Source organism: Salmo salar, chromosome ssa22 (genome assembly GCF_905237065.1).
Source record: "Salmo salar chromosome ssa22, Ssal_v3.1, whole genome shotgun sequence".
Taxonomy (NCBI): domain Eukaryota; kingdom Metazoa; phylum Chordata; class Actinopteri; order Salmoniformes; family Salmonidae; genus Salmo; species Salmo salar.
In genome coordinates, this window is record NC_059463.1 from 15,833,734 (window position 1) to 15,977,912 (window position 144,179).

The 144,179-nt window shown below is 42.2% G+C and overlaps 2 protein-coding genes across 2 annotated transcripts; both read right to left on the reverse strand.

The window, feature by feature from the left end:
- Window positions 1-449: 449 nt before the first annotated feature.
- Window positions 450-92,141, reverse strand: LOC106582866 (caM kinase-like vesicle-associated protein). The gene is made up of 11 exons (XM_045705730.1): window positions 91,887-92,141; window positions 13,909-14,016; window positions 13,477-13,608; window positions 12,275-12,349; window positions 10,910-11,048; window positions 7,333-7,453; window positions 7,015-7,090; window positions 4,939-5,075; window positions 3,358-3,436; window positions 2,949-3,036; window positions 450-2,314 (listed from the first exon to the last, which is right to left on the reverse strand). Exons 2-11 carry the CDS (start codon window positions 14,001-14,003, stop codon window positions 1,904-1,906), a joined length of 1,353 nt encoding a protein of 450 aa, XP_045561686.1. The 5' UTR covers window positions 14,004-14,016; window positions 91,887-92,141; the 3' UTR covers window positions 450-1,903.
- Window positions 92,142-97,615: 5,474 nt separating this feature from the next.
- Window positions 97,616-98,725, reverse strand: LOC106582867 (actin-3). Its single transcript, XM_014166433.2, has one exon. It carries the CDS (start codon window positions 98,723-98,725, stop codon window positions 97,616-97,618), a length of 1,110 nt encoding a protein of 369 aa, XP_014021908.1.
- Between the last annotated feature and the right edge of the window lie 45,454 nt (window positions 98,726-144,179).

The following is a 144,179-nucleotide window of genomic DNA, read 5'->3' on the forward strand; positions in this document are numbered from 1 at the left end:
GTCTTGCTGTATCAAGGAAGGAGCCACCCTCTGCACAGATGGCTGGTACTGTAAACAGAAAGATGGGGCCCAAGTCAGAAGCATGACTAATATGATCTAGGCTCCACCTTGTTTGACACTGGCCATGTATTAGTTGACTAACTGTCTGGACAGGGTATCGACTGTTGTAAAAGTCTATAGGCTTCAACTTACAGGTACACACATGCACTTTATAGAGGACACCAAGAGAAGAATCACAGTTTCGGCAGCAAGTAGAATATTGCTCAACTTACAGTGATTACAGAGAACTCTTGCAGTACCTCGTTATTGACTGAAAGGGACCAAACACTGACTACTATTATGTTTTTGTTATTGTTATGAATATCTTGAGAATAATTAAACCTATGAATAAATAGATAAATAAACAAATACTTATGTTTGTAAAAATATGAAAGATGTTTTTAACACAATTGCTCTTAATTCTTCTGTTTCCTTTAATCAACAACAACTTGTAAAAAACAAAAAAGCTGGTGGGGGGTAAAAATGGCTTTTACAGGTGGTGCTTTTACACAGTCACAATCTAATGTTATACAACTGCGAAAAGAATATCATGCTTTTCCTTGTAGGCTAAATTATATTTATTTACAAACGGATCTATGTACTTTAGGATGTATAAGAATGAATAAGACAGAAGAACTGTTAAATCAGAAATGGAATGAAAAAAAAAAGAATTTTATAGAAATAGAAAAAGTTGATCTAATCGCATAGGATGTATGAAGATATGTTATGACTGAGGCCTGCTGTGAAATTCATAAAGATGAGCTACAAAATTAATTCTAGATGCATAGAAACTACTGTGTAACAAACACAACTCATTTAATATAACGTACATTTACAGTAGTGGCACTTGATGTACATTATATGAATAGTTAGAAGTCTATGGAATGATGTAGTCCATTTAAACAAAACATGAGCATCAACAATGCCCTCCACTTGGAGCCTAACGAACAGAAAGACCTTAATGTTTCCAGTTTAAAGGCAGTAGCAGGATTAGCACGTTCTTTCCACCAAGTGCTTCTAATTTTGAAATTAACAGCAACAGTTAAGAATGCATGCCGTTTTGACTACTTCTACAAAGGTCTCTATATACAGAATCTTTACACTGACAGCCATGTGGTGCTTTCCTAAGCAGAAAGCTGGCGAGGGAAAGGGAAAGGGGGATACCTAGTCAGTTGGTAAACTGAATGCATTCAACTGAAATATGTCTTTTGCATTTTACCCAGCATGTTGTGGATGCTGCCTTTCACTAACACTGGGCCTGCTGCATCCCCCAGTAAACATAATTGCTGCAGCACAGACAAAACTACTGATGAGTGTATACAACAAATAACAAAGAGAGCAATGTTCACCCCCAAAAAGAGATCAAACAGGATCTTCCATGTGTAGAGAGGGGTGTAAAGGAGGAATGCTACAGATCATTATGTAAAACCAACACTACAAGAGCAAAGCCAAGCTGTTCATTACCTTACTGTATGCCATGATAATGCATTGGAATACTGTGAGAGTAAGACTGGGTAAAAACGTTCCCAAACTTGGCTCATTAAAGAGGAAATCAAAGCAGGTTTGGTACAATTACATATTTCCATATGCTTTAAAGGGGAGAGTTCAGAGGAAAATATGTAGCTGTTGGGCTGCATTAGACACAAAAAGCCCCTGTAAGGTCAGAGGGATGTTTCAAAAATACAGAATACATGTAGCCAGATCAATTCAACACTCAGGAAAGATAGGACAAAGGCTCTGTGAGATGTTACTCATGCTGCAAGTGAGAGAGATAAGTCAGTGTCACCATGCTAGTGTGCAGGAAAGACGATCACTGGGAGTGAAGGAGGACATAGGAGGGAGGTCATAGGAGGGAGTTCACCGTCTAACCCTGCTCATCATCAGCTTCAGTTGCTGGTTGGAGGGGAGTCGGGGACTCTCCATTACACCGTAACAACAGATCAACCTCCTCCGGGGCTTCCACTGGGGCCTCCACCGGGCTGGCCTCCTCAGGGGCCGGGGGTGGAGCTGTGACCTCTGCTGCACCTTGGGGAGTGGCATCAAAAGTCACAGCCTCCATGCCAGCAGGGGGCTCTGTGACAGCAGCAGGCTCCCCCTCAGGGGCTGCAGCAGAGGTAGCTGGAGAGGGGTCACTGAGAGCCTGGGGGTCTGCTGGAGCTGGGGCGGGTTCTCCTGCTGCAGGGCTGGTTGCTACTGCTGGGATGGTTGCCCCCGAGTCAGCACTCTGTTCTGGAGCTCTCAGTCGCTTCATGATGGTAGTAACCCGCACCGCTTTCTGTGGGAGGCAGTCGCAGAACACACTCAACTCAAGGCACCTAGTTACTATATATTTTAAAGCTTTTACAGAACATGTAGCCAATTCTAAAGCCTTATACTTGCACTGTCACCAATCATTTATCCCATTTCAAATTCTCAAGGCCCATAAAACATATATAGCAAATGTGTGATAGATAGTGTAATGAAACAGGCAGGGAGCAGGCCTTGAACCCTCGACCTTCTAGCCCGAAGCCCAGCACGCTATCGACTGTGCCGCGAAAGCATGCTCAAGCGGCAGAGTCGATATCCGCGCTTATAAACCCAGGGTCGTTACACTACTCCCTCCTTTTTAAAGAGCGCGTCCTCGCGACTCAACGTCTTATAGGAACGCGCTCACCAGCCAAGCACACGCATGTTCGTGGATGCAAGGTTCAATCCCACTTCTGACACCAATGTAATGAAACAGGCAGGGAGCAGGCCTCGAACCCTCGACCGTCTAGCCCGAAGTCCAGCGCGCTATCGACTGTGCCGCAATAGCATGCTCAAGCGGCAGAGTCGATATCAGCGCTTATAAACCTACGGCCGTTACAATAGTTCCCTCCCATCTCTCCTTCAGTGATGAAGAACTGGAACAGATAAAAAGAGAGGCTTACCTTCCACTTAGCTTTGGCAAAGTTCTTCTCTATCTGTGCACAGACATTATCCTTAATATTCTTATTTGAGGCTGCATTTCCAGAAATCCTGAGGAGATAAAAGGGGAAAAGGCAACTTCACTATAATTGGGCTTTGTAATCATCTCTTGACATGTACAGTACAAGTGACAGCTCAGCAGATGGTGGTGAGTAATACTAATAAAACAACATCACTGACAACCTGTTTTAATGTATTTATTTATAAGAACACTCGGACACATCATACTTATCACGGACACATCATACGGACTCATCAATCAACTAGATTAATCTGGTTAATTTTCACTTCACATCTGGTATATCTCCTTAGTACTGTGGCCTTGTGGTATATCCCTATAGTAGGCTACTGTGTTAATGTGTATTTCCATACCACTCATGGTTGATGGCCTCCTGAGCAGTCAGCCTCTGATCCTGGTCTACCTCCATCATACGGGCGACCAGGCCTTTTGCTGCAACACAATAAAAGCAATATCTAAACAAACAGCAGTTACAGTTGAAGTCGGAAGTTTACATAGACTTAGGTTGGAGTCATTAAAACTCGTTTTTCAACCACTCCACAAATTTCTTGTGAACAAACTATAGTTTTGGCAAGTCGGTTAGGACATTTTTCCATTAATTTTTCCAACTGTTGTTTACAGACATATTATTTCAATTATAATTCACTGTATCACAATTCCAGTGGGTCAGAAGCTTACATAAACTAAGTTGACTGTGCCTTTAAACAGCTTGGAAAATTCCAGAAAATGATGGCATGGCTTTACAAGCTTCTGATAGGCTAATTGACATCATTTGAGTCAATTGGAGGTGTACCTGTAGATGTATTTCAAAGCCTACCTTCAAACTCAGTGCCTCTTTGCTTGACATCATGGGAAAATCAAAAGAAATCAGCCAAGACCTTAGAAAAAATATTGTAAACCTCCACAAGTCTGGTTCATCCTTAGGAGTAATTTCCAAACACCTGAAGGTACCACGTTCATCTGTACAAACAATAGTATGCAAGTATAAACACCATGGGACCATGCAGCAGTCATACCGCTCAGGAAGGAGACGCGTTCTGTCTCCTAGAGATGAACGTACTTTGGTGCGAAAAGCAAAGGACCTTGTGAAACAAAGGACCTTGTGAAGATGCTGGAGGAAACAGGTACAAAAGTATCTATATCCACAGTAAAATGAGTCCTATATTGACATAACCTGAATGGCCGCTCAGCAAGGAAGAAGCCACTGCTCCAAAACCGCCATAAAAAAGCTAGACCACAGTTTGCAACTGCACATGGGAACAAAGATCGTACTTTTTGGAGAAATGTCCTCTGGTCTGATGAAACAAAAATAGAACTGTTTGGCCATAATGACCATTGTTATGTTTGGACGAAGAAGGGGGATGCTTGCAAGCTGAAGAACACCATCCCAACCATGAAGCACAGAGGTGGCAGCATCATGTTGCAGGGGAGCTTGACTCAAGTTACCTGACTCAGTTACACGAGCTCTGTCAGGAGGAATGGGTCAAAATTCACCCAACTTATTGTTTGAAGCTAGTGGAAGGCTACCCAAAATGTTTGACCCAAGTTAAACAATTTAAAGGCAATGCTACAAAATATTAATTGAGTGTATGTAAACTTCTGACCCACTGGGAATGTGATGAAAATTCTCTCAACTATTATTTTGACATTTCACATTCTTAAAGTAAAGTGGTGATTCTGACTGAACTAAGACAGGGAATTTTTACTAGGATTAAATGTCAGGAATTGTGAAAAACTGAGTTTAAATGTATTTGGCTAAGGTGTATGTAAACTTCTGACTTCAACTGTAATACTCCTGATGGAATCAGAAAACAAACAGGATATGCTTTTGAACGTGAAAAAGTGAACAGATAAAATCCTCCCTTTTGAATTTCTGTTTACCCAGTAAGCTGTTGTTTATAGTCCCCTGTGTCTCTACTTCATCTTAAAAGTACCTGACTCTGAGATGTCGTCCCAGTACGGAGAGTCAAACTCATAGTCCCCCGCCAAGATCTTCCTGAACAGGTTCTTGTCGTGGTTTTCATAATCATCATCATCAGTTTCCTCATAGAAAGGAGGGTTGCCTGAAAGCCTGAGGGCCACAAAACAAAAGGAGCTCTTTATCAGCTTGTATTGTCATACCATGTGCACAAATGTCATGTAAAGATTTGATGTATTGCAGTAGGTAATACTCTAAAAATAAGATACCCGTACTGCTTTTGAGAATACCATGTGGAGCACAGTGATGGTCTCTTTCAGTAAAGTACAGTTACCATTCCTGTTGTCCGTCTGTATAATTCCAAATCTCCCATCCTCTGAGTAGACTCACAACCCACCCTCTTGCAGTAGTATACAGTGGTTCTTCCTTTAAAAGTTGCGTCATACTGCAGCACACCTTGCGGGCTGGCGCAGAATTCTATGGCACATTATTTAATTGTCAGCCATTGTTACCATTAATACTAGTTAGTGCTAGTTAGACCAACAGAGGGCATCTTTGAGAAGCATTTGATAGCCTTTAATATTGGCTGTACCTGAGAATTTAAAACCTTTTTTTGTAAGAACATAGTATATGGGATTGATTTTAATAAATGTAACTTAATGCATTTGATTAATATTATGGTGTTTCTATTCCAAGAAAAATGAAAAATTAAACCCTCCGCGTTTCCCTTAGGATGGGCCGGAAAATATGGCAATGTACAACGTGACAGTAGGGAGTAGGCTACTAAGAGGCTAGTACTAAGAGCATAACATTTCCACACCCTAATTGTAGTCTAACATACACCCAAACTGAAATATTTTTTATATTCAATGACGTGACTCTCCGCCAATAATTAGATTTAGAGGATTGGAGGATTCTAAATTAATATCTAAGGGGCATTTTTCGTTAGGGCAAATCTGATCTGTGAGAATATCTAAGGGGCTTTTATATAATTCTAAATTAATTAATAATAATTGATTGTTTAAAAATAACTATATTTTGGAGATGATTTTGTTTTAAAATAACCTAAATTGAGTGAGAAAAAGGCCATTCTTGAACATACAGTAGGGTGAGACATTCTTACTAATTTGTAAATAAAGTCCGTTTGTTATTTAGAATTATTTATTTCAGTTTTTAGAGGGAGAGAAACCAAAAGACCACCGTCACCTCATGGGTGTCCCGGGCGCGGCCGGCACGGGTGTCAAACCAGCATCTGCAGCAACGCAGTCTGTTTAGGCCACTCGGGAGGCCCCATCCACAAAGTTTTTAATGCTGATCAATTGCCTTGCACAAAGTATCAAAATACAGAGAGGTGTTGGCAAGAGTCTGTTGTCCTCCTAACAGCCCATAATGGACTATTATAATACATGGTGTCCAGGTCAGGATAACCAAAACATTTCTTTATTAAAGACTTTCAGAAAGAATGTTGGTACTTATTTATTTTGATCCAAAGCTATGAATGAGTGAGTCACTCAGCTTTATGTAGGTGCTGAGGCTATATGACCGCGCCATCAACTTGATTATTTAGCAGACATCACTTGCTTATATTCAGTCAACACATATATCTTAAGAATATCATGGAATATAATTGAACATTTTAATTTCTCTTAGAATAAAAACCTTAGTGTAACAACAGTTTTAGTAAGTAATACTGACGAGTAGAAACCAAAAAATAAGTGTATTTTTCAGGGTGTGCACGTGCAGCACAGAGGAATAGCAATTCTTACACTATTGTTCTAAATTCAATCATCTTCTTCATCCTCATCATTCAGTTCACTGAAATTCAATTTTTGAAGTCGTGCACAATTATCAGTTTCTATTTGGTTTATGTCACCCATTCATTGTCAGTTAGAGACACATTAGCGCCTTGGGACCCAAAAGTCAGTGCTCTAACTCCCCCTTGAGGTGGTCTGGAGCAATGAAGCAGTGACGCAGGGTACCGTACTAAACCACAAATTACCTCTAAATCCTGCAGCATAATCTCAAAACTTTTAGTTGAGCAACCGCTGTATATGGGCCCATGGCTCCCTATGCTGATAATCAAACCACTCACAGTATGTACATGATGACACCCAGGGCCCAGCAGTCCACTGGCCTGCCATATCTCTGTCTCCCAACCACTTCTGGTGCTGCAGGGACACAAACACAGTTAAAGATTCTCTCTTTATATCAGTAACAAAACAATACAATATACAGCAAGGTCTCTGTTGAATTTTTTGTTGATGTTCTTCTCACATATGCTTTCCTGCACTCCCATAAACTGCTCCCCAAAACCAACTCTCGAAGATACTCACTGCTCCCTCTCCCAGGCAGTCTGTGCTCCCCCTTAACCAGGTACTAATCCCTCCCCCGCTCCTTCCCCAGTCCTTACCAAGGTACTCTGGCGTTCCACAGGGGTCTTTGATGAGCCCGGTCTCCAGCTTTGCCAGGTGGAAGTCACTGATCACTATTTTGGAGTGCTTCAGGCGGTTGAAGTACACCAAATTCTCCAGCTGAGAAAAGGAACAGGGCGACAGCCGACGTTTGCCCAAGTTTTGCTAAAGTAATCTCATTCAAAACTTACACAGACTTAGAGCAGACTTCATCATTGGTAAATATTGAAGCAGTCAAACTCTTACTTTAGCATCACACAAGTGTCTAAAAATGACAGTCCAATTTTTTTTGATCAAACAAAGCAAGATCAGTGTGGTGTCAATCTGATCAAGTACATTTGCATAATACATTTGCATTATAAATGTGCCTTTTCAGAAAAGTTTGCCTAAAAACACAGTCCAAGTCAAAGGTTTGGACACACCTATTCATTCAAGGGTTTTTCTTTATTTTTACTATTTTCCACATTGTAGAACAATAGTGAAGACATCCAAAATATGAAATAACACATATGGAAAAATGTAGTAACCAAAAAAGTGTTAAACAAATCCAAATATATTTTATATTTGACATTCTCATTTTTGGTCAAATAGCCCTTACACAGTCTGGAGGTGTGTTGGGTCATTGTCCTGTTGAAAAATAAATGATAGTCGCAAACCAGATGGGATGGTGTATCGCTGCAGAATGCAGAATGCTGTGGTAGCCATGTCGGTTAAGTCTGCCTTGAATTCTAAATAAATCACTGACAGTGTCACCAGCAAAGTACCCCCACACCATCACACCTCCTCCTCCATGCTTCACGGTGGGAACCACACACAGAGATCATCTGTTCACCTACTTTGCGTCTCACAAAGACAACAGCAGTTGGAACCAAAAATCTCAAATTTGGACACATCAGACCAAAGGACATATTTCCATCTGTCTAATGTCCATTGCTCATGTTTTTGGCCCCAAGCAAGTCTCTTCTTCTTATTGGTGTCCTTTAGTAGGGGTTTCTTTGCAGCAATTCCACTATGAAGGTCTGATTCTGTCACACCCTGATCTGTTTCACCTGTCTTTGTGTTTGTCTCCACCCCCCTCCAGGTGTAGCCCATCTTCCTGATTATCCCCAGTGTATTTACAGTGGCTTGCAAAATGATTCACCCCCTTGGCATTTTTTCTATTTTGTTGCCTTACAACCTGGAATTCCTCTTAAACTACTCGAGTGTTGCTTTAGCAGTATGCTTATGGACATTGTCCTGCTGGAAGGTGAACCTCCATCCCAGTCTCAAATCTCTGGAAGACTGAAACAGGTTTCCCTCAAGAATTTCCCTGTATTTAGCGGCATCCATCATTCCTTCAATTCTTACCAGTTTCCCAGTCCCTGTCGATGAAAAACATCCCCACAGCATGATGCTGCCACCACCATGCTTCACTGTGGGGATGTTGTTCTCGGGGCGATGAGAGGGGTTGGGTTTGTGCCAGACATAGCGTTTTCCTTGATGGCCAAAAAGCTAAATTTTAGTCTCATCTGACCAGAGTACCTTCTCCCATATGTTTGGGGAGTCTCCCACATCCCTTTCTTTAAGCAATGGCTTTTTCTGGACACTTTTCCATAAAGCCCAGCTCTGTGGAGTGTACGGCTTAAGGTGGTCCAATCTCCACTGTGGAGCTTTGCAGCTCCTTCAGGGTTATCTTTGGTCTCTTTGATGCCTCTCTGATTAATGCCCTCCTTGCCTGGTCCGTGAGTTTTGATGGGCGGCCCTCTCTTGGCAGGTTTGTTGTGGTGCCATATTCTTAACATTTTTAATAATGATTTTAATGGTGCTCTGTGAGATGTTCAAAGTTTCAGATATTTTTTTATAACCAACCCTGATCTGTACTTCTCCACAACTTTGTCCTTGGACTGTTTGGAGAGCTCCTTGGTCTTCATGGTGCCGCTTGCTTGGTGGTGCCCCTTCCTTAGTGGTGTTGCAGACTCTGGGGCCTTTCAGAACAGGTATAGATATACTGAGATCATGTGAGACTTAAATGGCACACAGGTGGACTTGATTTAACTAATTATGTGACTTCTGAAGGTAATTGGTTGCACCAGATTTTATTTAGGGGCTTCGTAGCAAAGGGGGTGAATACATATACACGCACCACTTTTCCGTTTTGTATTTTTAAGATTTTTTTTTAAACAAGTTATTTTTTTCATTTCACTTCACCAATTTGGACTATTTTGTGTATGTCCATTACATGAAATCCAAATAAAAATATATTTAAATTACAGGTTGTAATGCAACAAAATTGGAAAAACGCCAAGGGGGATGAATACTTTTGCAAGGCATTGTATACCTGTGTTCTCTGTTTGTCTGTTGTCAGTGCGTCTTGTCTTGTCAGGTCTTACCACCGTGTTTTCCCATCTCCCTGCTTTCTCAAGTTCTGTTTCCTAGTTTCCCTGGTTCTGACCATTCTGCCTGCCCTGACCCCGAGCCTGCCTGCCGTTCTGTACCTGTCTGACTCTGACCCGTTTACAAACCTCTGCCTGTCCTGACACCGAGCCTGCCTGCTGTTCCATACCTTATTAATTCTGCCCTGGATTACGGACCTCTGCCTGCCTTTGACATGTCTTTTGCCTGCAACCTGTTTGGGTCAATAAACATCTGTGACTCTAGCTGTCTGCATCTGGCTCTTCTCCTGAGTTCTGATAGATTCGCACAGTCTCCTCTGAACAGTTGATGTTCAGATGTGTCTGTTACTTGAACTCTGTGAAGCATTTATTTGGGCTGCAATCTGGGGTGCAGTTAATTGCCGATTTCTGAGGCTGGTAACTCTAATGAACTTATCCTCTGCAGCAGAGGTAACTCTGTGTTTTCCTTTCCTGTGGCGGTCCTCATGAGAGCCAGTTTCATCATAGAGCTTGATGGTTTTTATGGCTGCAATTGAAAAAAACTTTAAAAGTTCTTGAAATCTTCCGGATTGACTGACCTTCATGTCTTAAAGTAATGATGGACTGCTTTCTGCTTATTTGAGCTGTTCTTACCATAATATGAACTTGGTATTTTGCCAAATAGGGCTATATTCTGTATACCACCCCTACATTGTCACAACACAACTGATTGGCTCAAACGCATTAAGAAGGAAAGAAATTCCACAAATTCAATTTTAACAACTGTTAATAATTGAAATGCATTCCAGAGAATGCCATGAATGTAAAAGCTGTCATCAAGGCAAAGGGTGACTACTTTGAAGAATGTCAAATATAAAATATATTTTGATTTGTTTAACACTTTTTTCGTTACTACATGATTCCATATGTGTCATTTCATAGTTTTGATGTCTTCACTATTATGCTACAATGTAGAAAATAGTAAAAATAAATACAAATCCTGGACTGAGTAGGTGTGTCCAAACTTTTGACTGGTACTGTATATATATATACCCAATATATATATATATATACCCAATATATATACTTCAACCCAATTAAACAAGTCAAAAATGTATTTAAAAGAACCAGTGGCGTTTAAAATAAGCAGTGGCGCTCAACATTCAGGCGTTTACAGAATATTGTAGTCCTCCTCTTGGCCATCAAAGGGCCCAGGGCTTAGTACCTTGAGGTTCCTGTGGACAATGTGCAGTGAGTGAAGATAGGCCACGGCCTCCAACACCTGACGGACCACATTACTGGTGTCGCGCTCTGAATAGTAGCCCTGGTCCAGGATCCAATCAAATACCTCTCTGCCAGTAGCACTGTGGGGAGAAAGTGAGTGGCATGAAGCAGAAGCATGGTGCTGACCTACTGTAGGTGCTTTGAGCCTGACTGTCTCTGGTTCAAATAATTCACAGATCCTTTCTAATAATACAACTTCATTTGATGTCTCTGACACAGAGACACTTTGTGGAAAAATATGTTTGCATTACTATGCAATTACCATAGAAATGACACCTTGCCAAGGGCGAATACATCAACATTTGACGAAATCACAGAATCACCAAACATGCTTAATGTGATTATTTCTGATGGTTTATCTCATTATCAGAATAAAAGACCCACAAATCAATGCAATCCTGGAGGATATGAGTATCATATATTTTGTGAATTTGTGAATCAGTCATATAGACCCCAAAACAGATTTAGAGTTTTATACACTGCTGGAAAGAGGAGATTATTAGCTTCAAAACAATTCAGAACTTGTGTACTAACTGTTCATATTGAGCACAGCATAGCTAGTTACAACAGAGGTCTCCCTAATCAGCTGTTTAGAGAAAATCACCCCCAAAGTTTGTTGTTGGTTTTCCGATTGCAATCTGCACGTCGCAATGCAAGTCCCACTGTATAAAACATATTATTTGGCATCACTTGTAGCTGGCTTGCTACTTATTTAACAGTTTGACGAGATAATGTACTACTAGCTAGATAATATGTTTAAAAATGAGTTTGTGGTTGTATTTGCCAGCTAAACAGCTAGTTAGCAAGCTTGTCAGTTGACTGTTAGCTAGCCATTGACTCGATTTGAAAGGTGGATCTTCTTATCATCTGAGGCTTTCAAAGTGTACTGAAACTATGATTTCGACATTCAATTGAATTGGGTTGGCTAGAAAACATGTTGTTCTATTGAATTCTGTTTTAATCCAACAACAGGCCATGCCAATATTTTTTACGAAATGTGCAAGTTTTATGCTAATGCACTAGCACGACTTACGACTGATTATGATAGAGCATGTCACATTTAATGTTTCTATGGTAATGTATCAAATCCCCAAGAACACAGACTAATGAAAAAATGGAGCATGCAGAAATGAATCATATCTGAATACCAAATGAAGGCTGCAGAAGGGTGGTTCAGAGCTGTGCTCATATTTACAGGGCCTTAGGCTACTACAGCTCATTCCCTATAAGTGCACAATCAACACATAGACCCCTGCTGCCACAAAAACAGGAGCACAATCTCAACCAATCAGATAACTCAACTCACAGTTCAAGGAAGAGGAAGTACTCTTTTCTGGTCTCATAGAAATCCACCAGCTGAAGAATATTGGGGTGCTTCACCCTGGAGAGAGCAGGCCACAGGGGGAGAGAGGAGAGTTAGAAGGAGTGTACAGGTGGAGAGAAATGGGAGTGCCTTCATTGAGATACACAGTACGGTATAACGGTATAATAATGCTGATGAATAAAACACAACGACAGTCAACCATGCCAAGAGGAACAGCAACCATGTGCAGGGAAGAAATGCAGCAATAAACATAATCAATTTAATTCAAAAAGAACAGTGAGATCTGCATGCTTAAACATCTGAATTGATGAGGGCATATATGTGCAATCAAGACCACGCGGCATGGCGTGTGGCGTGTTTGGCGTGTTTGACCGTGACCACGATAACAACTGCACCGGCTAAGAAACTTCATGGTGAGTTTTGTCAGCGAGGCTAAGAGCAATGAAGAGTTTAATGCTTCGCATAATGTGTTAGACAACATGGAAACCATTGGCCGTATGTGGTCTGTGTGTTGCTGGCTTTCAATGGTGCTTCAGGGGATTGGACTGATGGAATGGTATATTTTCCATTCACTGAAAGTAATGGCCGCCAACCACAAGAAGATTGATCAAATCCTTCAGTTCCAGAGTTTGAAGAAACCAATTGAAATAGCGAGCCCTATGAAGGTCATGCTTTTGTGTATCGGGAGAAAAGACTCCACGTATTAGATAACCAACCCTTCAAGAAATGACACTTTCATCTTCCATTACGTGCATTGGCTTTTTCATCTGTATTCTTTGAGGTCCCTACTGTCTGCAACAAATTGTTTGATAAGGCTCAGGTTATGCTAATGTTTACTGGAGAGGGAGGCAATGAAAGGGAGGCTGCCACACACTGATGATGAATAAGAAGCCTAATGTGAGAAAAATATTTGAGGATTAACAAGTTTAACAAGTTGGAGTAAATATTGCTACCCAGTGTGATCATTCAGTGGAATGTAGTTTGCTTTACTTTTTCATAAAAAATGCTGCAGACATATTTTGTTTTCTTTGTTCTTTGCTCTAATGGTTGTCAGCAAATTCACATAGCCTCGTAGAATAATACACCATCTCTTATGAAACAAAAAGCATTTACAGAGAATAGTTTTGTGAACGCAGATGCAAAATGACAGAAAGCAGAGTTTAAAGTTCAGAACAAAAACTCACATCTTTAAAATAAGGATCTCGTTTTTTGCAGCCTTCCGAACTTTCCTTCCATCCTTTTTCAGGAACTTTTTACAAGTAAACATTTTCAGTGTATTTTTGTCCTTGGCCCTGAAGATCTCACAGAACTCCTCTCTGAAAAGGAAATGCACAAAACCACACATTTATAAAGATCAAAAGTACATTTAATGGATTTCTAAATAAATGTTGTAAAGCCCTTGATTACAATTTCATAATTATTGGCCATGGTAACAGCATCCCTAGGTGGACTTGAATAAAGCATTTGTCTGTATTTAAGTCTTTTTTTAAAGTGAGTTAATTTTCAAATTATCTGGTTCCATATTGGACAAAGAAAAACCCAGACTAGAGGGCTGATATTGGGTTTACTGTATTTCCTGTTTGTTCAGTCAGGTGGACTACTAAGAGTATACTTACGATTTAACAATCTGTCCCAGGTCATATTTATCTGTCACCTCTGAGGGATTGTTGTAATCCTTCTTTTCCCCGAGCGTCAAACAGCCAAATGGCATGGCCAATCCTGCCCTGAAGGAGAGCGAGAGAACGACCTGGTATCATGTAATGTCACACACTGTTAGCCATTAGTGTACATTATTACACACCACATCAAACAGAATCCCTCAACCATGAAATATTGCACTGCACTGGTAGCGAGAAAGTCTTTCCAGAGTAAAGGGACTGATAAACAGCCAACGCCAGCTGATGCTATCACTGTTGAGCCGATTGTTTCACTTGACTACTGTAACAAGCCTTTGATAATCCTGTATTAACAAACACCACTTTGATGGGCTGCTGAGCGTGATGTGAGGAGCTGCTAGGGGACTTAACTTTAAAAGCAGATCTCATTTACAGCATGCAACTGTGTCAGTCAGCACCAGGGTTCCTTTGAGGAGTCTGAACTGGGGATCCGGGTGCTAAAGGAGGCAGAGCAGGAGAAGAGAAACACTAATGCAATTGTGCTCACTCAGCGAGGCTGCCAGTGTGCCACAGCAACAAGTGAAGCATTTCCAATTAGGGAAGAGGAGTGAGCGATTATGAGCAGAGCATCCGAAAACACAAATTAAAGCACTTTATGAGCTCCGCATCACACTTACAGATCTAATTTCAGTACTGCTTTTCTCTCTATCTAACAGCACTGAGTGAAACTGAAGAAAACCTAACTAAGTTTACTGCTGAGAATCAGGATTTTATGGCAAGCTTAATTGGCATGTTATTTTTATGTTTGTTGGGTAGTTTGTATACTTTCTTAAAGACCGGATCATAGAGTCTAAAGACCAGATGGTAACATAAACTCAGCAAAAAAAGAAGCCTCCCTTTTTTAGGACCCTGTCTTTCAAAGATAATTCTTAAAAATCCAAATAACTTCCCAGATCTTCATTGTAAAGGGTTTAAACACTGTTTCCCGTGCTTGTTCAATGAACCACAAACAATTAATGAACATACACCTGTGGAACGGTCGTTAAGACACTAACAGCTTACAGACAGTAGGCAATTAAGGTCACAGTTATGAAAACTTAGGATACTAAAGAAGCCATTCTACTGACTCTGAAAAACACCAAAAGAAAGGTGCCCAGGGTCCCTGCTCATCTGCATGAAATTGCCTTAGGCATGCTGCAAGGAGGCATGAGGACTGCAGATGTGGCCAGGGCAATAAATTGCAATGTCCGTACTGTGAGACGCCTAAGACAGCGATACAGGGAGACAGGACAGACAGCTGATCGTCCTCGCAGTGGCAGACCATGTGTAGCAACACCTGCAGAGGATCGGTACATCCGAACATCACGACAGGTACAGGATGGCAACAGCTGCCCGAGTTACATCAGGAACGCACAATCCCTCCATCAGTACTCAGACTGTCCGCAATAGGCTGAGAGAGGCTGGACTGAGGGCTTGTAGGCCTGTTGTAAGGCGGGTCCTTACCAGACATCACCGGCAACAACGTTGCCTATGGGCACAAACCCACCGTCGCTGGACCAGACAGGACTGGCAAAAATTGCCCTTCACTGACGAGTCACGGTTTTGTCTCACCAGGGGTGATGGTCGGATTCGCGTTTATCATCGAAGGAATGAGCGTTACACAGAGGCCTGTACTCTGGAGCGGGATCGATTTGGAGGTGGAGGGTCCGTCATGGTCTGGGGTAGTGTGTCACAGCATCATCGGACTGAGCTTGTTGTCATTGCAGGCAATCTCAACGCTATGCGTTACAGGGAAGACATCCTCCTCCCTCATGTGGTACCCTTCCTGCAGACTCATCCTGACATGACCCTCCAACATGACAATGCCACCAGCCATACTGCTCGTTCTGTGCGTGATTTCCTGCAAGACAGGAATGTCAGTGTTCTGCCATGGCCAGTGAAGAGCCCGGATCTCAATCCCATTGAGCACGTCTGGGACCTGTTGGATCGGAGGGTGAGGGCAGGGGCCATTCCCCCCAGAAATGTCCGGGAACTTGCAGGTGCCTTGGTGGAAGAGTGGGGTAACATCTCACAGCAAGAACTGGGAAATATGGTGCAGTCCATGAGGAGGAGATGCACTGCAGTACTTAATGCAGCTGGTGGCCACACAAGATACTGACTGTTACTTTTGATTTTGTTCACTTTGTTCAGGGACACATTATTCCATTTCTGTTATTCACTTGTCTGTGGAACTTGTTCAATTGATGTCTCAGTTGTTGAATCTTGTTATGTTCATACAGATATTTAGACGTTAAGTTTTCTGAAAATAAACGCAGTTGACAGTGAGAGGACGTTTGTTTTTTTGCTGAGTTTAGTTGTTTTAAGAGTCTGCAATAATGGGATGTTCATTTCCTTTCCTCCTTCATTTCATTTCCTTTCCTCTAATAGTGATGCTACAGTATGCAGTCATGAAAAGAAAAGAGGGTATGGACAAATTTTGACATAGTTCCAATGCAGCAACTTTTCGACCACTGTGACTCTTCTCCGCAGCCTCTGCAGTATGCAGTCATCCCAGCTATGAAGTGGTCAGTTTGGAGAGAATCTGGATAAGTGAATGACTTAATAGCTCTATTTATAGTATCTCCCATTGTCTGAAATATATTATATTGTGTTCGATGTTAGAAGGCCCAATAGATAACATCTCATACCTTTGAATAGGGAAAATGTTATTACAATTACCTTGGATCATCTATCCCAATATTTCCCTGATCTGTCTGACATGGTTGTATGGCACACCAGGAGTGAATGTCTCTATGCACACACAATATCTGACTATGAGCTATTAGTGAATCAATTATTGTCTGTGAGAATAAATTGGATGGAGGAAACCAGAGAGAGCGAGAGAGAGATCAGTGAGCGAGAGCAGCCAAGTGAGGGCAATCTGTTCAAAAGAACCCTGTGAACTGACTGGAAAGTCAATCAGAGACATCTGAAATGCGGAGAGGAAACGGTGCTCTCTCTGAGATATGTTTTTCATTTGAGGAGAGAGCCTGTGTTGTGTAGCGCAGGTGAGGCAAAGCGTTGACCTTTCTCTGCTCAATCTCTCCCTCCGTTAGAGAAAGAGACTCCTGCAGGAGCATCATTTAATTGAGAGCAGAGCTGGTCTGGCAGGCCATGCCATTAACAAACGCATCAGGAAAAAATATATTCTACTAATGCACATACAAGACTATAAAAGGAACATGTTCATTCCCCAAGTGGCAATAACAGCCAAAGAGACAGAGAAAATTATAAAGAAAGAATGAGACAGACAGACTGAGAGAGAGAGAGAGAGAGAGAGAGAGAAAGAGAGAAGAGAGAGATTAAATAAAAGCCTGTCTGTTACGGTTCTCTTTTTTATAGCTCTGATTAGTTCTATTGGATGCTGCCAAGGTCAAATTCAGGTCCATTAAAGTAACACGTCTAATCAAACATGAATAATAAAAATGGAAGTGATTTCAGATAAGATTTTTACTCTCAGTCACTCTGAAGTCACTCAACACACGGGTTCACAGAGAGTGTTCTTTCTTTGATATCTAACTGCAAACGCAAAACTATTTCCATTAGAGAAAAAAAGACATAGTACTTATTCTTAGAATCTCTGAAAAAAGGCTAAGAATGAACCTAAAGCACCCAAAGCTGCTTCCTTTTTATATTGATTAATTCACGTAGACGCCAGAGGCACAAGGCAGAGGTATGAAATATGCAATGACGCAATGTAATAGCACATTTGGATTGACCACCATCAGCATTATCCAGCATTATCTTCCTGTGTTCCTACCTTAATCTTCCAACGGGGAGAAGCGATCGATTGTGTGAGACACTTTACAGCACTCTGCAGTGTGACCCTTACCCAGACAGCAGCCCTGCAAGGGGGGCTTTCTATATCCCTGATGTTTTTTTGCAGACACAGCAAAGAATTATGGGAAGGAAAATTGATAACGATAAAGAGCAAGGGTTGTTAGAAGCAGCATGCTTTTTCCAATGAGGCAAGGTGATGAGCAAATTAGAATTTTTCTCCTGCCCATTGAAATCGATGTGAAACTCTCTTACTTCATGTTTCGGGATAAAGCTGAATTAAGTTTAACACAAGGTACTGCAGTAGGGGATTGTTTTACAACCCAGACAAATGGTATCTGTCTGGGTAGGAAAACTCTACTTACAGGAGAGAACAGCCTTCCTGCCTAATCCAACCATGACATTTTTTTGTATTTTTCGGTATTTTATTAGGATCCCTATTGCAGCAGCTACTCTTCCTGGGGTTCACACAAAACATGAAACCTGACATAATACAGAACATTAATAGGCAAGAACAGCTCAAGGACAGAACGACATTTTTTATTTTAAAGGCACACATAGCCTACATATCAATGCATAAACACAAACTATCTAGGTCAAATAGGAGAGAGGCGTTGTGCAGTGAGGTGTTGCTTTATCTGTTTTTTAAAACCAGGTTTGCTGTTTATTTGAGCAATATGAGATGGAATGGAGTTCAATGCAATAATGGCTCTATATATTACTGTACGCATTCTTGAATTTGATCTGGATTTAGGGACTGTGAAAAGACCCCTGGTGGCATGTCTGGTGGGGTAAGTGTGTGTCAGAACTGTGTGTAAGTAGACTATGCAAACAATTTTGAATTTTCAACACATTAATGTTTCTTATAAAAAGAAGTGATGCAGTCAGTTTCTCCTCAACTCTTAGCCAAGAGAGACTGGCATGCATAGTATTTATATCAGCCCTCTGATTACAATGAAGAGCAAGACGTGCCGCTCTGTTCTGGGCCAGTTGCAGCTTAACTAGGTCTTTCCTTGTAGCACTGGGCCACACGACTGGACAATAATCAAGATTAGACTAAACTTGAGCCTGTAGAACTTGCTATTTGGAGTGTGGTGTCAAAAAAGCAGAGCATCTCTTTATTACGGACAGACCTCTCCCCATCTTTACAACCACTGAATGTATATGTTTTGACCATGACAGTTTACAATCTAAGGTAACGCCAAGTCATTTAGTCTCCTCAACTTGTTCAACAGCCACACCATTCATTACCAGAACTTAAGGAATGATTTCTAGAGAGAGCTGCCCTGCGGTACACCACACTTTACATGTTTGACACTAGAAAAGCTTCCATTAAAGAAAACCCGTTGAGTTCTATTAGATAGATAGCTCTGAATCCACGATATGGCAGAGGTTGAAAAGCCACTTTTTTTCAAGAACAGGTTACTATATATCAAAGGCTGCACTGAAATCTAACAGTACAGCTCCCACAATCTTCCTAATATCATTTTCTTTCAACCAATCATCGGTCATTTGTGTCAGTGTTGAGTGAAATATACCTTTGTTATCTACTTTTCTTTCTTTCTCTAGCTCTCCACTGTTCCCTGGGCGCCGAAGACATGGATGTCGATTAAGGCAGCCCCCCGCACCTCTATGATTCAGAGGGGTTGGGTTCAATGCGGAAGACACATTTCAGTTGAAGGCACTCAGTTGAACGCTGACTGGGTATCCCCCTTTCCTTTCCTTTCCTTTCCTTTCCTTTCCTTTCCTTTCCTTTCCTTTCCTTTCCTTTCCTTTTTCTCTCATGCATATGGACAAAGTCTGTGAAATTGGTGCAGTGTTGTCTGTGCTCTCTCCCTCTCTCTTTCCTCCCTCTTTCTTGCACACATTCCCACCATTCTAAGACGAACATTCTTGACATTCATTTATTTCATCCGTCCTGAACCCTGGGGATTGCTGTAGGGTCAGGACGACTCTGATATGGCTTTCCATCCCTGGAATTGAGTGGCTATGATACGGTCAATATGGAGGGCTAGGGACAACAACCGTATGGACTAAAAAAAGACTGGTGTCAGAAGGTCGCTGATGTTCTAATGTTTGCCGTTTACTGTCTCGCACTCCAATGAGAGAGAGGGTCACCGAAAATAAAGGCTATGAGGGCTTGACATGTTATTACTCCACATCAACCCAAACCGGCTGCGCGCATGCACAATCGTGCGCCATCGTGCATACATTTATTTTGTCCCCCCACACCAAACGTGATCACGACAGGCAGGTTAAAATATCAAAACAAACTCTGAACCAATTACATTAATTTGGAGACAGGTCGAAAAGCATTAAACATTTATGGCAATTTAGCTAGCTGGCTTGCACTTGCTAGCTAATTTGTCCTAGTTAGCTAGCTTGCTGTTGCTAGCTAATTTGTCCTGGGATATAAACATTGAGTTGTTATTTTACCTGAAATGCACAAGGTCCTCTGCTCCGACAATTAATCCACACATAAAATGGTCAACCGAATCGTTTCTAGTCATCTCTCCTTGGCTTTTTCTTCTCTTGACTTTATATTGCGATTGGCAACTTTCAGAAATTAGGTGCATTACCGCCACTGACCTCGTTCGTCTTCCAGTCACCCACGTGGGTATAACCAATGATGAGGAGATGGCACGTGGGTACCTGCTTCTATAAACCAATGAGGAGATGGGAGAGGCAGGACTTGCAGTGCGATCTGCATCACACATAGAACTGACTTCTATTTTAGCCCTTGGAGAAGCAGACGCTCGTTGGTGCGCGCGAGCAGTGTAGGTGCAATAATTGAATAATATAGATTTCTAAATGTATTTTGCAACGCACGCGTACGTGACGCGAGCGGTGTAGTCAGCCTGTAACCATGACATTGAAATACATGCTCTGATGGTGTGAGTGACTTTGAAAAGTATTCTTATAAGGAGCAAAACTGATGTGCTTGTTCCAGCATTAGCAACTTGAAATACAATGAAGATGGCAGAAAATAACCAATCAAGCATTAAGTGCAGTGGAGTCTAGCGCAAATTGAAGAGAGCCTACTGTATTCTCTTGAATTGGCCTTTTAGATTAACAAGTAACGTGATAATTGCAGGAAAATTGCCACTGTGGAGACAGGCTAGAGAATGGTGTGTTGCTTTCTTAGTGTGAGGCTTGAGAGTGTGATGGAGAGGAGAGGGGAGGGGACCAGGCTAGGGGCTGGCGGGCTTGCTGGCTGGTTAAGTGTGGGCTGAATGTCAGTGCTGTCAGAGGCAAAGCAGGCCCAGCCAAAGATCACCCCTGGCAAACAAATTAAACGCTGCAACTAGCCATAAAGAAGTAAACCAAAAGGGCACCATATTTTCTGATTCACATCCACAACATCTTCCGGATGGCTCTTTATGCTCCCTGAGATGTTTTGTGTGTTTAGTCATAATCCTTGTGGCTTGAATAAGTGCACTGCTAGCAATAGAGTATGGCAACAAAACAATCAATTACAGAGTTCTGACGGACTTCAACGGTACACAATGTGGACAATATCCATATAGTACAATCTTTCCATACAGTAGTACATACTTTCCAGAGCCTATTTCTCTAGCCATGTATACCATATGAGGTAAGGGCCTCGCCCACCTTCCCTGCAACCTTACTGGAGACAGAGAAAATGCAAGGGTTTCATAAACACCTTTTAATACCTATCACAATGTCTAAATGAAATGAAAGTTGCCCAACCAATTCGGTGAAATCTAATTTATTTTTACCAAAGGCAATACAAAAGTGAATTATTGCATTTGCAACCATTACGCTGTGAAGGGTAAAGCTGCCTTGCACGCAGATATGCTAATGGGCTGTTTTCCAGCCTGGTTGTATAACAGAAAAAAGTCCTAAATATGTCATGGATGTCTCCGATTCAAGGTGAATCAGCATTGAACAGCTTCAATGCGCCTTGCCATAGATTCTGGAAGTCTATTGGAGGAATGCAACACCATTCTTCCACGAGAAATTCTATAATTTAGTGTTTTGTTGATGATGGTGGAAAATATTGTCTCAGGCGCCGCTCTAGAATCTCCCATGTGTTCAATTGGGTTGAGATCTGGTGACTGAGACATATACACACACGCAAGCACACACACACACATCTGAGTTTCCGTTAGGAAAATATGGCGCCGGACATTTGACCGGCAGCATTTAAATTCACCAGACGTTTAAGAAATTTACCGAAACCTTATGCATTGGTTGTGTAACCTGATTAGAGCATCCACCCACGGTTCTCAGAATGACAGAAATCACATTTAGTTTATGGTAATTCATCTTAAAAGAACATGCAACTCGGATGCAACGGCGTGCATCATTTTTACTGAATTCCGATGAGCAATTTGAAGATGGTAGAGTACAGCCTTCCTGCCTAATCCCACCATGACATTTTTAGGTATTTTATTAGGATCCCCATTAGCTGTTGCAAAAGCAGCATCTACTCTTCCTGGTGGTCCACACAAAACATGAGATAATACAGAACATGAATAGAAAAGAACAGCTCAAGGACAGAACTACATACATTTTTTCAATTACATATCAATGCATAAACACAAACTATCTAGGTCAAATAGGGGAGAGGTGTTGTGCAGTCAGGTGTTGCATTGTCTGTTTTTTGAAACCAGGTTTGCTGTTTATTTGAGCAATATGAGATGGAACTGAGTTCAATGCCATAATGGCTCTATATATTACTGTACACTTTCTTGAATTTGTTCTGGATTTGGGGACTGTGAAAAGACCCCTGGTGGCATGCCTGGTGGGGTAAGTGTGTGTGTCAGAACTGTGTGTAAGTACACTATGCAAACAATTTTGAATTTTCGTGCCGCTCTGTTCTGGGCCAGCTGCAGCTTAACTAGGTCTTTCCTTGTAGCACTGGGCCACACGACTGGACAATAATCAAGATTAGACTGAACTAGAGCCTGTAGAACTTGCTTTTTGGAGTGTGGTGTCAAAAAAGCAAAGCATCTCTTTATTACGGACAGACCTCTCCCCATCTTTACAACGCGCCACGCGTCCCTAAGGCTAGGGGAAGCTTTCCGGCAAGTAAATTGAATTAAATTGCCAAAATGATATAGCTTAACTAGCTAACTCCTGTCTATAGAGAAATAAATACATCATTCAAAATAGGCTTCAACACCAGAAAGCATGATTTGGCCACAGAGGATTGATCATTAGCTTCTTAAAAAAAAGTGGATTGTCTTAAATTGCATAGTTGGGAAGAGCACGCTGCAAATACCAAATAGTTGATTGTTGAGTTGCGAGTGTCAGTGAAAAGCAGAGCAACCCATATTGCAATATTTAAAAATACAATTGCTGAAAAACAGTTTGGAAAACAAATGGCTATTGCTGTAAAAAGAAGACAATGAAAAGACTCCAATCTGGCTTTTAGTTATCAAAATTCTCAACATTGGAGAACATCGGTCATATCCCCAGTGAGTGTGCATATTCACTGTCTTTATCATTGGGTCAGTGACACTTTTGTTTGTTTTTGGACAATAATTTCCTCCTCCAGGTTAGATGGACGTCATATTGTATTTGTGTCTCCCTTTTTCGTAGGCCGATTATATGGATCAGACAACGTCGTTTTTATTGATCTGTTTGTCAGTATCAGCAGAGTAGCCTACCTACCGTGTAATATCTGTCTTATTAAAAAAGATTCTGCTAATGTCCCCAGTCATATAAAATTATGACTATCCAATCTAATCATCACATTAGGAATAGTAGGCTATTTTACATAAGTCTGCAAATGCAAGGAACACTTCATTATAAAGGTGCATTTTTATGGTCTAAATTAGCTTCCCTAAACTTGAAACCCACGCACCGCCTATGTAAGAATAATTGCCCACATTTACTATCCTCCATAGTACAAAAGTTGACCTATTCTATTGGTCAGCTTACGGTTCTGTGCAAGAAAGAAATAGCCTATTCCAAACAGACTTTGGGAAAGTTGTAGGATGATAGATCCCAAAATCATACAACCAGTAGGCCGAGACTACATGTAAAAAAAGATTAAAATGCAATGAGGCAGTAGGCTTCGAGCGAACGTTAGTTCCATAATGCAATTAGCGGGAAAACACCATTGTGAGCGCTTTCATGTGAGAGATTAAAATATCCATTACATATATGCAACAACTAGCATGGGTTGCTAATATGACTAGGATTGTGGCTTTGGCTACTCGACAATGAAAGAAAGTTGATATGAAAACCAATAGAACATAAAATAAAAAGGCTACTGGTTTCAATGGCATATGGAAGTCTTCAGAAAATATATTGATTTTGGCTAGGCTACTTTGAAGCAAAGACATGCCTCATAATATGCAGTAAAACGCTCAGGTTTCAAAAAATCTAAATGCATACTGCCTCCAGCTCATTTCAAAGTGATGTGTGAATGGCGAATGGGAAGCACGCTTCAATTACCAGTTAAGAAATAAAAATAGTAGCTATTTTTAATCGTGGCCATTGTTTTTTTTACACGCATGCCTTTAGAATTGTTACGCAATGATTGGGCTTATTAAAGTGCATGTTTCATCCAGCAGTAACAAACAGCTGTTTGAGATGCATCAGCAGCCCTCACAGTACATCGACTGGTATTTAAATCAATTAGTAGGCTAAAATGCATTATTTTGCAATGGGATTCTTTTTCTCCTCCCTGACAATTGGCCAGCGGCAATTTTATTTACCGGCTTTTCATATTTTCTGGGGGGCCAAAAGCCGGCTATTACCAGCTAACGGAAACCCTGACACACACACACAGACTTTAAACACCCTATGCTCCTTTGAGACCCACTCTAACATCCCTCAAAGTCACTGAGATCTCTTCTTCTAGCCATGGTAGCCAAAATACTGGCCAATTGGGCATTTTTATACATGACCCTAAGCATGATAGGATGTTAATTGCTTAATTAACTCAGGAACTACACCTGTGTGGAAGCACCTGCTTTCAATATACTATGTATCCCTCATGAACTCAAATGTTTTTGGCACTTACCTCCATCCCATCATTGTTTGTTGAATCATTTTTTGGAATGAAAGTGAACATAACTAGAAAAAGCAAGCAAATTAGTAAACATTGAAGCCTTTATGTGAGTTACGGGGGAAAACAAGCCCTTATACATTGGTTAGGGGTTATTTCCTAGTGTGTACAAAACTGCATTACTTTACTCAAGTAGTGAATTCTGAGACAGCGCTTCCTTGAAAAAGTTCGCTGGGGAAGAACAACATTCTGCATATGAACTAACTCAGTACAATCTTTGACATTTTTACATGTTGCGCATATATTTTTGTTCAGTATATTTTAAAGAAAAAAAACTTTTACTGCACAGTTCTGCTGGCTTTTAGCCTACTAATGAAAGTTGCAATGCAGCATATTAGAATTGCTGTTTCAAGCATTGCAGTCCAGGGATGAATGTTGAGCTGAGAGAGAAGAAAGAGTATAACAAGGAAACAGGAGCAGGATAACAACCCCGGATTGGGAATAAACGAGGTGAAGGGAATAGGCATCTCATCAGTGTAAAGGAAGGAGGATTAGAATGAAGACTGAGGGAGAGATGGAGAGAGGAGAGAGGGACAGTCAGATTAATTAATGATGCCTGGCGGTCTGGGCCTGCGGTGGTTGATGTCTCTTGTATATGAGAATCCGTGTGTCCCGCGACATTTGCGCAACAGTCGGCTCAGAGCACAAGAAGGCAGGCAGTTCTCTCGCTCTCTCTCTCTGTGTGTCATAATTACCATCCCTCTCTCTCTCTATCCACTCCTAGCTCAGATTGTGCGTCTTTCTGCCCACTGTCTGTGTCTGTCTGTACCGGCCTCTCTGATGAATATATTACATCTTCATTTGCTCACCAGACAGTGCCTGTCAAGGACAATTGGTGACTGACGGTTTTGCAAAGCAGCCAAATATACTTTATTTCCTGGAGCTGATTCAAAAACCATGACCCAATGTTCAGCTTCTCCCTGTACAGCTGCTTTGTATCCAGTCAGACAAACATGTCACAACTACACTGTAGTCATGCATTTTCACAGATTCTTCCCCTCACCAATTCATAGAGTTCTATATCTGTGTGACTATTTTTCTTTTCAGTGAATCTCCAATTTCATTCGTAGAAGATATCTTGGCATTGACATCTCCTGCAACCATTCCTATATACCACTTTTTGTGCCTCCCATGCACACCCTCTTCATTTACTTCACTCATCCTGTGTCACCTCTATTACCGTAACTTTAGTCCTGCTAGGAGTCCATGACTATTCATCTACAGTGAACTGAAGACTACAGCAGGGCTCCCCAACTTGCTGCCTGAATGCCGAAATTGGCCTGTGGGTGATTTTATTTGCCCCCCCCCCAAGATTTCTGAGCAAACAAAAAACGAAATACAACTTTTTTTTGTATCCTTTTTTAAATGTTGGACATACAAGACTGTAATAACACCAGCAAATCAGCTCCAAGTGATTTTAATTTTGGAGATCTGTTACAAAATATTCCCACGCATCATAGAGAGATATGTGATCGTATACAAATGGAAGCAAGGTTTGAAATTATAATATTTTAGTCAAATAGTATATCTGTGGCTCAGGTCCCGTGTGGCTCAGTTGGTAGAGCATGGTGTTTGCAACGCCAGGGTTGTGGGTTTCGATTCCCACAGGGAACCAGTACGGAAAAAATTTGTGAAATGTATGCATTCACTACTGTAAGTCGCTCTGGGTAAGGGCGTCTGCTAAATGACTAAAATGTAAATCTGTTTGGGCATCTTGCAGTCAATTTACAGTCTACAAATGATTTGTAATTATGTTCCGGCCACATCTTTTTGTGTGGAATACAGTATACAGTTGAAGTCGGAAGTTTACATACACTTAGGTTGGAGTCATTAAAACTCGTTCAACCACTCCACAAATGTCTTGTAAACAAACTACAGTTTTGGCAAGTCGGTTAGGACATCTACCTTGACACAAGTAATTTTTCCAACAATTGTTCTCAGGCAGATTATTTCACTTATAATTAACTGTATCACAATTCCAGTGGGTCAGAAGTTTACATACACTAACTTGACTGTGCCTTTAAACAGCTTGGAAAATTCCAGAAAGTTATGTCATGGCTTTAAAAGCTTCTGTTAGGCTAATTGACATCATTTGAGTCAATTGGAGGTGTTCCTGTGGATGTATTTCAAGGCCTGCCTTCAACCTCAGTGCCTCTTTGCTTGACATCATGGGAAAATCAAAAGAAATCAGCCAAGACCTCAGAAAAAAAATTGTAGACCTCCACAAGTCTGGTTCAACCTTGGGAGCAATTTCCAAACGCCTGAAGGTACCACGTTCATCTGTACAAACAATAGCACGCAAGTACTACGCAGCCGTCATACCACTCAGGAATGTCTCCTAGAGATGAACGTACTTTGGTGCGAAAAGTGCAAATCAATCCTAGAACAACAGCAAAGGACCTTGTGAAGATGCTGTAGGAAACAGGTACAAAAGTATCCATATCCACAGTAAAACGAGTCCTATCTCGACATAACCTGAAAGGACGCTCAGCAAGGAAAAAGCCATTGCTCCAAAACCGCCATAAAAAAGCCAGACTACGGTTTGCAACTGCACATGGGGACAAAGATCGTACTTTTTGGTGAAATGTCCTCTGGTCTGATGAAACAAAAATAGAACTGTTTGGCCATAATGACCATCGTTATGTTTGGAGGAAAAAGGGGGAGGCTTGCAAGCCAAAGAACACCATCCCAACCGTGAAGCATGGGGGTGGCAGCATCATGTTGTGGGGGTGCTTTGCTGCAGGAGGGTCTGGTGCACTTCACAAAATAGATAGCATCATGAGGGAGGAAAAGTATGTGGATATATTGAAGCAACATCTCAAAACAGCAGTCAGGAAGTTAAAGCTTGGTCGCAAATGGGTCTTCCAAATGGACAATGACCCCAAGCATACTTCCAAAGTTGTGGCAAAATGGCTTAAGGAAAACAAAGTCAAGGTATTGGAGTGGCCATCACAAAGCCCTGACCTCAATCCTACAGAAAAAAAGCATGTGCGAGCAAGGAGGCCTACAAACCTGACTCAGTTACACCAGCTCTGTCAGGAGGAATGGGCCAAAATTCACCCAACTTATTGTGGGAAGCTTGTGGAAGGCTACCCGAAACGTTTTACACAAGTTAAACAATTTAAAGGCAATGCTACCAAATACTAATTGAGTGTATGTAAACTTCGGACCGACTGGGAATGTGATGAAAGAAATAAAAGCTGAAATAAATCATTCTCTCTACTATTATTCTGACATTTCACATTCTTAAAATAAAGTGGTGATCCTAACTGACCTAAGACAGGGAATTTTTACTAGGATTAAATGTCAGGAATTGTGAATTACTGAGTTCAACTGTATTTGGCTAAGGTGTATGTAAACTTCCGACTTCAACTGTAGCTCTGTCCACTTTGCTAGTGCTACAGTGTCTAAATGACATCGAAGCCCATCATGAGGTATATTCTAAACCACGTCAAACCTTCTCAGGTCTGAGAGACTGCCACTGATGCTCCTCTGTGCCTTTGCATGTCGGGGGGAGACAGAGACAGAGAGAGAAATAATGAGAAGGTAAAATAAGAGGGCTTCTCTATCAATTATTCCCGTTTCTCTCAAAGGCAGCTCACTGACTAGTGATGTGCAGTTCGCGAACGATTCGTTTACTGGAGGGACTGGTGCGTTTACTGACTCGAGAGTCATCATTTGTTTTTCTGAGTGACTCGTTCATTTTAGTCACTAGTTTGACCTGCTGGCTGGCTGCCATAATTCTACAGCAGCGTTAATACGAGCTCAGCGGCTGCGGAGACGTGCTCCGACCAACAGCTGTCTGTCATATATGCGCACAGAAAAAATTGATCATGCTGCAGGCAGCATAAAGAAGAGAAATACATGTTTAGAACTGATAATTGATCGCATGGTGCAAGAATGAATGCAATTAACTGATTATTGAATATGTACACAGCTTTGTAGAACCAAAACATCCACACAAATAGGGATGCACATTTTGGGGAATATTCAGACGTGGAAACTTTCTGTGGGAATTAACGGGAATATGGGAATTAACGGGAATATGGGCAAATTAATATTAATACCATTTAAATGTAGATGTTTTTTGCATTGGTTATATTTAATATATCATATGGAGACAGAAACATAAACCTTCTACCTTATAATAAGTAAACATAATTGCAAATTATTAAATCCTTCCAATAGAAATAAAAAATATTTAGTTACGAATTTAACTTTAATTAAATGAGTTGAAACTTCACATGGGAAGATTTCACTGAACAACAAAAGGGAATATTGAATGATCCCCCAATGATCCATCGCATCTCTCAAAAACTTTTCATCATACATCTGTAAAATGAGTCTAGAAACTAAAGCTTGGTTGTCTTCCTCTCAGGCTTCCACGTCTTCTCCCTGGACCTCCTCAAAGTCCACCTCTTGAACATCAAACTCTGAGGCCTCATCTTCACTGTCAATTTTTCAACCCTTGCATTGGTCAGCCTGTTGCGTTCTTTGTTGTGTGTGTTCTCAAACACGGACGAGTTGCGCTCTGAGGCGGCTGATGTTGGTGGGATTTGGAGGATGATGGAGGCAACAGGGGAAAGAGCCTCAGATCTAGCAGTTGGCTGATGAGATATGTTAGCACGACTGCCATATTGCATCTCCATCCCAAAGCCCTTGCTTCGACGTGTACTTCGCCGGAATGCCAAGAATCTTGCCCTCATCCAGACCAAGGTGGCGAGACACGGTAGTGATGACACCATAGGCCTTGTTGATCTCTGCACCAGATAAGATGCTCTTGCCAGCATACTTGGGGTTCAACATGTACGCTGCGGCGTGTATTGGCTTCAGGCAGAAGTCTTCACGCTTTTTGATGTATTTCAGAACGGAGGTTTCCTCTGCTTGGAGCAACAGTGAAGTGGGCAGGGCAGTACAGATTTATTCTCTTACATCTGCAAGCAGAGTCTGAACATCAGACAGGATGGCATTGTTTCCCTCAATCCATGCAATGGCTACTGCTATAGGTTTCAGGAGTGTCGAGCTGCTTACCACTCTCTCCCAAAATACATCATCCAGGAGCATCCTCTTGATGGGGCTGTCCATATCGGCAGACTGTGATTTGGCCATTTATTGGAGAGACTCCTTCCCCTCCAGGAGACTGTACAACATGACAAAAACACCACCCAAACGGGTGTTGCTGGGCAGCTTCAATGTGGTGCTCTTATTCTTCTCACTTTGCTTGGTGAGGTAGATTGCTGTATTAACTTGATGACCTTCACATACTTAACAATTTCCTTGGCTCTCTTGTAGAGTGTATCCATTGTTTTCAGTGCCATGATGTCCTTGAGGAGAAGATTCAATGCATGAGCAGCACAGCTAATGGGTGTGATGTGAGGGTAGGACTCCTCCACTTTAGACCAAGCAGCCTTTATGTTCGTAGCATTGTCTGTCACTAGCGTAAATACCTTCTGTGGTCCAAGGTCATTGATGACTGCCTTCAGCTCATCTGCAATGTAGAGACTGGTGTGTCTGTTGTCCCTTGTGTCTGTGCTCTTGTAGAATACTGGTTGAGGGGCGGAGATGATGTAGTTAATTATTCCTTGCCCACGAACATTCGACCACCCATCAGAGATGATTGCAATACAGTCTGCTTTCTCTATGATTTGCTTGAGCTTCACTTGAACTCTGTTGAACTCTGCATCCAGCAAATGAGTAGATAAAGCATGTCTGGTTGGAGGGGTGTATGCTGGGCAAAGAACATTCAGAAATCTCTTCCAATACACATTGCCTGTGAGCATCAGAGGTGAATCAGTTGCATACACAGGATTGAGCAAGACATTCATCAGCATTTCTCTGACTACGTTCCTCCATTGAGTCAAAAAAACTTCTGATTCCAGGAGGACCATGAGCTGTTGCTATCGATAAAGTGTCTGATTCATAATTTTCACCTCGAATAGAAGTAAAGGGACTTTTGTCAAAGGTTGCTTGTCGTGAACGCTGAGGGAACTTTAAGCACTTGGCCAGATGATTCTGCATCTTTGTTGCATTCCTCACATATGATTTGGCACAGTATTTGCAAATGTACACAGCTTTTCCTTCTACATTAACAGTAGTGAAATGTCTCCACACATCAGACAGTGTCCGTGGCATTTTCCTGTAAAGATTAGGAAAACATGAGTAAAAAAAACGAATACAATTCCATGTACAGAAAAATAGTTAAGCAGTTAGATTAAACAACAATGTTTTAAAATGAAACATGTATGGAAACAGGTGAATTAACACTCCTCAGTTAGCAGGCTCAAGCAAGCTAAAACCCACATGGTGGCAAAAACTAACTAGCAGAAATTGTTAACAACTTTGCTGTAGGCTACTATTTACTAGTTAACAAAAAAGCATGTATGTCATATAAAATTTATTCACCCCACCCAGTATCGTAATCAAAACTTACCAGAAAGCATGTAGTCCTTGGCTCAGACAGTGTAGTAGTGTGGGCTCAATAGCATCTCATTAGTGTGCAAGATCTTGAGAATCAGCTGTACATGTGATGGAAGAGTGCACTGCACATGTGATGGAAGAATGCACTGTGCATGCAGAGTTGCAATTCCATTGAATTGAGGATAGTTCAACCAAAATATGCCGCAAGACCTAGAATTGCCTTATGTGTATCCCACAAAAAAGGTTCACTGTTATAAGCTAACTTTTTTTAATGAATTTAAGCAAAATTCCCCAAATTCCCAGACTTATCTTCCCATGTAAAATTTCCCAAAAATTTCAAGAAATTTACCTGAAAGTTTCTGACCCTTTGCAACCCTACACACAAATTAACGAAATGAGTCAAACGATTTGTTATTTTCACTGAACGAGTAGAAAAGATCAGATTCAGTAAAAAGAGACAAACTTCCCATCACTATCACTGACAGCTCCTCGAAGCCTGTGTGCATTATACAGCCCTTGGAACTGCTGCTTCTTACAGTTTCTCCAATGCAGCTTTGCCACAGCAGCATTGTCAGTCATTCCCTCTGAGCTGTGCTCCCTTCTCAAACCTCCCAACTGTCCAGGCTGGTCTCATAGACTAGATGTAACATACAAAAATCCGGGACACTCAAATTAGTATGATATGTTGTGTTTGATATGGTTACATAAGACATAAGGTTACTTAAGGCAAAAACTAAAGGAAGGAGAGTGGGTGGGTGTAAAATGCGAATGTCTAGTGACCGAAAGGCTGCATGTTCAAATCTCATCACGGACAACTTGAGCATTTTAGTTAATTAGCAACTACTTATAATTTTTTTGGTACGTAGCATGTCAGGTAACACTTCGGGGCAGCAGGTAGCCTAGTGGTTAGAGTGTTGGGCTAGTAACCGGAAGGTTGCTGGATCAAATCCCCGAGCTGACAAGGGAAATATCTGTTGTTCTGCCTCTGAACAAGGCAGTTAACCCACTGTTTCCAGGTAGGCTGTCATTGTAAATAAGAAATTGTTCTTAATTTACTTGCCTGGTTAAATATGAAACTTCCTCTAACCATAACCCCTAGCATAAATAATGTTACCCTCCTAGCTAACGTTAGCCCCCCCCAAAAAAAATATTTGTAACATATGATACGAATTGTAATTTGTTACAGTCAGAGCCAGAGGCATTAATCTGACTATTCTTGTTTCATAACAGAGATAACCAGAGATCTATGTATGCCAGCAGCTCCTCTCTGCATCCTGTAAGCTGCCAGGGTGAACAGAAGAAATCCCTTTTTGCCACCCTCTCCTTTTTAACCATGGCAGTGGTAATACAGTCACAGAGAGACAGTGAATGTGAGACACTACGGGAGTGTTATATTCAGTGTTGGTAGTTGATAAATCAATATGTTTTAACCTATATATACACTACACGACCAAAAGATTGTGGACACCTGCCTGTCAAACATCTCATTCCAAAATCATGGGCGTTAACATGGAATTGGTCCCCCCTTTGCTGCTATAACAGCATCCACTCTTCTGGAAAGGCTTTCCACAAGATGTTGGGACATTGCTGCGGGGATTTGCTTCCATTCATTTGGGCAGGTAGCGTTCTCCTGGCATCCACCAAACCCAGATACGTCTGTAGGACTGCCAGTTGGTGAAGCATGATTCATCACTCCAGAGAACGCATTTCCACTGCTCCAGAGTCCATTGGCGATGAGCTTTACACCACTCCAGCCGACGCTTGGCATTGCGCATGGTGATCTTAGGCTTGTGTGTGGCTGCTTGGCCATGGTAACCCATTTCATGGAATTCCTGACAAACAGTTATTGTGCTGACATTGTTTCCAGAGGCAGTTGGAAACTCGGTAGTGAGTGTTGCAACCGAGGAAAGATGATTTCTACGTTCTACGTGCTTCAGCACACGGCTGTCCCATTCTATGAGCTTGTTTGGCCTACCACTTCGCGGCTGAGCCGTTGTTGCTCTTAAACGTTTCCATTTCACAATAACAGCACTTACTGTTAACCGTGTCATCTCTAGCAGGGCAGAAATATGATAAACTGACTTGTTGGAAAGGTGCCATGTTGAAAGTCACTGAGCTCTTCAGTAATGCCATTCTACTGCCAATGTTTGTTTATGGAGATTGCATGGCTGTGTGCTCGATTTTATACCCCTGTCAACAATGAGTGTCGCTGAAGTAGCCAAATCCACTAATTTGAAGGGGTGTCCACATACTTTTGTCTATATATGATTCAAACTCACAATGATCCTGATACTGTATCAGAAATTTTAAATGTACATGCAAGTTAATTCCTGCAAACCATGTATAGATTAGGGATGCACGATATATCGGTGAACATATCAGAATCAGCCGATATTAGCTAAAAATGCCAACATCGGTATCGGCCCGATATCTAGCTTAACGCCGATGTTAAAAACCGATGTCAAAGCTACCGTGCATACCTATATGACGGAATGACGCCACGAAAAATGTTGCACTAGACGCACAACACAGCATTCCTAACCTAGCCCACAAAATGTCTGTTGTGTGGATCGAGGAGTCAACAAGTCGAGCAGTCATTTGAAAGAGTAAGAACATTTCTGCGAGACAACTCAAAGGCAAGATAATGGAATTAATTTCCCTTGACAATCAACCGTTCTCTGTCGTGGGTGATGTTGGCTTTCGCCAACTGGTCAAGCACCGGTACACACTACCAAGTACGCTATTTTTCAGATGTTGCCCTACCGGAGTTACACAGTAATAGCGTCACTGCGATTTGCTTCACGACATACATACTATGGAACGCCGTTTGGGTATTTACGTGTCAAAAAAGATACAGTAGCACTGTCAAAGCTGTACAAAAATGTCTGCAAACAAGCAACACCGGCCACAAACGATGTGTTTACAATACCACGTTGGTAATAAAGCATCATTTGTTTGACTGCAACTTCTGGGGTAGCTAGCTTTAGCTTTGTACCTAGCTAGCACCAATACAACCAGCCTGACAACAATGACCACTAGACACTGCAGTCATTTTCATTATTCTTAGCAATGATTTAGGAATCCTTGTGAGTAAGTATTAGCTAGGTTGCCATTTGTTGTTTGCCTATTGATATTGAACTTCAGTTCATGAAAATAAATAGCTAGCCAGCTACTTAACCCTGTTGCCCAAAGCTAACGTTATAAGGAGCCAGCTAGCTTCATCTGGCTAGTGATGCTCAACCGGACCGGGTTATGTGTTGTGAAGCTAGTCACAATAAGGATTAGGCAATAGTGGACTTTGCGGTTTGCCTTCAATATAAAAGTATGTAATTGACAGTGATGCAAATGAATACAAATAGTAGAATTATGCCATACTTTTATTTTGAAGGCAAACCGCAAAGTCCACTATTGTGGCTAATCCTTAATGTGGCTAGCTTCACATAGATGGGTCCGACTACCATTAATCAAATAAGAACTGTCTTATAAATTAGGGTTATTTTAGATGATGACACCTAGCTATATAGTTAGCTAGCTAACTATAGCTACTGAAACAGATTATGTTGTTTTGCTATGTTTTTGGGGAAGAACATTGTTTGCACCCATTTTTTATGACCAGCACTGTAGGTGCGCGAGACACCTTTACCAGCATCATAGCATACGTATCGATGAATCGTTGTGGCAAATGAAATACGAGTGATTAGTGTAATCAATGTAAAATAACTATGTAAAAAATGTATGAACGCGTTCAATTATTATGTGACGTGCAGTCATATTCAGGTCCTGATTGGTCAACAAGCTTATTTGACATGTCAAATAGTGTTATTTAACACGTCAAGTAGTGTTATTTAACATGTATCTTTTTTGACACGCAAAGACCCAAACTGCGTTCCATAGAAATCCTGGTTGAGAATGAAACGACTGAGCAAATGAACAAAGAAACAGCACAGCAAGTAAGTGAAAGAAATAGGTTTTGTTTATGTTTTACTGGTAATGGGGACATACGTAAATGCCAACAAAATACCTTTTTGGTCAGTGTGGTGTGTGTAACCTTTATTTAACTAGGCAAGTCAGTAATGAACAAATTCTTATTTACAATGACGGCCCGGACGACGCTGGGCCAATTGTGCGCCGCCCTATGGGTCTTCCAATCACGGCCGGATGTGATACAGCTTGGATTCGAACCAGGGACTGTAGTTACGCCTCTTGCACTGAGATGCAGTGCCTTAGACCGCTGCATCCATGTGTGTGTGTGTTAACTATTTAACTGTACTAGAATGCTTAAAAGACTGATAAAAAATGTAATATTGGTTATCGGTATCGTTTTTTTTGGCAAGGAAAATATCGGATATCGGTATCGGCTAAAAATGTAATATCGGTGCATCACTAGTATAGATCATAACATTGTATTAGTTGGTAGCAAAAGTTGTAGGTTATACCTCAGGTAATCTAGACTGTATTCAGCCCTTGTCACGATGAGAGATGCTAGACAATATTCTACATTATAAACTGGGTGATATATCAGATCGTACACCACGGGTATGACAATACATTTATTTTTACTGCTACATTGGTAACCAGTTTATAACAGCAATAAGGCACCTCGGGGGTTTGTGGTATATGGCCAATATACCACGGCTAAGGGCTGTATCCAGGCACTCTGTGTTGCGTCGTGCATAAGAGAACAGCCCTTAGCCGTGGTTTATTGGCCATATACCACACCCCCTCGTGCCTTATTGATTAATTATAAACTGGGTGGATTGAGCCCTGAACGCTGATTGTCTGAAAGCAGTGATATATCAGACCGCATACCACAGCTACAGTATGACAAAACATTCATTTTTACTGCTCTAATTACGTTGGTAACCAGTTTGTTGTATTTTGGCAATATATCAATATCCAGGCACTCTGCGTAGCATCGTGCTTAAGAACAGCCCTTAGCTGTGGTATATTGGCCATATACCACACACCGCCCGTGTCTTATTACTGAAATAGAGCATGTTAGAATACAATGTAGATCTGTGTTGATGATACTACAGTTAGAGACAATACTTCCTAAGGGACAGTGTGTGTGTGGCAATACTTTGCACTGCACAGTATGCCTGAGTGAGCGCATGCATGCACATGTGCATTTAAGTGTGAAGTGTATCCGGCACGTGTATGTGTCTTTTCAGATCTGCATAGGAAACTAATACCTTGTCTAAATTTAGCTGCACATGTGTGTCTGTCCGAGGTTATTTAGTAGTACTGTGTCAACTCTACAGTGCAGTGGAAGATGAAAGGGTGTGGGTGTGTGTAGATATCAATGTGAGGTGATGGTAGTGCATTTTGGACACCTAATTACATTAAAATTCACAGCTCTCTTCCGAAGGAGCTCAATATCACAGCAAATTATTCATGATGAAGGGTGGCCCGTGGAGGCTGAGCGATTAACGAGCATGACTGGTATAACTCAGGCCCCGACAGAGATATCTGACTCTCCAGCAAAAAAACAGATATACTGCTCTCCTGTGGCTATGCTTTTACTACGCCTGACAACCTTGGAGGAAATGTACATTCACACGCACGCACACATATGCACACACACACACACACACACACACACACACACACACACACACACACACACACACACACACACACACACACACACACACACACACACACACACACACACACACACACAAAAGCTTTTTGCTTGCTAACTTATAACTGTTTTCTTCTTTCTTTGAAGTTTACAATGATTAATCAGAAACAAAATCAAATTAATTTACACAGACACACTGTACATGATGTTAGCAGTAATGTAGTGACTTCTGGGGAGACATTCTGAAATGGCAGTATACACTACAATATACACTATACAAAAGTATGTGGACACTCCTTCAAACTTGTGGATTCGGCTATTTCAGCCACACCCGTTGCTGACAGGTGTATAAAATCAAACACACAGCCATGCAATCTCCATAAACAAAAATCGGCAGTAGAATGGTCCGTACTGAAGAGCTCAGTGAATTTCAACAACTCAGTTCGTCAAATTGCTGTCCTGCTAGAACTACCCCTATAAGTGGAAACGTCTAGGAGCAATAATGGCTCAGCCGCGAAGTGTTAGGCCACACAAGCTCTCAGAATGGGGCCGTCAAGTGCTAAAGCACGTAGAGCGTAAAAATCGTTGCAACACTGCCAAACTGCCTCTGGAAGCAACGTCAGCACAAGAACTGTTCGTTGGGAGCTTCATGAATTGGGTTTACTTGGTTTTCCTCCGCGACCCACACGCTGCAGCGATGTCATTCAAGCCACTGACTTGTTATTCCCACTCGCCATCACTCACCACTGTCATGAAATGGACTCATGCTAGCCACAAGTTCTGACTGAACTCAATCGTCATGAAACGCAAATACAGCGATTACTTTTTTGTCTCTTTCTTACAAACTTTGAGAAATAACGAGGAGCGACCACAATGTGTTTTGTGTGGGGAAGTGCTTAGTAATGAGTCGCTCAAAACGAACAAATTAATAAAACGACACGTCCTGATCAAACATACAGGCACAACATGACGGTAAACCCAGGCAGTTCTTTCAGAACAGGGCAGAATGCTTCAGGAAACAGTGCTTCGAAAGTGGAAGAGTAAGTCAACTAGCAAGGCATTGTTGTCATTTTATAACAGGTGACGATAAGTAGAAATAAGGGAGTACTATCTATCATAGGAGTAGATGTGAGTTTCTCTTTCAAATAATCCCCTGGCCTTGTAACGTTAGCCAAAGCAAGCTAACTAGCTACTGATAGTGCAACCCTAAGAAACAGTACAGATGAAGATGAAAAGTGATCAGGCCTACTGTACATTGTACTGTAGAAATTATTGTTGAAAACAAGTCTAGGTTGGAACTGTTGCTGTTACAAGTAATATTTTTTATTCTGAACTGGAATAAACTGATTGAAGCAAGATACTTTTTGAGGCAAACACTCACACAGTTCTGGGTTGCTCATCTGCAGCAGGAAGCGGTCTCCTGCCTGACTGAGAAAGCAGTAGATGTTCTGATCCAGTTTGGCACCACATATGCGAGTCAGGGTTCTCAAGTACAGAAACAGTGTCAATGCTGAGCATGACCTCAGTGTTGCACTGTGTGTGTGTGTGTGTGTGTGTGTGTATTCTGTTATACATCTGTGTGATGTGATCTATCTGTTTATTCCAGTTCAGAATGAAATTATTTATTGTATTTTAACAGCAGTATGTAAGTGTTTTTAATGGGGAAAAATAAACATGAAAATATATTTATGGGTATATAATTGTTATTTGTTTTCGTCTATATTGCTTTTTTTTAGGCATAAGGGCAATGAAATGTATCGATATTTACGTATAGTTGCATATTTTCCTAAGCTTGGGTCCCAGGAAAACACAATTTCTAATTTGTGTCCCAGGCTGAAAATGTTTAGGAGCCCCTATTGTAGACAATTCTGTGCTTCCAACTTTGTGGCAACAGCATGACAATGCTCCCATGCAAAAAGCGAGGTTCATACAGAAATGGTTTGTAGAGATCGTGTGGAAGAACTTGACTGGCCTGCACAGAGCCCTGACCTCAACCCCATCGAACACCTTTGGGATGAATTGGAAGGTTTCTGAGGGGAAGACGGCTCATAATAATGGCCGGAAGGGAGTAAATGGAATGGTATCAAAAATGGTTTTCACTTGTTTGATACCATTCTATTCACTCTATTCCAGCCATTATACTCCATTCCAGCCATTATTATGAGCCATACTCCCCTCAGCAGCCTCCACTGATTGGAACGCTGACTGCGAGCCAGGCCGAATAGCCCAACATCAGTGCCCTAACTCACTAATGCTCTTGTGGCTGACTGGAAGCAAGTCCCCGCAGCAATACGCCAACATCTAGTGGAACGCCTTCCCAGAAGAGTGGAGGCTGTTATAGCGGTGAAGGGAGGACCAACTCCATTATAATGCACGTGTCCACATACTTTTGGCCATGTAGTGTATGTCTCTAGTTTTTGGGAGACGAGTGCATCCATTGGTTGGACCCCATCCTCTCTCCCCCTCCAAACAGAGCCACTTGCACATCTAAACTCATTAGATTGCTATTCCTCAATGCTGCTTCAGCTACACACTTTAATTGTCTCACATAAAATTGACATTACATGTCTCATGCCACAGATAAATAATAGCAGAAACAGTTTAAATGTGGGCTCCACACTAATTGAAGGTCCTTCAAAGCGCTGACTACAGTGTTGAGAGTGCAAAATAGAGACAAATTTAGTGCAGTAAATTCAAGAAAGCACATTATGAAAAAAGATGCCAAGCGAGGATGGATGCTTCCCATTGAAGTGGTGGGGATGAACTGCTTCCTATTGCTGAAGTGATGGGAATAGACACCTCTGTATTGTTGTTCAACCTACTGGAATCTCAGTTTTTGAATTTACTAAAATGTGGCCCTAAATACATATTTTTCCATTTACAAAGCAGTGCATTGAGTTACAGGCATACTATGCCTTGATTGTAAGGGACAGAAACACAAAATGAATTGCATTTTAAACAACATCATAAACAACACAAAAGTCACTGTAACATACAGCTAGCTATTAATACTCCCAATGTTTAAGTAGGCCTAATCCCTCTTATCAACGTTCTTGAAGTTTTATACTTGTGCACAGCACACACTCTCCCTCTCTCTTTCCCGCACACACGCACACACACAGCTTTTAGTACTGTTAAAGCTTCAGGCATTCTAAATGAGTGTGACCATAGGACAAAAGAACTGGCTCTATGGATACAAAGAACAAAGAGATTTAAAACTTGTCCAACAATGTTATGAAAACACTGTAACCATCTGTACTGTTTAGATAACTTTACATACATAGTCTTACACACTCTTCCTCCCTCCCACACCTTCTTTCTCTCACTTACTCCCGCTCTCACACACATCCTCTCACACATCCTCTCTCACACACACACACACACACACACACACACACACACACACACACACACACACACACACACACACACACACACACACACACACCGCATTGTTGCATATATACATGCTGCCTTTGACACAGCTCTTTGCGTAACCTATTCCTTTCCAGTTCTTCTTGTGCCATCCAAATTTGTGCAGAGCCTAGTCAGTGGTCAAGTTATCAGGTACCCCATTCATAGACGCTATCTGCATTCGCGCCTATTGACGATAGTATCTTATAACCGGGGGAGTTTTGTTAAGAGCCCCAATTCTAACATTAACACGCATCGCTTGTGGTACAGTTTTGGAAACATAAGAAACGTATCTTTCAAATCAAAAATTATTTTCAAAAACAAAAGGTTCAATTACTACACACCTTCATAGGGTTAGTGTTCCCATGCTGCCATATCTCCATCTTACATTAACGGTAGACAGAACGAAGACATAGGTTGCCACCTGTGCCTATTAGCTATCTAGCGTGCTCCGAACACCTGTGTGTCATCGTAACTGGGGAGGAAGTGTAGTTCGTCAACTGGAGGTACGCCGCTTGTGGATCTGTACAAAACTGTTACAGTGGCCTAAGTGTATCTTTTATATTTGAAATATTCTTTCTCGCCGATATGAAAGATAGGATTTTGGCTAGAGGCACACGGTCTTCAGAGATGTAAAGGCGCAAGCATTGACTGTAGCTTTGTTCCGTGTCGTGTCGTGTCGTGCGGTTAAAAAGGGCTGTTCGGAAACACGTGTGCTTATAAGGTTCTGTGCGTTGAAGAAATGGAGATGCAATTAAAGGCATCACATTTTTTTTGTTACAGGTTCAGTTCAGTGTCCATCATGTATCTCAAGGTCCCTTTCAAGAATGTTATGCTGGAAACAAATTATTTGAGCCAAGTAGACAGTGCAACAAAAAAAAGTGTTTCTGCTGTCCATCTGCTCACTACACTGTCACTGTTTTGGATCAAAGAGAAAGTGCAGTCGAAACTATAGCCAAGGTCTAATTACTGTAATTTCTCTGGGTGAGAGAAACAGTGCCCCTCTGTCTCGCTACGTGTAGGCCATTTATCTGATGCTGTCTGGTCCAAACAAGTATGACATTGTTGTCGTCCGTAGCATTGAAGACAAGTGAAGCCTGCGAGCATCTGGCCTCCCTTGACAAAAAGTTTAAAAAAAATTGCCAGTCAGTGTTGAGCTGTGACTGGTTCTGGCGCATCAAAAAAAGTTTCAAGGGAATCCAGCTTGGATATGGCATCACTCCTATCAAATACCATTGAGGGCATACATCAATGATAGAAAAACTTGAATTGTTGCATCTCGTTGTTTTGTTGTCCTCCGGTGGCTAGCTAGCCAGCTAGCTAAAATTGTCCCTTTTCTAAATTAGCCATGGATGGAGATAGGGATTTGGACTTGTAGTTTTACTTAATTCTCTGTACTGGCCAATGATTTTAACGGCGATTCTGATCCAACCATTAATTCATACATTGTTACGCCCCTGGCCTGAGAGGATGGAAGTGCAATATGTAGCTAGATGTAGAAGGTTAATGTTAACTAGCTAACGTTACCCATGAATGGAAGTTATGCTAGCGAGCAAGCATTTTAGCCAGGTAGCCTGGGACAACAAAAAATAAAAGCGTGTGCTGTATGACTGAGTGATAGACTGTTTAATCAACATGAAAGAGAGGAGGATGGCATTAGCGTTTCTCTACAACATGTTTTTCTACATGCAGGAACGCGCATGGACCCACACACACGCACACACAGAAATCAGAACCATGAACAGTCACATCATATTTAGCTTAAAATAGTCAAAATAAAGAAAAACCCTGGCATGAGTAGGTGTATCCAAACTTTTGACTGGTACTGTACAGTCAGTGTGCATTTAACCCATCTGAACAGTAGGTTACAGTTCCCATGACAGTGCCATAGGCCTATTTGAAGTCCCTGTCTTCTGACTGTGGAATTTGTAAAGCGCCTCACAATCATCACACATAACATAAGCTATCAAATTATTTTACCACTTCACCAAATCTTTCCCAAACATTACTTTTCTGATCCTCCCTTCTCTTTATTTTCAACTTTTCATTTCACAGCTTTTCTCTTATTGAATTAAAGTCAGATATTGTCCTTTTTGCCTCAGTGGATCAAAGTTAACTTTTTCTGCCCATTACCAAAAGCGTTCGGTGATTGGCGTGTAGGCTATTTGGCACGTGTAAAATTAGGCCCTAAAGCTAAGGCTTATGAACTAATAGCCTACAAATAACGAAAGAAAAATGTCAATGTAGCCTATAGATATAAATTACACAAGAATGATACATTTATGACTTTTTTTTATGTATTGTTTCTCTTTATTCAACCCAACCGCCACCCTTCATCCACACAATATTTCATAACCCTAAACCCACCCTCCCTGTGCATATAACTACAGGGACTGCGGGTTATGAGTCAACTACATCCCTCCACTGAACTGGAAAAGAGAAGTGCAGAGTGTGAAACATGCCAGAGGAGGTGGAAAAAACAGAACTGTGCCCAAAGACTGATGTTTTAATCAAGGAAAACCTGTAGGGTTTTGTCTAAACTTCAAGATGGCCAAAACATGAATTGAATATGATAAATAAATTGCACAAAGCTATAGATGTGGCATGAATATAAATGGTCATAGCATTATATTGTTTGGCTGTGATATCCTTATCCTGAATAACCCAAAATCCAAAAGGGAGGATCGTTTTATGAATATGTTAAGAAGGCCACAGAGCTGTTCATTGCAAAGGTGTGTTGTTATGCTGCGTTCATAACCACATGGGAAAGTGGACATTTCCAGTTGTGAAGTCATATACAGCATCTCACAAAAGTGAGTACACCCCTCACATTTTTGTAAATATTTGAGTATATCTTTTCATGTGACAACACTGAAGAAATGACACTTTGCTACAATGTAAAGTAGTGAGCGTACAGCTTGTATAACAGTGTAAATTTGCTGTCCCCTCAAAATAACACAACACACAGCCATTAATGTCTAAACTGCTGGCAACAAAAGTGAGTACAAGTGTCAATATTTTGTGTGGCCACCATCATTTTCCAGCACTGCCTTAACCCTCTTGGGCATGGAGTTCACCAGAGCTTCACAGGTTGCCACTGGAGTCCTCTTCCACTCCTCCATGACGACATCACGGAGCTGGTGGATGTTAGAGACCTTGCACTCCTCCACCTTCCGTTTGAGGATGCCCCACAGATGCTCAATAGGGTTTAGGTCTGGAGACCATCACCTTTACCCTCAGCTTCTTTAGCAAGGCAGTGGTCGTCTTGGAGGTGTGTTTGGGGTCGTTATCATGTTGGAATACTGCCCTGCGGCCCAGTCTCCAAAGGGAGGGGATCATGCTCTGCTTCAGTATGTCACAGTACATGTTGGCATTCATGGTTCCCTCAATGAACTGTAGCTCCCCAGTGCCGGCAGCACTCATGCAGCCCCAGACCATGACACTCCCACCACCATGCTTGACTGTAGGCAAGACACACTTGTCTTTGTACTCCTCACCTGGTTGCCGCCACACACGCTTGACACCATCTGAACCAAATAAGTTTATCTTGGTCTCATCAGACCACAGGACATGGTTCCAGTAATCCATGTCCTTAGTCTGCTTGTCTTCAGCAAACTGTTTGCGGGCTTTCTTGTGCATCATCTTTAGAAGAGGCTTCCTTCTGGGACGACAGCCATGCAGACCAATTTGATGCAGTGTGCGGCGTATGGTCTGAGCACTGACAGGCTGACCCCCCCCACCCCTTCAACCTCTGAAGCAATGCTGGCAGCACTCATACGTCTATTTCCCAAAGACAACCTCTGGATATGACGCTGAGCACGTGCACTCAACTTCTTTGGTCAACCATGGCGAGGCCTGTTCTGAGTGGAACCTGTCCTGTTAAACCGCTGTATGGTCTTGGCCACCGTGCTGCAGCTCAGTTTCAGGGTCTTGGCAATCTTCTTATAGCCCAGGCCATCTTTATGTAGAGCAACAATTCTTTTTTTCAGATCCTCAGAGAGTTCTTTGCCATGAGGTGCCATGTTGAACTTCCAGTGACCAGTCAGTATGATGGAGTGTGAGAGCGATGACACCAAATTTAACACACCTGCTCCCCATTCACACCTGAGACCTTGTAACACTAATGAGTCACATGACACCGGGGAGGGAAAATGGCTAATTGGGCCCAATTTGGACATTTTCACTTAGGTGTGTACTCACTTTTGTTGCCAGCGGTTTAGACATTAATGGCTGTGTGTTGAGTTATTTTGAGGGGACAGCAAATTTACACTGTTATACAAGCTGTACACTCACTACTTTACATTGTAGCAAAGTGTCATTTCTTCAGTGTTGTCACATGAAAAGGTATACTCAAATATCTACAAAAATGTGAGGGGTGTACTCACTTTTGAGATATACTGTATCCCAGTTGAACGCATTCAAGTGCTTTGAACTCGTTGAGAAACGTCGATTGGCTCATGGCCAACAAGCTGTGTCAACCATAAACTAAAATGACTGGTATCATGCTTGTAAACAAATTATATTGTTAAAAAAATATGAATATGAATAGATTGCTTTTTATAAAGAATGTTTTGTTGTTGCTGATATCAAGGTAGGTGACGTCAGAGGTCAGCATGTGGGAGAAGACGGAGCGAAGGGATGATATGCATGTTTCCCACTAGTAATTGACAGTTGGAAGAGTTTTCAAGTGTATTTTTCCCAGTCGTATCTGGGAAATACCGCCTTCCCACCTGGTTATGAATGCAGGGTAAGCCACTAAAGACCTAAATAAGCATTTCTGAGATCAAAACCAAATCAGGACACAACACTTCAGTGTTTTACTCATTGAACTTGCTTGGATCTCCTCTGTCAGTCTGTCATGCGGCTGTTGTAGTTCATAAGGAGCATATTATAGTAGTGCAGAAGTGTTGTAGAGGATAAAGTGCATAGCAGTGAGTCAGCAAGAGGGAGTACTGTAGAATTACTGCAGTGGAATCATACTGTCACGATTGTCGTAAGGAGTGGACCAAAACGCAGCGGGAAAATGTATACTCATCTTTTTTTTATTTTGAAGAAGGAAAAACAAAATAAACACGTATACAAAACAAACGACTCCAAACAGTCCCATCAGGTGCAACAAACACTAAACAGGAAACAACTACCCACAAACCCCCATAGAACAAACACCCCTATAAATAGGACCTTCAATCAGAGGCAACGAGAAGCAGCTACCTCCAATTGAAGGTCAACCCAATAAACACCACATAGAAATAGACCAACTGGAAATAACATAGAAATACACTAACATAGAACATAACCCAAACAAACCCCGAAACACTCTAAACAAACACCCCCTGCCACGCCCTGACCAAACTACAATAACAAACAACCCCTTTTACTGGTCAGGATGTGACACGATAAGGCTAGCATAAAGGCAAAGAGCGACTACCCAACTATTGATGTGTGCATGGGTTGAACACAAAATAACATATAAATCTATGTGAATTAAGATCGCTATAGCCCAATATTCATAAATAATGTGTGTATGGCCAGCGGTCATTTGTTTTGATCAGTGGTGCCACCTATTGGTCAAACATTGGCGGAAGGCCAGTAAGGACTCATTTCCACACTGTGAATTATCCTAATTAAGTTTTTTTTGTCTTCCCCTGTTCAAAAAGAAAATCAAAGGGCCATCTGGTCCATTTCCACAGTTTAATCTTGAAAGCCTTGCAGTGTTCATTTGGATTCTCTTTCAATTGGCAAGATCAGTGCTCTTCTACACTGCATGTGAGGACAGGGCAGGAGCACCTAGGAGAGACTCATTAAGAGTGTTGCACTGGATTTAAGGGGAGATAGACGCTGGTGGATCTCAGTGTTATGGAGCCGCTGTTGTTTGTAGGGGCCTCAGCATGAAATCAAAGTGAAAATTCTTAACGTTGTTGCGTTCTTCTGAGAATGGACGAGCCACGAAAATGGAGCAACTCATTCCAATTCTGCCTTCCAGGTTTTCTCAGTGTATTGTTCTTCCAACAACTGGAATAACGATTACAATGATTCCATGTAATGCATGATTCTGAACATACTCTGGATGAGGCCCATAAGATTGGGATAATTGAGAATTACTACATCACTCTACAAGTAGCTCGAGTCTCTTGTTAAGTCAGATAACTGCTTTCACTTGTTTTCCCACATCCTATGAAAAACAACAATCCCACGAATATGAAGAGATCTGACCCAGAGAGTAAGAGTTAAAGGTAATACTTTATTTGACACCCAGCGTCATAACACATTATGACACGGTCAAAACCATGTAATAACAGCTGTCATAACTTGTCCTAACCTGTCATAATATGGTCATGACACTGTCATGACACATATATTTAGACCTGTTGTGACATATATTGCTTTATATTATGGCTGGTTATGACACCTACATAAGAGTGTCAAAACCTACCACAGTAGTTATTTTATGGCTGGTTATGACACCTATTTCTCGTGTGTTTTTTTTTTCTAGTAATACATTGTTATTGATTATTGCATTGCTGAGTTTTGAGTTTGCAAGAAAGGCATTTCACTGTACTTGTGCATGTGATATAAAACTTGTCAAAACCCACAAAACCTACCACACAAGGCAAAACCTTCCATTACACCATAGCCTACTTGTCACCAGTGTGTTATTGTTATATAACATTTTCATAACTGTACCATATTAAACTATCATTGTAATTGTGCACACATTGATGTCACACATGCACCTACCCCAATGCTCTATTTCTGATAACTGGGATGAATTTTTATTTTTTATTTAACTAGGAAAGCCAGTTAAGAACAAATTCTAATTTACAATGACGGCCTACCCCGGCCAAACCCTAACCCGGACGATGCTAGGCCAATTGTGGGCCGCCCTGTGGGACTCCCAATCACGGCCGGTTGTGATACAGCCGGGAATCAAACCAGGATCTGTAGTGACACCTCTAGCACTGAGATATAGTGCATTAGACCGCTGCGCCAGTCGGGAGCCCGAATGAATGTAGGAGCAGATTTCAGGAGCAGGACAAGACACCGTCTTTTTGACTGATGACTGACATAAGGGCATGTACAGTTGAAGTCGGGAAGTTTACATACACTTAGGTTGGAGTCATTAAAACTTGTTTTTCAACCACTCCACAAATTTCTTGTTACCAAACTATAGTTTTGGCAAATCGGTTAGGACATCTACTTTGTGCATGACACAAGTCATTTTTCCAACAATTGTTTACAGACAGATTATTGCACTTACAATTCACTGTATCACAATTCCAGTGGGTCAGAAGTTTCCATACACTAAGTTGACTGTGCCTTTAAACAGCTTGGAAAATGATGTTGTGGCTTTAGAAGCTTCTGATAGGCTAATTGACATAATTTGAGTCAATTGGAGGTGTACCTGTGAATGTATTTCAAGGCCTACCTTCAAACTCAGTACCTCTTTGCTTGACATCATGGGAAAATCAAAAGAAAATCAGCCAAGACCTCAGAAAAAAAATTGTAGTCCTCCACAAGTCTGGTTCATCCTTGGGAGCAATTTCCAAACGCCTGAAGGTACCACCTTCATCTGTACAAACAGTAGTACGCAAGTATAAACACCATGGGCCCACGCAGCCGTCATACTTCCAAAGTTGTCGCAAAATTGCTTAAGGACAACAAAGTCAAGGTATTGGAGTGGCATATCACAAAGCCCTGACCTCAACCCCATAGAAAATTTGTGGGCAGAACTGAAAAAGCGTGTGCGAGCAAGGAAGCCTACAAAACTGACTCAGTTACACCAGCTCTGTCAGGAGGAATGGGTTCCCACTTATTGTGGGAAGCTTGTGGAAGGCTCTCTGAAATGTTTGACCCGTTAAACAATTTAAAGGCAATACTACCAAATACTAATTGAGTGTATGTAAACTTCTGACCCACTGGGAATGTGATGAAAGAAATAAAAGCTGAAATAAATCATTCTCTCTACTATTATTCTGACATTTCACATTCTTAAAATAAAGTGGTGATCCTAACTGACCTAAGACAGGGAATTTTTACAAGGATTAAATGTCAGTAATTGTGAAAAACTGAGTTTAAATGTATTTGGCAAAGGTGTATGTAAACTTCCGACTTCAACTGTACCTGATAGGCCTATCTGGTTTATAATATTCTGATGGTCATAATGCTTCTAGACAGTGTCATAGTGTCTTTTCTTAGTCCAAGTAAAGTGACACAGGATGGTCATAATGCTTCTTGACAGTGTCATAAAATAACACAACATATGTCACAACAGGTGTAAATATATTGGTCATGACAGTGTTAGGACTATATTATGACAGGTTATGACAAGTTATGTCAGCTGTTATGACATGTTATGACCATGGCATAATGTGTTATGATGCAGGGTGTCAAGTAAAGTGTTTACGAGTTATACTTTAGCTTACTACACATTAACACATGGACCACTGGGGATTAATTACATTCATTCTGCTCTACCTTTATCTCTTAAATATCTACTCACTAAGCACTCCCGTTCACCCCACACAGCAGTGGTAGCATTAGCTGGATGAGGAAAGCGTTTTTTCAGTTACTCTTACGATAGGAGAGGAGTTTTTATATCCAAATCGAAAATAATAAAGAGACTTAGTGGGATGTTTTGTAAGCTTTGGGAGCTGAAAAAGCAATCTCCTTACAGCACAAGCTGAAATGCTGCATTGTAGTGTCCTTCATCCCTAAATCTAGGCTTCATAACTACAAGGTAAGCACAGAACCACGTATACTGCAACAGTCCAAGAGACTCTGCTGCTGAATCTGTTGCTGCTGGTTGGTTGAACGATGAGTAAAATAGCATCTTTAAATGACCTATTCCCTTAAATAGCCAAGCTATGTGCAAAGGATCCATTACTGAACTGGTGGAGACTTGTTCATTGGATTGGGAACAGCTTGGTGGCTCATTGCCAAATGCTAAGAAAGCTAAAAGGTATTAATATACATCCAGGGATTTTAAACATTTTCCTCCCCTGATGATTTCAGGTGCCGTGAGTTGTGCCAGCAGACAACAGGTTAATATGGCCATTGTAACACGTTCCAAGATTCTAATTACGTTCATCTTTGTCCCTCTTAAATCTGTATCTAGGGCTGACAAAGGACATAAAGCATTGAACAAAGGCAGGGACAATTCAAAGGGTATACAAAACCAGATAAAGGCATTAAAACATGAGGCAAAGTTATTGTACTGTAGGACTATAGTGTATGCTAATGGTACGTACATTATGGCCTGAACCATATTGATCAAAAGGGTGTATTGTATAGACACATCACTTAGTATTTATATGAAAAACACGTGTTACTAAGGGAAGTAAGGCAACAGGGCTGGATGGTGGATGTGTTGAGCTCAGGGCCAGGGGAAAGACACAAGAAGGGGTTGAGAGCAGCTCTGCATATGGCCCAGAGTCCTGGATAAATCATGTTACCCCCTGCCCACCAGCTTCCCTCCAGAGCCAACCAAACCCTGTCCTCATGCTGAGCGCACTTTCTGACTAATACACTTAGGGACACACACACACAGTACGTCATTGTGTTTGACACACAACCCAAAATGTAAATCATTATGGGCACTGATGCGTGTCTCACACACACAGTGAGATCACATTTGTTCTGTCCCTAGATACGCACCAAGGTCTAAGAGGGTTTGGCCCAACCAACAGCCAAGCCTCCCCCTCCTGCCTCTATGCTGCCTTTTTTCTCCCCCTCAGACCAAGGCAGTTTATTGTGCACTCTACACTGGGATGGTTGCTGAAGTGTGTCTTCATCCCTGCACCAAAAGCTCAGGCTTTAATGTTTAACTTGAATGTTGTGGATGGGCCATCCTCCCCTGGGTGACAGTAGTTTAGAGCAGTGAAGACTAAATGTGTCTTTGTCGGCTATTTCCGAAAGGGTATGATCCTGTCAGTGATGCATATAAGATCCACACTGCAGCCAAAAATCCACTATTACATAAACGTTCAGTATGTTTACACTGTAACTTGAAGTAGACTACAACTGGCAATGCAGGCGCAATAGATTCAGCAGATTGAAAACTGAGTCGGGCTCGTTTCAAATTTCAGCAGAAAAAGGGCACAGTACAAATGTGAGCTGAGAGAATTGGGGCCAGGGAAATGAAAGCCCATGGGTCAGTGTTCTGAGGCAACAGGCTTGCCCTATACAGTGTATGTTAATGGTGCTGGGAGAGCAGCCTCACTGGCATTGCTCTACAAAACCTTCTATCCACCATAAAGCTGAAACTTTGCTTCCTTACGCCTACGTGGATGACAAAGCTCACCTCTGAGGCTCTTCTCCAGTCAATTGTAGCAGTCTGAATCTAAAAATATATCCTTTGTGATTCGTACAGTCTAGAGGCACAGATACAATTAATCCTCTCTGGGTACTGTAACCCTTTTGGGTTTTATAACAAATTTCATGCAATTCCACTCATTTTGCCGAGGGGGAGAGAGAACATTTTTGCAGATTTTTGCCATGCGGTGGAGTTAAATATTTGTAGTTTAAAGCAAATTGCCTGCAATTCTACACATTTTGCAAGACTTATACCATGTTGATAATTGAGTGAGAGTGACTAACAAAATCAATGGGGGTCCCATGGAGGTCAGGACCCTTGGGCACCTGCCCTGTGTGCCCGGTCGGTATTCTAGCCATGATTAATACAAGTTTAGATATGTGGCTAGACTAACTCACCAAACCAAAAATTGTTAGCTGACATGCTTTATTGAGTGACTGTCAGTGACTGAAAAAATAAGAGAAAAACTGCTTATGCACCTTGTGTATTCTACTATTCTAACTCTTAACAGTAAGTTGAGATCACGACTGAGTTCCTAAAAGAAGCGACCACTTATGTTTGGAGCCAGCGCTGAGAGAGAGGCTCACATAACACACAGGGAACAGGCAGTCGAGGCAGAGCAGAGGGAGGTGACTCATAGCATGTGACAGGGGTCAGGAGGATGTGGTGAGATGCAGGGTTGGGTAAGTTACTTTCTTTTTACTTTTTTGTTGTTATTGTGTATTTTACCCAATTTTTCTCCATAATTTCGATCTTGTCTCATCGCTGCAACTTCCCAATGGGCTCGGGAGAGGCGAAGGTTGAGTCACCAAACAACATTTCTTAACACCCGCCCGCTCAACCCAGAAGCCAGCTGCACCAATGAGTCAGAGGAAACACCATTCAACCAACGACTGGGGTCAGCCTGCAGGCGCCCGGCCCGCCACAAGGAGTTGCTAGAGCGCGATGAGCCAAGTAAAGCCCCCTCGGCCAAACGCTCCCCTAACCCGGACGATGCTGGGCCAATTGTGCACCGCCCTATAGGACTCCCGGTCACAGACGGTTGTGACACAGCTTGGGATCAGGATCAAACCCAGGTCTGTAGTGACGCCTCAAGCACTGCGATGCAGTGCCTTAGACTGCTTCGCCACTCGGGAGGCCGGTAATCCATTACAGTTACTAGTTACCTGTCCAAAATTGTCATCAGTAACATAACTTTCCCCTTAAGAGGCATTAGAAGAAGAAAAAGATAAATATTACCAATTGAACAACATCGATTGCAGGATAAATCAATGTTAGAGTTTACAAAGCTGGCCATACATGGATGATTAATTTTACTTTATGGGAGGGTTATGTTGGCTTCTTCTAACCCATTGCTTTCTACTACAGATATGATTAGGCTATATCTTTACATAAAACATCTAAATCATTCCAATTAATTCAATACTCCTTGATCTTCAAGAATAGGACTTGGAAAAAGGGATATGTACAGCGCTTTCAGAAAATATTCACACCCCTTGACTTAGTCCTATTTTAGTTGTTACAGCCTGAATATTAAATTGATTAAATTGAGATTTTGTGTCACTAGCCTACACACAACACCTCCTAATGTCAAAGTGGAATTATGTTTTTCCTCATTTTTACAAATGAATTAGAAATGAAAAGCTGAAATGTCTCGAGTCAGTAAGTATTCAACCCCTTTGTTATGGCAAGTCTAAATAAGTTAATGGGTAAACATTTGCTTAACAAGTCACAGAACAAGTTGCATGGACTCACTCTGTGTGCAGTAATAGTGTTTACCATGATTTTTGAATGACTACCTCATCTCTGTACCCTACGCATACAATTATCTGTAAGTTCCCTCAGTTGAGCAGTGAATTTCAAACACAGATTCAACCACAAATATCTCCACCCGGCACAGCCAGAAGAGGACTGGCCACCCCTCATATCCTGGTTCCTCTCTAGATTTCTTCCTAGGTTCTGGCCTGTCTAGGGAGTTTTTCCTAGCCACCGTGCTTCTACACCTGCATTGCTTGCTGTTTGGGGTTTTAGGCTGGGTTTCTGTACAGCACTTTGAGATATCAGCTGATGTAAGAAGGGCTTTATACATAAATTTGATTTGAAATACCAGGGAGGTTTTCCAATGCCTCGCTAAGAAGGGCACCTATTGCTAGATACGTGAAAAAAAAGAAGCAGACATTGAATATCCCTTTCAACATGGTGAAGTTATTAATTGCACTTTGGATGGTGTATCAGTAAAAAGATACATGCGTCCTTCCTAACTCAGTTGCCGGAGAGGAAGGAAACCGCTCAGGGATTTCACCAAGAAGCCAATGGTGACTTTAAAACAGTTACAGAGTTTATTGGCTTTGTATGAGAAAACTGAGGATGGATCAATAACATTCTAGTTATTCCACAATACTATGCTAAATGACAGAGTGAAAAGAATGAAGCCTGTACAGAATAAGAATATGGCAAAGAAATCAACTTTATGTAATGAATACAAAGCGTTATGTTTGGGTCAAATCCAACACAACACATCACTAACAATCTTCACGTGACTCGTTTCAGGAAACTAGGAGTATGTCGCATGTCACTACTTCACAGGAGCGCCATTTGAACGTAAACTTTTTGGGGGGATCAAAATGCATTTTCTGGCAGAAATGCCTTCTGGAACGTGAACTTTCATGTGCCTTAATAACAAATGTATATGCCATCTGTAAATATGAATACAATTGTTAAATTACGAGCCTATTTGGTTTAGCCATGGATAAAGTTTGGAACCTTCCCGTTAGCCATGATTGGATGAGATAATGGATGGGCTGGACATGCCGAGAGATGAGTTCGGATTGGTCTGCCATGTAGCAAGCTTCTGTCTATAACATGAGCTGGTCAGTGTGTGCAGGTAATCCGTTCTAACGTGGCTTTTTTTAAAGATATCAAAGTGGTGTTGCGCTCCACTTTCTGGAGGACCGAGTTTTGAAATCAGTGGAAGGCCCGGTGGAATTAGAACATGATAGCTAAGGAGATGGGGAAATTCTGGCATTTGATTGCAAATATGCAGACAGAGTTGAAAAGAGAACACACAAAAGGCTGTATAAAACACCTGTCTCTGGATTCCATCTTCAAACAGAGAGGGAGAAGTGTCCATCCATGTATACGGGTAAGATAGTCTAGCTAGCTACATTTTCAGACATTACACATTTCTAATTTTCATTTCAAGTTACAGCGTACTGTTAGGTAGCTGGCTAACGTTAGCTGGCTGGCTTGCTAGCTAATAGTAGTAATATTATTCGTATCTCAGAGCCATTTGCATTGGTAGTTATAACCTAATGTTAGCTAGCTAATATTGAACCTAGTTGGTTAGCTACCTGCAGATTCATGCAGGGTAGTAATGTTATGAGTTGGGATTATGGTTTAGCAATCTAGCTACAAGTCTAAACAAAAGACTCCACTATGCAAGCAACCATTTCAATAGAATGTTCATGATGTCACTGCGACTACTTTCGATAGACGTAGCTGGTAAATTCGCTCTGGCTCTCTACTCCGATTTAAGAGCACTCTCGTCTGAGGGTACCAGAGCGCAGAACAACTGACGAACTAACGAACACTCAACACCCGTTGAATATGGCCGGTGTCAGTAAACGTTGGCAAAAAAGGGTAATTAAATTGTTTCCAGCAGCACAGTTACAGTCACCAATGCTCTGGAAACATAAAAACAGCCTAACCAGCTCTGCTAAGGTGAGTAAAATGGTCAGAGTGAGCTGTTCTCTTTTGTATCTGGAAGTAGCTAGCAAGCTAGCCAACGTTAGCTAGTTAGCTAGGGAGCTTGACTGCTGTTGTTAGGGCAGAACACTCGGATCAACCCCTAACCCTCAGCCAGAGCATCCAGTGTGCGCTCTGAACACTCCAAGAGTGAAAAGCTCTGAATTTACAACTGAACAATCTAACAACGAGTTTACACCGAGGACGCACTCCAGATTGAATTTTTATTTTTTATTTTTTTTATTTCACCTTTATTTAACCAGGTAGGCTAGTTGAGAACAAGTGCTCATTTGCAACTGCGATCTGGCCAAGATAAAGCATAGCAATTCGACACATACAACAACACAGAGTTACACATGGAATAAACAAAACATACAGTCAATAATACAGTAGAACAAAAGAAAACAAAAAGTCTATATACAGTGAGTGCAAATGAGGTAAGTTAAGGCAATAAATAGGCCATGGTGGCGAAGTAATTACAATATAGCAATTAAACACTGGAATGGTAGATGTGCAGAAGATGAATGTGCAAGTAGAGATACTGGGGTGCAAAGGAGCAAGATAAATAAATAAATACAGTATGGGGATGGGGTAGGTAGATAGATGGGCTGTTTACAGATGGGCTATGTACAGGTGCAGTGATCTGTGAGCTGCTCTGACAGCTGGTGCTTAAAGCTAGTGAGGGAGATATGAGTCTCCAGCTTCAGAGATTTTTGCAGTTCGTTCCAGTCATTGGCAGCAGAGAACTGGAAGGAAAGACGACCAAAGGAGGAATTGGCTTTGGGGGTGACCAGTGAGATAGACCTGCTGGAGCGCGTGCTACGAGTGGGTGCTGCTATGGTGACCAGTGAGCTGAGATAAGGCGGGGCTTTACCTAGCAGAGACTTGTAGATAACCTGTAGCCAGTGGGTTTGGCGACGAGTATGAAGCGAGGGCCAACCAACGAGAGCGTACAGGTCGCAATGGTGGGTAGTGTCTGGGGCTTTGGTGACAAAACGGATGGCACTGTGATAGACTGCATCCAGTTTGTTGAGTAGAGTGTTGGAGACTATTTTATAGATGACATCACCAAAGTCGAATTTACAAATACACCAGTAGTATAAACCAGCCTTTAGTCTTGAAATCTTTGGTTTTTTAGTACATGACCTCACATATGAATCTTTAAAGAGATGTGCGGGGCTAAGGCTTAAGAGGGTGTGAACAATGCTGAATGGGTGTAGATAAAGAAGCGCTCTCCAGTAGGTTTACCAAAACATTCAAGGGCCATTTTCTCAAAAGTGAGGTTACCAGTTTATTCACTTTCAAAGCACAATTCCTTTCCCATTGTTCCTCAACTAGTGTATGATATACAATTTTCTAGCTCTGAGTCACTACTTTTATCCAACGTAAAACTAAGAACTAAGCACAGTCAAAATAATGAAGGAAAACCTGGTTGTCTGCTTTCCAACAGACACTGGGAGACAAATTCATCTTTCAGCAGGACAATAACCTAAAACACAAGACCAAATATACACTGGAGTTGCTAACCAAGACAACATTGAATTTTCCTATGTCACTTAGTTATAATTTTGACTTAAATCGGCTTGAAAATCTATGGCAAAATTTGAAAATGGAAGTCTAGAAATTATCAACAACCAACTTGACATGGCTTTAAGAATTTTAAAAAGAAAAATGTGCAAATGTTGTACAATCTAGGTGTGCAAAGCTCTTAGAGACTTACCCAGAAAGACACAGCTGTAAACACTGCCAAAGGTGATTCTAACACGTATTTACTCAGAGGTGTGAATACTTATGTAAATTAGATATTTCTGTATTTCATCAATAAATTTGCTAACCTTTCTAAAAAATATATTAAATCCATTTTGAATTCAGGCAGTAACACAACAAAATGTGGAATAAATCAAGGGGTATGAATACTTTCTGAAGGTACTGTAGATTAGCCAAATTATTTTTCCTGAGCATAACCCAAAAACTCAGGAGCCTACTCTGTTGTTTATGATTTTGTTGTCATGGAGGACTGATTGGGCTCATTGCTTCGAGTTGAAAAATAAATGCTGCTCTCATGGAATGGCATGCTTTAAGGACTACCAACCAAAAAGTGCTATTTGCATGTGAAAAATTATTGCTATATAATGCATTTGCTATAGGTGTCACAGTTGTCGTAGTGATGAGACCAAAACGCAGCAGGTATGTGTATGCTCATCTTGACGTTTTAATAAATTCAAAATGAATTTAGCTCCGGGCAGTCTGGCCACTCTGGCAGCTCCGGGCAGTCTGGCCACTCTGGCATCTCCGGGCAGTCTGGCCACTCTGGCACCTCCGGGCAGTCTGGCCACTATGGCATCTCCGGGCAGTCTGGCCGCTCTGACATCTCCGGGCAGTCTGGCCGCTCTGGCATCTCCGGGCAGTCTGGCCGCTCTGGCATCTCCGACAAGTCTGGCCGCTCTGGCATCTCCGGGCAGTCTGGCCGCTCTGGCATCTCCGGGCAGTCTGGCCGCTCTGGCATCTCCGGGCAGTCTGGCCGCTCTGGCATCTCCGGGCAGTCTGGCCGCTCTGGCGACTCCTGACTAGTGGGCGGCTCTGGCGACTCCTGACTGACGGGCGGCTCTGGCGACTCCTGACTGACGGGCGGCTCTGACGACTCCTGACTGACGGGCGGCTCTGGCGACTCGACTGAAGGGCGGCTCTGGCGACTCTTGACTGAAGGGCGGCTCTGGCGACTTTTGACTGACGGGCAGCCCTGGCGACGTCGGACTGGGATGACGCACTTGAAGCCTGGTGCGTGGTGCTGGTACTGGACGTACCAGACTCCAGGCTAGTGCGGGGAGTGGGAACAGGACGAGTCGGACTGGGCTGACGCACTTCCGGGTCCGCACGAGAGACAGGAACTGGAAACACCGGGCTATGGAGGCGCACAGGCGGTCTTGATCTTACCTCCTGCACAACCCGTCCTGACTGGATGGAACTAGTAGCCCTGTACGAGCGGGGTGCTTGTACAGGGCGGACTGGGCTGTGCAGGGGCCTGATGGTAGCCGTGCGGATTTGCCTGGTCCTCGGAGGCGCTGCGACCAGGCCTGCCCTCAGGCTGTGCCCACTCTCGGCACCTGCGAGCTTCGCGCACCGGCTGTGCGTGCGTATGGGTGAGTGTGCTTCAGCATCCACCTCACGCTTTTCGGGTGCTGGCTTCTGGCTCTTCCTTGGCCAGCCACCGTTGGGGGTGCCTCTCGTGCTTCTCCCTCAGCGCGTCCAAGGCCTCGTACATCCGCCTCTCTGCCTTGGCTGCCTCAATTTCCTCCCGTGGGCGACGGTACTCCCCAGCCTGGTGCCAAGGTCCAGCCCCGTCCAGAACTTCCTCCCAGGTCCATTTCTCCCGCCAGTCCAACTCGAAATCCCTTTGCTCCTTCCTCTGCTGCTTGGTCCTTTGGTGGTGGGAGATTCTGTCACAGTTGTCGTAGTGATGAGACCAAAACGCAGCAGGTATGTCTATGCTCATCTTGACGTTTTAATAAATTCAAAATGAACACAAAAATAACAAAAGAACGAACGATCAACAAAACAGTCTGGTAAGGCACAAGGCTAAACACAGAACAATCTCCCACAAATGACAAACACAAACACACCCTAATATATGGGACTCTCAATCAAAGGCAAATAGACAACACCAGCCTTCAACTGAGAGTCCCAACCCCAATTAACCAAACATAGAAATAGACACACTAGACTAAACATAGAATACATGAAAATCAAACAGTGCCCAAAACCCCCCGGAATACTTAAATCAAATGCCCCTTCAACAAACACACCACCCCGAACCACATAAAACGAATATCCTCTGCCACGTCCTGACCAAACTACAATGACAATTCACCCTTATACTGGCCAGGACGTGACAATAGGCCTATTGTTTACGTTTTTATTGGTGACACTTTGATATCTCGATAATTTCCTGCTGTTTAACTTTATCAAAAGTGCACGAGTTTGAGCATGTGTCCATAAGCCCCATGAAAAAAATATATATTAGCACAAATTAGATTGAGCAATAAAAGCCCCACTTGTGGTTTTCTTAATTTGAACTCGTTTTTGCCAGTATGGAGAACAATACTATGGAGGAGTTGGGAGGAACTCCCAAAACCTTTTATTCCATAGGCTGAAAACACAATATGTAGCAGTTGCAAGAGTGTATTTGTCACTGGCTGAACACTGGTCGCAAAAACAATGATTGATAGGCAGCTTAAAATTCTTCAATTGAACCATTATTGGGTTAAAATACACATATACATTTGTGAACAGCCAGCCACAACAACCACAATCAGTAAGCTGCAAATACTGTAGCTAAATGAGACAGCAGCAGTGTGATACACATCAATACGCTATGTAGATATCAATAATAAGTGATATCCGTATCACCCATTGGCTACCCCACTGCTGTCGTCCTTACCACCATGTGTTGATTCAAGTTGGATAATCTTTGGATGCCGACAGCCTTCGCTCCATTGGAAGACATAGCTTGGACTGTAGCCTACAAAAGCCTATTCCGGCTCTTTACCCGGGATCCATCAAACGCATTTGGTGTGTCAGCATAGTGGTCTCTGACCTATGGTCAGACTTGCTCAGGTGGAACAAACTTAAACTTGTGCCTTTTTTCAATGCTGATTTGAATGTCATTGAGAAAACAGAAAGGTGCCCAACATTTTTTTCGCAAACATCCTTTCTGAATTTAAAGAGTAATCCTAAAAGCAATCATCTAGATTTCAAAAGTATCTGTAATTGAATTACAAAATGATTTCTGGTTACGTTACAGATTACAGTTACAATGGCTCTCTATTTCTGTCTGTCTCTGGCAATCTTCTCCGCCGTGCCCCAGCTCTGCTGATGTTGTTGTAGCTCTGTCTCGATTGTTCTCTGACACATTGTCTTGAGCCTCCCCCCTCTTACGTTTGCCCTCTGGAGTCCAATGGACACCTATTCTTGGGATGGTGTCTGTGCTCTTTCTCAGGTTGTGTCCAATCCAGCTCCAGCGACGTCTCTTGAGTACGGCATCCACAAATTCCTGTTTCGTCAGTCTGAGGAAGTTGGTGTTTGATATTGTGTTTGGCCAGAAAATGTGCATTATTCTCCGGAGACAAGTTTGGTGGAAGGTAGATCGTTTTTCAGGTCATTTTCCAGCATTCCGAACCATAAAGGAGAGCTGCCAGTACAGAGCCCTGGTATATTTAGAGTTTTGTGTTTGTGCTATATTTTCCGTATTTCCAGACTTTATTGAACTTCGTAAAGGTTGCTCTTGCTATATTGATTCTGGTGCAGATTTTCTGGTGCCTCAATCATGGCATATGGTGCTCCCAAGATAAGTAAAACTGCAGGTCAACTCCAGGACTCAGTTGCAAAAAACCTCTTAAGTAAAAGATAAAGGGGAACATTTACTTAAGATGTTTTTTGCAACTGGCCCTTTTTGCAACAAGGCCCTTTATCTACTTCCCCAGAGTCAGATGAACTCATGGATAACATTTTTGTGTCTCGGTGTCCAGTATGAAGGAAGTTAAAGGTAGTTTTGTGAGCCAATGCTAACTAGTGATAATGGAATGACTGGAAGTCTATGGGTATCTACTAGCAAACTAGAAGGGTGCACACGAGGTCCCCTAAGTGCTTCATTCGGTATGGATATCAACGTAAACAACATTTGTGGATTGAATGTTGCTTTCCTCTGCCCTGGTTTCAAAAGAAAAACATCCACTAACTAGCTAGTTAGCTACTTACGCTGTAAATTATATTGAAGTCCTAGAAAGTAATAGAAACGAGTTGAGAAAAAGTATATGTGAAATAAACGTGTTTTATTATCTTCTGAATCAATTTGTTTCTCCTATCTTCAATCTAGTTTTTTTTTTGCGATCTCCCAAAATAAATGATCTCTTTGACAAGACGTTCATTCAGTGAATCAGGTCATCTCCATATTAGCCAGCGACTCTTTCTGCTGTACATGCCTTCAGACTACCGTAATACCCTTCATTTATTCCCTTACCTAAGGAAATGTTTAATGGGCTATATGCAACAACCTTAAACAATTCCCTTAGGTAAGGGATAATTATTCCTTAAGGTAAACCCTTAAGTGAAACACTTTTGAGTTTTTATGTAACCGGGCCCAGGTCTTGTTCCTTGATATTGACTGCTTTTGCTGTTGATGTAGATGGGCATGATCTTTGTTTGGCTGAAGTTGATAACCAGCCGACTTGCTGGCCAAAGGACTGGAGTCTGTCAGTCTTGTCTTTTAGATGATGGTGTGTGTGTGTGTGAGTAATAAAAGAAGTCAAGGTCTTCTAGAATAGAATACAAGGTTCATCGTATTCCTCTTGCCTGATCTTCTGTTGTTCACCGCATGACCCGGTCTATTGCCAGGTTGAAGAGTAAGGCTGACATCGCACAACCTTGATGAACTCCAGACTTCACAGCGTGTGTTCCCAGAATGCATGAAAAGTTGCTGTAAAACTGTTTCCTGGTGTTAACAACATGGGTGGGGATTCTATGAATTCTTAAGGACTTCCATAGGCTTTTGCAGTGGATGCTGTCTAGAAGTTAATAAAGTTGATGTATAGCTGCCGTTGACGCTCAATGATGTTCCTGAGGGCAAAGATCTGGTCTGTACAGCTCCTTCCTCCCTTACAACCTACTAGTTCGTTCCTAAGCAGTGTCTACAGCTGAAGACAGGAGGGGGTCCAGGTGAGGAGAAGGATTATTTAAGATACTGTATCAAAAGGTAGGGTTTCAGATTGGGATGCACGATATATCAGTGAACATATTGGAATCGGACAATATTAGTTAAAAATGCCAACATCGGTATCGGCCGATGTCTAGTTTAATGCCCCGATGTGCAAAACTGATGTCAAAGCTGACATGCATACCTATATAATGTAGGTACATGACATAATGACGCCACATAAAATGTTGCGCTTACAGGTGCAACACAGCATTCCTAAACTAGCCCACAATGTCTGCTGTGTGGATCGAGCAGTCATTTGAAAGAGTAACAAAATTTCAGCGAGACAACTCAAAGGCAAAATCCATTAAAGCCAAGATAATGGAATTCATTGCCATTGACAATCAACCGTTCTCTGTCGTGGGTGATGTTGGCTTTCGCTGACTGGTCGAGCATCGGTACACACTACCAAGTACGCTATTTTTCAGATGTTGCCCTACCGGAGTTACACAGTAATAGCGTCACTGCTGTTTGGGTCTTTGCGTGTCAAAAAAAGATACAGTAGCACTGTCAAAGCTGTACAAAAAAGTCTGCAAACAAGCAAACACCAGCTACGAACAATGTGTTTACAATACCGCGTTGGTAATAAAGCATCATTTGTTCAACCGCAACTTCTGGGGTAGCTAGCTTTAGCTTGGTACCTAGCTAGCACCAATACAACCAGCCTGAAAACAATGACCAGTAGAACCTGCAATCGTTTTCATTATTCTTAAAAATTATTTAGGAATCCTTGTGAGTAAGTATTAGCTAGGTTGCCACTTGTTGTTCGCCTATTGAAATTAAACTTCAGTTCATGAAAATAAATAGCTAGTCAGCAACTTAACCCTATTGCCCAAAGCTAACGTTATAAGCAGCCAGCTAGTTTCATCTGGCTACTGAGGCTCGACCGCACAGGGGTATGTGTTGTGAAGCTAGCCACAATAAGGATTAGGCACAATAGTGGAATTTGCGGTTTGCCTTCAAAATAAAAGTATGCCATTGACAGTAATGCAAATGAATACAAATAGTAGAATTATGCCATAATTTTATTTTGAAAGCAAACCGCAAAGTCCACTATTGTGGCTAACTTCACATAGATGGATCTGACAACCATTAATCAAATAACAACTGTCTTATAAAAGACGGTTATTTTAGATGGTGACACCTAGTTATATAGTTAGCTAGCTAACTATAGCTACTGAAACAGATTCATAGAAATCCTGGTTGAGAATGAAACGACTGAACAAATGAACAACGAAACAGCATAGCAAGTAAGTGAAAGAAATAGGTTTTGATTATGTTTTACTGGTAATGGGGACATATGTAAATTCCAACAAAATAACTTTTTGGTCAGTGTGTGTGTGTGTGTGTGTGTGTGTGTGTAATCTTTATTTAACTAGGCAAGTCAGTTAAGAACAAATTCTTATTTACAATGACGGCCACGTTCCGTTGGTAAGCACCATGGTCTTGTAGTGGATGCGAGCTTCGACTGGAAGCCAGTGGAGGGTGCGGAGGAGCGGGGTGCCATGATAGAATTTGGGAAGGTTGAAAACCAGGTGGACTGCAGCGTTCTGGATAAGTTGCAGCGGTTTGATGGCACAAGCGGGGAGCCCAGCCAACAGCAAGTTGCAGTAGTCCAGACGGAAGATGACAAATGCCTGGATTAGGACCTGCGCCGCTTCCAGTGTGAGGTAGGGCCGTACTCTATGGATGTTGTAGAGCATGAACCTGCAGGAGCAGGTCACTGCTTTGATGTTTGCAGAGAATGACAGGGTGCTCTTCAGGGTCACGCAAAGGTTATTTGCACTCTGGGAGGGCAACACTTTTGAGTTATCAACCATAATGGAGAAGTCTTTGAGCGGGCAGGCCTTCTCCGGGAGGAAGAGCAGTTCTGTCTTGTCGAGGTTGAACTTGAGGGTGTGGGCCGACATCCAAGTTGAGATATCTGCCAGGCACGCAGAGATGCGTGACCCCACCTTGGTGTCAGAAGGGGGAAGGAGAAAAGTAGTTGAGTGTGATCCGCATAGCAATGATAGACGAGAACTTGAGGATATGACGGAGCCGAGTGACTAGGTGTATAGAGAGAAGAGGAGAGGACCTAGAACCGAACCATTGGGGACACCAGTAGTGAGAGTACGTGGTGCAGACACAGATCTTCTCCACGTCACCTGAAAAGAGTGGCCTGCCAGGTAGAATGCAATCCAAGAGCGTGCAGAGCCTGAGACGCCCAGCCCAGAGAGGGTGGAGAGGAGGATCTGATGGTTCACGGTGTCGAAGGCAGAGGATAGATCTAGGAGGATGAGCACAGAAGAAAGAGAGTCAACGTTGGCAGTGTGGAGAGCCTCCGTGACACAGAGAAGAGCAGTCTCGGTTGAGTGACCCGTCTTGAAGCCTGACTGGTTAGGGTAAAGAAGATCGTTCGAGAAAGTTGATCAGAGACAGCGCGCTCAAGTGTTTTGGAAAGAAAAGAAAGAAAGGATACAGGTCTATATTTTTTGATGTCAGATGAGTCGAGTGTTGGTTTCTTGAGGAGGGGAGCAACTCGGGCCATTTTGAAGAGGGGACGCAGCCAGTGGTCAGGGATGAGTTAAAACCAATAAACCTTACCGGCTTAAATGAAAATCAAAAATGCTTCCTCTTCACACCTTTTAATCTGAACGTTCTATGACTGTTTTCACATTGACCAAAAGGTACATTTTCGAGAGTCTCTCGAAGTATCGATTCTGAAGAATCAAAACTGTTGTGTAAACTTGCTAAATTATCACGTCTCGAGTGCTACCTCCGGAGGTCACGCACGACACTCGCCTGACAGTTGCCCCCCTACGAGCAGGGTAGAATTTGTCTCGTTGAGCTCAACACTCCTACAGCATAAATGGTACTAGCAGAGCAATGTCTTTGAAACAGCTGAAATTTATAGACATTTTCCTTATATTTTAGACTTGTTTTATTGAGTTATCTGAAATTGCAGTCACATAAAACTATGGAAGCCCTAGCGAGGATGAAAACATTAAAATCCTGTCAAACAAATAATGCAATGAATCAGTCTAAACAACAGTACTTTGTCACTCTTTTAAACACTTGTGTCAATATGTTTTATTAAACCAAATCAAAAGTGCTGTGGCAAATGCCAGCTCGCCACACATTTGCAGGCGGCCTTGCTGATCTCTGCAACGTGAATAGTTGGAAATTGCCCCACAATGCTACAAATGAAGAAACATAACCTATATGTATTTTATTTTTGGGTGGCGGGAATAGACAGGTTGGTTGTTTAACAACAAAATCAACGTGTGCGCAACTATGGGGGTTGGCTTAGATTGTTGACAACATGTAAACTATATTTTGTCTACAACGTTTATTGAAAACATTAATAGATTTGCCCTATGAGCACTTGTTGTCTCGCAAATACATCGTTACAGTTGTTGGTTAGCTAGCTAGCGAATTTTAGCCATATTAGCAAAGACGTGACACCAGTCAAAACACCTCAATACAAGACATTGTGTCAAGAACAAAACTAGCTGAAACGAGCCACCTACGATTCCCCACATGGCAGTTTCTTGTCCTTGTTGCTAGCTATCTGGCCATCCAGAGTCACAACAACACGCAGACTTCTGCAACATTGATGCGTGTGCATCATTGTCGTGATGTTGTCAGCTAACCCGTCTATGGGCTTGCATATAAAACAGCTCAACACCTCACGTTTTCAAACTCAATTTGCTTTTACCCAGTCTGGTCACATAGAGTAGACGTAACATAGTAAACGGAAATCCCGGATGCTAAAATTAGTATGATGTGCTACATTTGGTATGGTTACATAAGACAGAAGGTTACTATAACGTATAACGTATAACGCAAACATCTAGCAACTAAAAAGGTTGTGTGTTTGAATCTCATCACAAACAACTTTAGCATACTACTTGCTACTTTGCAACTACAAGGCATTTTAACTAAGCCTTCCCCTAACCTTAACCCTAACCCCTAGCCTAGCTAACATTAGCATTAAGCACCTAGCTAACGTTATCCACAACAAATAGAAATTTGTGACATATAATACATTTTGAAATTCGTAACATATTGTATGAATTGCGATTCGTAACATATCTTAAGAATTGTAATTCGCAACATATCATACGAAATGGATGATGTCCACAAATGAATACATACCATAACAAACGTAACATATCTTACTAATTTGGGTGTCCCATATTATCATTTACTTTGTTACATCTACCCCTGAGTCCAGGTTGTTTTATCACATGCAACGTAATGATTTGCATGATATTGATAGAGATTAAGCATGTTTTTTTGCAATGTTGTAAGGTAGGTTTACTGTACTTTTATATTCGTATAAAAAGTACAGTAAGGGGTAAACGTTCATTTTTGACAGGCTAATGTTAATTGATGAAGACATTGTTAGCTTTAACTGGCTTTAACTCTGTGCTTTTGTCTTGAAGCATTTAAAAAAAATCAAATCACATTTTATTTGTCGCATGTGACAAATAACATTTTATTTGATTTGATTTAGTTGTCTGCCATGGTTATGAATTGTTACATTATTCAAGAGTGTAATATGTTTTTATTGCAATAAGTTGGATGCATGAAGAGTTGCTTGCTTAAAGTTAGCTTGTTGTCTAACATTAGCTAGTACTGTAGCTAACTAGTTGAATAGTTTGCAATGCTTAGCCTCCTGGCTAGTGGATACTGTGACATTTACAGTACTTTTAAGCTGCAAATCAAGAACATGAATCAAACCCTCTCTCGGCTCCTGAAATTTCCCTAGCCAATATGAATTTAAAAGTATATGTAAATATTTAAGTGATAATGCCCGAGACACCGGTGTTTGGAGGATATATTGTCATGAGTGTTGTTGGGCCCGAGATGAAGTCGGGTTACCAACATATTCAAATAATGGTTGACATATTTTCATTAAAAAAGTTATTTTGATTAATTTATTCATGCTATTTAATCCTTCCACAAGATATAGACCCGACACAAATCTAGGGTTGCTACCCAAGCCGGCTGGTCGTTTGTTCTATCGGTTCGGTAGCTAGAGATGCAACCCAGTCGTTCAGTCTTTTTGTTCTGTATCTATAGACGTGACCCAGTAGTTCGTTCTAAATCTTCCATTGCCATACTGGCTGGCAACGTTCTTATCCCTTGCTTGCTAGCTAGCCAACTACGGCTAACTTACAGTCACGTCAAAAATTGCAACCAGAATAACAGCAAAGTAGCTGCATTTGCATTTGTTTAAGCTGTTTTCTCGTGACATTTATTTGGATATATCCATAATAATGAGCTAACGAGGTGATATTTCGCCTGGCATAGATAATGTGCTCACTCGTCAGGACACTTGTTCAGAGGAGCTAGCCAACAACACAGCTAACACAATCACTTCAAACTGAAGCTGGAAAGACTGCAAACTAGCAACACTTCATTTTGTTTTACATTTTTTCAATATAGTTTTTTATGTATATATCCATACAAATTATGCAAGCTGGTTCATGATTTCGACTGGCTAAGAAATGCTACCTGCCTGTCAGCAGGAGATCGAATTTGAATATTTAAAATATGTTGCAAATGTCAGAGAGACAGACATCAAGGTTTATACAAATCTCCAGTTAAAAACTAAATTTTAGTCTAAAAGAAATGTTGGATAATGTCTAGATGCTTTTTATAGTGGAGAGCAAGATGATAAATTGCTTGGCTAAGCTGATAAGAAAGTGGATTGCGCAGTCAGATGGAACAGAGTAAATGGGCATTTTAACTTAATAGATTTAGCCTGTGGTAACTTGTGGAAAAGACACTGGCTGGAATGCGGTTTTAACCAATCAGCATTCAGGATTAGACCCACCCGTTGTCTAAATAAGCAATAAGGCACGAGGGGGTGTGGTATATGTCCAATATACCATGGCTAAGGGCTTTTCTAATGCACAACGCAACGCGGAGCGCCTGGATACAGCCATTGGCCGTGGTATATTTGCAATATACCACAAACCCTGAGGTGCCTAATTGCTATTATAAACTGGTTACCAACATAATTAGTGGAGTAAAAATACATGTTGTCATACGCGTGGTATACGTTCTGATATACCACGGCTGTCAGCCAGTCAGCTTCAAAGTGGAAACCAGGGGATATCAGTTGAGGTAAGAAAGTTGTTAAAATTGGTTATGACAACGTTTTATAAAAAAATGCAATTTTGTTAAATATCTGTATTTGCAATGCTGAATAATGTTGGTTGCAATGCTGCTTGAAGAGGCAGCAGGTAGTGTTAGCTATTGTTCTAGCTAGCTAGCTATCCTTTCCCTACGTTTTGAATGAATTTGTGGCTGTTTCTTTCTTGCTGGCAAAATAAGTGATAGCTAAACTTGGCGCTGATATGGGGTAGTAAATATTCTAAACTTAGCCAACTAGACAGTGATAGCTGCAAACTACACTGAACAAAAATATGAACGCAACATGTAAAGTGTTGATCCCATGTTTCCTGATCTGAAATAAAAGATCCTTGACATTTTTCATATGCACAAAAAGCTTATTTCTCTCAAATGTTGTGCACAAATTTGTTTACATCCCTGTTAGTGAGCATTTGTTACAGTGGCCAATGATTTCAAGTCGGTATGAAGGCAGCAGCCTCTCTGTGTTAGTGATGGCTGTTTAACAGTCTGATGGCCTTGAGATAGGAGCTATTTTTCACTCTCTCGGTCTCAGCTTTGATGCACCTGTACTGACCTTGCCTTCTGGATGGTAGTGGGGTGAACAGGCAGTGGCTCGGGTGGTTGTTGTCCTTGTTGTCCTAGTTAACCCAAAATTCATGACATCACTGGATTAGGTTGCACATAAAAATATATTGAATCACGCATTCCTGCTTGGACATGTTAGATAAAACAACATTTTTTATACCTCTTCATAAAGCACTATGAATGACTTCATAAGATGATTACTCATAATTTTGGTCCCCCAAAAATTATGGGCTGGTGCCACCAGCTGTAAAAGTTAGTGGCACCAGTGACACCAGGCCAAAATGTTAGCCTACAGCCCTGTAATAGTAATTAACACTTAGGGTAGGTGTTGATTCAGGAGAAGACATATGACAGGCACTCATTTGCAATATAGCCTAAGTCATTAGCTTGGCTTTTATAATGTATAAAAAGAGGGGGTGAGTTGGCGACGCGCGCAGTGATGTGGGCCGGAGTGGATAAAATGCCAGGGATTAATTCTTGTCCATGTCCGACCCTGATTGGGAAATAATTTGCTTTTTGAAAAATGTCATTTTTCATGCAGTGGAAATAAGAAGATGCAGCAGATCAAGAAGGCAGTAATGTCACCACTCCTCTTTGCATAAGCGACTCACTGGAATATTAAAATGTCTACAGTGCCAGCATGAATCAATACCGAGGTGAAATATTAATCAATTTACATTTAAAATTCTCCTTTAAATTTGCTATTTGTGGATGCTAGCTGGGGTGGCTCTTTGAAGCCACCTGGCGCCACAAGTAACCCTTTCAATAAAGAGGAGCTCTGAGGGCAGAAAAAGCGCTAGTCTGGTACTGTATCTTCCAATTCACTCTTCTCCTCTGCTCTCCCCTTCCTCTGTCCTCTCTTCAATTGATGGAATCAATCTCTATAAAACAGAGGGAAACAGCCACACATTTTTGTTGGCTGTTATTGTAAATAACAATTTGTCCTTAACTGACTTGCCTAGTTAAATAAAGGTTAAATAAAATAAATAAAAAAATACTCCACTCCGTATAACAATGAGAAATCAAATCAAATGTAAGTTGTCATATGCTTTGTAAACAACAGGTGTAGACTAACAGTGAAATGATTACATACCAGCCCTCTCTAACAATGCAGAGAGAAGGAAAATAGAGAAATAATAGGAGAAGTAATAACACGTAATAATAAATAAATACACAATGAGTCGATGTGCAGGGGTACAAGGTAATTTAGGTAGATATGTACATATAACTAGGAATAGAGTGACTAGGTAACAGGATATATATACTGAACAAAAATATAAACGCAACATGCAACAATTTCTAAGATTTTGCTGAGTTACAGTTCATATAAGGAAATCAATCAATTGAAATAAATTCATTAGGCCCTAGGGCACTTGGGAGCCAGGCCCACGCACTTGGGAGCCAGGTCCAGCTAATCAGAATGTGTTTTATTACCGACAGAAATATTCCTCAGTGGCCCCCCCGAGTGGCGCAGTGGCCTAAGGCACTGCATTACAGTGCTTGAGGTGTCACTACAGACCCGGGTTCGATCACCAGGCTGTGTCATAACTGGCCGTGAATGGTAGTCCCATAGGGCGGCGCACAATTGGCCCAGCATCTCCCGGGTTAGGGGAGAGTTGGACCGGGGGGCTTTCCTTGGCTCATCATGCTTTAGTGACTCCTTGGGGTGGGCCGGCCACCTGCAGGCTGACTTCGGTCATTAGTTGAACTGTGTTTCCGCCGACACATTGGTGCAGCTGGCTTCTGGGTTAAGCGGGCGGGTGTTAAGGAGCGCGGTCTGGCGGGTCATGTTTTGCCTCTCCTGACCCCGTTGGAGTCACTAAAGCATGATGAGCCAAGGAAAGCACCCCGGTCCAACTCTCCCCTAACCCGGGAGACGCTGGGCCAATTGTGCGCCGCCCTATGGGACTACCATTCACGGCCAGTTATGACACAGCCTGGTGATCGAACCCTTTTTGTGCCTTTTGAACATTTCTGGGATATTTTATTTGGTATTTTATTAGGATCCCCATTAGCTGTTGCAAAAGCAGCAGCTACTCTTCCTGGGATCAACACAAAAAATGAAACATGAAATAATACAGAATATTAATAGACAACAGCTCAAGGACAGATCTACATTAAAAAAAGATATTACAAAATGCACACGTAGCCTACATATCAATACAGACACACAAACTATCTAGGTCAAATAGTGGGGAGGCGTTGTGCCGTGAGGTGTTGCTTTATCTGTTTTTTGAAACCAGGTTTGCTGCTCATATGAGCAATATGAGATGGAACGGAGCAATAATGGCCCTATATAATACAGTACGCTTTCTTGAATTTGTTCTGGATTTGGGGACTGTGAAAAGACCCCAGGTGGCATGTCTGGTGGGGTAAGTGTGTGTGTCAGAGCTGTGTGTAAATTGACTATGAAAACAATTTGGGATTATCAACACAATGTTTCTTATAAAAAGAAGTGATGCAGTCAGTCTCTCCTCAACTCTTAAAGAGAGACTAGGTCTTAACTAGAGCTTTCCTTGCAGCACTCGACCACACGACTGGACAATAATCAAGATAAGACAAAACTAGAGCCTGCAGGAATTGCTTTTTGGAGTGTTGTGTCAAAAAGCAGAGCATCTCTTTATTATGGACAGACCTCGCCCCATCTTTACAACCATTGAATCTATATGTTTTGACCATGACAGTTTACAATCTAAGGTAACTCCAAGTCATTTAGTCTCCTCAACTTGTAAAACAGCCACACCATTCATTACCAGAATCAGCTGTGGTCTAGAATGTAGGGAATGATTTGTACCAAATCCAATGCTCTTAGTTTTAGAGATGTTTAGGACTAGTTTATTACTGGCCACCCATTTCAAAACATCTCATGAAACATGGGACCAACACTTTACATGTTGCGTTTATATTTTTGTTCAGTATAATAAACAATAGCAGCAGCATATGTGATGAGTCCAGAAAGTTAGATAACTATTTAATTAACTATTTAGCAATCTTATGTCTTGGGGGTAGAAGCTGTTCAGGGTCCTGTTGGTTCCAGACTTGGTGCATCGGTACCGTTTGCCGTGTGGTAGCAGAGAGAACAGTGTATGACTCGGGTGGCTGGAGTCCTTGGCAATTTTTGGGGCCTTCCTCTGACACCCCCTGGTATAGAGGTCCTGGATGGCAGGGAGCTCGGCCCCAGTGATGTACTGGGCCGTACGCACTACCCTCTGTAGCGCCTTACGTTCATATGCTAAGCAGCTGCCATACTAAACGGTGTTGCAGCCAGTCAAGATGCTCTCAATGGTGCACCTGTTGAACTTTTTGAAGCTCTGCGGGCCCATGCCAAAAAAGGAGGGGACTAAACACACACCCTGAGCGGCTTCCGTGTTGAAGGTCAACGTGGTGGATGTGTTGTTGCCTACCCTCACCACCTGGGGGCGGCCGTCAGGAAGTCCAGGATACAGTTGCAGAGGGAGATGTTCAGTCCCAGTGTCCTTAGTTAGTGATGAGCTTGGAGGGCACTATGCTATTGAACACTGACCTGTAGTCAATGAACAGCATTCTCACATAGATGTTCCTTTTGTCCAGGTGGGAGCGGGCAGTGTGGAGTCCAATAGAGATTGTGTCATCTGTGGATCTGTTGGGGTGGTATGCGAATTGGAGTGGGTCCAGGGTATCTGGGAAAACAACACTCAACTCATCTGATGTCAAAAACTATAGACCTGTATCTCTTCTTTCTTTTCTTTCCAAAACACTTGAGTGTGCTGTCTCTGATCTCTCTCAGAACGATCTTCTTTACCCTAACCAGTTAAAAAAGGTCACTCAACTGAGACTGCTCTTCTCTGTGTCACGGAGGCTATCCGCACTGCCAAAGCTGACTCTCTGTTCTCACCCTCCTAGATCTATCCGATGCCTTTGACACCGTGAACCATCAGATCCTCCTTTCTACCCTCTCAGGGCTGGGCGTCGCAGGCTCTGCACACTCTTGGATTGCATCCTACCTGGGAGGTAGCTCCTACTAGGTGATGTGGAGAGGATCTGTGTCTGCACCACATACTCTCACTACTGGTGTCTCACTGGGCTTGGTTCTAGGCCCTCTCCTTTGATGTCTATACAACAAGTCACTCGGCTCTGTCATACCCTCCCATGGTCTCTCCAAACATTGCTATGCGGATGACACTCAACTACTTTTCTCCTTCCCCCCTTCTGACACCCAGGTGGTGACATGCATCTCTGCGTGCCTGGCAGATATCTCAACTTGGATGTCGGCCCACCACCTTAACCTGTTAGGGCTAGGGGGCAGTATTGACACGGCCGGATAAAAAACGTACCCGATTTAATCTGGTTACTACTCCTGCCCAGTAACTAGAATATGGCTTTGGATAGAAAACACCCTAAAGTTTCTAAAACTGTTTGAATGGTGTCTGTGAGTATAACAGAACTCAAATGGCAGGCCAAAACCTGAGAAGATTCCATGCAGGAAGTGGCCTGTCTGACAAGTTGTGTTTCATCTGGGCTCTTTTTATTGAAGACTGAGGATCTTTGCTCTAACGTGACACTTCCTACGGCTCCCATAGGCTCTCAGAGCCCGGGAAAAAGCTGAACGATATCGAGGCAGCCTCTGGCTGAAACACATTATCGCTTTTGGCAAGTGGCCGATCAGAGTACTATGGGCTTAGGCACGTGCCCGAGTCGACCGAATGCTTTATTTTCTTTCGTCTGTTTACCTAAACGCAGATTCCCGGTCGGAATATTATCGCTTTTTTATGAGAAAAAATGGCATAAAAATTGATTTTAAACAGCGGTTGACATGCTTCGAAGTACGGTAATGGAATATTTAGAATTTTTTTGTCACGAATTGCGCCATGCTCTTCACCCTTATTTACCCTTTCGGATAGTGTCTTGAACGCACGAACAAAACGCCGCTGTTTGGATATAACTATGGATTATTTTGAACCAATCCAACATTTGTTATTGAAGTAGAAGTCCTGGGAGTGCATTCTGACGAAGAACACCAAAGGTAATAACATTTTTCTTATAGTAAAGCTGACTTTGGTGAGTGCTAAACTTGCTGGGTGTCTAAATAGCTAGCCCTGTGATGCCGGGCTATATACTGAGAATATTGCAAAATGTGCTTTCACCGAAAAGCTATTTTAAAATCGGACATATCGAGTGCATAGAGGAGTTCTGTATCTATAATTCTTAAAATAATTGTTATGCTTTTTGTGAACGTTTATCGTGAGTAATTTAGTAAATTCACCGGCAGTGTTCGTTGGGAATGCTAGTCACATGCTAGTCACATGCTAATGTAAAAAGCTGTTTTTTGATATAAATATGAACTTGATTGAACAAAACATGCATGTATTGTATAACATAATGTCCTAGGGTTGTCATCTGATGACGATCATCAAAGGTTAGTGCTGCATTTAGCTGTGGTTTGGGTTTATGTGACATTATATGCTAGCTTGAAAAATGGGTGTCTGATTATTTCTGGCTAGATACTCTGCTGACATAATCTAATGTTTTGCTTTCATGGTAAAGCCTTTTTGAAATCGGACAGTGTGGTTAGATTAACGAGAGTCTAGTCTTTAAAATGGTGTAAAATAGTCATATGTTTGAAAAATTGAAGTTTTTGCATTTTTGAGGTTTTTGAATAACGCGCCACGGGATTACACTGGCTGTTACGTAGGTGGGACGATTTGGTGCCACCTACCCTAGAGAGGTTAAGCTCAACCTCGACAAGACAGAACGGCTCTTCCTTCCGGGGTGACAACCTGGTTGACAACTCAACAGTGTCTCCCTCCCAGAGTGCAAAGAACCTTGGCGTGACGCTGGACAACACCCTGTCATTCTCTGCAAACATCATAGGAGTGACCTGCTCATCCATTGAGTATGACCTCACCTCACACAGGAAGTGGCGCAGGTCCTAATCCAGGCACTTGTCCTCTCTCGTCTGGACTACTGCAACTCACTGTTGGCTGGACTCCTCGCTTGTGCCATCAACTTATCCAGAACGCTGCAGCCGACCTGGTTATCAACCTTCCCAAGTTCTCTCATGTCATCCCACTCCTCCTCACACTCCACTGGCTTCCAATCGAAGCTCGCATCCACTACAAGACCATGGTGCTTACCTACGGAACAGCAAGACGAACTGCCCCTCCCTCCCTTCAGGCTATACTCAAACCCTACACCACAACCTGAGCACTCTGTTCTGCCACCTCAGGTCTCTTGGCCCTCCCACCTCTACAGGAGGGCAGCTTCAGCTCAGCCCAGTCCAAGCTCGTCTCTGTCCTGGCACCCCAATGGTGGAACCAGCTTCCCCCTGAAGCTATGACAACAGAGTCACTGCCCATCTTCCGAAAACATCTAAAACCCTACCTCTTTAAACAGTATCTTAAATAATCCTCATCCTCACTTCGTGGTGGTACATTGACAGCTACAAAAATATAGATGAAAATTCTCTTGGTAAATAGTATGGTCTACAGCTAGTCATTAGTTATTCTATCTCAGGTGAGCAGAACCTTGAGACTTCCTAAATATTAGAGATCGAGCACTAGCTGTTGTTAACAAAGAGACACACACCTCCCCCTTAAGCTTAACCAATGCTGCTGTTTGATCCTGCCAATGCATAGAAAAACCAGCTAGATGTACCACTGTACTATTATCCATGTCCTTGTTCAGCCATGACTCCGTGAAATATATGATATTACAGTTCTTCCGGTCCCGTTGATAGAATAGTCTCGAACGGAGCTCGTCCAGTTTGTTCACCAGTGATTGTACGTTCGCTAATAGAACGGAGGTTAGAGGTGGATTACCGTAGTTTTGTCAGGGTGCCCGCACATCAGCCTCTTTTATGGCGTCTTTTCCTTTTCCGAGTCTCTGGAATCATGGCCTGGTCCGGGGTGAGCGGTATGTTCTGCACCGCCGACTTGTTGAAGTAGAAATCTTCATCCAAGGTTAGTGATCACTGTTCTGATGTCCAGAAGCTCTTTTCGGTCATAGGAAACGATGGTGGAAACATTATGTACAAACAAAGTTATGATTAGTGCAAAAAAATACACGAAATAGCCCCTAAAAAGGCAGCTATCCTTTGCTGCTCCATTCTCTACCCAGAAGTACTGAAGCTGAGAAAATGTATTGGCACATCGTGTCAGCGGTGATCTATCATCCTAGCTTTTCTCCACATCAGTCTGAATCCATCCACAGCCTCTTGCCACTCTCTCCAAGCATTGTGAAATGTGACCGATGTGAACTATGACTGTGTTCCCCAGCCTTGATCTGCTTGGCCTTGTGTGACTGATGCACCAACGCTGACCGACTTCAATATCAGATAGCAGGAGGCAGAGACAGAGAGTAAAGGAAGTTACTGTAACATGGACCAGTGAAAAGAGAATAGAAAAGGCATCAATGATGCAACACAGTAGCTGAGGACTCTCTCTGTTCATCCAACACTGCTCTAAACAACCAATCCAGTGACATTTGTAGTTAGCCCCAAATACTGAACAGTAGTAGTACTACTATAGTAAAATATTCTTTATCAACGTAAACTAAATCAATGCACACCCCTGGTATTGAAATTGTAATGACATAATGCAGCTCCATTTTCAGGCTTCACTAACATAACTATCTTCATACAGATGCTGCCTGGATAATAGCTTATATGGGTGATGCTGTATGTGACCACTTAGAGCCAGTAACATTTACTGACACATATGGTAAATAATTAACTGGCAGACCAAGATTACATTCGTCACTATGTGAACTGATGGGCACTTAAAAACTAAAGCTCTCCACATGATCATCTCTAGGACAGACCTCATTAACAGTATGTCCAACTGTGTAAGAAGAAATTGGCATCATAAGTGCTAATAATAATATACAACATGGTTAAATGTGTTTGGTAATTTATTGTATTGCCCGATGTGGTGTAGAATGTATAATGCTGTGGATGGACTTTCTCACCTTGACTAATCAATAGGTTCTTATATTACATTTTTACACAAATCTCCCATTGACAATAAAACATCTGAGTTATGTGTGCAAAATCACAAATTAGAATTTGGCCCTAAAGGATTATTCATTCAGATATATCATCTACAGCTTCCTTTTGGGGGGTTAAGGATTAAGGGTTAAGAGGGAAACAAGGCAAATATGTTGCTGCTCCAAACAGCCTATCGACTCCAATCAACATGAGGGAGAAGAAAATAACACTAATGATGAGAGTAATGGAATGTGACACGATCCATGTATCCATCTCTAGGAGACACATTCAACAGCGGAAAGATAACCTTTCCTCCTATTCTATTTCCTGTCCAGGGCAAATGAGGACAGCAGATACTTTACATTTGGTCAATCAATAACAGAAACGAAACACAGTGCATTATAATGGGGGCCATTAACAAACAATATTACACATTGACTCAGACATGAAGAGTTGGATAACATTAAAGGGGAGAACAGGGTAACATTAGACAATTTTCCATACCTATCACTATGGCAGGTGAAAAACATGCCCTTGTTGTGCTTGGCTGTTACATATTTGAAAAAAAGATAGAATAGAACATACAGTGCATTCGGAAAGTATTAAGAACCCTTGACTTTTTCCACATTTTGTTAAGTTACAGCCTTATTCTAAAATGGATTAAATAGTTTTTCCCCCCTCATGAATCTACACACAATATCCCATAATGACAAAGGAAAAACAGATTTGTTGACATTTTTGCAAATGTATTAAAAACTTAAATATTACATTTACATAAGTATTCTTACTCAGTATTTTTACTCAGTACTTTGTTCAAGCACCTTTGGCAGTGATTACAGCCTCTCAAGGCCACTCAAGGACATTCAGAAACTTGTCCCGAAGCCACTCCTACATTCTCTTGGCTGTGTGCTTAGGGTTGTTGTCCTGTTGGAAGATGAACCTTCGCCCCAGTCTGAGGTCCTGAGTGTTCTGGAGCAGGTTTCCATCAAGGATCTCTCTACTTTACTCCATTCATCTTTCCCTCTATCCTGACTAGTCTCCCAGTCCCTGCCGCTGAAAAACATCTCCACAGCATGATGCTGTCACCACCATGATTCACCGTAGGGATGGTGGCAGGTTTCCTCCAGACGTGACACTTGGCATTCAGGCCAAAGAGTTCAATCTTGGTTTCATCAGACCAGACCAGAGAACCTTTAGGTGCCTTTTGACAAACTCCTTTCTAGCTGTCATGTGCCTTTTACTGAGGAGTGGCTTCTGTCTGGCCACTCTACCATAAAGGCCTGATTGGTGGAGTGCTGCATAGATGGTTGTCCTTCTGGAAGATTCCCCCATCTCCACAGAGAAACTCTGAAGCTCTTTCAGAGTGATTGTCGGGTTCTCGCTCAGTTTGGCCGGGCGGCCAGCTCTAGGAAGCATATTGGTGGTTCCAAACTTATTCCATCTAAGAATGATGGAGGCCATTGTGTTTTTCGGGACCTTCAATGCTTCAGACATTTTTTGGTACTCTTCCCCAGATCTGTGCCTCAACACAATCCTGCCTCAACACAATTCCTCAACATCATGGCTTGGTTTTGGCTCTGACATGCACTGTCAGCTGTGGGACCTTAAATAGACAGATGTGTGCCTTTCCAAATCATGTCCAATCAATTGAATTTACCACAGGTGGACTCCAATCAAGTTGTAGAAACATCTCAAGGATGATCAATGGAAACAGGATGCACCTGAGCTCAATTTCGAGTCTCATAGCAAAGGGTCTGAATACTTATGTAAATAAGGTATTTCTGTTTTTCATTTTTAATACATTTGCAAAAATTTCTAAAAACATGTTTTCACTTTGTCATTATGGGGTATTATGCGTATATTGACGAGGAAGAAAATGTATTTAATCCATTTTAAAATAAGGCTGTAACATGAAAACAATGTGAATACTTTCCGAATGCATTGTATGTATAAGATTAGATTGAGGCCAATGACATAAGTCAATATAACTCTCTCAGACTGTAGAAGTTGAATATCTTTGATTCTCTACATCAAAGGAAGAGACTATACTCTCAATACTGTTCTTGTGAAATAACTGTAGCCTTATCTTATTACTTGAATAGATCCAACGCTTATAAACTCTTTAGACGTTATCTCTGCCGTCAATCATTAAACACTCTGACTCTTACTTACAAATACACTCGTCTGCGGAAATATATACCTTTTACTCCACCCAAAAGCCTGCTATTCTCACTTTCACCACAGTCTAATCACTCACACTTCAATCTAATGACAGACCACAGGGAAATGTTTCGCTGCACTCTAATGCTGTTGCCATTGCCTCCCCACACTGTCAATGTCTAAGCTGTGTGTCAAGACGTAATTCATCTTCTTGAGTGGAGGAATGAATGACCTTGCTGCCATCAGACAGGAAGGGAGGCAGCCCACTGCGCAGCCTGCTGTCGAGAAAGACACTCGCACTCCCAGTCTCAACTCCCATCCATTTGGAATTAAGTAAATCCGAGAGCTGCATGCCATACAACTACAACCACCACTAGAGTTGAGAGGACTACGTACAACCCATTACTTTTCTAGTCATCTTTCTTCCGTTGAATCTGTCGATATGGGTTTGACAATTTAGAGGTATCCCCAAAAATGTCTCCGGAAATGAAGATGAAGGAAGAAAACACATCCTGCTAATATTTATGTGATCAACCTTTAGGATTCCACAAGAATTGTAATGAGGCAATCACATCATAACTTTTGTAGAACCACCATTACTTTAGCAACTGCTTGTTTTCACATCTCTCAAACATACACATACACTGTGGACAGCACGTCACACAGAGGCATGAGGAAACTCAAGGTTACTTTCGTAACCCCAGTTCTATGATAATATAGGTGAGATGTGTATCACTTATGGGAAGTCCCTTAAGTGGATTCACTACAGGAAGAACCAATCACACAGCGTTTGTGTTGCACGGTATATAGTTTGGTACTAGAATTTTTGTTACGTTCGATACTTCTGTCAAATGTGTCTCACGTGATTGAGAGGATCAAGTCTGTCTATCAGCGCAGATTCATTATAGGGTGAAGAGCAAAGTGCCTGTTCCACTTACTCATTCATTGCTAGAGCTGTGTGGGCTGCATTAGCTCCCCACTCATACTGCACGGAAGTTAACCTGTCTGGGCTAAAACGTAACCGATTTAAACTGGTTACTACTCTTTCCCAGAAATGAGAATATGCATATTATTAGTAGATTTGGATAGACAACTCGGAGGTTTCTAAAACTGTTTGAATGGTGTCTGTGAGTATAACAGAACTCATATGGCAGAGAAAACCTGAGAAAATTCCAAGCAGGAAGTGGCCTGTCTGAGAAATTGTAGTTCTTCTTTCTAGTCCCTTTCGAAACTACAGTATCTCTGGGGTTACGTTGCACTTTCTAAGGCTTCCATTGGCTCTCTAAAGCCTTCAGAAAGCAGATTGAGGCATCTCCTGTCTCTGGGCAGAGTATACTAGCACAGTTTGTCAGTGGTCTGCCTAGTGACAAAGAGATTGGAGATGCGCGGTCCCGCGACCATGCTGTTTTTTCTTTTTCTCTTTGAATGAATACACTATTGTCCGGTTGGAATATTATCGCTATTTTACGAGAAAAATACCATAAAAATTGATTTTAAACAGCGTTTGACATGCTTCTAAGTACGGAAAAGGAACATTTAGAATTTTTTTGTCACGAAATGCGCTCGCGCGTTACCCTTTGCATAGTGACCTGAACGCACAAACAAAACGGAGGTATTTGGACATAACTATGGATTACTTGGAACAAAAACAACATTTCTTGTGGAAGTAGCAGTCCTGGGAGTGCATTCTGACGAAGATCAGCAAAGGTAATACAATTTTTCTAATAGTAATTCTGAGTTTAGTGAGCCCCGAAGTTGGCGGGTGTCAAAATAACTAGCCGTGATGGCTGAGCTATGTACTCAGAATATTGCAAAATGTGCTTTCGCCGAAAAGCTATTTTAAAATCTGACATAGCGATTGCATAAAGGAGTTCTGTATCTATAATTCTTAAAATAATTGTTATGTATTTTGTCAACGTTTCTGGTGAGTAATTTAGTAAATTCACCGGAAGTTTTGGGTGGGAATGCATGTTCTGAACATCATATGCCAATGTAAAAAGCTGTTTTTGGATATAAATATGAACTTGATTGAACAAAACATGCATGTATTGTATAACATAATGTCCTAGGAGTGTCATCTGATGAAGATCATCAAAGGTTAGTGCTTCATTTAGTTGTGTTTTGGGTTTATGTGACATATATGCTTGCTTGGAAAATGGCTGTGTGATTATTTGTGGCTATGTACTCTCCTAATATAATCTAATGTTTTGCTTTCGCTGTAAAGCCTTTTTGAAATAGGACAATGTGGTTAGATTAACGAGAGTCTTTTCTTTAAAATGGTGTAAAATAGTCGTATGTTTGAAAAATTGAAATTATTGCATTTTTGAGGTTTTGTATTTCGCGCCACGCTCTTCCACTGGCTGTTGAATAGAGTGGGACGTGACGTGCCACCTAGCCCATAGAAGTTAACACACTTTGTAATGCACACGGCATGTAGAAATGTTACTGTTTGCTAAAATAATGGCATACAACACTTTTACAATGCAAGACGATACCGGTAGCTTGTAGCTTTAATTGTAGGCTAACTTTCCTTGCTAGCTTACAGCTGAATTCACTACCCTAGTACTTTTTTGGTGATAATATTAAATCATAACGCAAAATATGCTGATTTCCAAGCTGATTGTCACCCAAAAAAGGTATGAAATCACTTCGTCTCCCTCGCCAACGAAAACAAATTTACTTCTTCATCTCCCCCCGTCTGGTTATCACTAGATTCTGTAGCCACAAAGTCAGATTCCACAGCCACATTATGCCCTGCAAATGGCACACACTTTTATAAAAGAAGAGAATGTGTCTTCTATGTAAATGTTGTTGATCAGTACAATAATATCTTCTCCTAACAGTTGCCAATAAAATAAGTCCTTAACGGAAGGGATTGTTTGTCATCTCTAGGCCCTAAGATCAGCTAAAACAAGCTCCATAACTCAATGTATGCACACACTCCTATTGAATAATATGTGACTAGACCGACATCTTGATTTACCCATATTATCAAAAGATTTACCTTTCAAATAAATTATTACCATTATGTTGTTTCGCAGTTACATTGGTAAAAACAAAGTCAAATTGATTGTATGATTATATACACTGAACAAAAATATAAATGCAACATGTAAAGTGTGCAGGTAAGCTGGGTACTCTGGTTCTGGAGCAGGGTATGGAACTTGCTGAGGGTGAGCTGGGTAGACTGGTACTGAGACCCGATGAGAGCTCACTGGTTGACCCAAAGCAAGTTCCATACTCTGCAGCCAGAGTACCCAGCTTACCCAAAGCAAGTTCCATACCCTGCTCCACTGCCAGACTACCCAGCTCACCCATAGCAAGGTCCACCCCCTCTCCTGGGGTCCAGCTCAGCAGATGGGTTCAGCCTTCCATGTCACCCCCCTGAACCCACCTTACCTGATTTTACCAATGACGGTGAGAAGGACCGCTCACCTAAAACTGCCACTGGACAATCTCCTTGACTCATTTACACAGCTGACTGAGAAAGTACCATGTCCTACTGGAAAATCTCAAGCTCCCTGAAGCACAGATGAAGAACCAGTCCTGCCGTCATCACCCTACACAGCTACTATTCAGGCACTCCAGCTCCAGTATGGCCAATCTCATCACTGCCCCAGAATTAAAAGTCGGTGACTTTCAGGGGTTTCAGAGCTGCTATCTACATGTCCTTCTGCTGGTGAGCATGCTGCTATCCTTGGAAGGTCCTTATGGATATGAGTTGAAGGGAAAGGGGGATCCCTAGTGACCCCTAACCTGGTCTTGAGGGGCAGCGCGATACACCCCTGCCTCAAGTTGCCTATGCCCTTAACTCCATGAGGAGGCGGAGATGGCGCCACAGTCAAGTGCTGGCAGATCGGTTTTGGACTCATCCGTGAGTACTAACCCACACTACAATCCCGCCACAAGTGGAAAAAAACCCTAGCGCAAGGGTCGGTGGCCCAGAGAGCTGCGGAGATCTCTGTAGGGAACAGTCTACACAAGACCAGCGGCCCTCATGCTTTTGCCAGCCATCCCAAAGTAGGATGCCTGAAGAGCAGTTAGGGCACACATTAGCTGCACTAATGTGGGGGCAGCTGTTGCAGATTATCTCATGTTTAAAACCGGAAATGTGTATTTTTGAACTGTGTGAAGCCAGGGTAATTGAAGCCTTCTTTTTATTTTGATTGTGCATAATGTTGATTATGATAACTGCCACTTGTTTCTTTTTGCTCTCAGAAACATACATTCAACTATTGTCCTCAGATGATCGAACTGTAGTGCTGAGCGATTAGTGCTTTTACAAATTACAAGCACTTTGCATTATGCGGGTTAAATGCTGTAACAACACAGAATGAAACAATTCATAAAAGTCCCATGATGGTGTGACTGCCCATGAATATTAACCATCATTTATTAACATAACTGTAATAAAATATTTCAGCTGTTGTGTATATCAGGCCTACATTTGTTTTATTTGATGACTTTATTACTTCATTCCAAGTCATCTCATCTCTATAGAGCTGCTGTCTATGCTTTCTGAAAAAAAAATCACTATTTTAGTTGCTCATCAAAGTAAATAAGGCATACTTTTATGACTGCTGACTATTAATCACTTTCAGTGGCTTGCGAAAGTATTCACCCCCTTGGCATTTTTCCTATTTTGTTCTCTTACAACCTGGAAATAAAATTGATTTTGGGGGGTATTTACACAACATGCCTACCACTTTGAAGATGCTAAATATTTTTTCTTGTGAAACAAACAAGAAATAAGTAAAAAAATATATATAACTTTAGCATGCATAACCCCCCCATAAGCTTGGCACATCTAGCCACTGGGATTTTTTCCCATTCTTCAAGGCAAAACTGCTCTAGCTCCTTCAAGTTGGATGGATTGCGCTGGTGTACAGCTATCTTTAAGTCATACCATAGATTCTCAATTGGATTGAGGTCTGGCCTGTTATGCGGAGGGGAACAGGGGAACCCAAGAGCAGAATCAGACGAGGAGACTGGGATGAAGTAACCAAGGTATTTATTGACACACAGGGGGGAGATGGAGTGCAGGTCAGGGGAAGCTCGGGCGGGTTGCTGGAAACCAGGTGTGGAGGCTGAAGCGAGAGGGGTTGAGACAGGGTAAGCAGGTCCGCAGGGGAATCCAAGGGAGTAGTAAAGTTATTTTATTTGATTTATTTCACCTTTATTTAACCAGGTAGGCAAGTTGAGAACAAGTTCTCATTTACAACTGCAACCTGGCCAAGATAAAACAAAGCAGTGCGACATAAACAACAACACAGAGTTACACATGGAATAAACAAACGTACAGTCAATAACACAATAGAAAAAAATCTATATAAGTGTGTGCAAATTAGGTAAGATTAGGGTGGTAAGGCAATAAATAGGCTGTAGTGGCAAAGTAATTACAATTTTGCAATTAAACACTGGAGTAATATGTAGAGGAGCAAAGAAAATAAATAACAATATGGGGATGAGATAGTTGGATGGGCTATTTACAGATGGGCTATGTACAGGTGCAAATTGTATTTATTTTACCTTTATTTTACTAGGCAAGTCAGTTAAGAACAAATTCTTATTTTGAATGACGGCCTAGGAACAGTGGGTTCACTGCCTTGTTCAGGGTCAGAACGACAGATTTCTACCTTGTCAGCTCGGGGATTAAATCTTGCAACCTTCCGGTTACTAGTCCAACGCTCTAACCACTAACCACCTGCCACCCGCAATGATCTGTGAGCTGCTCTGACAGCTGATACTTAAAGTTAGTGAGGGAGATATGAGTCTCCAGCTTCAGTGATTTTTGCAATTCGTTCCAGTCATTGGCAGCAGAGAATTGGAAGGAAAGGCGGCCAAAGGAGGAATTGGCTTTGGGGGTGACCAGTGAAATATACCTGCTGGAGTGCGTGCTACGGGTGGGTGCTGCTATGGTGACCAGTGAGCTGAGATAAGGCGGGGATTTACCTAGCAAAGACTTATAGATGACCTGGAGCCAGTGGGTTTGACCACGAACATGGGTCAGCCAACAGGTCGCAGTGGTGGGTAGTATATGGGGCTTTGATGACAAAACGGATGGCACTGTGATAGACTGCATCCAATTTGCTGAGTAGAGTGTTGGAGGCTATTTTGTAAATGACATCTCCAAAGTCAAGGATCGGTAGGATGGTCAGTTTTACGAGGGTATGTTTGGCAGCATGAGTGAAGGAGGCTTTGTTGCAAAATAGGAAGCAGATTCTAGATTTAATTTTGGATTGGAGATGCTTAATGTGAGTCTGGAAGGAGAGTTTATAGTCTAACCAGACACCTAGGTATTTGTAGTTGTCTATATATTCTAAGTCAGAACCGTCCAGAGTAGTGATGCTGTACGGGCGGGCAGGTGCCGGCATCGATCGGTTGAAGAGCATGCATTTAGTTTTACTTGCATTTAAGAGCAGTTGGAGGCTACGGAAGGAGAGTTGTATGGCAGTGAAGCTTGTCCGGAGGTTTGTTAACACAGTGTCCAAAGAAGGGCCAGAAGTATACATAATGGTGTCGTCTGCGTAGAGGTGGATCAGAGAATCACCAGCAGCAAGAGCAGCATCATTGAGATATACAAAGAAAAGCGTCGGCCCGAGAATTGAACGCTGTGGCACCATCATGAGACTGCCAGAACTTTTGGGAGTTTGTGCTACAGGATGCAAATTTCTGTTTGAAAAAGCTAGCCTTTGCTTTCCAAACTGCCTGTGTATATTGGTTCCAAACTTCCCTGAAATGTTGCATATCGCGGGGACTATTTGATGCTAATGCAGTACGCCACAGTATGTTTTTGTGCTGGTCAAGAGCAGTCAGGTCTGGAGTGAACCAAGGGCTATATCTGTTCCTGGTTCAAATTTTTTTTAACGGGGCATGCTTATTTAAGATGGTGAGGAAAGCACTTTTAATGAGCAACCAGGCATCCTCTACTGACGGGATGAGGTCAATATCCTTCCAGGATACCAGGGCCAGGTCAATTAGAAAGGGCTGCTTGCTGAAATGTTTTTGACACTGATGAGGGCTGGTCGTTTGACAGCAGACCCATTATGGATGCAGTGATCGCTGAGATCCTGGTTGAAGACAGCAGAGGTGTATTTAGAGGGCAGGTTGGTCAGGATGATATCTATGAGGGTGCCCGTATTTACGGGTTTGGGGTTGTCCATGATAGGTTCAATGATCATTTGTGTGAGATTGAGAGCATCTAGTTTAGATTGTAGGACGGTCGGGGTGTTAAGCATGTCCCAGTTTAGGTCACCTAACAATACAAGCTCTGAAGATAGATGGGGGGCAATCAATTCACATATGGTGTGCAGGGCACAGCTGGGGGCAGAAGATGGTCTATAACAAGCGGCAATGGTGAGAGACTTGTTTCTGCAAAGGTGGATTTTTAGAAGTAGAAGCTCAAATTGTTTGGGCACAGACCTGGATAGTATGACAGAACTCTGCAGGCTGTCTCTGCAGTAGATTGCAACTCCAACCCCTTTGGCAGTTCTATCTTGTCGGAAAATGTTATAGTTAGGGATGGAAATTTCAGGATTTTTGGTGGCCTTCCTAAGCCAGGATTCAGACACGGCTAGGACATCCGGGTTGACAGAGTGTGCTAAAACAGAGAATAAAACAAACTTCTAAGGCTTCTAATGTTAACATGCATGAAACCAAGGCTTTTACAGTTACAGAAATCAACAAATGAGAGCGCCTGGGGAATGGGAGTAGAGCTAGGTGCTCCAGCGCCTGGATTAACCTCTACATCACCAGAGGAACAGTGGAGGAGTAGGATAAGGGTACGGCTAAAGGCTATAAGAACTGGTCGTCTAGTGCATTCGGAACAGAGAGTAAGAGGAGCAGGTTTCTGGGCGCAGAAGAATAGATTCAAGGCATAATGTACAGACAAGGGTATGGTAGGATGTGAATACAGTGGAAGTAAACCTAGGCATTGAGTGACAATGAGAGAGGTTTTGTCTCTAGAGACATAATTTAGACCAGGTGAGGTCACCGCATGTGTGGGAGGTGAAACAAAAGGGCTAGCTAAGGCATATTGAGCAGAGCTAGAGGCTTTACAGTGAAATAAGACAATAATCACTAACCAGAACAGCAATGGACAAGGCATATTGACATTAGGGAGAGGCATGCGTAGCCGAGTGATCATAGGGACCAGTGGGTAGCTAGGCAAGCTGGAGACACAGCGATTCAGACAGCTAGCGGGCCGGGGCTAGCAGGCTAGCCGAAGGGCCTTAGGAGGACGTCGCGATGGAACAGTCTGTTGTAGCCCCCTCGGACGGTTACGTCGGCAGACCAGTCGTGATGGATCGGCAGGGCTCCGTGTCGGCAGTAAAAGGGGTCCAGGCCAATTGGCAAAATAGGTATTGTAGCCCAAGGAGTGGCTGATGGTCCTCTTCAGCTAGCCGTGAGATGGGCCTAGCACGAGGCTAGTTCCTGGCTCACTGGTGCTTGCTTCGGGACAGAGGCATTAGCCAGGGGTAGCCACTCGGATAGCAGCTAGCTAGCTGCGATGATCCAGGTGAAAAGGTTCAGAGCTTGTGGTAGGAATCCGGAGATGTGGCGAAAAAGCAGTACGGTATGCTCTGGGTTGAATTGCGCTGTGCAGACTGGCAGGAGTTGACCGGGCTAAGGTTAGCTGATGACCACTAGCAGTGGCCAACTGACTACTAGCTAGTAGCTAGTTAGCTGGCTAGCTTCTGTTGGGGGATCCGGTTCTAAAGTATAGAAAATAGGAGATCCAAACCACATTGGGTGAGGCGGGTTGCAGGAGAGTATGTTGAAACTGAGGTTAAAAATAGAAAAAATATAGACTTAATATATACGAAGGGAAAAAAAGATATATACACGGGACACGACAAGACAAAGACAAAGACGTCTGAACTGCTACGCCATCTTGAAAACTGTGGGGAATGCAGGACAGAGTAGCAGGATGACGAGATGTGGGATTGGAGACAGGGACCAGAGTCAGAGTGGGCAGAGCTGTAGCGTAGCGGGAAACAGCGTCAGGCAAGGAAAACAGGCACAACAGGATGACAGGATCTGAATAGTAACAAACGGCTAGAAACATAGACTGACTGAGCAGAGACTACGATTATGGAACAGGTTGTAGCTGGTGGGGATCTGCTCTGACTCCAGCACACCTGTCTCCGCCCACACAATCACATACACACACAGAGAGAGAGAGAGGGAGAGGGAGAGAGTACTGGGGGAGTGGCGGCAGGTCAAGGAGACACAGGATGAGCAGTAGAGGGCATTGCAGGAGCAGATGTGACACGGGCTTTGACCAGGCCATTCCAAGACATTTAAATGTTTCCCCTTAAACCACTCGAGTGTTGCTTTAGCAGTATGCTTAGGGTCATTGTCCTGCTGGAAGGTGAACCTCCTTCCCAGTCTCAAATTTCTGGAAAACTGAAACAGGTTTCCCTCAAGAATTTCCCTGTATTTAGTGCCATCCATCATTCCTTCAAATCTGACCAGTTTCCCAGTCCCTGTCAATGAAAAACATCCCCACCGCATGATGCTGCCACCACCATGCTTCACTGTGGGGATGGTGTTCTCGGGGTGTTGGGTTTGCACCAGACATAGCGTTTTCCTTGATGGCCAAAAATAAACATTTTTGTCTCATCTGAGCAGAGTACCTTCTTCAATACGTTTGAAAAGTCTCCCACATGCCTTTTGGCGAACACCAAACGTGTTTGCTTATTTTTTTCTTTAAAACCTGTTCGGGATAGGGGGCAGTATTTTCACGTTCGGATGAAAAGCATACCCAGAGTAAACTGCCTGCTACTCGGGCCCAGAGTCAAATATTTGCATTTTATTAGTAGATTTGGATAGAAAACACTCTGAAGTTTCTAAAACTGTTTGGCTGATGTCTGTGAGTATAACAGAACTCATATGGCAGGTAAAAACCTGAGACAAATCCAACCAGGAAGTGGGATATCTGAGGCTTGTAGTTTTTCTTTCTAATCCCTATCGAAACTACAGTGTCTGTGGGGTCATTTTGCACTTCCTAAGGCTTCCATTGGCTGTCAACAGCCTTTAGAAACTTGTCAATCAGTGGACTGCCTGGGAGCAGTGAGTTATTTACTGCGCGGGCACGCCTCTCCTTCTTTTTCCTCTGTAATGAATATGCTATTGTCCGGTTGGAATATTATCAAAGTTTTATGTTAAAAAGACCCTAAGGATTGATTGTAAACATCATTTGACATGTTTCAACGAACTGTAATGGAACATTTTGACATTTTGTCTCTGGTTTTACACTCGCGCATTTTGCCTTTGGATAGTGATATGAACGCGCGAACAAAAGGAGGTATTTGGACATAAATATGGAGTATTTCGAACAAAAAGAAGATTTCTTGTGGAAGTGGGAGTCCTGGGAGTGCATTCCGACAAAGATCAGCAAAGGTAAGGGAAAATGTATAATACTTTTTCTGAGTTTAGTTGACTCCAGAACTTGGCGGGTAACTGTATAGCTTGCTTTGATGGCTGAGCTCTGTACTCAGAATATTGAAAAATGTGCTTTCGCCGTAAAGCTATTTTGAAATCTGACACAGCAGTTGCATTAAGGAGAAGTGTATCTATAATTCTTTCAATAACTGTTGTAAAGTTTATCAACGTTTTCGCTAGCGGAACTCCTTTCCGTAACAGGTTGCAATGGCTTTTCTCTGGCCACTCTTCCATAAAGCCCAGCTCTGTGGAGTGTACAGTTTAAAGTGGTCCAATGGACAGATACTCCAATCTCCGCTGTGGAGCTTTGCAGCTCCTTCAGGGTTATCTTTGGTCTCTTTGTTACTAATTATGTGACTTCTGAAGGTAATTGGTTGCACCAGATCTTTTTTAGGGGCTTCATAGCAAAGGGGGTGAACACATACGCACACACCACTTTTCCGTTTTTTATTTTTTGGAATTTCTTGAAACAAGTTATTTTTTCATTTCACTTCACCAATTTGGACAGTGTTATGTATGTCCATTACATAATATCCAAATAAAAATCTATTTAAATTACAGGTTGTAATGCAACAAAATAGGAAAAATGCCAAGGGGAATTGTCACGATCACTGTCCTCGAACTCCCTGTCATAAATATGCCAAGGTGCAGCGTGCCGGTAATTCCACATCCTTTTTTTAAGTAAAACAGAACAAAACAATAAACAGGATAAACAGAAACGTGACGTTCTGGGGCTGCTCCAAGGCAGCTACACAAAAACAAGATCCCGCAACTCAAGGAAGGAAAAAGGGCTGCCTAAGTATGGTTCCCAATCAGAGACAACGATGGACAGCTGCCTCTGATTGGAAACCACACTCAGCCAAAACAAAGAAATAGAAAAACTAGATTGCCCACACCACATCACACCCTGACCTAACCAAACTAGAGGAAAATAAATGTCTCTAAGGTCAGGGCGTGACAGGAATGAATACTTTTGCAAGGCACTATAGATCATGTATTTCCCGGTAGAAATACCTTGCAAAGCAACTACTCTCTATCCCTCTCGATCATGCATCTTCTGTCGCTTCTCTCATTCTCCACGTCTGCTCCACACATACCGGACAAGTAGGCGTGTAATAGATTATCGCCATTGTAGTTAATTACCACATTTTCTGCACTGAACTATAAACTATAAATATATTGAATATTGGCCTGTTGGAAACGACAACTCCCTACTACATCGCACAGTTCAGGCTTGATCTGATTTAAGTTTTAAGTTCACAGAAAAAAACAGACCTAAATGGAATTAAAGAATTTGAACAGATGTTGGTCAATTACTTTTTTTTTAATTATAAAGAATAACAGACATTTTGGTTAATCACTCAGCAATATTGAACTGCCATAATAAAACCAAATCTGAGTCCTGAATCTGAGTCTCTCTGACAGGAGCCCTTTGGTGGATGGGGCTGAGCACTCCCCCATCCACATCAATGGGGCTGTAGTGGAGTGTGTCGAGAGCTTCAAGTTCCTCTGTATTCACATCACTAAGAAATTAACATGGTCCACTAACACCCACACAGTTGTGAAAAGGGCACGACAGCGCCTCTTCCCACTCAGGAAGTTGAAAAGATTTGGCAACTGCAAGGCACCTGACCGCAAGGTGCTTCAAGGCGGTGTAAGAGGAAGGCCCAAGAAATTGTCAAAGACTCCAGCCACTCATGACATAGCAAGCAATATCAGTGCATGAAGTCAGGAACAGCTTCTACCCCAAGCCATAAGACTGCTAAACAATACTGATAAATAGCTAAATAAATGGCTACCCGGACTACCTGCATTTACCTTTTTTACAGTAACTCTTGCCCACACACTCACACATGCATACTGACGCCACACACACACACACAGACACACAGACACACACACACACACACACACACACACACACACACACACACACACACACACACACACACACACACACACAAGTGCCATTCACAAAACCAGCTATACAGTCCTTTCAAACCCAGATCATTGTACACTGGTGTTAATGTGTCACGCCACAGTGTTTCACCAGCTGCAATAAAAAAATGAATCTATTCACTTTCTCACATCCCATTAGCTACCTCACAAGATTGTAGCAATAGATTGTGGGGCTTATTGGGTTGACTATTGAATTGGACATACATTAACGAGATTGAATGTGATATTAGGAACGTACAAATTCGTAAACATTGTACGAATTGGAATTCATAACATGTCATACAATTGTTCTCAATTTTCCATACCGTTTTGGCTCGTGAACACTACTTTCAAAACTACTGGATGAAATTATACAAAACCCTTAGAATGCATCTTTAACTTGCTTCTCTAAGAATATGATAATGTCATAGTGGTTATGGGATCTGTCAACAAACAAAAAAATAGATGAGGACAAAGAAAATGTGTCAATGTATGTTAGTCCATTACTATATTGATTTTGGATTAGAGATTACATGAAGAAAAAAAGTATTACTGATATATTACTATATCCACTGGCACTGTGTGCCCAGACATAGTCACGCATTATACAATACAAGTAATACAAATTAATAGCATGACTGAGTGTAGGAGTTGTTGTTTTTTAACTAATCTGGCACTGTCATGGCATGAAAAGAAAGTGCCAGCGTCATTGGGATGACTGCTTGGAACTGCACATCCTTTCTATCAGCTTCTCAATTCTTCTCACCAGGGGTGAAAAGTTCTCTTGACTTTCCTATAGAAAATAGTCAAATATACCATATAAATATGCTATATATTACCAGTAAGTGGCTTAACAAACTTGAACTTGTTGATTAAACTGTTACAGAGGTGTTAAACGCTGCCCTATCGTTTGATTAGCAAGCGTCAGCATCACTGATACACCCCTTTTTATATTAAATAGCCAATGTCATGCAAAACATGGTGTTGCAGATGAGATTAATGAAAATATGAATACAGAAAAACGGGTATGCGAATAGGCTACACGATTATTTAGGCTACTATCAACTTGTTGGCACGCACAGTCCAACATCACAAGTTTAGCAAGTCAAAAGTCAATATCTTAAAAAAATACTTGAAGAGCTAAATTCTCACTCAAATGTTACATTTTATTCAATTCGTCTTGGAAACCGGTTAGGTGCGATGGTGTTTGAAATATAGGCTATTATATAACTTTTTTCAACAGAGATGTATCGACGAAATAACTGTGCCCTTTAGATTTACCAAATTATAGGAAACTACCTCACGATATGCTTCACTAGGTTGTTCAAGTGCAGTCTCGTGTCTCGAGCGCTTCGTTTACAGTAGGCGTAAAAGCGAGCATGGGAAAAATCTATTTGACTGCGAAGTTTCGACCAGTCTAGTCTATCATAATGCGTAAATTCTGGTGCATCGTTCTCCATCACTTTATCGGCAAAATGTGCAAGCATTATATACTTGATATTAAACGGCACAATTAACCCGATTACATTTATGTTATTAACATGTAATGCGTTTGAGGAGAAAAAAATCGCTTAATTAAGGGAAATGCCTAAGTTTCCCAAACAAACCAAAGTGAAAATTAATTAGCGAGCTGAACTCTTTGTGATAACCTAGACAACTCAAATTGCGAGAACTTACCTTATCAGCAAATGTCTCAATAAACGTTGAATCCACTGACTTTTTCCACTCGACTGTTCTCCTGATTGTTACTGCAAATAGAACGACCTTTCTACTTAGCTTTGAACGAAGTACTTATTTCTAAAACAATGCAAATAAATTCCAGCGCTCCTTTTTACCATATGTTATGCCTCTCGCGTCGAGTTCAGCACCGTGAGGGAACGAGGGACGGAATAGGCTACATACAGTAGGATACGCACAATGAAGAGACGGAACACACACGAGTGGGGGGGCATAGAGGAGCGAATTACAACGAGTTAATCTGATATGAACCTAATGGGTGTGGCAAATTAATGAACCCACGCAATTTGCATATATACAGTGCATTCGGAAAGTATTCAGACCCCTTGACTTTTTCCACATTTTGTTACGTTTTGAATTGTTTTGCTAATTTATTAAAAACAAAAAACAGAGATACCTTATTTACATAAATATTCAGACCCTTTCCTATGAGACTCGAAATTGAGCTCAGGTGCATCTTGTTTCCATCCTTGATGTTTCTACAACTTGATTGGTGTCCACCTGTGGTAAATTCAACTGATTGGACATGATTTGGAAAGGCACACACCTATCTATATAAGGTCCCACAGTTGACAGTGCATGTTAGAGCAAAAACCAAGCCAAGAGGTTGAAGGAATTGTCTGCAGAGCTCCAAGACAGGATTGTGTGGAGGCACAGATCTGGGGAAGGGTACCAAAACATTTCTGCAGCATTGAAGGTGCCCAAGAACACAATGGCCTTCATCATTCTTAAATGGAAGAAGTTTGGAATCACCAAGACTCTCCCTAGATCTGGCCGCCTGACCAAATTGAGCGATCAGAGGAGAAAGAACTTGGTCAGGGAGGTGACCAAGAACCCGATGGTCACTCTGACAGAGCTCCAGAGTTCCTCTGTGGAGATGGGAGAACCTTCCATAAGGACAACTATCTCTGCAGCACTCCACCAATCAGGCATTTATGGTAGAGTGGCCAGATGGAAGCCAATCCTCATTAAAAGGCACATGACAGCCCGCTTGGAGTTTGCCAAAAGGCACCTAAAGGACTCTCATCCATGAGAAACAAGATTTTCTGGTCTGATGAAACCAAGATTGAACTATTTGGCCTGAATGCCAAGCATCACATCTGGAGGAAACCTGTCACCATCCCTACGATGAAGCATGGTGGTGGCAGTATCATGCTGTGGGGATGTTTTTCAGCGGCAGGAAGACTAGGATTGAGGAATAGATGAACGGAGCAAAGTACAGAGAGATCCTTGATGAAAACCTGCTCCAGAGTGCTCAGGACCTCAGACTGAGGCGAAGGTTCACCTTACAATTTCTTCAGTAAAGAATGGGAGGAACTCCCCAAATACAGGTGTGCCAAGCTTGTAGCGTCATACCCAAGAAGACTCGAGGCTGTAATCGCTGCCAAAGGTGCTTGAACAAAATACTGAGTAAATTGTCTGAATACTTCATGTAAATGTGATATTTCAGTATTTTATATTTATTAGCAAACATTTCTAAAAACCCGTTTTTTCCTTTGTCATTATGGGGGTATTGTGTGTAGATTGATGGGGGATTATTATTTTTTTAAATCAATTTTAAAATAAGGCTGTAACGTAATAAAATGTGGAACAAGTCAAGGGGTCTGAATATTTTCCGAATGCACTATATATTTTATTTAAAAAATATATATTTCACCTTTATTTAAACAGATAGGAAAGTTGAGAACAAGTTCTCATTTACAATTGCGACCTGGCCAAGATAAAGCAAAGCAGTTCGATACATACAACAAAACAGAATTACACATGGAGTAAAACAAACATACAGTCAATAATACAGTAGAAAAATAAGTCTATATACAATGTGAGCAAATGAGGTGAGATAAGGGAGGTAAAGACAAAAAAGGCCATGGTGGCAAAGTAAATACAATATAGCAAGTAAAACACTGGAATGGTAGATTTGTAGTGGAGGAAAGTGCAAAGTAGAAATAGAAATAATGGGGTGCAAAGGAGCAAAATAAATAAATACCATAGGGGAAGAGGTAGTTGTTTGGGCTAAATTATAGATGGGCTATGTACAGGTGCAGTGATATGTGAGCTGCTCTGACAGCTGGTGCTTAAAGCTAGTGAGGGAGATAAGTGTTTCCAGTTTCAGAGATTTTTGTTGTTCGTTCCAGTCATTGGCAGCCGAGAACTGGAAGGAGAGACAGCCAAAGGAAGAATTGGCTTTGGGGGTGACCAGAGAGATATACCTGCTGGAGCGCGTGCTACAGGTGGTGCTGCTATGGTGACCAGTGAGCGGAGATAAGGGGGGACTTTACCTAGCAGGGTCTTGTAGATGACCTGGAGCCAGTGGGTTTGGCGACGAGTATGAAGTGAGAGCCAGCCAACGAGAACGTACAGGTCGTAGTGGTGGGTAGTATATGGGGCTTTGGTGACAAAACGGATGGCACTGTGATAGACTGCATCCAGTTTATTGAGTAGGGTATTGGCAGCTATTTTGTAAATGACATTGCCAAAGTCGAGGATCGGTAGGATGGTCAGTTTTACGAAGGTATGTTTGGAATATATGGAATAAATAGTTATTGCACGACTACAGTAAGTGTCCTGTGCCACAAGCATTTAGTGTGGTGCCTCAAGGGACATATTGGGTAGATATCTTAATTGATATTAAATGTAGGACTACCTCACTTTCAGTGTCATTCATGCTGTGAGCATGCATTATAGTCAATAATACAAGTACACAGAAAGTAAAACCCCATAATTGCTTGACAATCAACATTTATGATTAATAATTTTAGCAGTCAAATCTTCAGGCATCTATTTAGAACAGTGGCGGTCGATGCTGTTAAAGAGAGGGAGGATGATTTTTACAATTATTTCTATTACATCATATTGGATGACTGTCATTCATATTCCATTCTATGTAACATCGATAGGTTTAGGATACTACATGATACAACATTTTCCCCTATATCCATCATGAGGTTGATATAACCTAGCCTACGAATGAAACTTTTTAACAAATCGAGAGACAAATTGGATTCATCAAAGTGACACAGTGATTAGTCCAAAAAGTTGCAAATTATAGTTTCTATTGGACAAATTCAGCTTCGTTCTGTTTGCTTCCATTTAAGAAACATTTTTTTAAACAGAATTGGCAGAGCAGCGACATACAAACAGCATCATCACTTTGCTCGTTGTATAATTCCTTCTCTCATCTACGTGCTTTCCTCTCAACTTTACCCATTCTCTTGTGGGCTTCAGTGCACAACACAATGGCTGTCTGTGACCAGGCGAAAAAACCTTTCCAAGCCAAACCTTCATACCATAACTGCTAAATGAAACACAGCGTACATCGTCATAGTCATCATAGCTACTATTGCATCTTGGTCATCCATATATTTATATGTACATATTATTATTCCACCCCTTTACATTTGTGTGTATAAGGTAGTTGTTGTCAATTTGTTAGAATATTTGTTAGATATTACTGCACTGTCGGAACTAGAAGCACAAGCATTTTGCTACACTCGCATTAACATCTGCTAACCATGTGTATGTGACAAATACAATTTGATTTGATTTTGAACTAACGTGCTAATAAACCCGCTACAATCACGCAGTACAATGTACATCAAGCAGTTTTGCAGTTACTCTAAATTAATATAACCTTAAAGTGACTTGGAAGAGTTCCAACAAAGATAGAATGATAAGCAAGATATTTCACCAGATGTATGAGTGAAGCATCCGGTTGGCGTTTCCACTCACTACCAAATATTGTGATGCGAGGACGCCCAGTGGAAGGCAGTGGGAGAAAATGGAGCGAGATGGATTTTGGCCGACATTTTGCACATTTTCTCATCAATGAAACATTTGATTTCAATACAGTTTTCTGTGCCCAAAACTAGAATCTGTTATGAACAGAGTGGACTAAGTTCTGTAGATTTTATCCTTTGCCAAAATATATATATTTTTTAAAGTGTTGTTTAGGAGTGCAATTGCAAATTGACTTAATGCATCTCTCACTTCACAGAGTAGGCGTTCCCTAACAGAAATATGCAAATACATGCTAGAACGCTAGCTCTTAATTGGCTCTGCCCCTCTCCTTGCTTGTTCTGCCCACTATGACTAATTTGTTCCCATTTCCAATGACAGTCTGGGTTAGTTATAAAAATCTTTGGTTCCAGTGTTGGATAGCCTAGCTAGCATTATTCTCTGAGTAGTTAGCTAGCTGCATTAGCTAGCTAAGTAGGTGAAAGTTAAACATATACAACAAAATATAGCTCGCTTTCTCTCTCTCTCTCTGCTGCTTCTCCTTATTTTTCAAATAAATTAATTTGTTCAAAACTGTTAAACTATTGTCTTTCTTTCTCTTTGAGTCAACTACTCCCCACATGTTATGCCCTGCAGTGATAGCTATGCTTTCAGTACTATATTCATTCTCTGATCCTTTGATTGGGTGGACAATATGTCAGTTCATTCTGCAAGAGCTCTGATAGGACGTTGTCATAATTACTGTGTAAGTCTATGGAAGGGGGTGAAAACTATGAGCCTCCTAGGTTTTATATGGAAGTCAATATCCCTAGAGGAGGATGGAAAATAGATGTCCTCCGGCTACACCATGGTGCTACCCAGAGAGTGCTGTTGAGGCTAATGTAGACCTTCACTACAAAACATTGGGTTTTAATCAGTTATTTGTTGACGTGATTATATTTAGTATTGGTTTTCTGAAATTCACTGAGTAGGATGGTCCTTCCCTTCCTCCTCTGAGGAGCCTCCACTAACTCATACTCTCTACAGTACCAACCTCCAGCAATCACACAGGCATTGTTTTTACATGTGTCACCTCGCATGTAGCCAACTCAAAGCCAAATAACTCCTGTTAATGTTTGACATGAAGAGAAGTCATGTTGAAAGGAGCTGTTAAAAGACCCTGTTGGCTCTGGGCTGCTGATTAGAAGAGGCTCCCCTGTCGCTCATGTGTGCAAACTGGGACTAAGGGGATGTCAGTGGTGGTGTCAGGCTTAATCTTTTTCCACTGTAGTGGAGATCCACATCAGAGGAGCACCTAGCTGGGTTAAAGGTCGAATGCAGGTTACTGTGTGTGTGTGTGTGTATACACAATGTTAAGCTCTATGCTATACCTGTTCCCACTATGCATAGTTGGATCTTATAGTGTGATCGCCAGCCTTGTCTAAACTACAATGCACAGAAAAAATACACTGTTTCCACAAGGCATTGGATTGTTGTTGGAAATTAAGTAAACCTCGAACATTTTGCTACTTAACCAAACCCCCTAGGATATCCATTTCCATGCTGATTACAGATGAAGCATAATATATATTTTTTATTTAAGTACCTTCCCATGTTGCAAGAGAATGAAAGATGTTAATCCAACAAGACATCATAGTAGATTCAATGAAGACAATGAATCTCCCTTTTCATACAAGAAAAATGTCATACTGCATGATGTATCTTTCTAGAACTTTCAACTCAGATGACAATGATGTTTAATTGATATTGGAGAGAACATCGAATAAACAAATGATAAGGCATTGAATGGCCCATTTTACCAGTGCACTAAAGCATACAATAAAAAAAAGCCTGGCATATTATTTAAATCAATATCCAATTTATTTTTCACTTTCATGTATTCCAGAATCATTGCATACTATAGGCCAAAAGTACAAATTCTGAAGGTCTGAGTTCTAATAGCATTTATTGCGCACCACACTGGAGCCCTCCTCCTGGTACTCCTGCCCCTTCACCCACATGGGCTGGAAGCTGCTGAGGCAGGTGATGATGGAGCCCCCCACCCAGGAGGCAAACTCCCTGTGGGCCCCAGATAGCATCCCAATAATGGAGTCCCTCGGGGCCAGTTTCTCCATCTCTGCCTGGAGCCGCTCCGGGAAACCGCTGAACATCGAGGAGCCGCCACACAGGGCCACGTTGGCCATCAAGGCCGCCTGCCACTCGGGGGCGCACTTCTGCAGGCTGTTCATGGCCAGGATGTGAACTCCGGGCTGCGACATTCCTGCGTCGGATGGACAGAATAGGATCTCAGGGCCACGGAAGCGCTCGTCGCCCAGGGTAATGGTGGTGCCATCGGGGAGTTGATAGTCCAGAGGTGTGCCTTTGTCCTCAGAACTCAGCTGGGAGACGTAGCAACTCTGCTTCTTCATCTCTTGCACAGAGGACTTTTGCTGGAGAGCACTCCCATGTCCAACGTCGGCCAGCAGTTTGCTCAGATAGTCAGACACACCCTTTCCAGCCACGTCCATGTGAAATGTGGCATGTGGTAAGCAGTAGCCATTGCACACTGGAGAGACAGAGGTGCAGCCAGCCCCAGAGTCCACCACTAGACCAGTAACCAGTCCATAAGAATACATGGACAGCACAGGCTGGTAACCAACATACATCGCTGGGGCCCCAAACCCTTCAAACAGGAGTTCAGCTGTCTTCTCTCGGTTGGAGATGGGAGAGAAGGCTGGGTCAGTCATCAGGATGCCATGCTCTTCAGGGCAGACTTGCAGCTCCTCATAGAGCACATGGCTCCACAGCTTCTCCAGGGAATCCCAGTCACTTATCATTCCACTGGTGATGGGCCTCTTGAGAATGAGATCATCTGAGTCTTTGCAGAGAATGTTGTTTCCAAAATAACATTCCGTTTGGTCCTTTTTGGACAATCCAACCACTGACCTCAGAACTTTATGGGGCTTCTCATCTCCAGAGAAGCCAGCTTTGATGGAGCCTGATCCTGGGTCGATTACAATAGCCACATTCTGCTTGAAGTCCTCACTGCTATCCACTGCAGTCATTAGACAGTCTGTAATTTGTTTCAACAATGAAAGCAAAAGTTGAAGTTATTTTTCTCTCTCTAGTTGTCCCCAAGCAGGTCTGCAACAATCTTATGAACGGAGACTAATGGTCTGAAAGACTGCTTTATTACTCGAAAAAACATGTTTGTCACAAAACCTGTGACATCACAATGGCATCAATGGCCTTGTAGCATCACCACAGTGCTCCAGTCTGGGTGACTATGGCAACGGATGATCACAGGGTTATTTCTCAGTATTTGTGAACATTAGCTGACAAGGATAGCTTCACACACACACACACACACACACACACACACACACACACACACACACACACACACACACACGCCTGGTAAAAAAAAAAATGTCTTTGAGTGGCTGATTCTGTGAGTTGGGCAATCATTACCTACGCCTCTTCAACATCTATAATGGGAGAGAGGATGAATGTTCCCATCCAAACTCATCATAGCACTTACAGGACATTTGATGGCCTGTATAATCATTGAACTGCTGTAAACCTTGAGGTGAAATGTTTCTGCATCCAGTACACATCATCCCTCACTATGTGATTAAGATAAGGATGAATAATAGAGGCTTCAAGCATTGTATGGACCAGTTTGAACTGGATTCCTCACATGCAATAAACAGGGCATGAGAGTGGTTCTAATTTTGAACATGATTCTGTATTACAGTAACAAGGAAAGTAGGAAACGCACAGACCAAGAGTTGTTATTGAAGACAGATTTGACCCCCAATAGCACTTTTTACACTACCAATCTGCATTGGGTTAACACACTACATTTTAGTGGACAGGCTCCAGTCACACTGATCTAATTACACACATACACACACACACACACACACACACACACACACACACACACACACACACACACACACACACACACACACACACACACACACACACACACACACACACACACACACACACACACACACGCATGCATCCAATCCTTCCTATGATAGAGTTAACCTACAAGTGTCACCCCTCCGTGGCTACTGCAGTGGAAGAGTATAATTAGAAGCTGTTTGTTTCTGACCCTTGGGCAACAGAAATGTTGGCTGTAGGAGTCAACAGTTCACCGAGTCGCTACTAGCCTGAGAGCACGGGAAGGTATTCACTTTCCATTACACACAAGGGAGAGTGATACATTCTCTGGAGAGGGGCCACATGTACTGGACCCTATAAGTACTGGACCCTGTTAGTGAATCCTATTAAATATAAGGTAAATCAATGAGAAACTCTCTGATTAAGACTATCTGGCTCAGTTGGTAGAGCATGGTGTTTGCAACGCCAGGGTTGTGGGTTCGACTCCCACTGGGGACCAGTACGGGAAAAAATGTATGAAATGTATGCATTCACTACTGTGAGTCGCTCTGGATAAGAGTGTCTGCTAAATGACTAAAATGTAAATGTAATACAGATATTGCGTCACAATACCCAGTCTCAGAATGGTTAAATCTAACAAAGTAGATGCTTCATCTGCCCCATTGATTCAATGACAACAATGCAGTACATCATATAAATGTCATTGTACAGGTATACATCACTAATTAATTCAACATTGGTCAGGCCCAATAGCAGTCAAGTCTGCCCACAGTCTGTCATAAAACGTCTAGGCTTTAGATGAGCTGTTTTATGGCCGGCTTACGCTCTGCATTGAGTGGATGTTGAATTTAAGAAGTGGAATCAAAGTGGACAGTGCCATCCCTCAGCTCAGTAAAGCTGATTATGTTCAACCAGATAAGCGTGTTTGTATCAAACAGAAAAATGATGGGGCTCACAGGCTTGCACAATGACAGGCATGCAGCCAAATGGCAGAGCTCTCACACTATTCATTTAAATCTCCCACAGTCTATTTACATATAGCAGGTACTGTATATTTGTATGCCAGGATCCTCTGGGCTATTTTTGGCTCCCGCTTTGACGGTTTTATATAGTATATGGTGATGAATATCCATGGTCAGTGTGTGCAACCAAGAGAAACTGATTGCATCCTAATGATGATAAGAATGATGACGAGGGTAATAATAAAAAGGACAAATACACCAACCATGTCATAAACAAATGAATTGTAACATTTTATATGGTCCATGCCTAAGGACACTCAGCAAAGCTTTCACCCATTGCTTTTAAGGATAATTGACCAAGGTAATAGCTTTCCAATCTGACTCCTAAGGCTACAAACAGAGCTTTAAAAGAACCGAATAATTAAGCGGCTCTAATTATAGCAAATAAAGAGATCCTTGCCGTGTATAAAACAATGTCTAATTCCTTACTAACTGTCATCGTTTGGGAGATTTTCAAATAACTCCTGTGGGAAGAAAAAAAAGATGTGTCGAAAAAGTCAGAGCATAACAATTGCAATCTGGCAGTTATAGTATATTTCTGGCACTTCTAATCAAGCATCAGCCAACTATTAGATTAGACATCCACCTGCTGGAGGCCCTTTTTATACATGAATTCAGTTGCACTTCAGGCTCTGCATTATCCCACGCATCCCATTCTTTCCAGACAGATTATCCAGTACAGGTTATGTTCCTGTAGTCCACGATCAGCTTCTTGGTTTTGCAGAGAGTTGAGAGAGAGGTAGTTGTCCTGGCACTACACTGCCAGGGCTCATTCCTCCTCCCTATAGGCTGTCATTGGTGTTGGTTATCAGGCCTACAACAGTGGTGTCCTCAGAAAGTTTAATGATGGAGCAGTAGTCGTGCATTATGTTATTTGTCATATGCTTCATAAACAACAGGTGTAGACTAACAGTGAAATGCTTACGGTGTCCTTCCCAACAATGCAAATTGAATGAAAATAGAGAAATAATAGAAAAGTTAAACAAGTAATTATAAAGATAATAATAAACACAGTGAGAAATGATAACTTGGCTATATACACAGGGTACCAGTAAAGAGTATGGGTACGAGGTAATTGAGGTAGATATGTACATATAACTATGAATACAGTGACACATAATAAAGAGTAGCAGCAGCATATGTGATGAGTCAAAACGTTAGTGCAAAAAGGATCAATGCCAAATGAAAGCTGAAATTTCTTGAGTCAATAAGAATTCATCCCTTTGTTATGGCAAGTCTAAATCAGAACAGGAGTAAAAATGTGCTTAACAAGTCAAATAATACATTGCTTGGACTCACTCTGTGTGCAGTAATAGTGTTTAACATGATTTTTGACTACCTCATCTCTGTACCCCACACATACAATTATCTGTAAGGTCCCTCAGTGAATTTCAAACAGATCCAACCACAAAGACCAGGGAGGTTTCCCAATGCCTCAAAAAGAAGGGCACCTATTGGTAAACCAGACATTGAATATCTGTTTGAGCATAGTGAAGTTATTCATTGCACTTTGGATGGTGTATCAATACACACAGACACTATAAAGATACAGGCGTCCTTCCTAACTCAGTTGCTGAAGAGGAAGGAAACCGCTCAGGGATTTCACCATGAGGCCAATGGTGACTTTAAACAGTTACAGAGTTTAATGGCTGTGATAGGAGAAAACTGAGGATGGATAGACAACATTGTAGTTACTCCACAACAGAAATATTCCAAAACATGCACCCTTTCTGCAATAAGGCATTAAAGTAAAACTGCAAAGAATATAGCAAAAACATTTACTTTATGTAAATTCCAACACAACACATCACTGGGTACCACTCTCCATATGTTTAAGCATTGTGGTGGCTGCATCATGTTATGGGTATGCTTGTAATCATTAAAGACTAGGGAGGTTTTTAGGATAAAAATAAACAAAAATGGAGCTAAGCACAGGCAAAACCTTAGAGGAAAACCTGGTTCAGTCTGCTTTCCAACAGACACTGGGAGACAAATGAATCTTTCCCCAGGACAATAACCTAAAATACAAGGCTGAATATACACTGGAGTTACCAAGATGGCATTGAAAGTTCCTGAGTGGCCTAGTTACAGTTTTGACTTAAATTGGCTTGGAAATCTATGGCAAGATTGAAAATGGCCATCTAGCAATGATCAACAACCAACTTGAGAGAGCTTGAAGAATTAAAAAAATAATAATGCTAATATTGTACAATCCAGGTGTGCAAACTCTTAGAGCCTCACCCAGAAAGACTCACAGCTGTAATTGCTGCCAAAGGTGATTCTAACATTGACTCAGGGGTGTGAATACTTATGTAAATGAGATATGTCATTTTCATTTTCAATAAATTTGCAAAAAATTATAAAAACATGTTTTGACTTGGTCATTATGCAGTATTGTGTGTAAATGGGTGAGGAAAACAAATATTTAATCTATTTTGAATTCAGGCTGTAACACAAGAAAATGTAAAATAAATCAAGGGGTATGGCTATTCAAGGCACTATATGTGAAAATGCTGTTCATTGACTACAGTTCAGCATTCAACACTATTGTTCCCTCCAAGCACGACACCAAGCTCAGAGCCCTGGGTCTGGAAGCCATCCTCTGCAACTAGATCCTGGACTTCCTGACACGCAGACCACCGGCTATGAAGATTGGCAACAATACCTCCTCCACACTGACTCTTACCACAGGGACACACCAGGGGTGTGTCCTGAGTCCTCTGAGGTACTCTCTGTTCATCGACGACTGCGTGGCTTTGCACGACACCAACTCCATCATCAAGTTTGCTGACAACACCACGGTTGTAGGCCTGATAACCAACAACAACGAGTTAGCCTATAGGGAGGAGGTAAGTGAACTGTCATTGTGGTATCATGACAACAACCACTCCCTCAACGTCAGCAAAACAAAGGAGTTGATTTTTGGCTTCAGGAAGCAGAGGAGGGAACATGCCCCAATCCACGTCAACGAGACTCCAGTAGAGAGTCACAAGTTTTAAATTCCTCTACGTCCACATCAATGAGGCCTTGACATGGACCACAAACACCACCACTCTTGTCAAGAGAGCGTAACAGCATCTCTACTTCCTAAAGCGTCTGAAGAAATTTAGCATGCCGCCAAAGGTCCTCTCCAAATGTTACCGATGCACCATTGAGAGCGTCCTGACCGGTTCAATCACAGCCTGGTACAGAAATAGCTCCATCCATGACCCCAAGGCCATTCTGTGGGTGATGAAGACGGCCCAGTACATCACTGGGACCATGCTCCCACCCATCCAGGACAAATGATGCCTGAGGAAAGCCCACAGCATCATCAAAGACCCCACACACCCAGCCACGTGCTGTTCTCTCCCTTATCATCGGGCTGACGGTATCGGAGTATGAGGTCTGATACCAACAGGCTCAGAGACAATTTCTATCCACAAGCCACCAGACTGCAGAACATTTGAGCTGGACTGACCACTTGCTCTGTTTCTCCGCACCTTAGCACACATGCACTCCTCATCATGCACACACCCACACATACATACAGTGGTTCCTCCTTTAAAAGTTGCGAGCTTACACCACGGGAGGTACCCAGCGTCACAGCTTCATTGCTCGAGATCACCTCAAGGGGGAGTTAGAGCACTCATTATGCATTTGGGTCCCAAGGTTTTTATATGAACAATCATATCGAGTGGTTCCAATGACAAATTTGACGCGAGCCACCCGTCCCTGGGTGAAGATGGCTGACAAAACATTACGGTGGAAGCAAATGTAAGTAGTTATAATGTCATAACGAGTCAAGCGAAACATTTACAATTGAGAGGAATATGTTAGTTAATGTAGAGACAAACGTTTGTGCATACGTTTTTGTCATAAACTTAATTTACGAAAATCGCTATTTAGCAAGTTATCTGACTAGCTAACATTAGCCAGCTAGCTAGCTAGTGTTGTGACATGAGAATGAATTTGTAGTTTGTGTTGTTTAATGTTTTCGGGAGTCCTGAGAAAACCAGCAAACCAGGCTGTCGTCTTGTGAAACAGTGGATGTAAAGAATCTAGCTAGCTAAAGCATTTACTGCAAATTGAATGTACAATTGTGTAAGCTTGCTTTGCAATGCAGCTGAAGTAAAACAGGTAGCTAACTATTTACTTGCTTATTGTGTAGTGGAGGAGAAAAATAACTGTATGCCTATGGATGTGTAGCTAGCTACAGTATGTAGCCGATCGATGTATGGACCCTAAAATGTTAGGTTCTGAACTAATATTCATACCAATCTATGAACCTCAGCTATCATGGTTGTTGTATCAACTTCAAGTCTGAATGGCATTAATTGAGCCTATGGATAGAGTAGAATATAATAACTATATACATGTACTGTAGTTATTACCACGCATGAGATCCCCACATTGTAGCCTGTACATTGAATATATTCACTGATCATGTACTCTTCCTTGGCAAATGAAGGTGCGGTTCAGGTATGAATCTCTGAGACATTCTTTTTCAGTCATATCAAACTCAATTCTTTGAATAATGCTATGTCTGCATGAATGTATTACAATTATACACTTCAACAGTGTTTACCACTCCTGCTCCTGGGACAATAGGATTACACTTTGTAACTATGCAATAGACTAGAAACATGTCTTAAGTAAGGGCTGATTTGTAATTCATATATACAGAACACACACATATACATTCATGCTACACACATCACAACTGCTCTTATTATACTGCTCAATTTATATGCTTTCCCCCCCAGCCCCCCCATCCCCCCCCCTTATATGCTTGCCCCCCCATCCCCCCCTTCCTCAACACACAAGTAAATATTGGACTATAAATTGTTCCTTCCTGTATTATATTAAAATGTCATCCACATGCAATCTCAATCGTACTCCACACTGCCCTTTCCCACCTGGACAAAAGGAACACCTATGTGAGAATGCTGTTCATTGACCACAGCTCAGCATTAAGCTCCATAGTGCCCACAAAGCTCATCACTAAGCTAAGGACCCTGTGACTAAACACCTCCCTCTTCAACTGGATCCTGGACTTCCTAAAAGCCCGCTCCCAGGCGGTGAGGGTAGGCAACAACACATCTGCCACGCTGATCCTCAACACTGGGGCCCCTCAGGGGTGTGTATGTAAGGCTCCCATAGGCTCTCAGAAGGCGCCAGAACGGGGAATGATGATTCTGCAGTCCCTGGGCGAAAAACAGTTGGGCTTTTGGAAAGTGGTCGTTCTGAGAACAATGACACGGGTGCGCGCGTGCATGTGAAGACTCCATTTTCTATTTTCAGTGTTTGAACGAAAACAATTTACTAAATTACTCACGATAAACGTTCACAAAAAACATAATTATTTTAAGAATTATAGATACAGAACTCCTTTATGCAATCGCGGTGTCCGATTTTAAAAATAGCTTTTCGGTGAAAGCACATTTTGCAATATTCAAAGCAGTATTTTCACGGCTGGATAAAAAATGTACCCGATTTAATCTGGTTACTACTCCTGCCCAGTAACTAGAATATGCATATAATTATTGGCTTTGGATAGAAAACACTCCAAAGTTTCTAAAACTGTTTGAATGGTGTCTGTGAGTATAACAGAACTCAAATGGCAGGTCAAAACCTGAGAGATTCCTTTACAGGAAGTGGCCTGTCTGACCATTTCTTGAACTTCTTTGCCATCTCTATCTTTTAAAAAGGATCTCTGCTCTAACGTGACACTTCCTACGTCTTCCATGGGCGCTCAGAGCCCGGGAAAAACCTGAATGTCGTCATCCCAGCCCCAGGCTAAAACACATTATCGCCTTTCTCAAGTGGCCGATCAAGGGACTGTGGGCTTAGGCGCGTGCCCTGGCCGCCCCCGTCTTTGTGATTTTTGGCGAAAAGGAGATTCCCGGTCGGAATATTATCGCTTTTTTTACGAGATAAATTGCATAAAAATTGATTTTAAACAGCGGTTGACATGCTTCGAAGTACGGTAATGGAATATTTAGAATTTTTTTGTCACGAATTGCGCCATGCGCACGACCCTGATTTACCATTTCGGATAGTGTCTGGGACGCACGAACAAAACGCCGCTATTCGGATATAACGATGGATTATTTTGGACCAAACCAACATTTGTTATTGAAGTAGCAGTCCTGGGAGTGCATTCTGACGAAGACAACAAAAGGTAATCAAACTTTTATAATAGTAAATCTGATTTTGGTGAAGGCTAAACTTGCCGGGTGTCTAAATAGCTAGCCCGTGATGGCTGGGCTATGTACTTAGAATATTGCAAAATGTGCTTTCACCAAAAAGCTATTTTAAAATCGGACATATCGAGTGCATAGAGGAGTTCTGTATCTATAATTCTTAAAATAATTGTTATGCTTTTTGTGAACGTTTATCGTGAGTAATTTAGTAAATTGTTAGCAAATTCCCCAGAAGTTTGCGGGGGGTATGCTAGTTCTGAACGTCACATGCTAATGTAAAAAGCTGGTTTTTGATATAAATATGAACTTGATTGAACAAAACATGCATGTATTGTATAACATAATGTCCTAGGTGTGTCATCTGATGAAGATCATCAAAGGTTAGTGCTGCATTTAGCTGTCTTCTGGGTTTTTGTGACATTATATGCTAGCTTGAAAAATGGGTGTCTGATTATTTCTGGCTTGGTACTCTGCTGACATAATCTAATGTTTTGCTTTCGCTGTAAAGCCTTTTTGAAATCGGACAGTGTGGTTAGATAAAGGAGAGTCTTGTCTTTAAAATGCTGTGAAATAGTCATATGTTTGAAAAATTGAAGTTTTTGTATTTTTGAGGAATTTGTCATTCGCGCCACGCCTATCATTGGATATTGGAGCAGGTGTTCCGCTAGCGGAACGTCTAGATGTAAGAGGATATAAAGGGCAGGTAATCAAGGAGGTGATGGAGTCCAGGTGAGTGTCATTATGCGCAGATGCGCTTAACGATGGTGACAGGTGTGTTCCATAATGAGCAGCCTGGTGACCTAGAGGCCTGAGCACACGTGACAGTACCCCCTCCCTGACATGCGACTCCAGCCGCAAAATGCCAACGAAGATGACGATCCCGGGGATCTGGAGCAGACCGGTCGCCTTCACTGAGGCACAGAAACCTGATGAACCGGCTGAGACCTCCCCGGTTGTCTCGGCTGAGGCACGGGAACCTGTTCATCCAGCTTAGGCATGGGAGCCTATCGAACCCGCTGAGGCATAGGAGCTTCCCTTTGAGTCGTCATTCTGTAACGATCTACGCTGAGAGTCGGGAAGCAAGTTCAGGGAGTGAATACATTTAATTAATAAATGAACAAAACAAGAAACACAAACAGCGCACCAACATGAAACAGAAACAATGACGACTGGGGAAGAAACCGAAGGGAGTGACATATAAAGGGCAGGTAATCAAGGAGGTGATGGAGTCCAGGTGAGTGTCATTATGCGCAGATGCGCGTAATGATGGTGACAAGTGTGTGCCATAACGAGCAGCCTGGCGAGCTCGATGCCGGAGAGGGAGCACATGTGACATAAAGTCAAAATTAACGTGAAAATACAAAACTAAATAGCAAAGTTGAGGAGGAGCTGGCAAAATGGGCACCATCCACTTCACCTACTTTAAAAATGCTTTCTAAAAGCCTTTCAAAGGCTTTAAAAAATGCATTTGCCGAAAGACGTGGCCTTTTGAGCAGTGAACCATTATAGCAGAGGTGAAGTTGTGTTCCTGCCAGGGGCGCTCCCCAGCGGGGTCCATCTCCACAGTACAGTCGATTGAGGTTAGCAGAGGCTGTTCCCACATCGGCCGACCCATCCCAAAATCAGTGTCCAGTCGACAGAACAAATGTACCTGACAGTCAGGAATAGTAACCTGTGTCTCCCTCTGAGTGAGCTGGACCGTTAAGTGGTGTCTGATGCTTGGTGGTGACCGTCTGTGTACCCTTGGGCGAGGGGCAGGTCAGCCATGTGGTAATGAGTGCATCTCCACCCGCCTGCCTTCCCGCCGCCATGACTCAGAGGAGGAACACATCATGCTGTGACACCACAAACTAGGCTCCTAGGCTTCCTACTGAGTACCCAAATGGTTTTCGTTTACTGCTAAATGTGAAAATGGATTAGTGGTGCAAGAGGTGTAAATTGATGCATTTTACATCAGGTATCTAAGCTATACATTTTGTATGTTCTGTATGTCTAAAAAAATCATTGTGTTTATTTCATGAAAATAACTCTAAATATATTTTTTATAATTTATTTCCCTGAGCCTCCTTTTGCCATTGAAATGCTCCGTCTGATCATGTGGGTGTGTTGATACAAATGTATATAATATATGTATATAATATATTTACATACACAGCCCTGATAGGACTTGAGCCAACCCCATTTACCCCTTCAAAGTTTTTCTCCAAAAAGCGCTTACTCTAAAAGGGCATTATCATAATTTTAACGATTTCAGAGTATTATTTCAACCTCATAGCGTGGAAACAGAGAAAAAAAGAAGAGGAAAATAACACCTTTGACTGCACTGGCCCTTTAAATAGAAAAATCATAATGATAAGATTTGAAACTGTGTGGACTAGGTTGGGGTAAGCTGAATAAAGATCCACATAGTACTGCATTGCATAAGATAACTATGTAATATGTTGTAAAATGAGTAAACATTTTGTCTCACTGTTGAAATGCCTTTGATGTTGGTGTTACATATCAAAGAGAATATCTCTCTTTCTTTCTCTCTCAATAACAGTACGCCGCTAAATACAGGTGGTATTCATAGCTGATTAATGTGGTCAAACTGAGAGAAAATGCTCAGCAATAGTTTAAATACAATTAAAAGGCTAAAGATCCCATCCAACTAAATTAGATGTTACTGTTAGGTGACCTAATCTGGGACATGCTTAACACCCCGGCCGTCCTACAATCTAAGCTACATGCCCTCAATCTCACACAAATTATAAATGAACCTACCAGGTATAACCCCAAATCTGTAAACATGGGCAGCCACATAGATATCATCCTGACCAAATTGCCCTCCAAATACATCTCTGCTGTTTTTAACCAGGATCTCAGCGGTCACTGCCTCATTGCCTGCATCCGTTATGGGTCCGCGGTCAAACAACCACCCCTCATCAGTGTCAAACGCTCCCTAAAACACTTCTGCGAGCAGGCCTTTCTAATCGACCTGGCCCGGGTATCCTGGAAGGATATTGACCTTATCCTGTCAGTAGAGGATGCCTGGTTGTTCTTCAAACGTGCTTTCCTCACCATCTTAAATAAGCATGCCTCTTTTATAAAATGTTGAACTAAGAACAGATATAGCCCTTGGTTCACTCCAGACTTGACTGCCCTTGACCAGCACAAAAACATCCTGTGGCACACTGCACTAGCTTCGAATAGTCCCTGCAACATGCAACTTTTCAGGGAAGTCAGGAACCAATATACACAGTCAGTTAGGAAAGCAAAGGCTAGCTTTTTCAAACAGAAATGTATATCCTGTAGCACTAATAGCAAAATGTTTATGGACACTGTAAAGTCCATGGAGAATAAGAGCACCTCCTCTCAGCTGCCCACTGCACTGAGGCTAGGAAACACTGTCACCACCGATAAATCCACGATAATCGAGAATCGCAATAAGCATTTCTCTACGGCTGGCCACGCTTTCCACCTGGCTAACCAGGTGGAAAGCTCCAAAAGGAGTAGGCAAGAGAATAGTCGTGGACATGCAAAAGGTCAAAACCAGATCAGAGAGGTACAGAGCGGCAGTCAAGGCAGGCAGAATGGTCAGGCAGGCAGGTACAAAGTCCAGAAACAGGCAAGGGTCAAAACCGGGAGGACTAGAAAAAGGAGAAATGAAAAAGCAGGAGAACGGGAAAATCGCTGGTTGACTTAAGACATACAAGACGAACTGGCAAAGAGAGACAGGAAACACAGGGATAAATACACTGGGGAAAATAAGCGACACCAAGAGGGGATGGAGACAATCACAGGGATAGGTGAGAACTGATCAGGGCGTGACACATACTTTTTAGTGAGTGTGCATAGGGTAAGTGCAAGACAGAGTCAGTGCAGATAGTTTGGGTACAATTAATTGACTATTTAGTAGTCTGGCTATTTAGCATTCTTATGACTTGGGGGTAGAAGATATCTCTGAGCCTGTTTTTCGGGCCTTCCTCTAACACCGCCTGATAGAGGTTCTGAATGGGAGGGAGCTTGGCCCCAGTGATGTACTGGGCTGTCCCACCACCCTCTGTAGCGCTTTGCAGTCAAGGCATAGCCACGGGAAGTAGGGGTGGAAGGGTGCTGCACTCTTTAAGAAAATATATATAAATTACCAGCCAAAAGTTTGGACAAACCTACTCATTCAAGGGTTTTTATTTATTATGACTATTTTCTACAATTGTAGAATATTAGTGAATACATCAACACTATGAAATAACACATATGAAATCATGTAGTAATCAAAAGTGTTAAACAAATCAAAATATTTTATATTTGAGATTCTTCAAACTAGCAACCCTTTGCCTTGAGGACAGCTTTGCACACTCTTGGCATTGTCTCAACCAGCTTCATGAGGAATGCCTTTCCAACAGTTTTGAAGGAGTTCCGACATACAGTGGCTTGCGGAAGTATTCACCCCCTTGGCATTTTTCCTATTTTGCTGCCTTACAACTGGGAATTAAAATGGATTTTGGGGGATTTGTATCATTTCATTTACACAACATGCCTACCACTTTGAAAATGGAAAATATTTTTTATTATGAAACAATCAAGAAATAAGACAAAAAAAAGAACTTGAGTGTGCATAACTATTCACGCTCCCCAAAGTCAATAGTTTGCAGAGCCACCTTTTGCAGCAATTACAGCTGCAAGTCTCTTGGGGTATGTATCTGTAAGTTTTCCAAATCTAGCCACAGGGAGTTTTGCACATTCGTCAAGACAAAACTGCTCCAGCTCCTTCAAGTTGGATGGGTTCTGCTGGTGTACAGCAATCTTTAAGTCATACCACATGTTATCAATTGGATTGATGTCTGGGCTTTGACTAGGCCATTCCAAGACATTTAAGTCTTTCCCCTTAAACCATTCGAGTGTTGCTTTAGCAGTCTGCTTAGGGTCATTGTCCGGCTGGAAGGTGAACCTCCGTCCCAGTCTCAAATCTCTGGAAGACTGAAACGGGTTTCCCTCAAGAATTTCCCTCTATTTAGCACCATCCATCATTCCTTCAATTTTGACCAGTTTCCCAGTCCCTGCCGATGAAAAACGTTCCCACAGCATGATGCTGCCACCACCATGCTTCACTGTGGGGATGGTGTTCTCGGGGTGTTGGGTTTGCACCAGATATAGCATTTTCCTTGATGGCCAAAAAGCTACATTTTTGTCTTATCTGACCAGAGTACCTTCTTCCATATGTTTGAAAAGTCTCCCACGTGCCTTTTGGAGAACACCAAACATGTTTGCTTATTTTTTTCTTTAAGCAATGGCTTTTCTCTGGCCACTCTTCCGTAAAGCCCAGCTCTGTGGAGTGTACAGCTTAAAGTGGTCCTATGGACACTCCAATCTCCGCTGTGGAGCTTTGCAGCTCCTTCAGGGTTATCTTTGGTGTCTTTGTTGCCTCTCTGATTAATGTCTTCCTTGCCTGGTCCGTGAGTTTTGGTGGGCGGCCCTCTCTTGGCAGGTTTGTTGTGGTGCCATATTCTTGAAATTTTTTAGAATGGATTTAATGGTGCTCTGTGGGATGTTCAAAGTTTCAGATGTTTTTTTTATAACCCAACCCTGATCTGTACTTCTCCACACCTTTGTCCCTGACCTGTTTGAAGAGCTCCTTTGTCTTCATGGTGTCGCTTGCTTGGTGGTGCCCCTTTCTTAGTGGTGTTGCAGACTCTGGGGCCTTTCAGAACAGGTGTATATATACTGAGATCATGTGACAGATCATTTGACACTTAGATTGCACACAGGTAATTGGTTGCACTAGATCTCATTTAGGGGCATTTAGGGGCTTCATAGCAAAGAGGGTGAATACATATGCACACACCACTTTTCCGTTTTTTATTTTTATAATTTTTTTTAAACAAACAACATTTTTTTCATTTCACTTCACCAATTTGGACTATTTTGTGTATGTCCATTATATGAAATCCAAATAAAAATATATTTAAATTACAGGTTGTAATGCAACAAAATAGTAAAAACCCCAAGGGGGATGAATACTTTTGCAAGGCACTGTATACTGAGCAATTGTTGGTTGCTTTTACTTCACTCTGCGGTCCAACTCATCCCAAACCAGCTCAATTGAGTTGATATCAGGTGATTGTGGAGGCCAGGCCATCTGATGCAGCACTCAATCACTCTACTTCATGGTAAAATAGCCCTTAATATCCCTTAAATAGCCCTTAAAATAGCCCAGCCTGGAGGTGTGTTTTGGGTCATTGACCTGTTGAAAAACAAATGATAGTCCCACTAAGCGCAAACAAGATGAGATGATCATCTATTCTGTTCCGTTCACCTACTTTGCGTCTGACAAAGACACGGCGGTTGGAACCAAAAATCTCAAATTTGGAAACATTAGACCAAAGGACAGATTCCTCGTGTTTCTTGGCCAAAGCAAGTCTCTTCTTATTATTGGTGTCCTTTAGTGGTGGTTTCTTTGCAGCAATTCGACCATGAAAGCTTGATTCACCCAACTTTTAATCACACTCTTTATGTTAATCTAACCCTATTACTCAGTCACGAGCACTGTCTTTCCACTGCCTATTTGCTGGCATTTCTGCTCCGTTATTGGTGGAACTATAAAGTGTAACAACCAGGTTTCTATGCAGGATGCAATGGAAGTTGCAATTAAAAGCCTCTACTCCCATGGGTCTTTGAGATCCTCCACAACCCGGGGTGGGTGGGGGGTGGATAAGAGGTGGAGGGGAGAGGAACTGACCTCAGGAACGGCCTCCTTTTCTCCTGTTAATTAAAAGCGATTCCTGAGAGAAAAGGGATAATGTACTGTACGCCTCCGGCGCAGTGGCTCTATCTCTCGCACCATCCGTCTCTCTTTGTCACCAGCTCTTTTAATGAAGCTGTGTTGAAAACTGGAATTTTGAGCTTTTCCCAGCTTCAAGGCAGGGCATGAATATTTCAGCATGGAGAGGTGATTACTGACATGGTAGGTTTCTCAGGAGCCTGGCTGGCCCAGCATACGTGTAACAGGAGCTGTAGAGAGGAGAAACTGGATCAGCACTTTATCCTCATCACGTACTCCTGGATCCATGTGTGTTATGGCATCCAACCTCACTTCTCTGTGTCCTCACTTTCAACACACTCAGTGGTGGGGGGGAAAAGGAAGGGATTCTCTCCACACACACACACACACACACACACTGGCAGTGATAGTGATTGGCACTATCATACAGCTGTAATTATGACACAGGTTTGCATTGACCTTCGATGGAGTTTGTTCTAATGGATCTTGCCTCAGAGGCTGAGAAACAACATCTGTGTACTAGAAAACATGCTATATCTGAATATGATTCTATTCAACTGTCAACCCATATCAATTATGAATAAACCAATAAAGCTATAAATAAAGGTGAAATAAATAAATTAAATAAAATGAATAAACCAGTGTTGTGTAAGGTGCAGATACTACCTCCACTATGAGGACCTTGTAATATAGCCCATATTCCACACTATCAATACAAATTCAATACATCCATGAGTTGAATCAATGTGTGGGCAAAAGGTATTGGAGACTGTGTGTCAAATAACAGTCCAAATCCAATTTCACCAAGTGCATAAACACATTCCCCTGAAATACTATATTATTCAGATAGATAGATTCAGAGGCAACAAAATCCCTGCACACTCACACAAACGCACACAGAGAAAAATAAGACAGTAGTGTAGTATACTGTATATAGGAAATTGAATCTTTACTAAACTGGTGTCTTTCACTTTTTCACATTTCATTGGAAAATGGCAGAATGGGGGGTATTTTCAATCTATAGTTGTTGTCTAGTGTAGTGTCAATCAGATGGGCTATATGATAAGTAACCCATATAATATCAATGAACCTTTATTGACTTGCTAATCCAAATCTCATTGAGGTGGGATGCTACCGTGAGTGAAAGAGATTACATCCCACGGGTCTCCCAAGTCAGGGTGCCAGAGAGGCTTCAAACAGACGTGACAGGCCACTCCCAGACAGTCACACCCACTCACACCCATCTGAACCACAGCACACAGTCCCTGAGGGAGCTCCTGTATATTGTTCTAATGGAAAGGAGAGGATACTAGAGGGAGATTTATGCGTTTACACCCACCAGTATGCTTTTAGACTAGAGCAAGACCGTTATCCTTATTTTACCTCTGTCTCAGAATGACTTTTGGTCTCAATGAGCCACTCTGTAATTCAGGCCAGGCCTTACAGGCAATGGTTCCCTGACGCTCTGCTGCCTTGTACAGCTCCATATCCACCACATCACTTTATCCATCACTGCCTCAGCTGCTCTACAGGAGTGGGGGAGATATTGATGGATTGAGCCACAGATACACAGTGCATGACCTTTGCAGTGAGACACACCTTCAAAGCCCTCAGTCAAACACATTCGTCTGTCAGTGTATATTCAAACACTGGTCATTGGGGCCAGAGTTCATTGGGGCCAGTAGATACTGCCTTCAGCCAAGCACTTTTCCAGTCTGAAGAGCCTGAAGAGCTGCTGCTTGGCAAAGCAGCTAGCCTAGCTGCTAGCTATCAAAATAGCCAGATTTTCTCAACAGTTTCTGATTTGTGTAAAGATGGTAAAATTATGGAACTGAATGAACTACAGGATAAGACCAGGTTTACCAACCATTTGAGAATAATTCCGATTTTATAGGCAGTCAAGTCAGCAGATAGAACAATTTCATTTAAACATGATTTGAACAAATAGGAAAGTTTCATAAAGGATATGCATTCCAAAAAACACCTGGCATCTAGGGTGTATATATTCCTAAATGAAAAAAACAAGGGGACTATACCTTCCCCAAAGAGAGAAATGGGGTAAAGATTTGAAGATGACTCTACCAGAAATGTAATGGAAAAAGGTGTGGAATAACTGTTTTAAAATGTGCAGAGAGTCTAAAACACATTGTTCAGTGTAATATAATGAATAGAACTTACTAGACTCCCTCTAAAATGTACAAGGCAAAAATGACAACCAATAGCATATGTTGGAGATGTAAATCAGACGATACTGGGCTTGTGCATATGTTGGTCAAGTTTCCTAAATTGGAACCATATTGGAAAATTATATTCTCTCTATTTCAAGGAGCAATAGAAAATGGAATACACACAAATGCAGCCTTTATCTTGCTGGGAATTAACCTCCCAGTAAATACACCAAATGCTTGAATGCTCAGGTAACTAACTCTCCTGGCTAAAATTGTCATTTTAAGGAATTGGAAAGAGGAACAATCACCCTCATTTGCAGAATGGCTCAAAGTGTCAATGAACACTTTCAAATTTGAGAAAACGATTGCAAATTGCAGCTCCTTCAAGGTTATCTTTGGTCTCTTTGTTGCCCCTCTGATTAATGCCCTCTCCTTGCCTGGTCCGTGAGTTTTGGTGGCTGGCCCTCTCTTGGCAGGTTTGTTGTAGTGTCATATTCTTTCCATTTTTTTAATAATGGATTTAATGGTGCTCCATGGGATGTTCAAAGTTTCAGATATTGGTCTTCATAGTGCCGCTTGCTTGGTGGTGCCCCTTGCTCAGTGGTGTTGCAGACACTTTGGCCTTTCAGAACAGATGTATATATACTGAGATCATGTGACAGATCATTTGACACTTAAATAAAATCCACTTGTGTGCAATCTAACTAATTATGTGACTTCTGAAGGTAATTGGTTGCACCAGATCTTATTTAGGGGCTTCATAGCTAAGGGGGTGAACACATATGCACACACCACTTTTCACATTTTTATTCCACTTCACCAATTTGGACTATTTTGTGTATGTCCATTACATGAAATTCAAATAGAAAACCCAACACTTCTCATCACCCCGAAAACTCCATCCCCACATGGGATGTTTTTCCATCGGGATATTTTTCCACAGGGATGTTTTTCCATTGGCAGGGACTGGGAAACTGGTCAGAATTGAAGGAATGATGGAGGGCGCAACATACAGGGAAATTACTGAGGGAAACATTTTTCAGTCTCCCAGAGATTTGAGACTGGGACAGAGGTTCACCTTCCAGCCGGACGATGACCCTAAGCATACTGCTAAAGCAACACTCGAGTGGTTTAAGGGGAAACATTTAAATGTCTTGGAATGGCCTGGTCTTAGTGTTTTCCTCATTCTAGATTTTAGCCGGTAGCAACAAGAAGAAGCGCTGCAATGTGTGTGGACCCAAAAAGGACAGGAAGACAGGGTACACATGCATCAAGGGCAAGAAATACATTTGCAACACACAGACAGTAAAACTCTGTCCCACATGTGGTGTGTAGATGGGCCTTAATTTGTGTTCAATGGAGCTCATTTATCATTTCCCAAAAATACTGTATGTAAAATTTGTCCTTCCAATTTGTTCAGTGCAAAGCAATAAACATCAATAGTGATGAAAACATTGTTTAATTTATATTTGATAAAGATAAACATGATTTATTCCACCCATGTCTTGATTATAATTGATTTTTGTTTACACACACACCACATTTTATAAAGAAAACTATGTGCTTTTATTGATAAATGTGATCTAGCAGAGGTAAATGGCAAATATTAACCATGTATGCTGTCTGTAGTGCTTGTAATTGATATAACTCAACATCTAAGAATTAAGTATTTTTACATAAATTGTTATGGCTGAATTGTTTTAAAAACTCAATAATGTTGTGCGTCCATCAGACCCGTGAACATTGGGTGAAAACAAAAACACCACACAAGGGTTAAATCAATACAAAATATATTTACAAGCCATTGTTACAGCAACAGTAAAATAGCTTCAAGAGCTTTGTCCAAATACTGGTGCTCAACAAAGAAAAGAAAGGATGTGTCACGCTGGTATAATGGATTTGGAGACAGGCGCAGGAATACACAATAGGGGTTTTTAATCCACCCAAAACAAACATGTGTACAAAAACACTGGGCTGTACCCAAACAAAAAAGCGAGGGTAAACCTCGTTGAACGACACGGGACGATATCTGTAATGCACAATATATAAAGCCCTCAGCATAACAGCTGCACCAACACAGGTGTTCACACGACCAACAGACATGGGAACAATAACCGACAAAGGCAACAGAGGGCACATATATAACATACTAATCAGGGGAAATGGGAACGAGGTGTGTATAATCAGACAAGACAGTCCGGTGTTGATGATAATGAATCCCGTTCAGTGAAGCCTAGAAAGCCGGTGACGTAGACTGGTGAACAGAATTAGCAGCAGTACCGGGGGGATCCGTGACAGGACGATCTGACCAAAGAGGTCTAAGACATTAAGAACAGTTTGCATTTCTCCCGGGGAGAGGTGGATGTCCTGAAAAAGACTTGAAGCAAAATTACAACAAACTGTAAGACTGGGAAAACATATCTAGAGGGACAATCCAGGAACAATAACACTGTTGTGGATGACATCCTTGAGTCTCCACATGAGACCCAGATGGAGAAAGTAAGAAATTATTACCGAAAAACTGCAGATGGATCATAGGAAGATTGAGGTGGAGCACGCCCAAAGGTCTGGAAAACCTGTAACCAGCCCAGGTGACAGACCCAGGCCTATAGTGATCAAGTTCCTAAGGTTCAATGCAAGATGTCTGTTCTGGAGAGAGCCTAGAACTTGAGAGGAACCACCCACTGGGCACACACTGGTTGAATAAACGTTGTCTCCACATCATTTCAATGAAATTACTTTGAACCAACTCAGAATAGACGTTGAATTGACATCTGTGCCCAATGGGCAACATCAATGAGGGCTTCTCTGAAGCTGTGCGCCAAAGGCAGAAAGGACCTATCCCAGCAAAGAAAGCTGCCAGAGAGTGTGGGGACATTGCTTACATACGCTACGAAAAGCTCATTGTCCACCCTCCCTCCCAAAAGCCTGGGAGGAGTGAGAGAGCCAAGCTTCTGAGTCCATAGCTTCAGCCCAACATCACACACACACACACATACACCAACTAGCACTGACAAGTGCCTGATTGACTGACTATTAGCCAAACAATGTTTTTATTTATTTTCTCCATATTATGTCTATCTCCAATGAGCTACCCAGGAATTGGCCAAAAATAGCCCATATTAATATACTGTATGTAGCCTTAGAAATAAGGTTCATGAAATCAATAACTTGCTAACATCGGATAACATTCACACACTGGCCATCTCTGGAACTCACTTAGATATTTCCTTTGATTATAATGCAGTAGCAATATAAGGATAAAACATCTACAGGAAATATATGAATGTCTATGGGGGAGGTGTTGCTGTATGTGTCCAGTGCCATATTCCTGTAAAGCTTAGAGGGGATCTCATGTCAAACGTTGTTGAAGTGCTGTGGTTGCAAGTTCACCTGCCTCATCTAAAGTCTCTTCTTTTAGGCCACCAAGTGTTAACAGTCAGTATTTGGATAATATGTGTGCAATGCTTGATAATGTGTGTGATGTTAACAGAGAGGTCTATTTTCTGGTTGACCTGAATATTGACTGATTAGCAACTAGCTGTCCTCCCAAGAGGAAGCTTCTAACTGTGACTAATGCCTGCAATATGACCCAGGTTATCACTCAAACAACTAGAGTGCATATCAATAGTGTTGGATCTGTGACATCCACTTGTATTGATCATATCTTCACTAATACTGCAAAGCTTTGCTCCACAGTAATATCATTTCCCATTTGATGTAGTGACCATAACATTGTGGCAATAACAAGGAATGTCAAAGTGCTAAAGGTTGGGCATAAAGTAACTTATAAAAGATCATACAAAATGTAGCAGCCTTTACACCTAAACATTAGTGATCTGACATGGTATATTGCATAGAAACGAGACTGTTTTTCAGCCTGATCAACTGTAGGCTACTAACAACAGCAGCTGCATAGTCTAACCTACTATAGTACGCACCCTGTCCCTCTGGCAATGGTAAATTAATCGGTAACCTTGTGTATATATAGCCCATTTGTTTGTCATAAAATGTGAATGGGATCAAACTTGGTTTATATTAAAACTTGGGCTGATTACGCTAACTAGACTTTTTCAAATTCAAAATTATTAACTGGAATTAAACAATAAACACAATAGCTTAGATAGACTGTGCGTTAATTTTTAATTAGGCCTACAGTTGCATAGGGCAGGACTACACGATGCAAGCCTTCATAAAGCAAGCTCAGCCCTGGGAGTTTTATTGTACAATCATGTTGCTTTCTCTGTGTCTTTCAGTGGAGGTTCCTCAGAGGAGGAAGTGGAGGACCAGCCTCCTCACTGAACTTCATAAAAATTTGTGAAACATTTAAAAAAGTTATTATTTTTAGATAAAACTATACTCAAATCAAAATCAAATTCTATTGGTCACATACACATATTTATCAGATGTTATTGTGGGTGTAGCGAAATGCTTGTGTTCCTACAGTAGCTCCAACAGTGCAGTGGAATCTAACAATTTACAACAATACACACACAGCTAAAAGTTAAATCATGGAATTAAGAAATATATAAATATTAGATTGAGCAAAATATAAAAATTATACAAAATATATTCACATGTAACCAAATAATTGATTAAAACACAACTGTGGCTCAGTTGGTAGAGCATGGTGTGTGCAACACCAGGGTTGTGGGTTTGATTCCCAGTCCAAAAAAAAAAGAAAATGCATGAAATTAAATGTATGCATTCACTACTGTAAGTAGCTCTGGATAAGAGCGTCTGCTAAATTACTAAAATGTAAATGTTTTGCAATAAAGGTCTACAGTAGCCTCAGCAGCACTCTGTAGGGTAGCAACATGGTGTTGCTAGCGAGCTTTTGTCCTCATGGTTCTCACCCCCTTTCATAGACTTATTCAGTAATAAGGATAACTTCCGGAGGACATCCTCCAACCTATCAGAGCTCTTGTCCACCTAATCAATGATCAGAGAATGAAAGACAACAGTTTTGAACAAATTCATTTCTTCGAAAATTAAGGAGAAGCAAGAGAGAGAGAGATATTTAACTTTCACTTAGCTAGCAAATGCAGCTAGCTAGTTTAGCCTACTCAAACACCTAGCTCAATCAGAGATGCATGCTATGTTAGCTAGCTGACTATGGCTATCCAACACTGGAACTCTTCCAAGTCAAGGAAAGCTTTTGGTTTCATTAATTTATTGCCATCGGGGCCCACTGCTTTCTAACCGTACACTGTACTGCATGATTGTAGCAGATGTATTAACGCCTCGATCACACCGACAATGACATTGTGTTTTGGTACACCAGAAGTTGATTCATTTCCAATGGAACTCTGTGTTTACCTTGCAGCATTGCATTGCAGAGGGCGTTCTGTGTGGTGCAACTCTTGTTGCAAACATATCCAGATGATGCTGCATACCATTTTGCGCAATGATGCTGTCGGTATGATCGAGCCGTAACGTGTTAACAGTTTGCGTGTGATCAGGGGTTCCTTTGAAAAGCGTTTCTTAAACGGAATGAAATGGGGATAAACATACCTGAATTTGTCCAAAAGAAACTCTCATCTGCAACTGTTGGACTAATGATTACACCCAAGATCAGCTAGATGCAGACAAGAGTGTGCAAGGTGGTATTGAATGTGTCACTGCCTGTCATCTTGATTACTCAAAATTCTCTCGACCTGTGCACCTACGTTGCAAACTTTAATTCATAGGCTAGGTTATAGCAACCTCATGATGGGTACAGGGAAAATGTGAGTATCATGTAGTAGCCTAAACCTATCGAAGTTACATTGAGCTGGGTGAATGGAATATGAATGACAGTCATCCAATATGCTGTAATAGAAATAAGGCCATGCTCATAAAATCTTCCTCCCTCATCTTAAATGGCACCGACCGCCACTGGTGTCTCTGTATAGGAAACCCCACTAGTTCTTCTTTAAAATACAGTATAAGTAATATGAACAAGTACAAGGTTGCTGCAGTTTGACAAGGTTTTCATCTTCCCCAAGGCCAGGAGTTTATTTGAAAAACTCTGGTCCCATCATAGCCCATATTAAACCTTTTTACAAGAGCTGAATCACGCCATACCGTATAAGGTCCAGAGTTTTACCTGGTTATTAAGTTACCAGCTCAAGACCGTGTCTGTGCCTCGATCTAGGTTGGGCAAAATTAGAAATGGCGGTGTTCGCTTTAGCAATCTCACTAGTATAAAGACCTCCTCCATTCCTGCCATTATTGAAAGAGATTGTGATACCTCACATCTCAAAATTGAGTTACTTAATGTTAGATCCCTCACTTCCAAGGCAGTTATAGTCAATGAACTAATCACTGATCATAATCTTGATGTGATTGGCCTGACTGAAACATGGCTTAAGCCTGATGAATTTACTGTGTTAAATGAGGCCTCACCCCCTGGTTACACTAGTGACCATACCACCCGTGCATCCGGCAAAAGCGGAGGTGTTGCTAATATTTACGATAGCAAATTTCAATTTACAAAAAAAAAAACAATGACGTTTTCGTCTTTTGAGCTTCTAGTCATGAAATCTATGCAGCCTACTCAATCACTTTTTATAGCTACTGTTTACAGGCCTCCTGGGCCATATGCAATGTTCCTCACTGAGTTCCCTGAATTCCTATCGGATCTTGTAGTCATAGCAGATAATATTCTAATTTTTGGTGACTTTAACATTCACATGGAAAAGTCCACAGACCCACTCCAAAAGGCTTTCGGAGCCATCATCAACTCAGTGGGTTTTGTCCAACATGTCTCTGGACCTACTCACTGCCACAGTCATACTCTGGACCTAGCTTTGTCCCATGGAATAAATGTGGTGGATCTTAATGTTTTTCCTCATAATCCTGGATTATCGGACCACCATTTTATTGCGTTTTGCAACAAATAATCTGCTCAGACCCCAACCAAGGAGCATTAACCTGTTAGGGATAGGGGGCAGTATTGACACGGCCGGATAAAAAAACATACCCGATTTAATCTGGTTACTACTCCTGCCCAGTAACTAGAATATGCATATAATTATTGGCTTTGGATAGAAAACACCCTAAAGTTTCTAAAACTGTTTGAATGGTGTCTGTGAGTATAACAGAACTCATATGCCAGACCAAAACCTGAGAAGATTCCATGCAGGAAGTGGCCTGTCTGACAAATTGTGTTTCATCTTGGCTCTTTTTATTGAAGACTGAGGATCTTTGCTATAACGTGACACTTCCTACGGCTCCCATAGGCTCTCAGAGCCCAGGAAAAAGCTGAACGATATCGAGGCAGCCTCTGGCTGAAACACTTTATCGCATTTGGCAAGTGGCCGATCAGAGTACTATGGGCTTAGGCGCGTGCCCGAGTCGACCCCATGCTTTATTTTCTTTCGTCTGTTTACCTAAACGCAGATTCCCGGTCGGAATATTATCGCTTTTTTTATGAGAAAAATGGCATAAAAATTGATTTTAAACAGCGGTTGACATGCTTCGAAGTACGGTAATGAAATATTTAGAATTTTTTTGTCACGAATTGCGCCATGCTCGCCACCCTTATTTACCCTTTCGGATAGTGTCTTGAACGCACGAACAAAACGCCGCTATTTGGATATAACAATGGATTATTTTGAACCAAACCAACATTTGTTATTGAAGTAGAAGTCCTGGGAGTGCATTATGACGAAGACAGCAAAGGTAATAACATTTTTCTTATAGTAAATCTGACTTTGGTGAGTGCTAAACTTGCTGGGTGTCTAAATAGCTAGCCCTGTGATGCCGGGCTATCTACTGAGAATATTGCAAAATGTGCTTTCACCGAAAAGCTATTTTAAAATCGGACATATCGAGTGCATAGAGGAGTTCTGTATCTATAATTCTTTAAATAATTGTTATGCTTTTTGTGAACGTTTATCGTGAGTAATTTAGTAAATTCACCGGCAGTGTTCGGTGGGAATGCTAGTCACATGCTAGTCACATGCTAATGTAAAAAGCTGGTTTTTGATATAAATATGAACTTGATTGAACTTGATTTAACCCCTATACTGGTCAGGACGTGACAATAAGTTTACATACACTTAGGTTGGAGTCATTAAAACTTGTTTTTCAACCACTCCACAAATTTCTTGTTAACAAACTATAGTTTTGGCAAGTCGGTTAGGACATCTACTTTGTGCATGACACAAGTAGTTTTTCCAACAATTGTTTACAGACAGATTATTTCACTTATAATTCACTGTATCACAATTCCAGTGGGTCAGAAGTTTACATACACTAACGCCAAAATTTACCCAAGTTATTGTGGGAAATGTTTCACCCAAGTGAAACAATTTAAAGGCAATGCTACCAAATACTAATTGAGTGTATGTAAACTTCTGACCCACTGGGAATGTGATGAAAGAAATAAAAGATGAAATATATCATCCTCTCTACTATTATTCTGACATTTCACATTGTTCCTAACTGACCTAAGACAGGGAATTTATACTAGGATTAAACGTCAGGAATTGTGAAAAACTGAGTTTAAATGTATTTGGCTATGGTGTATGTAAACTTCCGACTTCAACTGTAGCTATATCCCTCATAGACTCATAAATGAGAGTTGAGTGATTCAGAATTAGCATGTAGCTGACACATGCATGTCGCAACGTTTAATAATGTTGGCTCCTGGCTGTCAGTCCGTCTGTGCGTCTGCCTGTCTGTGCGACAACTGACGATACACAGGAGCACAGATTTGAAAACACTATTGGGTCTGTTGTTACAAAGTTGCTTTGTTGCTAACTTGAGTTTTTGAATAAAAACTGGAATTGTGGGTGAATTGTGGGTGAAATTCATCAAGAGATTGAGAATATTTTCCTAGCACAACACTTGCTAGTTGAACCATATTTGAGACTTTTCAGCATGACCATTGCCAGCAGCATACTGGACACTATGGATAATAATCACGAAAGCCAGCTCTGTTCACTGATAAGTGAAGCAAGCTAGCAAACAGATTGATCCACACACATTGCTTGCAAATGTCCACAGCCTATCGGTGGGTGATTAGCCAAAAGCCAAATAAACGTTCATGCACTTGCAAACTTTGCTGGAGATGCTAGCTGGCTAATTGATTTCCTATTGGATATGGAGTTTAATATTGCAACCTTTTGATAGCGAAGTTATTCAACCCTATAGTTGCTGAGGGTCGACTTTTCCAGGCAAGTGTTTGCACATCAAGAGATCAAGCTGATAATGACTCAACCGTTGAACCTCAGTTGGCGGCCTATATTGTTGAACTTGTCAATGCAAATTAGAATAACATTTTACTGTTGTAACGTCCATAGCTGACTCCACTTGTAAATTGTAATTTTGATACAGTAGCGTAACCTACATGCTTGTTGTAGGATACAAGCAACTGAGAATACCAGCTGTCTGATACTGACTGATCGAAGGAGGGCTGGCCCAGCGGCCGCTGGAGCTCTCAGATAGAGCACCTTATGATGTCTTGTCTTTGTTTGTTTACATTATGTCTTGACTGGGATTGTTTTGTTGCCCTGACAGTTTGATATTTCATAATCACAATTTACATAAATAAGACTTACTGAGTCTTTATTTAACAAAACAAAGAAGAAATTATATTACCAAACCAAGATAAAATCACAAAAAACACAATGTAAAAAGACTTGAAATTATATAATGGACAGAAAACCTCTGTCTGCAACACCACATACTCTCACTACTGGTGTCCCCCAGGGCTCAGTTCTAGGCCCTCTTCTCTCCATACACCAAGTCACTCAGCTCCGTCATATCCTCACATGGTCTCTCCTATCATTGCTATGCAGATGACAATCAACTACTTTTCTTCTTCCCCCCCTTCTGACACCCAGGTGGCGACAGATATCTCAGTTTGGATGTCGGCCCACCACCTCAAGCTCAACAAGACAGAACTGCTCTTCCTCCAGGGGAAGGCCTGTCCAATCCAAGACTTCTCTATCATTGTTGACAACTCCACGGGGTCCCCCTCCCAGAGTTCAAAGAACCTTGGCGTGACCCTAGACAGTAGGACGTGTATATCTGTCTTTGTCTTATCCCATGTCTTATCCCTTGTAAATATCCGGTCTTTTTCCTATATATCTTAATCTCACTTTCTATTTACAAACTAAATATACTTTCCTGTAACCCGCCTCACCCAATGTGGTACGGATCTGCTATTTTTATTCCTTATAACTGGAACTTCTATCAGGAGCTAGTCAGCTAACTAGCTTCTAGTCTTTGTTAGCCATGGCTAGCGGTCCTCACCTTTTTTTCCCCCGGCATCAGCCAGCCTTAGCTTGGACAACACCTACCAGTCTTACACAGCACGATATCAACCCAGAGCATATCGGACTGCTTCTCTCTACCATATCACCAGATTCCTGCCACTCTGGATCATCACACGAGATCATAGCTAGCTAGCTGCAAACGAGTGGCTACTGTTAGCTAACGCCTCTGTCCCGAGCAAGCACCAGCTAGCCTTGAGCTAGCCTCGGGCTAGGCCCAAATGCCAGCTAATTCTAGGGCTATAATACCTCCTTTGCCATTTGGCCTGGACCCAGTATTGTCGACACGGAGCCCCGCAAATCCATCACGACTGGACTGCCAACGTGATCGCCCGATGTGGTCTCAACAGGCTATTCTGTTATGATATCGCCGCAGAACCATCTACTAGCCCTGGCCCGCTAGCTTTTCTGAACACTGTGTCCCCTGCTCGCCCAGCTAGTAGTGACTACCGAACAGCATCCTGACTCACCTATTGTTGCTCTTTTGACCCTATGATCACTCGGCTACACAGCTGATGCCCCCTGGACTGTTTCAACAACACGGTACATCACTTTGTTTACCTGTCACCCCCAGCATCGAACTCAGTCCTGTATGTACCTAACTGACCCACTCTGCCCATTCATCACCATTTACCCATTGTTGTCTTATCTCTCCTGATCAACAGCTGTGATTGCTTTATGCTTCTCTCTAATATCAATATGCCTTGTCTACTGCTGTCTTGGCTAGTTTTTATTGTTTAATTTCACTGTAGAGCCCTCAGTCCCGCTCAAAATGCCTTAGATAACTCTTTCGTCCCACCCCACACACATGAGACCTCACCAAGGTTAATTGATGCCTCCAGAGATGAAACCTCTCTCATCGTTATGCAATGCACTGTACTCAAATCCTACCATACCCTTGTCTGTACATTATGCCTTGAATCTATTCTACCATGCCCAGAAATCTGCTCATTTTATTCTCTGTCCCCAACGCACTCTTATAGTCTTTAGCCATACCCTTAACCTACTCCTCCTCTGTTCCTCTGGTGATATAGAGGTTAACTCAGGCCCTGTAGCCCTCAGTTCCACTCCTATTCCCCAGGCACTATCATTTGTTGACTTCCGTAACCGTAAAAGCCTTGGTTTCATGCATGTTAACATCAGAAGCCTCCTCCCTAAGTTCGTTTTTTTCACTGCTTTAGCACACTCTGCCAACCCGGATGTCCTAGCCATGTCTGAATCCTGGCATAGGAAGGCCACCAACAATTCTGAAATTTCCATCCCCAACTACAACATTTTCCGCCAAGATAGAACTGCCAAAGGGGGTGGAATTGCAATCTACTGCAGAGACAGCCTGCAGAGTTCTGTCATGCTATCCAGGTCTGTGCCCAAACAGTTCGAGCTTCTACTTTTAAAAATCCACCTTTCCAGAAACAAGTCTCTCACTGTTGCCACTTGTTACAGACCCCCCTCAGCCCCCAGCTGTGCCCTGGACAACATATGTGAATGAATTGCCCCCATTTATTTTCAGAGCTCGTACTGTTAGGTGACGTAAACTGGGATATGCTTAACACCCCGGCCGTCCTACAATCTAAGATAGATGCCCTCAATCTCACCCAAATTATCATGGAACCTACCAGGTATAACCCCAAATCTGTAAACACAGGCACCCTCGTAGATATCATCCTGACCAACCTGCCATCTAAATATACCTCTGCTGTCTTCAACGAGGATCTCAGCAATCACTGCCTCATTGCCTGCATCCGTAATGGGTACGCGGTCAAACAACCACCCCTCATCACTGTCAAACGCTCCCTAAAACACTTCAGCGAGCAAGCCTTTCTAATCGACCTGGCCCGGGTATCCTGGAAGGATATTGACCTCATTCCATCAGTAGAGGATGCCTGGTTATTTTTTTAAAGTGCTTTCCTCACCATCTTAAATAAGCATGGCCAGCCGTAGAAAAATGCTTATTGACATTCTCAATTATCGTGGATTTATCGGTGGTGACATTGTTTCCTAGCTTCAGTGCAGCGGGCAGCTGGGAGGAGGTGCTCTTATTCTCCATGGACTTTACAGTGTCCCAGAACTTTTTGGAGTTTGTGCTACAGCATGCAAATTTCTATTTGAAAAAGCTAGCCTTTGCTTTCCTAACTGCCTGTCACGCCCTGACCTTAGAGAGCCTTTTTATTCTCTATTTTGGTTAGGTTAGGGTGTGACTAGGGTGGGTACTCTAGTTTTTTGTATTTCTATGTGGGCCTGGTATGGTTCCCAATCAGAGGCAGCTGTCTATCATTGTCTCTGATTGGGGATCATATTTAGGCAGGCTTTTCCCACCTGTTGTTCGTGGGATCTTGATTTTGTATTGTAGCTTTTAGCCCTACAGAGCTGTACGTTTCGTTGGTTACTCTTTATTGTTTTGTTGCTGGTTATCATTAATAAATATGATTAACCTACCAAATGCTGCATCTTGGTCCGACCATCATTACAACGACGTTCGTTACAGAAGATCCCACCACCCACGGACCAGGCAGCGTGCCCAGGAGCAGCAGGGATCCTGAGCCTGGGAGGAAAGCCAGGAGTGGAGGACATCGATGGACTTGGGATGAAATAATGGCAGGAGACAAAAGCCTGCCATGGAAGCAGGCGGAAGCAGCGAAGGAGGAAAGGCGACGACATTGGGGCTCGCGGCCACAACGTAGGAAGCCCGAGAGGCAGCCTCAAAAACTTTTTTGGGGGGCACACGGGGTGGTTGGCGGAGCCAAGGTGTGAACCAGAGCCAGTCCACACGGGGTGGTCAGAGGAGCCAAGGTGTGAACCAGAGCCAGTCTGGGAGAGGAAGGTGAACTTGGAGGGGAGTGAAGGGAGTGAATCAGAGACAGTTAAGGAGTTGATGGGGAAATTGGAGGAGAGAGTTATGAGAGAGCTGTTGTGTTGGTGCATGAGGCACGACATTCGCACTAAGGAGCGTGTCCTTAGTTTAATGCCACCTGAGTCAGCTCTCCGTACTCGTCCTGAGGAGCGTACTAGCCGTCTGGTGAAGACTGTGCTGGCCCCACGCACCAGGTCTCCAGTACGCCTTCCCAGCCCCGCAAGTCCTTCACTCAAATTACTTTGAGGAGTGTGTTATCATTCCACTACAATGTGTGCCGGTTCTACGCACCGTGTCTCCAGTGCGCCTTCACAGCCCGGTACGTCCTGTGCCAGCTCCCCGCACTTGCCGTGCGAAGGTTGTCATCTGTCCAGGACACGTTGTGCCAGCTCTACGCTCCAGACCTCCAGTGTGCCTCCACAGCCCGGTACGTCCTGTGCCAGCTCCACGCACCAGGCCTCCTGTGCGTCTTCCCAGCCCGGTATGTCCTGTGCCAGCTCCATGCACCAGGCCAGCTGTGCGTCTCCCCAGCCCGGTATGTCCTGTGCCCGCTCCACGCACCAGACCTCCAGCGACGGTCGGCAGTCCAGCGCCTCCAGCGATGTTCGGCAGTCCAGAGCCTCCAGCGATGGTCGGCGGTCCAGAGCCTCCAGCGACGGTCGGCGGTCCAGACCCTCCAGCAACGGTCGACAGTCCAGAGCCTCCTGCGAGGGTTCCCAGTCCAGAGCCTCCTGCGAGGGTTCCTAGTCCGGAGCCTCCAGCGAGGGTTCCCAGTCTGTACCTTCTCCGCTATGTAATCTGGTTTCAGAGCTGGTCATGGGTGCACCTCAGCCACGCTCAGGGTCCTAAATGGTATCATAACCGCCATCGATAAAAGACAATACTGTGCAGCCATATTCATTGACCTGGCCAAGGCTTTCGACTCTGTCAATCGCCACATTCTTATCGGCAGACTCAACAGCCTTGGTTTCTCAAATGACTGCCTCGTCTGGTTCACCAACTACTTCTCAGACAGAGCTCAGTGTGTCAAATCGAAGGGCGTGTTGTCCGGACCTCTGGCAGTCTCTATGGGGGTGCCACAGGGTTCAATCTCGGGCCGACTCTTTTCTCTGTATACATCAATGATGTCGCTCTTGCAGCTGGTGATTCTCTGATTCACCTCTACGCAGACGACACCCTTCTGTATACTTCTGGCACTTCTTTGGACACAGTGTTAACTAACCTCCAGACAAGCTTCAATGCCATACAACTCTCCTTCCATAGCCTCCAACTGCTCTTAAATGCAAGTAAAACTAAATGCATGCTTTTCAACTGAACACTGCCCGCACCTGCCCGCCCTTCTATCATCACGACTTTGTACGGTTCTGACCTAGAATATGTGGACAACTACAAATACCTAGGTGTCTGTTAGACTGTAAACTCTCCTTCCAGACTCACATTAAGCATATCCAATCCAAAATTTAACCTGTCTGGGCAAGGGGGCAGTATTTTCACTGCCGGATGAAAAACGTACCCAATTTAAATAGGTTACTACTCTGGCCCAGAAAATAGAATATGCATATTATTAGTGGATTTGTATAGAAAACACTCTGAAGTATCTGAAACTGTTTGAATGGTGTCTGTGAGTATAACAGAACTCATATGGCAGGCAAAAACCTGAGAAAAAGTCAACCAGGAAGTGGAGGATCTGAGAATTGTAGTTCTTCTTTCTAGTCCCTTTCAAAACTACAGTATCTGTGGGGTTACGTTGCACTTCCTAAGGCTTCCATTGGCTGTCAAAAGTCTTCAGAAAGTGGTTTGAGCATTCTCCTGTCACTGGGCAGAGTATAGGAGCTCAGTTACTGAGTGGTCTGCCTGGCAACAAAGGGATTGGATATGCGCGGTCACGCGAGCGTGCCGTTCCTTCTTTTTCTTCTTGAATGAATATGCTATTGTCCGGTTGGAATATTATCGCAATTTTACGTTAAAAATACCATAAAGATTGATTTTAAACAGCGTTTGACATGCTTCTAAGTACGGTAATGGAACATTTTGACTTTTCGTCTCTGGTTCCGCGCTCGCGCGCTATGCCTTTGGATAAGTGATCTGTACGCACGAACAAAACGGTATTTGTACATAAATATGGATTATTTCAAACAAAAACAACATTTCTTGTGGAAGTAGCAGTCCTGGGAGTGCATTCTGACGAAGATCAGCAAAGGTAAGAGAATATTTCTAATACTAATTCTGAGTTTAGGTTGCCCCAAACTTGGCGGGTGTCTGTATAGCTCTCTGTGATGGCTGAGCTATGTACTCTGAATATTGAAAAATGTGCTTTCTCCGTAAAGCTATTTTAAAATCTGACAAAGTGGTTACATCCAGGAGAGTCTATCTATAATTCTTTAAATAATTGTTATATATTTTGTCAACATTTATGATGAGTCATTTTGTAAATTGATGTGCACATTCACCGGAAGTTTTGGTGGGAATACATTTTCTGAACATCACGCGCCAATGTAAAATGCTGTTTTTGGATATAAATATGAACTTTATTGAACAAAACATACATGTATCGTGCAACATAATGTCCTAGGAGTGTCATCTGATGAAGATCATCAAAGGTCAGTGCTTCATTTAGCTGTGTTTTGGGTTTTATTGACACATGTCCTTTCTTGGAAAATGGCTGTGTGATTATTTTTGTCTATGTACTCTCCTAACATAATCTAATGTTTTGCTTTCGCTGTAAAGCCTTTTTGAAATCGGACAATGTGGTTACATCAAGGAGAAGTGTATCTTTAAAATGGTGTAAAATAGTTGTATGTTTGAGAAAGTTTAATTATGACATTTTGTTGTTTTTGAATTTGCCGCCCTGATATTTCACTGGCTGTGTCCTGCAGGTGGGACGCTAGCATCCCACGTAGCCCATAGAAGTTAATCGAGAATCAGCTTCCTATTTCGCAAAACAAAGCCTCCTTCAGTCATGCTGCCAAAAATACCTTCGTAAAACTGACTATCCTACCAGTCCTTGACTTCGGCAATGTCATTTACAAAATGGCCTCCAACACTCTACTCAGCAAATTGGATGCAGTCTATCACAGTGCCATCCATTTTGTCACCAAAGCCCAATATACTACCCACCACTGCGACCTGTATGCTCTCGTTGGCTGGTCCTCACTTCATATTCGTCGCCAAACCCACTGGCTCCAGGTCATCTATAAGTCTTTGCAAGGTAAAGCCCCGCCTTATCTCAGCTCACTGGTCACCATAGCAGCACCCACCATTTGCCAGCACTCCTGCAGGTATATTTCACTGGTCACCCCCAAAAACCAATTCCTCCTTTGGCCGCCTTTCCTTCCAATTCTCTGCTGCCAGTGACTGGAACGAATTGCATATCTCCTTCACTAACTTTAAGCATCAGTTGTCAGAGCAGCTTACAGATCATTGCACCTGTACATAGCCAATCTGTAAATAGCCCACCCAACTATCTCATCCCCATACTGTTTTTTTTTTCTCCCCAGTATCTGTACTTGCACATTAATCTTCTGCACATCTATCACTCCAGTGTTTAATTGCTAAATTGTAATTATTTCGCCACTATGGCCTATTCATTGCATTACCTCCCTAATCTTTCTTCATTTGCACACACTGTATATATACTTTTCTATTGTGCTATTGGACTGTACGTTTGTTTATTCCATGTGTAACTCTGTGTTGTTGTTTGTGTCGCACTGCTTTGCTTTATCTTGGCCAGGTCGCAGTTGTAAATGAGAACTTGTTCTCAACTGGCCTACCTGGTGAAATAAAAATACAAAATAAATCTCTGCAAACATCAAAGCAGTGACACGCTCCTGCAAGTTCATGCTCTAAAACATCCGTAGAGTATGACCTTACCTCACACAGGAAGCAGCGCCTAATCCAGGCACTTACCATCTCCCGTCTGGACTACTGCAACTCGCTGTTGGCTGGGCTCCCCGCTTCTGCATCAAACCGCGGCAATTTATCCAGAATGCTGCAGCCTGTCTGGTGTTCAACATTCCCAAGTTCTCCCATGTCACCCTGCTCCTCTGCATATTCCACTGGCCTCCAGTCGAATGTCCCATCCACTACAAGACCATGATACTTGCCTACGGAGCAACAAGAGGAACTGCCCCTCCCTACCTTCAGGCTATGCTCAAATCCTACACCCCAACCCGAACACTCTGTTCTGCCACCTCAGATCCCGTTGGGGATCTGCCCTCCCCAACGGGAGGGCAGATCCCGCTCAACCCAGTCCAAGTTATTCTCTGTCCTGGCACCCCAATGGTGGAACCAGCTTCCCTCTGAAGCTTGGACCGCAGAGTCCCTGCCCATCTTCCGAAAACATCAACCCTACCTCTTCAAAGAGTATCTTAACTAATCCTACAGCACTCTTCAGATATACCCTCCCCCATATTTACAAAACTTTGTCAATATGACTTCACCATAATAACTAACCATCCATAGTTACTTATTGGAGTTCAGCTTTTTCAACTTGTTCAATGGTAACCCCATGTATGCACAACTCCAGTTGAGGTTTTGAACCAAATACAATGCTTTTGGTTTTAGATGTATTTAAGACCAGTTTATTGTTAGTGACCTATTCTGACTCTAACTATAAGACCCATTCTGACACACTTTGCTAAGAGTCTCAGTGAGCTCACAGGCTGTAGGTGCTGATGTGTAGTGTGCAATCATCAGCATACATTTTAGCTTCTTGTCAAACAAGTGGAAAATAATTTGTAAAATAGAGAAGAGTAACGGTCGCACTGTACATATCTGATGTTAAAGAATTTCCATTAAAGAATAATCTGAGTCCTATTGGATAAGTAACTCTCCAACCATGTGATGGCAGGTGATGTAAAGCCATAACAGATGAGTTTTTTCAATAACAAATTATGATCAATAACATCAAAGGCTACACTGAAATCTAACAGTACAGCTCTCCAACTATCATCTTACTATCCATTTACTTTAGCCAATCATCAGTCATCTGAGTCAGTGGAGTACAAGTTGAGTGACCTTCCGTATATGCATGCTGAAAGTCAGTAGTTAACTTGTTCTTTGAAAAAGCTCAGTAAGCTCAGTGTGTGGAGACTACAACGCTGCCAGGGGGTGTACAGGTGTGAGGGTAAACCTGGGCATATAGCGGATAATGCAATAAGCATCCAAATCTGTGGGGTTTGGAAGTGCTTTTGGCCTTTGTGGAAAAGGTGACGAGAAATGGAATCAACTACAGCAACAGACCTCTCTCAGAGCTGAATTCAGCATATTTTTAAATAATGTACAATGAGGAGTTTCATGTGCAACATTAATTATATTGAAAAAGACCCAGTCTGTAATCTTGACAAATTAAATTAATATTGCTCAAGTCTGCATTCTTGTTCTAACATAAAGCTGTCAGTGTGATTTGATGACCCATGATTACATAATATCCAATCCTGTATATGACATTGTGACATTCTTTGTTCCTAAAGGAATGGAGGGTAAATCATAGGCAGACTACTGTATATTTGAATAGCATTACTCTTTCCTTTGCATTGATTATGCAGGAGCTGATCCCGATTAGTCTGTCAACTCAGGCATTGTCCCTCTATGTGCACACACACACTATGCCTCCTGCCATGCAAGTATCACTATTGATTTGAGCAATAAAGCATTAAGAGCAGAGTAACAGAGCCTGTTTGCCTGAGGGGCAGGAAGTGATGGTGGCACAGGCACAGCCCTGGGGGAGGAGTGACAGTCAGTAGCGCCCTGCAGGGACCTGCTGGACCACAACACACTTCCCACTGGCACGCACCATTAGACAACCAGGCCTTCTGGCTATAACACACTCACTCTCTCCTCTCCTCCTCTCTGGTTAAGAGGATGCAGAGAAGAAAACAGGATGAAAGTTTGTTGAGTGCTGCCTGAAACAGTTCCAAGCTGGTGACTCAATGGGTGAGATGTTGTTAGATCGAGATTTGAATTTTGGAGAGGCACAAAATAATAATGCTGCCTCATTTCAGATTCGTAGGTGCACCTACATAGATTGTCAAAAATAAATAAAAAAGTATCTAAGATTACAAATTAATCATTGGAGTTCTGCTAAAAATATAAATGAATGAATCCTCACACGAAGTGTATCTTCTTTGGGCCACAGCAGAGTGCAGCCATGAATGAAAGACTGCCTGTCTCCAAGGTTCTGGATTAGGTGCAGTTAGAGATGCTCAGCATGTTCAGATGAAGAAATGACATTTGAGCTGCACAAAACCATTCATAATGCATGCTGTTTAGACCATAGAGAGGATGTTATCTCACACACTCAAGTGTAGCATCATCCATCATTCCAGATTTCTCTTCCCCCTCTCTTTCTTCCCAAGGACTGTTTAAACATAAAGGACTATATTAAAAGGACTATATAGATCAAGGCTAGATAAAAATGTTAAAAAATATCAAGAACTATTACCAACAGTAAATAGTAGGGCTGTCACAGTTAACGTGTTAATGTGTGCAATTAATTTAAAATGCACAACAGCATAATTTTTTGGGACGCCATTAATGCATTTTCATATTTTTTACCCTTTGAACCTAAATAGATCAAATTCAAGCCCACACGCTCACGCTAGTTTGCTTTGTCACCCACTTGCTATGAGTGAGTGATGGAGAAAACTGCAAAAGGTCTCAGGTAGCATTTACAAGCAAAACACACCGTTGAGGCCGTCAATACTAGTAACGTTAGTAGTGAGAGGGCCGGCAGTAGATATCTTCGGTAGGCTACTCTAGACGAGAGTGCGAGCGGGAGGCCTATGCACAAGTCAAGGAGCAGCAAGTTAACAAAAGCTGCATAGTGGATAGCTACAGCTTGCAAGCCAATTCACATTGTGGAGGATGAAGGCTTGAGGGATATCATTTGGATCACATCGAAGAATTTCACAGATGATTTACCCTCGAGATCCACCGTAGGTGAATACACAAGCTGTATGAAAACGAAAGGGCTACAAAAGCGGAAGAGTTTAAACATGCAACGGCTGTTGCTCTCACAGGAGACCACTGGACGTCGGTGAGTAAACACAGCTACCTCGGGGTTACAGCGCACTTTGCTGAGAGGATGTAGCAAAACAGTGGAACATTGACCAGAAAGTTACCACACTTGGCACAGACCGTGCACGGAACGTGAATGCAGCTGCGAGACACCTGCCTTTTGAACACATGCCCTTTAATATAGCACAAATCCAGTCAAATTTGATTTGTCACATGCGCCGAATACAACAGGTGCGGACTGCCCTACAAAGGCAAAACAGAGTCAAAAATCTTTGATCTGTTGTAATAGCCAGGTATATTATCTGATTAATGTGGTATTTAGTTTCGTGACACAAGAACAAGCCAGTTGATCAGAATATATCATGGAGTATTGGAAATTGCTGTCTGTCTAGACAGAAAACTACTTTGAAGTCAGATTTTCTTTTAAATAATTACTGCGTTTTGCCTTTGTAGGGCAGTAGACTTTACAGTGAAATGCTTACTTACGAGCCCTTTCTCAACAATGCAGAGTTAGAAAGTAAGAAACAATAAAATAACAATAACGAGGCTATATACAAGGAGTACCGGTACCGAGTCAATGTGCAGGGGTACAAGGTAATATATACATGTACTGTATGTAGGGGTAAAAGTGACTAGGCAATCAGGATAGATAATAAACAGAGCAGCAGCAGTGTTTGTGAAGACTGTGAACAGTGGGTTTGACAATGCCCTAGCCTAATGCTGAAATGTTGTTGGGAATTTCAAACACAGCCCACCAAAAGCTGCCGACCTAGGACAACAGCAAGATGCAAATGGGCAACAGAAGGAGATGGAATTCCACTCTGGAAATGGTCAAGCTTTGACACAGAAACCAACAACCACTGAAAGATGCTCTGGCCCAACAGAAAATGAACATTACCATGCCAACTACAGCTGAACTGGAGAAACTGAAGAAGCGGGAGACACTACTGGAGCCCTGCAGGTAATAATCTCCTTTATCACACTATCCAGGATACACTTCCACAGTCCATCCCCAGGTGGCAGCAACCAGGTCTAGGTTCTGAGCCAAAGCTTGAGAAGCACATCAGGTACTGCCAATTAAAGGGAATTGTCAGAGTATTTTTGTACATATTTGTGTTTTGTCACCATCTGAACAAATAATAATCTGTTTGAACTGGTGATCAAAAAGAGACAGAGCTGGCCCTGGACCAAGGTAAGGTTGCTGTCTTCATAGGCACATACACTGATTTCTCACATAAATACACACTTTCATTCAGGTTATAGACCATGTAACTATGCTTATGATCCCTTGTCTTAGTGATTGCAACAATATTAGGAGGCTAGTTTTGGGGTTTGTAACATATTGGGGCTCATCTGGGATAAATGTTAACATATGTGGTTGTAGTCCGGGTGGTTGTAAACCAGTGTGGTTGGGCATTGGTTGACAAAGTTTGTAGCAGGTGTTTGTGTTGAGCTAGCATGCTAGGTAAGGTTTTCAGCAGTGCTAGTGTGAGTTGCATGTTAGCAAGATAGCTGATGGCTTTGATCAACAGAAATGTGTGGTGTGGCCAAGCCCACGATGGTATTCAATTGCTTTCAGCTGGTATTTGTTTTAGCTACTGTAGGGTTGATGAGGTATTTTGCTCAGGGCCCAAAACATTTTATGTTGACTACTCTGGCTATGGTTTTCTTAGTGCTGTGTGCAGGATTAGATTTCCCAGTTTGGAGTCTGGAGGACTCCGTGGCACATATGTTAGTGCTAGGCTAGTGGCTAACTGTGACTATAGATTTTAGCATTTGTGCATGGCATTCTGGTTTGGCTTTTGCCTGGTAGGAGTGTTTATCTCTGGGATTTGGCGCGTGTGCATATATTGGTCAGTTAGCGGTGAGCTAGTGGCTAACTGACTTGTCAGTCTATTGGTTCTCTTTAGCGTGCTGTTTTGACTAGTAGTGTTTTGGGCAGATTTAGAGGATAGTTAGTGTTTTCTCAAGCTATTTAATTGTTTAAAAAAATATAGGACAAAACACACCACGACGAGAGACAGCACTACATAAAGAGAGACCTAAGACAGCATGGCAGCAACACCTGACAACACAGCTTGGTAGCAACACAACGTGACAACATGGCAGCACAAAACATGGTACAATTATTGGGCACAGACAACAGCACAAAGGGCAAGAAGGTAGAGAACAGTACATCATGTGAAGCAGCCACAACTGCCAGAGTGTCCATGATTGAGTCTTTAAATGAAGAGATAGAGATAAAACTGTCCAGTTTCTAGTGTTTTTTTTGCAGCTCGTTCCAGTCGCAAGCGAACTAAAAAGAGAAGTGACCCAGGGATGTGTTCTTTGGGGACCTTTAACAGAATGTGACTGGCAGAACGGGTGTCGTGTGGAGTATGAGGGCTGCAGTAGGTATCTCAGATAGGGGGGAGTGAGGCCTAAGAGGGTTGAACCTGTTTTTAAATCAACATTTCTTTATGGGGGCATGTTTGTTAACAATACCCCTGAAAATATATTTGGGAGAAAAAAAAGTCCAAGCATCTTCGACAAAAGGGGATCAAGCTGATTCTATACCAATTTACAGAGGCCAAGTAATGAACAAGCCTTCCTTCATGAAAGTTTTTTTAGCAAGCTTCTACGACAAATCAGGACAGGTCATTTCACTGAGCAGCCATTACGAACACATGCTGTAAAACAGTGATCACTAAGGTCATTACAGGAAACACCAGACTGGTACCTATCAGGATTATTTGTGAGGAAAACATCAAGTGAAGTAGCCTTTTCTAGGTGTTTGGAGTCATACCTTGTGGGATTGGTAATAATCTGAGAAAGATTTAGGGAGGCCTATTGCTTTAGGACTTGGTCAGGTAGTTTAAGCATGTCCCAGTTTAGGTCACCTAGTGGGACAAATTCAGACTTAGTGTAAGGGGCCAGGAGAGAGCTTAGGGCATTTATGGTACAGGCCGGTGCTGATGGTGGACGATAACAATCAGCAACAGTCAACAAAAAGCTATTTGAAAGTGTAATGTTAAAACCAACAGATCAAATTGTTTGGGGACAGACTTGGTGGAGACAACCAAGCACTGAAGGTGTTCATTTGTAAAGTTGCCACTCCACCACCTTTGGAAGATCTGTCTTGCTGAGAAAGGTTATCAGTGTTCAAAACCACGTCTCAGTAATGACCAACACATCTGGATTGGAGCTGTGAACCCACTTTCAATTGATCAATTTTAGGTAATACGCTTCTAGTGTTAATGTGCTGAAAACCCAGGCTTTTACGAGAGCAGAAATCAGTGAACCAGATATCAGAGCACAAGTCAGTATTGGAGCTAGCAACAGTAGATTGGCCAGGGGGTACATGCACAATTCCAGATGCCATCAGCAGTAACACAATCAGGGCACGGCAGAGGACAAGGAGAGCTTTGCGGTGTTGATTTTCTTTTTGACATGTGCATCAGATGGCAACAAGATCATGTTGTACAGCAATTTCATCAGGTAACATGAATACAAAGCTGGCGAGAGGTAGTTAGAATAGGATGCGATGCCAAGAGTCTGTGTAACCAAAAGTCAGAGTCCCGAGTGTGTGTGTGTGTGGGGGGGGGGGGAGTCTGTCCCACGGGTTAGGTAAACAAGCAAGTTCATAGTCAACAAAGCATGCAGGAATCATAAAGCACAAGAAAAAATATAACGACTTGGGGCTAGCCATTGTAAGTTCAGAGTCACTTGCCCCAACAGTGCGTGTGTGCTGGAGGTAAGCGAAAGCTCATAAGAGACGGAGGAGTGTGGCAGGGGTACCTGTACCAGATGGGGAGACAGGCCAAGGCAAACGGTGAACAGATCGCCAGGTGGCTGCTGCATTGCTGCTTGGATTCCAACGGGAGTAGGTGTCCCGCCCACTTGAGATAAGCTTTTTTCAGGAGATAGTTTCCTTCTAGAATATCCCAGCTAGCTAACACAGCTAGCAAGTCTCTGGCCAACATTTTTTTTCCCACGTGGAAAGGGAGGTGGTTAGCTAGCTATATCTCTTCAGTTTCGGCGAATGGTCCTTTACAACATCCAAACAAAGTTGTCCTGTGGCTGTTGTTGTTTTGAGATTGTGAGGAGGATCTCTTTTGATGTGATCAAAGCAACAATATTGTTTCTTATTGAGGTAATTTACAATTGAAGTGTCCTGGCTGCATATCAGTTCAAAATAGAGATGAATACAGGGGGTACTGTATTGTAATGACCTCTGCACAGATGGAAGGCGCTTCAAAGCATTTGGGTGGGGGAGGCTGTGAAACCCTCCTGCCATTGTTAGTTGAAAGGGCTGTGACACCTCACTTCACACCTCAGTGCTAACTGAAGTTGCAGCCAGATCTGTTCTGTCCTAGAAAGCTTGGTAGCCTTAACTTAGCATTCCATCCTTAAGTAAAATACATAATTGTAATGTATTTTTCTTGGCTTTAAAAGTAGTTTCAGACTAATCATTACTCACGCAGTTCCAGGTTGGATGTTTTTTTTCAGGTTTCTTGTTCTTATTTTGCTGGTTGGTTTGCCAGTGCATTTGCTGTATAGACCTTGGAATTAAGAATCTTTAGTATGAGGCATCCTTCCAGTTAATTTTGTCCAAAATCAGTTTGGAGTTTTGATTTGGAGTGAAGGTTGTTGTGGAGGGTAGTGTCCTGTATATGTCCAAGTTTATCTATCTTTTTGTTAAAACATGCTGAAAAATCTGCTCATGATCTCGCTCGCTCTCTCCAAGCTAACAAGGAATCAGTTATGTCAAGTGACATAAATGCTAGAGGTTGAAATGGCAGAGGAGTTGTGCAAATTAGAGGTCAGGAGGAAGACTTGTTGGAAATTGCAAGGCTAGAGGAAATAGGACTTGGAAAAAGCAGATAAATGAAGGACATTATAGAGGGGGGAGTTTGTTACCAGTCAGACAGTCTTGTTAATAAAGCATTTTTTTCTACAGTGAGCAGTGATACGCTAGTTTACCAAAGTGATGAGGTTCATGTAACCCCAGTTAAAAATCAGGTGTCTCAGGGGGAAAAGTCTCAAGGAGAGTTGAGGTATCCTCAGTGTGTGAAGTTACTCAGTCTGTAGAGTGATGATGGCAAGCCAGATGAGAATGAAAGAAACATTCTTTACCAAACTAAACAGTGGTTCCCAGGAAATGGTTCTCCCTAGTGAGGAATGTGATTCATGTGTGTCTCTAGCAGAGATATGTAATGTACCCTCTGCAGGTTGAGTCGAGTGTCAATTTCTTTGGTGGTTGAGTGACACTGAGCCACTAGGTTCTATTTATGATCTGAGAAATTAGTTGGTTCCTCCAAGTGATTTGTTGAAATCAGTTTGTCAGTGAGTCTTTTGTCCTTTAGCTGACACAATCTTTGCCACAGAGGAAGTTGTGGTTACTCAGCAGGCTGACCGTGAGGTTATTTGGGTGTCAGGTTTTGATTTAGCTGACACACTTCTCATTGAGTTTAGTGAGGATCTGCTGGAAGACCCGATCTGTATTTTGTGGGGTGACACTGCTGTGTCTTGAATCAGGAGCTTGAAGAAGTGAGTTTGGTGGAAAAGCCAGATCCACCGGTTTTGTCACTTCTGGTCGTTGAGGAGCAGTTGACAGCTCCTGCAGCATGTAGGCCTAGTGTGTGTCCTGTTAAGGTGGAGGAGAATGAGGAGGATATGGCTAACTGTTCCAGACAGTATGGTGAAGAAGGCGCAACAGCGCCTCTTCAACCTCAGGAGGCTGAAGAAATTTAGCTTGTCACCTAAAACCCTCACATACTTTTACAGATGCACAATTGAGAGCATCCTGTCGGGCTGTATCACAGCCTGGTATGGGAATTGCACTGCCCGCAACCGAAGGGCTCTCCAGAGGGTGGTGTGGTCTGCACAACGCATCACTGGGGGCAAACTACCTGCCCTCCAGGACACATATGTCACCGGAAGGCCAAAAAGATCATCAAGGACAACAATCACCCAAGCCACTGCCTGTTCACCCTGCTATCATCCAGAAGGCAAGGTCTGTACAGGTGCATCAAAGCTGGGACCGAGATGCTGAAAAACAGCTTCTATCTCAAGGGCATCAGACTGTTAATTAGCCATCACTAGCACAGAGAGGCTGCTGCCTATATACACGGATCACTGGCCCCTTTTAATAAATGGAACACTAGTCACTTTTATGTATACATATCTTGCATTAGTCATCTCGTGTATATACTGTATTATATTCTACTGTATCTTAGTCTACTACGCTCTAACATTGCTTGTCAATATTTCTATATTCTTAATTCCATTCGTGAGTTAGATTTGTGTGTATTAGGTATATGTTTTGAAATTGTTAGATATTGCTGCACTGTTGGACCTAGAAGCACAAGCATTTCGCTATACCCACAATAACATCTGCTAAACATGTGACCAATACAATCACGATTGCTCCAAGTCTCTTATAGCTGGCTACATATCAGATAGAGCTTGGTGCTTGTGATCATGGGCCGAGTAAATGTAGTTGGTCTCTCAGTTTAGGACCAGAGGGGTTGTCATTTGGTGTGCAGAGCAGTGGATTTGATGGTTTGACTGGTATCCGGTTTTGAGAATGGATTTATCTCAGAGTTGAGTGTTTCTGTAGTTAGATTGTGTAATTGCAGCTGTAGGGTTTATAGTGTACATATTGTGTCTCGTCAGTTAAAGAAGTTTGATGGAAAATAAATATTTGATTTTCTTGTTGGGGAAGGTTAGGACAGACAAACATACTATCCAGGATTCACTTCCACGCTCAAATAAAATACAATTTTATTGGTTGCTGCACAGATGTTATCGCTCTTGTCCTTCCTGTGACACCGGGTGCTGTAGATGTGCAGGCAGTGTGCCCCTGGTGATGCATTGGGCAGACCGCACCATCCTCTGGAGAGGCCTGTGGTTGTGGACAGTGCAATTGCTGTACCATGCGGTAATGCAGCCCGACAGGATGCTCTCAATGGTGCAATTTCTTCAGCCGCCTCCTTCACCACTGTCTGTGTGGGTGGACCATTTCAGGTTGTCAGTGATGTGCACACAGAGGAACTTGAAGCTTTTCATCTCCACTGCGGCCCCGTCTATGTTGATGGGGGCGTGCTCCCACTGTCTCCTAAAGTTCACGATCCTTTTGTTGTTTTTTACATTGAGGGAGAGGTTATTTTCCTGGCACCACTCTTCCAGGGCCCTCACCTCCTCCTTTTAGACTGTCTTGTCATTGTTGGTAATCAGGCCTACCGTTGTTGTCTGCAAACTTGATGATTGAGTTGGAGCCATGTGTCCACACAGTCATGGGTGAACAGGAAGTACAGGAAGGGGCTGAGAACACACCCTTGTAGGGCCCTCTGAGGATTGTTCCGTCAGGAAGTCCAGGACCCAGTTGCACATTCCCAGGGCCCCAGGCTTAGTGACGAGCTTGGAGGGCACTATGGTGTTGAATGCTGAGCTGTAGTCAATGAACAGCATTCTTACATAGGTATTCCTCTTGTCCAGATGGGATAGGGCAGTGTGATGGCAATGGCGTCATCCATGAATTTGTTGGGGTGGTATGCAAACTGTAGTGAGTCTAGGATGTCAGGTAAGGTGGAGGTGATATGACCCTTAACCTGTTAGGGCTAGGGGGCAGTATTGACACAGCCGGATAAAAAACGTACCCGATTTAATCTGGTTACTACTCCTGCCCAGTAACTAGAATATGCATATAATTATTGGCTTTGGATAGAAAACACACTGAAGTTTCTAAAACTGTTTGAATACTGTCTGTGAGTATAACAGAACTCATATGGCAGGCAAAAACCTGAGATTTCATGCAGGAAGTGGCCTGTCTGAGAAGTAGTGTTTCATCTTGGCTCTTTTTATTGAAGACTGAGGATCTTTGCAATAACGTGACACTTCCTACGGCTCCCATAGGCTCTCAGAGCCCGGGAAAAAGCTGAACGATATCGAGGCAGGCTCTGGCTGAAGCACGAACAAAACGCCGCTGTTTGGATATAACGATGGATTATTTTTTACCAAACCAACATTTGTTATTGAAGTAGAAGTCCTGGGAGTGCATTCTGACGAAGACAGCAAAGGTAATAACATTTTTCTTATAGTAAATCTGACTTTGATGAGTGCTAAACTTGCTGGGTGTCTAAATAGCTAGCCCTGTGATGCCGGGCTATCTACTGAGAATATTGCAAAATGTGCTTTCACCAAAAAGCTATTTTAAAATCGGACATATCGAGTGCATAGAGGAGTTCTGTATCTATAATTCTTAAAATAATTGTTATGCTTTTTGTGAACGTTTATCGTGAGTAATTTAGTAAATTCACCGGCAGTGTTCGGTGGGAATGCTAGTCACATGCTAG

Coding starts and splice junctions, on each gene's coding strand:
- LOC106582867 (XM_014166433.2), bottom strand. CDS start 98,725: ATGACTGCAGTGGATAGCAGTGAGGACTTCAAGCAGAATGTGGCTATT.
- LOC106582866 (XM_045705730.1), bottom strand. CDS start 14,003: ATGCCATTTGGCTGTTTGACGCTCGGGGAAAAGAAGGATTACAACAAT. Junction 13,609..13,908: donor CTGGGACAGATTGTTAAATC/GTAAGTATACTC, acceptor TTTCCTTTTCAG/AGAGGAGTTCTGTGAGATCT. Junction 3,037..3,357: donor GAGGCCATCAACCATGAGTG/GTATGGAAATAC, acceptor TTATCTCCTCAG/GATTTCTGGAAATGCAGCCT.